Source organism: Labeo rohita, chromosome 8 (genome assembly GCF_022985175.1).
Source record: "Labeo rohita strain BAU-BD-2019 chromosome 8, IGBB_LRoh.1.0, whole genome shotgun sequence".
NCBI classification, from domain to species: domain Eukaryota; kingdom Metazoa; phylum Chordata; class Actinopteri; order Cypriniformes; family Cyprinidae; genus Labeo; species Labeo rohita.
In genome coordinates this window covers 23,665,516-23,798,350 of record NC_066876.1, presented here as the reverse complement: position 1 = coordinate 23,798,350, position 132,835 = coordinate 23,665,516, and the positions used below count along the sequence as shown (strand labels likewise).

The 132,835-nt window shown below is 36.7% G+C and overlaps 7 protein-coding genes across 9 annotated transcripts; 4 read left to right on the top strand and 3 right to left on the bottom strand.

Annotated features, from left to right (window-relative positions):
* The first annotated feature begins 13,146 nt into the window (after positions 1-13,146).
* Positions 13,147-16,289, top strand: LOC127170317 (macrophage-expressed gene 1 protein). Its single transcript, XM_051118197.1, has 2 exons — positions 13,147-13,587; positions 14,162-16,289. Exons 1-2 carry the CDS (start codon positions 13,147-13,149, stop codon positions 15,863-15,865), a joined length of 2,145 nt encoding a protein of 714 aa, XP_050974154.1. The 3' UTR covers positions 15,866-16,289.
* Positions 16,290-18,121: 1,832 nt separating this feature from the next.
* colgalt2b (collagen beta(1-O)galactosyltransferase 2b) lies at positions 18,122-42,506 on the bottom strand. The gene is made up of 13 exons (XM_051118146.1): positions 42,233-42,506; positions 40,426-40,713; positions 27,953-28,063; positions 27,628-27,745; positions 27,339-27,473; positions 25,594-25,798; positions 24,470-24,589; positions 22,848-22,921; positions 22,585-22,691; positions 22,351-22,483; positions 21,957-22,084; positions 21,644-21,850; positions 18,122-19,746 (listed from the first exon to the last, which is right to left on the bottom strand). Exons 1-13 carry the CDS (start codon positions 42,292-42,294, stop codon positions 19,473-19,475), a joined length of 1,962 nt encoding a protein of 653 aa, XP_050974103.1. The 5' UTR covers positions 42,295-42,506; the 3' UTR covers positions 18,122-19,472.
* A 3,035-nt stretch (positions 42,507-45,541) lies between these two features.
* Positions 45,542-86,332, bottom strand: zgc:92140 (uncharacterized protein LOC447854 homolog). The gene is made up of 6 exons (XM_051117712.1): positions 86,166-86,332; positions 69,178-69,302; positions 55,437-55,522; positions 53,243-53,313; positions 50,092-50,152; positions 45,542-47,040 (listed from the first exon to the last, which is right to left on the bottom strand). Exons 2-6 carry the CDS (start codon positions 69,266-69,268, stop codon positions 46,999-47,001), a joined length of 351 nt encoding a protein of 116 aa, XP_050973669.1. The 5' UTR covers positions 69,269-69,302; positions 86,166-86,332; the 3' UTR covers positions 45,542-46,998.
* A 1,257-nt stretch (positions 86,333-87,589) lies between these two features.
* Positions 87,590-101,287, bottom strand: edem3 (ER degradation enhancer, mannosidase alpha-like 3). Of its 2 annotated transcripts, XM_051117593.1 has the most exons (21): positions 100,069-101,287; positions 99,918-99,963; positions 98,812-98,912; positions 98,666-98,705; positions 98,452-98,564; positions 98,186-98,336; positions 96,175-96,309; positions 94,657-94,762; positions 94,428-94,525; positions 92,775-92,900; positions 92,610-92,693; positions 92,424-92,507; positions 92,166-92,290; positions 91,834-92,008; positions 91,600-91,745; positions 91,163-91,307; positions 90,801-90,992; positions 90,497-90,662; positions 89,140-89,325; positions 88,944-88,991; positions 87,590-88,761 (listed from the first exon to the last, which is right to left on the bottom strand). In XM_051117593.1, the coding sequence occupies exons 1-21, from the start codon at positions 100,179-100,181 to the stop codon at positions 88,463-88,465; spliced, it is 2,679 nt and encodes an 892-aa protein (XP_050973550.1). In that variant the 5' UTR covers positions 100,182-101,287; the 3' UTR covers positions 87,590-88,462. The 2 variants fall into 2 exon arrangements, with proteins under 2 accessions (XP_050973550.1, XP_050973551.1); XM_051117594.1 differs by lacking the exon at positions 88,944-88,991 and having other exon boundaries at positions 100,069-101,286.
* A 2,250-nt stretch (positions 101,288-103,537) lies between these two features.
* Positions 103,538-109,480, top strand: npl (N-acetylneuraminate pyruvate lyase (dihydrodipicolinate synthase)). The gene is made up of 12 exons (XM_051117969.1): positions 103,538-103,640; positions 103,812-103,881; positions 103,981-104,054; positions 104,155-104,242; positions 105,700-105,757; positions 105,982-106,057; positions 106,157-106,249; positions 106,398-106,546; positions 106,646-106,692; positions 107,698-107,782; positions 107,915-107,954; positions 108,436-109,480. Exons 2-12 carry the CDS (start codon positions 103,814-103,816, stop codon positions 108,579-108,581), a joined length of 924 nt encoding a protein of 307 aa, XP_050973926.1. The 5' UTR covers positions 103,538-103,640; positions 103,812-103,813; the 3' UTR covers positions 108,582-109,480.
* A 3,169-nt stretch (positions 109,481-112,649) lies between these two features.
* Positions 112,650-118,511, top strand: sec22bb (SEC22 homolog B, vesicle trafficking protein b). The gene is made up of 5 exons (XM_051118050.1): positions 112,650-112,851; positions 115,437-115,546; positions 116,096-116,256; positions 116,347-116,493; positions 116,575-118,511. The coding sequence occupies exons 1-5, from the start codon at positions 112,777-112,779 to the stop codon at positions 116,727-116,729; spliced, it is 648 nt and encodes a 215-aa protein (XP_050974007.1). The 5' UTR covers positions 112,650-112,776; the 3' UTR covers positions 116,730-118,511.
* Positions 118,512-120,119: 1,608 nt separating this feature from the next.
* si:ch73-281k2.5 (neurogenic locus notch homolog protein 1) lies at positions 120,120-127,833 on the top strand. Of its 2 annotated transcripts, XM_051117226.1 has the most exons (9): positions 120,127-120,428; positions 122,606-122,839; positions 123,055-123,210; positions 123,316-123,387; positions 124,095-124,217; positions 124,715-124,948; positions 125,165-125,317; positions 125,495-125,651; positions 126,376-127,833. In XM_051117226.1, the coding sequence occupies exons 1-8, from the start codon at positions 120,239-120,241 to the stop codon at positions 125,572-125,574; spliced, it is 1,242 nt and encodes a 413-aa protein (XP_050973183.1). In that variant the 5' UTR covers positions 120,127-120,238; the 3' UTR covers positions 125,575-125,651; positions 126,376-127,833. The 2 variants fall into 2 exon arrangements, with proteins under 2 accessions (XP_050973184.1, XP_050973183.1); XM_051117227.1 differs by lacking the exon at positions 124,095-124,217 and having other exon boundaries at positions 120,120-120,428.
* The last annotated feature ends 5,002 nt before the right edge of the window (positions 127,834-132,835 follow it).

The window sequence follows — 132,835 nt, the reverse complement described above, 5'->3', positions numbered from 1 at the left end:
ATCTTCAACAAACATAAAAAAAGGCTGCCATATGTTATAAAATTTTCTAGTAGACCCCCTGACTGTGTATCTGATCTTCTCCAACTTGATATAATACATGATTTCCCTAACCCAGTGACTATATGTTGGAAGTACTGGGTCTTTCCATTTCAATAATATCAGTCTCCTAGCTAGGAGAGAGCAGAAAGCCACCATTATTCTTTCCCACATCTCCAGATGGGAGTCTATCTGAGTTACGCCAAAAAGTGCAATGAATGGACACGGTGCAAGCCTTTTTGCAAAGATCTTAGAAAAAGTCTCAAAGATGGACTGCCAAAAAACGCAAAGCTTTGGACATGTCCAGAACATGTGTAGGAGAGTGGCTGGATCTTGCCCGCATCTATCACAAGTGGGGTCTATATCAGCATTGATCTTAGAAAGTTTAACTTTAGACCAATGCAGACGATGTACAATTTTAAACTGAATGACAGCATGCCTAAGACAGATGGAAGATGAAAAAATTCCCTGTATTATTTTGTGCCAAGTGTCGTCTGTGATTTGCTCATTTAAATCCGTCTCCCATTTATTTTTGAGAAGGTTCAAAGGCATCAAGTTATGAGAATATAGTATTTAGTATATTGTGCTAATAGTTCGCTTTCTGACTAGTTTACAGTCAAAAATCGAATCCAACAGGCCAGTTGGAGGACGTAAGGGAGAACATATAAAGTTTGAGAATACAAAATTCCGAAGTTGCAAGTATCGATAAAAATGTGATTTGGGAATGTGATATTTTTGTACCAACTGCTCAAAGGAGACAATGCTGCCGTCGATATATAAATCAGACAGCGATACCATACCACTTCTGGACCACATATCGAAGACCCCATCTATTAATGATGGGACAAACATATGATTCAGTGCAATTGGGGCAGCCTGAGAAAGATCTGTAAGTGCAAAGGATATTCTGAATTGGTTCCAGATCTTGATTGAGTGCAAAACCACAGGGTTAGAGGTTAGTTAGAAATGGGCCGAGTAAATGGCAACTTAGAACACAGTAAGGCTTTTAAGGAAGTGGAATTTACAGATGCCCCCTCCAGATTTAGCCATTCAGTGTCAGTGTTATCATTATTGTTATCCATCCAGTATAACAGTACTCGAATGTTAACCGCCCAATAGTAATACAAGAAATTAGGGAGTGCCATTCCTCCCATTGAGCGGGGTCTCTGAAGTACACTTCTTTTTATCCGGGGCGGTTTTCTGTTCCAAATGAAACTTGATATCTGATTATTTAATTTCGTAAAAAAAGACTTAGTTAAAAAGATGGGAAGGCATTGAAATATATATAAAAACTTGGCCAATATATTCATTTTTACTGTATTAATTCTTCCACCCAGAGAGAGAGGTAAGGGATCCCATCGATCGATATCCTGATTTAAATTTGATAACGGGCTGATAGTTAGCAGCATAAAGATCTTTATGCTTATCTGTAACCCATATGCCGAGGTATTTGAATTTTTTGGGGCTAATTTTAAAGGGGAGTGAATTTAAGGAAGTCTTATCATTACTAGTGCCAACAGGCATCAGCTCACATTGACCTTGTAGCCGGATAGTTTGCCAAATTCTTTTAGTAGGACCATTAGTTTAGGAAGACTCAAAAGGGGTTGTGATATATATATTAGCATGTCGTCCGCATAGAGCGAGACTTTGTGCTCCTTCCCTGCTCGGTGAATTCCTCTGATATCATTATTTTGCCTCAGAGTTAAAGCTAGTGGTTCCATTGCAACCGCAAAAAGAAGCAGTGACATGGGGCATCCCTGTCTTGTACCACGTTTAAGCTCGAAGAAAGGGGACAAATTATTATTAGTACGAACAGCAGCTATTGGAGAAGTATATAAAAGTCTGATCCATGATATGAATTTATTACCAAATCCAACCCTCTCCAGCGTGCTGAAGAGATAGCCCCACTCCACCCGGTCGAAAGCCTTTTCAGCGTCAAGTGAGAGGACGACCTCCGGTACGCCAGGTGGAGAGGGGCTATAAAGGATATTAAAAAGGCGTCTGACATTGAAAAAAGAGTAATGATTCTTAATAAAGCCTGTTTGGTCTGGTGATATAATGGAAGGAAGAACACCTTCTAGTCAGCGTGCCAGAACCTTGGCAAGGAGAGAAATTGGGCAAAATGAATTGCACTCCAGAGGGCTTTTTCCCTTTTTGAGAATTACAGAGATTACTGCTTGGCGCATGGTCAGAGGTAAGGTCTTAAGTGAAAGTGATTCTTCAAAAACTGACATTAGTAAAGGGGCAAGTTGGTCTGAGAATTTTTTGAAGAATTCTGTCGGATATCCGTCTGGCCCTGGGGACTTGCCGCTTTGCATAGATCCAATTGCGGATATTATTTCCAGGGCCGAGAAGTCTTTCTCCAATGAATCAGCTATATTTGGGTCTACGGATGGAACATGTAGGGATCTTAAAAAATTCTCCAACACAGAGGGTGTAGTTGGACGTTCTGATGTGTATAACACTTGATAGAAATTTTGAAAACAGGAGTTAATTTTGAGGCTATCCATACATTTTGAACCTTGTTCATCATTGATTGCAGGTATAGTCTGATTGGCAGTTCTTTGTCGTAGCTGATGTGCGAGAATGCGTCCAATTTTTTCCCCATGTTCATAGCATCCATGTCTAGATTTGGAGAGGAGATATTCCGCCTGTTGCGTTGTTAGGATATCAAATTCGGTCTGCAAAAACAGACTTTTTTCATTATGTCAGGAGATGGTTGATGGCTATATAACATATCTAGTTTCAGTATTTGATCTGTTAGTTCTTTAAGACGCACTGTATTTATTTTTTTCCTATTTGCACAATAAGAAATGATTTGGCCTCGTAGATAAGCTTTTAAAGATTCCCATATAATTGAATAAGACATTCCTGGAGTTTGATTAGTGTCAAGGAAAAATTGTATTTCAGATGAAATGAAGTTGGTAAAAGACTCTTCTGATAAGAGAAGAGGATTAAGCCTCCAAGGGCGGTAACTATTTTGTGTATTAGGAATACTGATTTTCATGGTTAGCGGACCATGATCTGAAATGACTATGGCATCATAATCACACTTAGTTACAGAAGATAAAAGTCTTTTATCCAGGAAAAAGGTATCTATACGAGAACAGCTCTTATGCACTGGGGAAAAAAAGGAGTATGCTCTAGCAGTGGGATTACGAAACCGCCATACGTCCACTACACCATATGTTTTAAGAAAAAGCTGGATTGTGTGTGCCAATTTAGACAAAGGCGTCTTTTTGGAGGAACTGCGATCTAAGGTAGGGGAAAGTACACAATTTATATCGCCACCAAGTATAAGATGGTGTGATGCCATGTTTGGTAGACAAGAAAAAAAATTTGAAAAGAATTCTGGATTGTCCCAGTTTGGTGCATAGATATTGGCCAGAATGACCGGAAATGAAAAAAGTTGCCCTGTCACAATAATATATTGCCCTGCAGAATCACAATCAACATTAGTCATTGTAAATGGAATATTTTTATCAATGAGGATGGCTGCCCCCCTAGTCTTTGTGTGGAAATGAGAATGATAAACTTGTCCTGACCATCCTCTTTTTATTCGGAACAGGTCCGTTGTGCGCAAATGTGTCTCCTGAAGAAACGCAATATCGGTCTTAAGTTGTTTTAAGTGTGTAAATACCTTTTTTCTCTTAATTGGATGGTTAAGTGACTTCACGTTCCAGCTCATAAAGTTCACTGATGAGAATCCATCCGGCGTTCTAGTAGAATTAGGATCAGTCATATCTTACTGAGTAAGAGGTTTAGCACACTTGGAATCTACATCTGGCTGAGCAAATAGAAAGGAAAAAAGATATACATAAAATAAATCCAAGAGATAAACAAGTCTGGTATAATCCCACCCTCCCCCACCCCACCTAGTGCCTAGAGAAACGAGGCAAACATGGTACCCCTCAAGAACAAATCCACACATATGTGTTTGTGTTGGAGAACTCTATATAGAGCCACCTGTTCAGGCTCCCGTCGAACGATTCACGAAAACTAAGCGCATTGTCATTGTAGTATTACAACATCTGCTATGTATTCAAGTAAGAGGAAAAAAAAAAAAAAAAAAAAAAAAAAAAACGGACATTTTGGCGACTTTTATGGAGCAGCTTAAACCTGACCTCGGTGACAGCGAAACGGCTCTGGCTTTGGCGACTCTTGTAGTATAATCCGGGAAGATAGCAATTGACTCTCCATTGTGACACGAAGAGTGGAGCACGGGTGCGCGCTCGGTTCAGTACCTCAACACAGTCTTGGTAGTAGTGAAGTTTGGCTACTATCAGCTTCTTGGTTTGGCCCGCCGGGTTTCCGGGTTTGGAGCCAGACTTCTGTGTGAGCGATCAATGAGCACGTCCTTGTCCAGCTGCAGCGCCTCTCGCAGCAGCTTTGAGACCGATGTCGTTGAGTTTGATCCAGGCGTCTCAGGCACCCCCAGTATTCTGATGTTACACCGCCGCGCTCTTCCCTCCATGTCCTCGCATTTGTCTCGGAGCTCCGCCACCTCCGTCTTCAGGGAGTTTACCGTGTTCCGCAAAGTCACCCCCTCGTCTGACCATGCTGACAATCCAGTCTCCATGTCTCGGACTGTGGTTTTTACTTGGTCGATCTCAGAATGTTATTTTTAACTTCTGCTTTTAATGCCTGTAACTCATTCTTAAGTAGGGCTGGGCGATATGGCTGAAAAACTGTATCACGATATCAGCGTTTCATATCGGTCGATATCGATAATTATTGATATTTTTTATTACCCATTTAAAATAAGGAACAGGAGAAAAATATATTACATTTCAACATTTTTATTTTAAACTTAACTTTCCTCTGATCATAATCCCCTCAGTTATTAAGACAGAAATATCAACAACCATGGAAAACTCAAATAATTAAAATGTAAACATAATTCTAAAGTCACAATGAACACTTAACAATTATCGCTTAACATTTAAGGTGCAAAATGAAAGAAAATGTAAGAAATGCTTAATAAAGTGTAATAAAATAGTGCAAAGTGTTAAATATAAACAGAGAAATATGCCACTGCCTCCGTTATATTCTTTGTCATAAGGCACTGATGCAGAGTACCTCTCCATGGTGGTCTGCTGCTTGTGTCAGGGATCGAAATTAACTTTTTTACTTGGTAGCACTGGTGTTCCCAACTTCAAACAGTTAGGAGCACCATTAAATACAACTACACAACCTATAGCCTAGATATGTTATGTAGTCTAATTTGCGCACATTGGGGAGTCGCTCTCTAAACGTGGGGTATTAAAATTGCTTTTGAATGCGCGCGCGCGTTTTACTTTCGGTTTCGTTTTGACGATGGCGCGAAACTCTCGGCGGTGCTGAGCGTGCATTCTACAATACAAGACATTAATTTAACAAACCAATCTGAAAGTGGGGGACTTTTGAAAAGTGTGTCCCCAGTGGAAATTACGCCCCTGCGTAAGTGAAACTCTGAAGCCGAGCTATCATTTGATGTGAATGTATGCCGCGTTGTACAGTATATTGAGACGGAGGCGCCAGAATTGCGTCTGACAGAATGTGTGCTGTAGCACGAAATATAGTATATTTCTTCAAAAGCAAATTGTGGAGACATTTTAATTTCCACAATCAAAAATCGTCATATCACACACCGCTAATTGCAATGCAGTTTGTACAAATCAGAAACAGAGTTTAGTTGAGAGAGAGAAAAAAAAAAGTCCGGTTCCGAGTTTCAGCGGAGCGCAGTGACAGGGAGTGATTGACGGCTAATATCTGAAATCTGCATTAAAGTTAAGAATGTACAGATCGAGTTAAATTAGTTGTGTAATGTGGGAGAAAACGGCGAAACTGTCACTGTATCAGCTCACAGCAGTCTGGGCAGTAGTTCAGCTAGCGAAAGTTTTGTAAAGAAATTAAAACATGTCGCACCACAACAATTTTTGGCACTCGCACAAATGCTTCCAAATATATTTTGAGGTCGCGCAGAATAAATTTTGGGAGCATATGCGACCAAAACGGTCGCAATTTCGAGCCCTGCGGCTGTGCTCCAAAGGGTGAGCGCGGCTAAGGTGGTACATCAAGTTCGTGGTATTACCAGTCTTGGCGGGGACGACGGTCTTGCATAATTTGCAGACGACATTGGTCTGACTACGGTCAGACTTGTAATATTCAAAAAACTGCCATACTGGCGAGCTGACTTTTCCTCTTTTATTTACAATTTCCTCGCTCGCTGCGGCACTCATTTTCTGCTTATGAAGAGGAATCCAGCAGACCAATACGAGACAACGATATGGCGCAACCAAACTTGATACTGTTACAAACTTGATACTGGCTGTTAGCTTGTCATTCCCTACGTTGATAGGTTACTATAGAGCGCGTGCCTTTGTTAATGCAACCAAACTTGTTTCGCAACCTCTGTTTTCTTCCGACGAAGAATAAAAAATATCGAACGTTTTATCGAACACGTGTCTATCGCGATACATATCGTTATCGTTTTATCGTCCAGCCCTATTCTTAAGGAAGTCAAAGTCGTCGGCAAGTGCGTTTTTCATTTCTGATTTTATCCAAGCCGAAATTTCAGTTTTCAGCGAGAGAAGAATCTCCGACTTCAGGGACTTGGCGTCCATCTCTGGTTTAGCGTTAGCTGACCGCAGCTGTGGTGGAGATGCTCTTGCCGCGGTGTTAGTAGCAGTGTGGCTCCCGGCGGTGTTAGGCCTCGTATTTGCTGCTCCAGTATATTGAAATTTATGCAGATTCATCGCCATTCACTCAAATGTAGACTTTCTCTCAGCTTCGGAGATGTTTTCAGAGCAGATTAGTCAATGTTTTAATGCACTGTGCGCTTATTAATTTAAAATAAAAAAGAAGTTCAACGGGAGCTCAAACAAACACTTCTCACTCCATCGCCAGCTCACAGCGCCCCCCACAATAATCTAACCTTGAGGTCATAAACGCATGAACTTACATTTTAGCATTTGACATTGAGAGCATAGGTCGTAATTTAGATATATTTTTGAGATGGAAAAAAGCAGTTTTGCAAATGCTAGAGATGTGGTTTCCGAAGGAAAGATTGCTATCAATAGCACACCTAGGTTCCTAACTGATGACAAAGAATTGACAGAACAGCCTTCAAGTATTAGACAGTGTTTTAGGCTATTACACACAGAGGTTTTAGGTCCAATAATTAACACCTCTGTTTTTTTCAGAATTTAGCAGTAAGAAATTACTTGTCATCCAGTTTTTTATCTCAACTACACAATCCGTGAGTTTTTCAAATTGGTATGTTTCGCCAGGCCACGAAGAAATATGATCAGATGACAAGAGCAGATCACTTGTAACTCTAATAAGAGCAGTCTCAGTACTGTGATACGGTCTAAAACCTGACTGGAAATCCTCGCAGATATCATTTTTCTGTAGGAAGAGGATAATTGTGAGGTTACTACCTTTTCTAATATCTTTAACAGAAAAGGGAGATTCAAGATTGGTCTGTAATTAATTAATTAGTTGGGGTCAAGTTGAGGTTTTTTAATGAGAGGCTTAATAGCAGCTAGTTTGAAGCTTTTGGGGACATATCCTAATGACAGTGAAGAATTAATAATATTCAGAAGAGGACCTGGAAGCAAGTCTTTTAGTAGCCTAGATGGAATAGGGTCTACCATACAAGTTGCTGATTTAGATGATTAGATGATTAGATGATTAACAAGTTTATACAATTCTTCCTCTCCTATAGTAGAGAATGAGTGGAATTGTTCCCCAGGAGATCTATAGCGCACTATCTGATGCGATACTGTAATTGACGGCTGCATGGTAACAATTTCGTCTCTAATAGTATCGATCTTTGAAGTAAAGCAGTTCACAAAGTCATTGCTGCTATGCTGAGGGGCACAGTCAACGCCTGTTGGTTCTTTATTTTTTGTTAACTTAGCCACTGTATTGAAAAAATACCTAGGGTTATGTTTGTTTTCTTCTAAAAGTCGAAAAGTAATCAGATCTTGCAGTTTTTAACGCAATTCTATAGGATAAGGTACATTCACACCAGGCAGTACGAAAAACCTCTAGTTTGGTTTTCCTCCAGCTGCGCTCCATTTTCCGGGCTGCTCTCTTTAGGGTGCGAGTGTCCTCATTATACCACGGGGTCGGACTGTTTTCCTTAATCTTTCTTAGGCGCAAAGGAGCACCTAGAGTCAACAGTTTCTGTTACATCATCAAGTTTTTCTGAGCTTTTGGACATGCTGAGGAATTCAGATAAGTCAGGAAGATTACTCAGAAAGCAGTCTTTTGTAGTAGAAGTGATGGTTCTACCATACTTGTAATAAGGAGTTGAATTGACAGTTTTCGTTATTTGGAGTATACAAGAGACTAGATAATGATCTGAGATATCATCACTTTGCTGCAGAATTTCAATGATATTAACATCAATTCCATGTGACAGTATTAAGTCTAGAGTATGATTTCGAGTGGGTCCTGACACGTGTTGTCTAACTCCAATAGAGTTTAGAATGTCTATAAATGCTGCTCCCAGTGCATCATTTTCATTATCAACACGGATGTTAAAGTCACCCACTATTAAGACCTTATCTGTAGCCAACACTAGTTCAGATAGAAAATCAGCGAATTCTATAATAAAGTCTGTATGGTGCCCTGGTGGCCTGTATACAGTAGCAAGTACAAACGTCATGGGGATTTATCATTAACACTTGTTTTTTTTGGATAATGTTATAAGAAGCACCATTACTTCAAACGAGTTATACTTGAAGCCCGCTCTCTGAGAAACACTGAAAATATTGCTATAAATTGTAGAAACACCTCTCCCTTACCTTTTAGACGTGGCTCATGTTTATAACAGTAATCACGAGGGGTAGACTCGTTTAAGGTAATGTAATCATCTGGTTTAAGCCAGGTTTCTGTCAAACAGAGCACATCAAGGTTATGATCAATGATCATATCATTTACAAAAAGCGCTTTTGTAGAAAGGGACCATTAAAACCATTACGCATATGCAATATATCCATAAAACATGGAAACCCAACAAGACATAAAATGTGAAATAATATGACTTCTGTTTGTCACTATTATTTGTCTCTAGCAAAAATAAATGACATGATCACAAAAAAGATCGGTCAGTGTTCAGACTCCTGCTGTCATCTACTACCACCTAGTGTACATTAGAGGAATTGCATAGTTTACAAAAATTAATGTGCCAGATGCCAAAACAAGCAGTTATTTGTGTATAGAAACGAATAAAGTATGTTCTACATGATTTTCATCAGCGTTTTCACAATATCCCATCTTCTTTGCTCTGAGAGTGCATCTATCAGATGGTTGCCATGTGATCAGCCGAATAGCTTGCTACTACTCAAATACTGTTGGCTTAATAAACAATTAGATTCATGAAATTAAACAATCATTCATGGATGACCGTGAAAAGCACATTTCTGCATAAAAAAGGTTTTTCTGTCATCCACTAGGTGTAAGTAGTATTTATAAAGTATAACTTGTTGCATGTTCAAAATGTGCAATCATGGAGTTATAACAAAATATCAAACCAAGTTGCATTTATAATTTATTGTGTTATTATTTCAAAAGATGTTACCTAAACAATTGTTCTTCTTCAAAGACTTTGTTATGATCCTCATGAACTTTTGTAAATCTAGTTTTTCCTCTTGAGCACAGATAAATCTGGTGAACTGATAACCTGTGCACTCTGACAATAGAAGAAAATACATAGCAGCCTCTCAGTGATTGAATTCTTGCACGCACATTTTCAGTTATCTTTACAAATAAAATAAAATTGGGGCAATAAAAAAAAAAAAAAAAAGATAGAGGATTATGAAGAATCCCATAAAAGTTTTGATAATTTCTCTTCAGTTTCCTGTTGTCTGTGAGGCTCTTTGTGTGCTTGTGTCACACAGGGCCGTCCTTAGAGCAGTGAAACTGGTACAGCCACACCTGTCCCGTGCTTGAAGGTGTGTTACTGTAAACTAAGAGAGGTTTGCTCCCAGCAGGAATCTCTCAGCTTGTTTCTGTACCTTTTAATGAGAGTTTGGACAGTGGTTCATACGTGAAGACCATTAATGAAGCACAGAACAGATGTATGGCACTAAATGCTACACTATAATAAAAACTTCATATGATAAAATCTCTCTCTCTCTCTCTCTTTCAAACTTCCTTATAATTTACAGCTGACAACACAAGACAATTAAAAAAAAAAAAAAATCTGATCTTTGATATTTGCACAATGTGCAGGACTTTGGAGAGTCCCAACTAAATGACACTACAAATTTCACTCTATACTCTGCACTGCCTACATTCAGTAGTGAAAAATGGGTTTAAAGTTTCTGAAATACTTGTGTTGGAATACTTTTTGGGTTTAGCTATTTGAGTTACTCAGTGAAAATGAATTTCATGGTTTCTAGATAGTTAGGTATTTGTTTTCCACAAAGGATGAATGTAAGTTACAATAGGTTGTTTGCACATGACGTCATTGCTGTGGCGCGAAATGCAGCTGGAGGGCAGGAAGTGATATTTCTCCATAGGAATCACTAGCAGAAACTCAAAAATGCCTATGTTTTGTGTTGTTTATGGATGCTCAAATCGGTCAGACCGAGAAACCACAAAATATCTTTTATCATGTATGAAAATCTGCTGTTCATAAGGGCGGAAAGGCAAGAAATTGACTGATAAGCGCAGGAAAAGTGGCTTGTAAACCTCCGTCTGTGGTCAGGAGGAGAGTCGGATAATGCTTGTGTGTGCAAATGGTTAAGAAAAGATATAATAATACGTTAAGATATTAATAAAGAAATATATAAATATATACAGGGTGAGACAGTGAGAATTCACCTAATGCTAAACACCACACCTAGACACAATGTAAGATATTATATTTGGAATTCCGAGAGTGTCATTGATTATAACGGAACATTGTGAGATTGAAATAAATTGAAGTGAGTGACAGCTTTTTTAAAAGTTTCGCTTTACGTGCTGCTAACAGGACCAATAGCCACAAAACCCTGCACATTCAGCGAACTTTCAGGAGTGACTGAAAAAGCAGAACGGATGAGATGGAGGAATGTCTGTTGTTATGAGAACGATCGTTTCTTTTTGATATTTTCCTGCATTGCACTGTGTTGCTTCTGTTCTCTCTTTTTTTCTCATAGGTTGAATGACGCTGGGATGCTGGCGTGTTGTTGGTCGCTCGATTAAGGCAGGGTCTTTTTTAAGGAATCTGGTTGCAAGCAGCCGGCGAGCTCATTGTTGGTGCGAACGTGTTCGAGTTCGGAGCTCCTGGATTCATAGCTTTTATTCCTTGCTAAAGTTATAGCACCCCTCGTGAAACAGAGCAAAGGGGTGTCCTGCCTTTTTCTTTTGTGCAAATCTGTTGGGCTTTGTTTTTGGTTAGGCAGTTAGGTAAACTGGCTGTATTTTATTTTTTTCCAATGTAATTAGGTTACTTAGTTTCTCTTTTTTCCTTTCTAGGTTCCTTTTGTTTGTTATGTTGGCCTGTGGCCACCCCGAAGAGATGCTCTCTATGTTTCACGTCTAATCTCTAATAAACATCACAATTTTGTATTTAACTGGTGTGCTTGTTTGGTCCCTGACCGGAGTGATTTGGGAATCCAGCACCACAACCGTTCTCTTTATTCCTTTAACGTACCCTAGACGCAGGGTACTATGTTGATACTGTATGACAGTCACCTTGAACTTTACTAAGGCCTATATATGTCAAAAAATGTTTTGAATCTTCTTCAAAGACTTTGTTATGATCCTTGTTATGATGTCATGAACTTTTGTAAATCAAAGTAGTTTTTCCTCTTGAGCACAGATAAATCTGGTGAACTGATAACCTGTGCACTCTGACAATAGAAAAAAATACATAGCAGCCTCTCAGTGATTGAATTCTTGCACGCACATTTTCAGTTATCTTTACAAATAAAAAATAAAATTGGGGCAGTAAAAAAAAAAAAAAAAGATAGAGGATTATGAAGAATCCCATAAAAGTTTTGATAATTTCTCTTCAGTTTCCTGTTGTCTGTGAGGCTCTTTGTGTGCTTGTGTCACACAGGGCCGTCCTTAGAGCGCTGAAACTGGTACAGCCACACCTGTCCCGTGCTTGAAGGTGTGCTACTGTAAACTAAGAGAGGTTTGATCCCAGCAGGAATCTCTCAGCTTGTTTCTGTACCTTTTAATGAGAGTTTGGACAGTGGTTCATACATGAAGACCATTAATGAAGCACAGAACAGATGTATGGCACTAAATGCTACACTATAATAAAAACTTCATATGATAAAATCTCTCTCTCTCTCTCTCTCTCTCTCTCTCAAACTTCCTTATAAGCTGACAACACAAGATAATTAAAAAAAAAATCCTTGATATTTGTGCAATGTGCAGGACTTTGGAGAGTCCCAACTAAATGAAACTACAAAGTTCACTCTATACTATGCACTGCCTACATTCAATAGTGAAAAATGGGTTTAAAGTTTCTGAAATACTTGTGTTGGAATACTTTTTGGGTTTAGCTATTTGAGTTGCTCAGTGAAAATAAATTTCATGGTTTCTAGATAGTTAGGTATTTGTTTTCCACAAAGGATGAATGTAAGTTGTTACAATTATTTTGGAACAAAATACATTTTAACAGATGTGGACAGACCTTTTTTTTTTTTTTTTTTTGTGAAGGCTTATTGTAATAGAATATAAAAACTAATGTTTCTAGTTTAAGTTTTTGTTACTTCTAATTTTAGGTTAAAAGTAATTAAACATAATTTGTGTTTAAACTACTTAATCAGTGTTATTACATAAACCCACATGTAAATAGTTAAAAAGGAAATAAGCTATGATCTGGACTGCAGAAAAAAGGTGCAAATCCCCTCTAAAACTGGGACAGCATCTAAGACCAGCAAACCAACCATTGTTGGTTTAAGATGTTGTCTTTTTTTGCAGTTAGTGAAATGATCAGATCTGTGTTGTCTATATATAAAAATAATATTCTTAAAATTGCCAAACATGTGCAATGTTTTTTATGTGGGAAATTTCTAAGCCTGTAGCTTGAACATGAAAAGAAAATTTTCCAAGGCCACACCCCCCTGTCAGTAAGATATAAAGCAAAACTTCATGAGGGGAGAAGCAATTTAGATCATGGAGTCATTATACACTGTCCTGGTGCTCTTCTTCGTTGTCTGTAAGTCTAACGCGCTCATCCGACCCAGTAATGGCCTTCGTGAATGTCGCATAAACTCAAGTTTAACAGCACTAGAGGTGCTCCCAGGTGGAGGCTGGGACAACCTGCGCAATATAGACGTGGGACGGGTGATGAACCTGAGCTATTCCCAATGTCAGACCACAGAGGATGGCATTTATCTCATCCCAGATGAAGTTTTTGTCATTCCACGGAAAACAAGCGGAGTGGAAACTCACTCTGAGACCATCATGTCATGGCTGGAACAGAAAAGCTGCACATCAGGATCAATCAATGCAGATATTTCCTATCCTTCTGTGCTAAATGGAAAATTCTCTGAAGAAAATACGCGCATGAAAACACACCAAGTGAGAACGAATTCCGTAACAACACGAGTTCAGGTAAGTCAGAAAAGTGTCAAAGTAAAAGTAAAAAAAAAAAACATTTACATTTCTATACTTAAATTGTTCGCTTTTAATGTTTTAATATGTAGCGATTATTAACTTCTTAAGGGTATATAAGATATATAAAAAATATAAAAAAGGTTTGTTACCAATTTGTCAAACAGAGCGCAGTCACAGAGAGTATGCAATATGCGCACACAAGCAACGTTTATCCACTAGCTCCACGCTCACTTTCAGCGTTTTAAATCTGGTTATTTTTATGTTTGCTTCATCCCCTTTGAATGTGTCTGTTCAAATATTTGTTCTGAATCCACTACTGTTAAGTGGAACACATACACTACCAGTCAAAAGTTTTTTGTGTTTTTTTAAAGAAGTCTTTTCTGCTCACCAAGCCTGCATTTATTTGATCCAAAATAAACAGTAAACAGTAAATTAAAAAGAAATACTGTTTAAAAACTGTTGACCTTTAGTGTAAGATATGAAATAAAAAGCAGATATCTAAATTACCAGGAAATTATTTAAATTTCTATTTAGTTGTAATTATTTTGTCTTCTCTTCTATATATTCTCAGGTGCGTAACCATCTGTACACAGTGAATGCATATCCTGACTTTACTCTGGACTCCCGCTTTGCTCAGCAGATTGTGGAAATCGCAGATGCTGTTGAGAACAACCAAACACGCCTAGCAACTTATCTGTCGGAGAAACTCATACTTGATTATGGCACCCACGTCATCACAAGCATCGATGCCGGTGCCATTCTGGTGCAAGAGGACTATATAAAAAGATCTTATGTCTCTAACAGTGAATCAGACAAGTCTTCAGTTTCTGCATCAGCAGGCAATAACTTTTTTAACAAAGTTAACTTTAACTTTGGTAGCAAGGAGTCCCAGGAAACCTCAGATACCATCACGTACCAACAAAACATTACGCATTCTTTAGTTCAGAGCCACGGTGGGGCTTTATTCTATCAAGGAATCACTCTGCAGAAGTGGCAAGAGAGCACACAAAATAATCTAGTGGCTATTGATCGTTCTGGAGTGCCAATTCACTATTTCCTCAATCCATCTATATTTCCAGATCTTCCAGTTCCAACTTTACATAAACTTGCCTTTTCAGTCCAACAGGCTGCAGCGCGTTACTACAACATAAACACAATTCCAGGATGTGTAGATCCAAAGTCCCCAAATTTTAACTTTCAGGCTAATGTTAATGACTCATCCTGCAAGGGTCCAGTGACCAATTTGACCTTTAGTGGCATTTATCAAAAATGTACTCCAGTGTTTGGAGACGGAAATGTCATCTGTGATGAGCTTGCGCAAAAAAATCTGGATACTGGTGACTATACGTGCCGTCAACCGTACACGGCTTCTTTATTACACTCTGAGACAGTAGAGCAGGGTTACAATCAATATGAGTGCCATAAGGAATGTCATTCATGCTGGTTAATTTTTGATTGTTGTGACAATGTATGTGGAAATGCCTACTACGTCCGTCGTGCTAAAATTGACACTTACTGGTGTTCCACAAATCAGACAGTCCCTGAGTACTCTGGATATCTTTTTGGAGGTCTATTCGGCCCATCTTTGCAGAACCCACAGACCAAATCTTATGACTGTCCTCCAAATTACTTTGCACAAACATTTTTGACTAACGGTATGAGGATTTGTCTGAGCAATGACTATGAGGCAGGAACAGTGTCTTCTGTGCCATTTGGGGGTTTCTTTAGCTGCCAATCTGGCAACCATCTTGCAAGGGACCAATATCGCTGTCCGCCTCAGTACAGCCAACACCTTGCTGCCATTAGCGATGGCTGTCAGATATTGTACTGTGTCCAATCAGGTGAGTTTACTGGTGGCCAGTTAAAACCTATTCACCTCCCACCATTCACAAGACCACCACTGTTCAACATGATGGTGACAAACACTGTAGCCGTGATGACAGAAGGTGATCGGGCCTGGCTGAGGGTTGGAGAAACAAAAAAATGGAGACTAGCAAAGCCTGGTGAATTTAATCAAATAGTCGGAACGTTTCAGGCATCTTCTATTCCTCCAATGTCAGGAGGTGAAAAGGCTGGTGTGGCCTGTGGTGTAATGACTTTTATCGCAGTTGTGGTGGCAGGAATTGTCATCTTAGTGAAACGGAGAAGGAAATTTTCTCACTTTAGGTCAAGAAGGGGGTATGAAGAGATTCACTCTGATGGCCAAAGTGGTGTAGAAAGTCAGAGAGAGCAACAGAGTGCAAATGAAAACCCCACTCAACCTCTGTTGCCTTAGTTATGTCAGATAGTTACTGTAAGTTTTCTTAAAGTTAAATCTTGATAAGCTTTGTAATTACATTTTTAGCATTAGGTGATAGGGAATATATTTATCTGGTGTTGGGTATAAGGGCTGCTATTTACAACTGCTTCACAGCTTGTGCGAAAGATGAACAGTGTTTTGTATTTTTATGTATACATTATTCCAACAGCATTAGGCTACTGATCCTGTGTTTTAATGAGAATATAGGTCTTTCTGTAATTATATATGTACTATATGTGTGTTCAGCGTTCTGTACATTCTGTACATTTTTAAAACTGGTTTTGAGAGTGGCCTTTCATGACTTAACAAGTCATGTGAGTCAAGTCTAGTTACATTGTTTTTGTATTTACCATTTTTTATTGTCATTTTTTTATTTTCAATAAAAATCCATATTACTTTTCATGGGTATGGTGGTGTTTTCAATTGTGAATTACCAAAAAAAAAAAGTATATAGTATTACAATTAGAAGACAAACTGGTGAAAAAACTACCTGTATTTAGGCCTAGTGTCTCAAGTCTCTTCTAAATCATGTGGTCTTGATGGCACATAGTGATAACAAATGCACATACACACAAAAATAAAGTATTTCCTTCATTCCTTTCATAGTATAAACGTGTCTCAGAGACTTGAGCCACTGGGTGTATAATGTAAAATAATGTTTGTGAATGTGTGCTGGGTACTGAATGTGTGTTACGTTGGAAACACAACCTAAAATATAAAACCTAAATAAACAGCTTTTCAGGACATTACTTACACATAAACAGCTATTTTCATCAAGTTAGATTAGAACAAGAAAGAGAGACACAAAAAAGAGACACAAAAAGTTTTCACAATGCATCAGTCAGCCATATTGGCCACTGAACTGAATGGAACTCACAATTTTGCTGATTATTGTTGCAGAAAATGGTAAATTATTGTCATGTTTTGGGCTGTACTAATCGGTTGTACTGGGAAAAAAACATTTGGAGTACTATAGACTGCTAAAAGTTAGAACAAATCAAGGAGAAGAGTGCAAAAGACAACATTAGTGTTTGTTCTTATTTCCGGTCAGACAGGTGAAATATTAGGCTTATATCTTAATTACTGCTCGTACGTATCTTTACCACATATTAACTTTGGTTGGTCAAAATATCGCACTTTTCCCTGCTTGCTAAGTCCTTCTCTATATGATTTAGCAGCTTCCACACGTTTTTTCTGTGGTTTAGGCAGCATAAATTAGCAGAAAAACATATTCAGTAGTACATTAACCATGCAATCCAGGCTGTTGTTTACATCCGAGTATCCGGGTAACTGACCAAATTTTAAGTACCAATGTAAACCATCAGAAAAAATTTAAATGGTTTCCACTACAAATACCATTACAAACATTTCAAACCATCAACTTTTAACCATTAAAACCATTTGGTTTCCTGTAGAGTGTTTTGGGACATATTCCTTTAGGATTTAGTGGTTTTAACAAGCAACAAATAGAAGACAACAAATTATCAGTAGAGAACAGGGACATTTAGTTTCCATTAAAACCGATAAAATTTCTATTATAACCAGTAAAACCATTACAGCTTCTGTGACGGTTTCGAGTTTGTTTGTTTTTTTTTTCAGCAGGGGTATACAAGAGCATAAACCAGCATGTTTGGTTTGCGTATGTGTAAGTTAAAATATGCGTTGTAATCCCACCTGAATGCTGATTTAAATGTCTCAGATGCCAGAAAACATTCCACATTCCAGTAAGGCCGGAGATAGGAGTAATGTTTTGGGTCTTCGTTACCCATCATAACTTTGAACTTCACCTCACAGACGAACTGCAACACCACCACTCTCCAGCAGATGACAGTGTCTCCTAATATTACAGCACTGAGGAACAACTACTGCATTTTTACCTTAGGAAACAGATTGCGTTGAACATTCACATTTGAATATACACCATGTGCGCCACCGAAATAATATGCTAATACATCTACTGTATAGTTGTGTCATGCTATGACTGAATGTATCTCACATTTTACTTATTTCTCAGTAGTAAAATTAATAAAACTATGTACCAAGACGTTTAAGAGAAACTATCACTGATGATATGCTGCTCTTTTTGTTCTGCCTCAACAATGTCACTAAATTTCTCAGTAAATTAAACTAATGGTTTAATCTACCAACACTGACATAGCACAGACTTAAGACATTTAGCACAGGCCGCTTTGTGTAAACATCATTTATTTACTAATTGATCATAAACATGACATTGGCAGCACATTTTGAAACAGCAAGCTTATTTATGGTCAGTGTTTTTAAATTGTTTGGTGTGCCATGTTTTTGGTTGCCAAATGCAGTAGCTGACCAATTTAGCCATAACACATACACATCTCTTTTGCACTGAATGGAGTTTTAAAACACATCTAGTGACAGTTTAGCACAGAAACAGCAATAGGCTGTTTAACCATCCAAGCACACAAAGGTCGCTGATAAACCAAAATGAATCTGAAGCTATTTTGTTAGCTTATACAGACATTAGACACAAATATTATTGATCAGTCAGTTTTATTGAATCAGCCCACCACCAGCACCATGCCATCTTTAGACATCAAAGAAGGTAATGAAATCAACAGTCAAAGAACAGGAGCCAGCCTGCCGAGTGGAAAAATACAAGGGTGTTTGGAAAAATGAGGGTGTTTGCATCCAGCCATTTCAAATTATGACAGCTAACATAATGCCCAGTAGAATCATGAACTTTTTTTTTAAGATACATGAGCCTCATGGAATATTCTGGAAGGAATTAGTGACAATATGATGGTCACAATAACACAAAAACACCTTTGGTCTCACAAACACTTTGAACTGAGTACAGCTGCTCTTATTCATTCAAAAATCACATACTTAATGACCAGTGAATGATGTGTCAAAAGTCACGTTTTAAGACAATTTAACTGTTTCAGATAGAGTTTTAAATCCAATACAACTGAATTATGTAAAAACGGGGCAGATCTGAACAACCTCCCCACCAAAGTATGTAACTAATGATCTTAACTGATGGCTCATTAATTGATGGATACGTATTAGATATTTAAAAGTGATTTTGTGATGCTATTAAAACAATAATATAATTTCCTTCCTGATAATATACAGTAGAAATGTGGACAGGCTGTAGGATTCTATGTATTCAGTACTCTGCGCATAAACTGTATCTGTTTTTATATTACAGTATAAAAGAAACTTTAAAATAAAGATTTGTCTGTCATCTGTTCATTCACTAGCAAACCCAAATCTAACTCCCATATGTCTATGTTCCTCCGTCTAGTCCTTCCACAGTGTCTTCATCCTTCAAACACTTTGAAGTGTCCACAGGGGACAGCTTGGTCCCTCAATGTCTCTGGAAGCCATGATGAAATAAATAAAGTGGAAATAAAAAGAGCTTGTGTGTCTTTGTGCAAAATCAACCAGCCAGCCAATGGTGTTTAAGCATCCCAGCCAGCTGTCATGCTATTGGCCGAAGTGTCGCCAAGGAGGAGGAGACTGCTGGACATTGAGGAGTGAGCTGTCTATGAGTCAGTGTGTTTTGTCATTCAGTTGTGTAGTTAGAGAGCACGCCGAGTACTCAGAATTCGTCTCGCGAGGCTCGGGATGCAGGCGGCGGTGTGTCCCCGGTGACGCTGTTTTGAGCGACAGAGTGAATTTGTCCCTGCTGGGCAGTTTTTTTAGCATACTGTCTGTCCCAGTCTGTGCTGATGGCCTCGTCATCCCAAATAGTGGAGGTCTCTGTGTCACTGAAGTAACCCGGCTCGCCCGTATAGTGTGTTGGGTACAAGAGCAGCGGTTCAACAGAGAAAGCACGCAGATCTCTAGGATCAAAGTGAGACATGTATGCCGCACTGGGAGAGAGACAGACAAAGAGCAAAACTGAGAGGCAATGCTAATTTTCAACAGCCATTACTTCAACACATCCTTGCTGAAAAAAAAGTATATATATAAAATGTTTAGTATATTTAGTATGATTTAATTATCCTATAATTGATTTAGCGAGGTAATCAACATGAAAACATTGCATTATTTGCTACACCTTACCCTAATACAACAGTAAATTCACACACTTGAGATATACAATGACTCTTTCTTTTTCTCTCTCACACACACACCACAAACACACAGAAAGTGAAGTATATTTGTACAGTAATCCATCTGTCTTATACCAATAGCCCTTCCCCCAAAACCCATCAATGGGAATTTTGTCCCTTGAATGTTGAGAACAGGAAGAACTGGCCCTTCCCAAAATTCCTCAAAGTAGGGAGAGGGACCTAGAGAATGCAAGACAACAGAGGAGAAGGACCACAGGGTACTGAGGGTGTTGGGCGAGAGAGAGAGGGGCCAGTAAAGGCGACACATGCTGGGGGTACAGCTAGTGCCGAGCAGGCCTCCCACTAGAGGGAACTGGGTAGAAAGGCAGTCATTGTGTGACCCAGCAGGGACACCATACTTTTTTTTTCCACTCTTGAACAATATAGCACTGTGTCTGTCCTACTCAGCAGTACAGCACTAATGTGTACCTCTGTGTAAAAGCTTCTGAAAAATATCTAGCCATACATCCATCTATATCAATTGATTGATCCATCTATCCATCCATTCTTCCATCTATTTATCCAACAATCTATCCATACATCCATCCATTTTTCTATATATCCATTGACCTACCCAACATCTATCTAATCCATCTATCCATCTTTCGATCAATCCATCATCCATCGATTGACCTACCTATCCATCCATTGATCTGTGCATCCATCCATTGATATATCAATGAATCCATCCATCCATTGATCTACCTATCCATCAATCAATCCATCCATCCATGAATGCATCAATCCATCTGTATATTCTTCCAATGATCTATCAATCCATCCATCCATCCATCCAACGATCTATCCATGAATCCATCCATTCACTGATCTACCTATCCATCAATCAATCAATCCATCCATCCTTGGATGCATCAATCCATCTGTATATTCTTCCAATGATCTATCAATCCATCCATCCATCCATCCATCCAACGATCTATCCATGAATCCATCCATTCGCTGATCTACCTATCCATCAATCAATCCATCCATTCATGGATGCATCAATCCATCTGTATATTCTTCCAATGGTCTATCAATCCATTCACCCATCCATCCATCCATCCAACGATCTATCCATGAATCCATCCATTCGCTGATCTACCTATCCATCAATCAATCCATCCATTCATGGATGCATCAATCCATCTGTATATTCTTCCAATGATCTAGTAGTCCATCCATTTATCCATCCATCCATCCACCTATTCAACAATCTATACATGAATCCATCCATCCATCTATCCATCCAATCTATCTATCTATCTATCTATCTATCTATCTATCTATCTATCTATCTATCTGTCGATGCATCCATCCATCTATCTATCTATCTATCGATGCATTGTTTTATCTATCCATCCATCCATCCATCCATCTCTCTGTGCATTCACCCATCAATCTATCCATCTATCGATTGATCTATTCATCCATCAATATATGCATCCATTGATCCATCCATCAATCTATCTATTCATGCATCCATCCATGTATCTTTCTGTCTGTCTACCTATCTATTATTCATCGATGCGATGATCTATCTATCCATCATTTTATCCATGCATTCATCCATACATTCATCCATCAATCTATCCATGCATCCATCCATTGATATATCTGTCCATCAATCTGTCCATCCATGCATCACGCTTACTTTGGGTGTTTGTTGAACATGACTGGCAGGAACTCATCCACGGGGAGCATCTTGCTGAAAGGCTGAGCTGCAAGGAGTTTCTTGGCGCCCTGCTGTGAAAGGGCATAACCTAGAGTCCAATATGAGTAATCAGCCTCCACCAGATTATTCACACCCTCTACAGACACCTCCGGCTGAGCTACTTGCATCCGCTTACGGCCCACATATCTATGGAGAGAGAAGAAGAAAGACAGAGATGTAGAAAGAGAAATATCAATTATGGGTTAGAAACCCATCTTATCATGTGCATGTTATTAGCTGGTGTTGTTCTTACATGAGGTCCCAGCTCAGCTGAGCTTTTTCAACATCTTCCATGATGGTCTGTAACCTCCTTTTAAATCGAGGCTCAAACCTTACATCATCCTCCAACACCAGCACATGCTGCAGACCCCTCTCCACTACCTATCACAGACACACATACAATGTACACAGAAAATGATTTGTCTGTTGAAAAATTGTTGCTCGTCTAGCTGAGATTAACTGGACAGTTATATTACACTATACTGTACGTTTGGCTTATAGAAACAGTGAAAAGACTAACAGAGGCCAAAAATAAAGACACAGGGTGCTCAGTGTGTCCCCCTTTTCTGTGTACATACTGTATATACAGAACTTACTACCAATACTGTCCACTTACTTCGTTTTAAAGTATGTGAGTGTATCTGTACCTGTTTCCAGATGAAGTGGTGGCTGAGGAAACAGCCGATCTCTCCACGCGTCAACACCCTACCAGAGTATGGATCTTTATATTCCGGCATCATTTCTATACCTAGAGCTTGAAGCTGAGATGTATTCAGAGCCCTGACAGGGAATATAAAAGGTCAGATCAACAGTTCGAATTACTTTCACTTAATTTGTTCTACCACATTTCAAAATACCCAAACATTAACATGATGACCTACTTCCCATCTACAGCATCCACTAGTGTGGCCTCAAGTCCCAGCACCGCCATTGTGTTCAACATTCGTTCCCTCCGGTCCACTCTCCGCTTCAGATTAATCAGAAAGATCTGAGTGGAAAAGAGAGGAGAGAGTCTGAGGAATGAAGCAGGGCAAAATAAGAAAATGTCACTTCAGAGAAGCTTAAATCAGCTGAAGTTTCGCTGGAGAATAACTATCGTGAGTGTCCAGTCAAGCAAGACATTCCAGAGATTCTGCTCTCTCACCTCGTCAAAACCCATCTTGTCCTGGGGTTTGGGTGGAGTAAAGAGAAACTCAGAGGGTTTTATGTTATGATCAACTGTAAAAAAAGACATTTTAGTCACATTAAACTGACATCTGACAATTATACAATGGAACATAACAAACTGTAAATAAAACGTGCAATTAATGAAGGCTGAAAATATAAAGTGTAAAAGAGTTAAAGTGCTGGAAAAAGGGTGGTTTATTAGGGGGAGTGGCCATGGGTGTGCTACTTATGGGCATGTGTGTTTGCCTATATTGTAGGGACTAGGCAACAGTCCCCAAGAAGAAAATGGGTTGATAAACATACTCTGTTGTTCCAAAGTTTAGGGTCAGTAAGATTTTTTTAAAGGGAACCACAGGCATTTAGACATGTATGGCTTAATATAACATAAATGATATCTCTTACTATTACAGAAGGTTTAAATGCTCACTGATACATCAAAAGGAAACAATGCATTAAGAGCCGGGGGGTGAAAACTTTTGTAATTTAAAGATCAAGGAAAATGTAACTTATTTTGTCTTCTGGGAAACATGTAAGTATCTTCTGTAGCTTCTGAAGGGCAACACTAAATTAAAAAAATATGATATTGATATTTAGGCAAAATAAGAAAAATGCATGCATCTTCATTCTGTTCAAAAGTTTACACCCCGGCTCTTAATGCATTGTTTTTCCTTCTGGAGCATCAGTGAGTGTTTGAACCTTCTGTAAAAGTTACATATGAGTCCCTCAGTTGTTGAAGATGAATCTCAAAATCATAAAGTCATTGTTAGAAACGGTTCAAATACACAAAAATGCTGAAAAACCAAATAATTTGTGGGACCTGAAGGATTTTTCTGAAGAGCAGCGGGCAGTTTAGTTGTTCAGGACAAACAAGGGACTCATGAACATCTATCACTAAACAAAAAAATACAGCTGTGAATCATTCAGGTAACAACACAGTATTAAGAATCAAGCGTATGTAAACTTTTGAACAGGTAATTTTTTATAAATTATTAAAACTATTATTTTCTCTTGTAGACTATATGTAAACGTCTTTTATGTGAAATATCTTATTCAGGACAGTACTAAATAAAAAAAAACATGCATTTTATTTTGGGAAAACAATTAACATTTTGCAGATTCTGCAAAGTGTATGTAAACTTTTGACCTCAATTGTCTACAACGTTACAAAAGATTTCCATTTCAAATAAACGCAGTTCTTTTGAATTTTCTATTTAAAGAATCCTGAAAAAGAATCATGGTTTCCACATGTTACACAGCACAACTGTTTTCAACACTGTTAATAAAAAAACTGTTTTTGAGCACTGTATCAATCAATATTAGAAGGATCATGTGACACTGACTAGAGTAATGCCTTCTAAAATTCAGCTTTGCCATCACAGGAATAAACTACATTTTAAAATGCATAAAAATAGAAAAGTTCTTTTAAACTGTAATTTTCTGATCAAATAAATGCAGCTTTGCAAAACATTAAAGTCTTCTTTAAAATGCATTTAAAAATCAAAATATCTTTTAAACTGTTGTGAATGAATGTTTATAATGTGTATATAATATATCCATGTTTAATGTGTATATAACGTGTGTGTGAATGATAATACTCACTCATGGCCTCAGTGACGGTGTGTGTGAAACTTTCCTCCTCATCTTCCACACTCTGCTGGGCCTTCAGAGGTACAGGCAGAAAACCGTAATGTTCTCTGTTACACACGTACATCTGTACGCCTATACAGAAACAAACAACAGCATAAAACAGACACTTCATAAAATGCATCTGCACGCAAACAATGTATCTCTCACATAATTCTATGTACCCTATGTATTCAGCCCACCCATTACAACGAGAAACATAAGTGTTACATCATCAGTGTGTTTGTGTGGTTTAGTGCTGTCATGGTTTGTATTCATGGGTGTGTTAGGAGTCATGGTTTGTCGGCTTTGTGTTAGCTGTGTGTGCGTATGTGATTTACTGTAAATCTGCATGCTCTCTCTCATAAACATTATTTCTTTAATGGAACATTCACAAACACCCAAAAAGGCCATAAAAATGCCCAGCTGGAGCTGGTTACATTCGCCACAAGATAATCAAACATTAAAGCTGTTAACTAACACAAACCCTGCTCAGCAGCATATACTGAGCTGGACAGTTGGAGGTGCAGTGATTTATGTGTTAGTTTCTGATCCGTGTCTGTTCTGGGTCTCAAAAACTGAAGAAGGCTACTCTTAACTGTTTTCATCTGTTTGCTCTGAAAACATTCTGTGCTTAAAAGCACACATTTCCAAAACAACTCAAACAGTTAAATAATAAAATAGCAACACTTGCAGTGTAGAACACATTTTAAATATTAATTTACACAACAACAACCAAAAAAGTCACTTCACATAAACGTGTGCATTTAGCAGAATAATACATAAATAGAATAAATTATACTTTAAAAGTGTCTGCTAAATGAATAAATGCAATGTAAAATATACTACTGTTTGTTCATAATGCATTCATATTATCATTTTTGATATTTAAATTAAAATTATATCATTTAACCTAGTTCAATAAATGCCAGTTGTTCATTGTACCTAATCCATTAACAACCTTGAATTATAGTGAATTACACCTTACTTTAAGCTGTTATTTATAAAATATTATATAATCCATATAACCATATAAATCAGAAGAATACACATCATTTTTAATAGACTGTTGTTAGAGCAATCCAATGGAGATCTCTCACCAGCTTGTCGTGCAGAGAAAGCAAAGACCATGATATCATCAAACGCCCAGCTGTAGTCAGGATGAGGTGGGTGGAAAGCCATGTCAAGTGTGGCGCTACGCCTCAGATCCAACAGGAAGGTGGAGTGCACCATTGGAACCGAGAAACAGCCCAAACGCTTCCACTCACGGATAGGCTGGTAGTCTGGGGTGCGCTTGTAATATCCCTGAGAAAATGACAGAGACATTAGGCTATTGAAGCGTTGCTGCATTGGTCATAATTACAATTTAATTCTAAATGTTGAACGTACAAATTAGTTTGGATGCATTTTAAAGAACAGCAATGAATCTTGCCTTAAAGGGATAGTGCAATTATCATTTACTCGCCCTCATTTTATTCCAAACCTTTATGACTTATCTTCTATTGCAAAGTCACAAAAGAGGATATTTTGAACAATGTCAGTAACCAAAAAAGTTTTGGTGACCACTGAGTTCCACTGTATAGAGAGTTTGCACTTACGTTACGGTTTGGTCAGTTACTCAGATGCGCGGCCATATTGGCGATACTCAGATGTAAACAACAGCATGGATTGCACGGTTAATGTACTACTGAATACGTTCAGTGCCGCTCATATGGCCAATTGATGACGCATCGTGAAAACACTCTATAGAAAAAAAATCTCAAAATGTTCCACAGGTGAAAGAAAGTCATACAAGATTGGTAGTATGCAATAGTGTTCTAAAATGAGGAAGCAAAAGTGTTTGTTTTTTTTGTTTTAATCAAATGTAAATTCATGTCCCAGTGACATTTTCTTGGTTAAATAAACATTACTTACACTATCAGAAAAAAAAAACATCTATTCTATATTTTTACATCAACAGTGTCATCAATATTCTATTTATTAAAGCCAACATTTATTCTAAAATAATACCTGAAGGTAGTAACAATTTTAAAAAATATATTTATTTGTGAACTTATGTTCATCTATTTTTTTAATAATTAACTTTTAACTATTTTTGAATTTTTCGGATCATCAGTCATCAAAGCTTGATAAATATTGGTCACAGACACAGAGATTTACGTTAAATTTCACCAAGCTGATTACTCACTAAAACTCCTACAGATCATGTTTTCAGATCATTTTAAGTCTTATTTTGACGTAACAAAATGCTTATATCTAAGAGTGTGAGCTGTTTTCTTACTTTTTAAATTAGCCTTCCCATTAACACTATTACATTGTTAATTCAGACTGATTTGCGAACAAACTCAAAAGGCAGAATTTATAGTGTAAACCAATCACAGCCAATCATAACCAGTCATATTCAATCATATCTCAATGGAGGCATTGCCTCCTGTTTTGTGACTTTTCCCCATTAATTTTCAATTACCCCCACCGAACTCACCGCATGCTTTAGGGGGTCTGTTAAAACTCAGTGGGGTCAGGGGAGGCGATAGAGACCCGGAGTCCCGCTGTTACTTTACCTGCTGGTGTCGCTGTTGGACAATGTTTCTTTAGAAAAAGTCATTTATACACTTTTTAATGTTATATTTTGTAACATTGGTGTTGTTTTATTTTTGTACTAGGAATTTTTTTCTCATCCAATATTTTGAGGAGGCACTGCCTCCCTTGCCTCCTCGGAGGAAAAGCTTCCTGAGGATTGAAAAACTAGAGGGTGAGTAAATGATGACAGAATTTGTATTTGTGGGTGAACTATCCCTTTAATATATTGCTCTTTGAGCCTGTTTCTGAGGTAAATACAGTTTACCTGAGGTGTGATGCCACACCAGAAGTTTGAGTAAAGGGATCGGGAATCCAACATGGGTGCTACCAGTGTGAAATTCTCTGCCATCATGAGATCCAGCACCCGTGGGTTGGTCAGGAGGTTATCACTGTCGACAAACTGAGAGAAAAAGAGAAAAATATAGTTGTAGTTACGCATCAAGTATCACATGATGAATACAGTTGGAGTAACAGTACTTGCGTTTTCTTTTTTTAACATGGTGTAACAAATGCAACACAAGTCAATTATGACAAGAAAAGCAGCATGACCTCACCAGTATATAATCAGCCCAGCGCTCTCGTGCAGCCTTCAGTGCCGCCTGCCTGAGCTTCATTACATGATTGAAACGAGAAGGAGCCCAGTGTTTCGGCCCCCACTCATCCGTGTATGATCTTATACATGAAAAAAAAAGATGCGTAATTTTGGAACAGGATGACAAAATAATTAGAGAATTCACATAATTTTTTAATCCCTGTTCTGGAAATCATTAGATTTGGATAGGAAAGACATTAGTAGACTGTTTCAAATTCCTGACTTAAACAGCCATTAGATCTAATCGACTCTGAAACCTCTTCTGAAACAAGATGTTTTCAACCAACCGTGGCTCCTCCATGGGCCTCCACTCAACATAATGGTATCTGCTCTGCCTGTTCTTCAGCCATTCCCTTAGCATGGCTGTGGTGTTGTCCACATTATGGTCCGTTGCAGCCCTTGAAGAAACGACAGGAGAATTTACTTCGTTTTAACATAAACCCGACTATCTCCAAAAACAGCTGCTCATCAGAAGCAGTGAAAGAGCGATGCGTCCCTCAGGCAAGGGTGGAAAAGTGAACAATGTGTTTCGAGTCAGTGTTTCCTTCTTCTAGAACTGTGGCAGAGCTCGATAAAACTATTAAAATTCACATGAAGATGTCAAAAGTGCTATCTGACAGTGTTAGCAAGCAACTAGTGCTGGATTCCCAAGGCTGATAAATTCCTCGGGCACGGTTATGGGCTTGCAAGGAAGTGAGGAACTTAACAACAGCTTGCCAACAGCAGCTTGTGAGAGGTAAAAGACTTATTGTCTAAGTTTAATGTTAGCATTTCAAGAGCCTAGCATATGTTAATAGCAACTCAAAGGTAAAGCGCAGATTCATAAACATAATACTATACTATGCCTTACAAAAACATTATGCAAAGCAACACAACAAATTAATGTTTGGACTAAATTAAAACCAAAATCGAGTAGATTATATACCAATTCAATGCAAAGACGCGATATCCCGTGTTCTACGCAAGTTGAAAACTGTAAACGTCTACTTTGACACCTCAGCGATTAATCTAGAGCGATGACGCGATGAGAATATTCGCTTCGCGTTTGGTGTGCACACAGCAACGGTGTGACAACAGTAAATTTTCCCAGCACTACTACTCTGTGGCTTGTGGAGATTGCATGTAAACACTGACACAAGGACACAAACACACACAGTGTCCTCAGTTAAATCAGGGCCGTTTGGCTTTGCCAGTGGAAACCTCCACTGCACAGTGACTCTGCAGTGAAACCATGAGGGAAAGAACCAACAAATATTGACATCACCTCAGTCGTCACATTCACATTTCCTCACCCCACCTTTACCAGAAATAAAATTCAACTGGTGCATATATTCATATTTATAGAGCATTGCAGGATGTTTTGCAGCAGCAGGATGACACTTAAGGCAATGGGAAAAAATAATTCGGACTTCATTTAACCTAATGTGCAGACAAGAGCAAAAACAGTTAAATGAGTCATAATGATAATAAAAAAATACAAAAAGCCTGTTCATAACCAGCCTTTTTTTCTTGTTTTCAAATACTAATTATACATCCCTTAAGCAGTACAGGCCCAAATTTAGTTAAGAAGCTAAGTACTTAATAAACTTTACTAAATCTACTGAGCTTTATGCTTTTAAACAAGAAAAACATCTGTTTACAAAATATTCTCTTTAGGAAAAGTCTATTGACATCCTTTAAGAACCAAAAAACAAGGCAAAACATGAATATATTCTCTGAGGAAAAGTCTATTTTGTGTTATGTTTTTTTAAAGAATATTTAGATACTTTTAACAAGACAAATATTAATTTAAAAATGTTTGTTTGTTTATTTTTAGGGATTTTCTTTTCCTTTTTGACTTCAAAATCTACGCCCATGTCTGCCTTGAACATCTGCAGTGAATAATACTATAAACACAAAAATACACATATAACTCCCACAAACAAACATTGTCAGACAACAGATAACAGTGTATGCCGTGTGTGCGTCTAAGTAAACTCATATTATTATGCGCTCTTCGTCTTTAAAAAACAAATGATAAACCAGCTATTCGCCATCACAACTGCTATTTTGTCACTCACACAAACACAGACTATTACTTAAGCAAGACAGTCTCGCTCTTAACATATGCCGACAAAGAGCCCTGAAACTACAGGCTAAGGTGATGTGTGTTCCATTTCCGGTCTCTGGTGTTTCTAGCCAAATTAACATATTTTCCAGGCCGATAATATAATGTTAAACCTGCGCACATTTTATATTTAGTTATATTGAAAAAGTAATTTTTTTACCCCGTTTTAACATGGATTTCTATGGAAACCGGAACACGAAAGGACCCAAACAGAAGTTAGAATGCTTCATGGCGTCGCTCATCGGTTACTCAGGAAATAACAGCAAAGAGAACAGACAATGTCAAGCTTGATAAGCAGTCTGGTTCTTTATCACTGGTTTGAAACACCTGACACACAGGTAATGACAGTGTCAAAAAGATCACTGGTTTCAGGCACACACCACTTTTCTGATGACTTCAGCCAATGTAAGTGTGCCACAGTTGTTTTAAAGGAAAACAGGCCTTCGAGCTGCAATAATTTTTCCAAAACAGCTGTGAAACATCCTTTAAATCAGACTGAACAATGAAGCAGAAAACCAAAAGAGCGCATGCATGTGCATTTTATTATATGAGGATAAATACACGTGTATTCGGTTTTCTTTGCATGCAAATCTTATACTTGTGCTCAATTCTCTGTTTATTCTAAGTCTGTATTTATATGAATAAATAAATATGTTGTGGTTTCGTCACACTGCTGCAACCGATATAAACATCTGGAATACACGGACACGCTGCATCTCTTCAAATGACTCTCTAATGATTGCGCGTGTTCTTTCTCCAGCCCTCCTGGGGAGAGACCCACCGTGACAAAGAAACTGCACATATACACATAGTGAAGTATGCAAGTGTCCCTGGTGAGAATGATGATTTATTATTTATGCATGACTTCATGCTACATTACTATATGTTTGCATTATGTCTGACTGTAAATGGGGAACGAGTAACAGTGTCTGGGTCATATTTCTCCCAAAATCAACACAAAAAGACTACATTTTGCAAGGAGAAGAAAAATGTTATGTTAGAAATATAAAATATATTTTAGTATATAACATATTATATTTGACAACTCTGCTCAGAATTATTCTTAACTGTGATTCTCATTGCTCTTTGTTAATAATAAATAATATAAATTATTTGTATTCAATTTATTAAAAGTGCAAAACAACAAATACTATAATGATTCACAAATTCATTATAAAAAAACTGCATTACAGATATGGGAATTGGGGAATACAAATGTGCTAATAATCAAATCTCATAAAACTAATGTCAATAATAATAACTTTAAAAAAATAGTTCTCCAAAAGACATCAGTTTTCTTTATACATTTTTTTCCTTACATAATTATAATAATAAAAAATATGCAGACATGCTTTTTGATTCACCCAAATGTAAGCAAATTTGTGCTGATGTGAGTGTATTTCTGCCTGTTTAAAGTCTTTGAGGCTGTGTCTTAGCTGTGGCCGCAGGGGGCAACACTCATATTCATGACCAGACAAGTAAACAGCCTGAGGAATTCGAACCTGCCAGCATATGAATGACTCAAACTTCTGGTTTTTAAAGGTTCAGTCAGTCATATATCCAGACAGACACATTCTCATCACCTTTCACTCTCACCTCTCGATCCCTAACAAATTTCCACACCCAGGGGCAAAAACAGACTGCTCACACTAACCACGTTACATACACTTTCTAAATAGGCTCTGTATTCTTCAATATTCTTTAGGTGCTTTTCCCAATCTGTATATTAATATATATTCATTTCTAATGTTTGGGAAACAAATCCTCAAATCCTCAGTCCAAGCTGCAATTAATCTGATATTTTACTGTTAAAGGAAACCTATTATGACCCTTCTTATAATATGTAATATAAGTCTCAGAATGTGTCAGTGAAGTTTCAGCTCAAAATACCCCAAAGATAATTTATTATATAATTATATTATATAATGCATGTCTCTTTAAATGCAGATGAGCTGCTGCTCCCCGCCCCCTTTTCCAGAGCAGGGCTGTGTCTTTACAGCTAGTACCTCAGATACTCTGCTAAAAAAATCTGTTTGGTTTTGATTTTCTTGTCTATCACGCTGAAATCATGTGTTTTAAACTATATTAGTTTAAACTTCTGATAAAGGGTTTTCAGAACGCACACATCCGAAGCACGCTCACAGACAGCAGTTCTCACATGACATGTGAGTACTAAACTAAGTTCTCTTTCATGTTTCACTGCACTTAAACTGTCAAATACACACAGGTTTATGTTAAAAACACAAATGAGATACAAAAACTGTCAGTTTTGTCTGTAAAGGTACACAGCTAGGAAAGAAATCACGTTTATATTAGATCTGTGTGGCAGCAGCATAATATACAGTAAATAAATCAATAAATCCACTGCTTTCTTGTCTCCTCTGAGGCTGGAACTCCAAATAGCGTTCTTTCCTCATCTGTGCAGCCAACGACAGAACAGTTAGCATGCTTTGCTTAAACTTCTGCCATGGCGTTAGAACTGGTACACAGCTGTTGCTTGGGAAAACTAAATGGCAGCGCTGTGGGTGAAAACGTAGATTAAGGGGCGGTAATATTATATTAAGAGCCCCTATCTACATCACAGTGGAAGCGAAACCTGAGTGGCTCATTTTTTCACATGCTTGCTGAAAGTTACTGGGTTTTCCTTTTCACGTTTTCTGAGCAGGACCTGATTACTGTACTTAAACATGGAAAAGGTCAGATTTTCATGATATGTATCACTTGCAGTAATCTGTAAGTGGACCTCATGTTAAAGGTGATTAAAAGTGTTAGGGATGTGTATGTGTGTGTTCGTGGCAGTATATTTAGCTCTAGGTTTTGTATGTGTGCGCTCCTGCTGAGCTTGGAGGAAGCAGGACTTTGCTTATAAAAACCTGATTTTCTCTTACCGCCCTTTTGAAGTTTATTGTAAGTCTCGAGCTCATTATCTGACTGCCTGAGGCTCACTCTCTCTTTTTGTCTCTCTGTTTCTCCTCCATATGTCCTTACTGGCAGCATCTGGATACCACATGCTACTCACCGCTAAACACGCACATCTTATACTTCCTCCACCTGCATAGTACAGCCATCAGAGATAAAAAGGACTATCCCCAAATAAAAGAAGCAATTTAGATTTTAGAAACACAGATGACAAAATTTTTTTAGTGTTTAAAGCTGCTCTGACAACACTGAAATAAACTTCCTTCTAGGCTGATTACCCATTCCAACTGTAACAATGGCTCTGTCGTATTAAGATGAGCATGTGAGTTTATAATGAGAGAGAACGGTCTTGTAATAACTAAGAACTGTGTCCTCATAACATAAATTTGAAAAGGCATCTTGATCCTCTATTCTGGCCTTTCATCCACACTGAAGCTGTGCTTTTGTCCAGCGAAAACTGAGCTTTTTAAAAATGTGAAAAAATATTGAATGGAATTGAAACAAAAGTTGCCAACTCTCAATGAAATTGTCCATTAGTTTAAACATAACCAGGGTACATACACGTGTATGTGTGTGTTTGCTTTGCAGTGGCTCTGCCCCCATTCATGGCTGACGTGGCTGCTTGGCTCTGTAGACTGAGGAGGGGGCAAAGGGGCTCGTGAAACCTCTGCTGTGCTCAAATTCCTCCAGCAACCCTCTGTCAACACAGCTCCGCCATGTCACACACACACAAACACAACTAGAGTGTGATGCCAATTCATCCCCCCTCATGACATTCAAAACATCTTTTTTACAAGTACATAATCACATTGACATTAAAGGTACCAATGCATTTCATTTGATACAGCTGCACGCTAGATCCATCCAGAACATTTTAGCTTAATCTGCTTTTAAATGACTCAGTGTTCTCCTAAACATGTTTTGGAGTTACAAATCCGATAAAAGCAACAAAAGCAGTCAAATTAGTTGTATATACACATCTGTAAAGACAGAAATGCTTTTCTCAGAGTGCATACAGGATAACCCACGATTCCCATGGTCTCACCTGATACACTGACAAAGTTCATTAAACATTCACATGACACTCACTTCATCTTCCTCAGAATATAAACACATCTGTAAAACACTGTGACATGTATGTGACGTGTGTTTATTCACAGAACAAGAGCAAGATGAATAGACAGTGGAAAAAAAAATGAGAAAGGGGTGTGAGAGAAAAAGATTGAAACAGTGAGAGGTAGACAGATAGATTGATTGCTTGCAGTGCAGTGCAGACAATGTAAGTCATCCCAGTGGTTTACCAGAAGGATGAAACCAGCAGAGAGCAATAAAACTGCATTTCCCTTCCAACAACATAAACCTCTGTCACCTTGAAATACCTCAATATATGTCCCTGCGGATTTGCTTGCTTCATGGTTCATCTTTTGTCAATTGTGCCATTTGGGACAACCTAAAACAACTGTGTCGGTCTGCAACGGTGCGTCTGTGACGGTGACAAAAATCCCAAAAAGTTCTATATAACAGCTGGATAAAATTATGCAATAGCATTGCAAATATGTCATTAGCAGCTGCGTTGGAAGCAGAACATTTTGAGCCAACGACGCAATGAAAACGCTGCAATGTTTTTGTTTAATGCTGTTTATGTATGAATGTATGCGTGTATGTGTGTATACATTATAGATTATTTATGTATTGATTTATTTTGCAAAATAATGCTAAAAATCTGGTGTCAGTGTTTTTTTTTTATAGAAAGTAACTGAATTAGCATATTAAAATGATTTCTGAAGGATCATGTAACACTAAAGACTAAGGTAAACGCAGCGGAAAATTTCGTCACAGGAATAAATTACATTTTAAAATATATTAAAACATACAACAGTTGTTATAAATTGTACATATAGCTGTAAGCAGCAATTATTGGGGTTCAGGCACTTTAAGGCATTTACGCACATATGAAAAAAGACATTATTTTGCAAGCCTGTAACCACCTAAATCAATTATTTAAAAAAAAAAACACATTTGGCAAATCCAGGTAATTTACCATAGAAATATTATGTTTTTAACGTCTATGACTGTTATAGCGCCAGATGTGGTCCGATCCCCTTAAAACGTTGTATGCTTTATAGGATTTTGGGTAAATTTGAACAGGCCCCTTTTCTAAACAACCCTGTTATAGCTTTCCAAAGGGTAAATTTCAACATTTTGTTTTTATAATTATTGGCCTAGAGAGTCCAGAGAGTTGTTTTTTTCCAGATTGAGCAAAAAATAAATAAATTTTGCTGTAGTGTGTCAGTAAAAAAATATCGGTTTACATTTCCAAACATTCTGTTTGCCATTAATTGTAATAATCTAGTGAGATTTTTGTTTGCACAAGGAGTCTGACAACAGCCAGTGCTCCACACAGACATCTGATCTCACCATCATCCAGTCTGTCTCTGGAATGACATGAAGAAACAGAAAAACTGAGACAGACTAAATCCAGAAGAACTGTTTCAACATCTCCAAGATGTTTCAAGTAACCTACCTGCAAAGCGACCTGAAAAACTCTGCACAAGTGCACCTAGGGCAAAAGCTACTTTAAACGCAAAGGATGGTCACATCAAATGCTTATTTATTTTAGTTAATAGAAGTTCATTGATAAAGAAAATCTATTTATGACATTGTTTTTGACAGCATCCTCATTTTATGTGCCTAACTGCCTAAACATTTGAACAGTACTGTAGCTTTGTAGGTGTAGGTCTCTTAAAGCATCTCGGAGATGTTGCCACAGTTCTTCTGGATTTAGTCTGTCTCCGTTTTTTCTGTTTCTTAAGACAGACTGGATTGAATGATGGAGAGATCAGATCTCTGTTTGCACAAAGAGTCTGACAACAGCCTGTGCTCCATACAAAAATCTCACTGGATTATTATAATTAATGGCAAAATGAATGTTTAGAAATGTAAACTGATATTTCCTACTGACACACTACAGCAACAGACTGACTTTAACTGACTTTAAACCATTTTTTAGCTGATGAAAATACTAGTGGCCTAGTTTTTTTAACATCTTCTCAATCATTTAACAAACAATTTGATTGACAGCAGTGGTTCTAGAAGCAAAGTCATCTGGAATGAGTTCTATCTGTTAAACTGTTGCAATCGATATCGCCCCACAGTAGCCGATTTCTTTCAAATTTCTTTCAGACTTTTGGGGCCGTGAGTCGAAAAGGCCGAACAGGACAAATGGTTGTGCAGTTATAGCCATTTATATGTTTTTTTCCAACTTATAGCGCCAATCTTTCTGCTCCGATTTGGTTTCCAAAGACGTAAGACACTTTTAGGAGTCATTAGCGATGTTGTACTTTTGATCACTGTAGCGCCCCCGTCAGCACAATTGGGGTAAGCCTTTGTCACGTTGTAGGTGGTGCGAGTACTACCATCCCTCCAAGTTTCAAGTCTCTACAAACTACAGTTTGGTCTGCATGATCAGTTTTACGCGGAAATTGCTGATCAGGGACCATTCTAATGATTACAAGAGGAATATAATAATATTTCACAACATCACAGTTTTTACTATTTTTGATCAAATGAATGGAGTCTTGGTAAACATAACAAAGATCTTTTCTCATATCATCAAAGATGCTTTTTAGGCCTAGATTGTGTAGTTATGCGTAGTTACGGCCTTTACTAGCAGGTTCTAATAGGGTTGTGCTAACAAGCGAATCTTGACACCTTAGTCTGACCTACTAAGTTTAAATAAGAGTTTGAACCTTGACACAGTCTCTTATGTTGTTACAAGGTTTTTTAACCATGCCATTTTTACATAACAGCATTGTACAGATTATTTGGTCACCTGCCCTGACCCAAAACACTGCACACCAATAAACTACTATTCCAGCTCGAATCTAGACACCCATGACTAAAGTCAGCAATCGTCCTGCCGTCTGGACTTTTGCGCACTATTGTTCCTCTACACTTGGGTTTTGGGTGAATGGGATGGACAATTGAGGTAACCGTTGTTGGAAAGAGCAGAAACTTGTTCTGGACATATTAAAAAGAACAAGAGTAAAGGAGAACTGCAAAAATCTCCAAGTTAGGCTATAAACCCCACCGAACACTGAGCCAGGGTTTTAGTTACAGCAAAGCTCATGCAAGCCTATAAACACAAACACACTCACAGCTGTAATGGCATACATATAATTATTTACAGATCTGACCTTCAGATCAATACCCAACATATTTCTATTCTTTTATCAGGTCCTTTATTATAGCTATTCACCATGCTATGTTTAACTCGCCAAAATGCCCAGCATTCCTCAACAACACCATCATAACTGCTGGAACGAACACCTGAGTCTGAAGGAAAACTGCTTGCATCGGTTGTCAGAAAAATCACATCATACCAATAAGGTAGTAAACCAATAAAGTTAGTAATTCTGACTGGAAGTTGAACAGTCATGCCTAACATGACTTAGGCACCATTAGCTTGAACACCGTTTTGCTAATTACAGGACTGTGCCTTCAGGGAACAAGACGCTGGATTCACACTTTTCAGTTTTTATTACTTAAGACTGCCTGAGACATTAATCAAGATGCTGTCAGAGGAGATGTTAACTCTGTCTCTCGTTATAGCAGTAACAATTCTCTTCAGCAGTACAGTAGCTTAACTCATGCCAAAAAGCCAAACAATCACAGAAACTCTAACTGAAACCAAAGTCCTTTTAAACAGTGATAAAATGGAAGCAGAGACAGATCTTTTCTTCCTCATTGTACATTCAAGTGAAACAGCTTATCAAAAAAGACTTGGTTCTATCCATCAGTCGACCATCTATCTTTGTAAGTAGTTACGAGGCATACAAGTACAGCTATTATTTACTTGAATAAAAAAAAAAAAAAATCTCCAAAACGGTTTGGATTACAGCAACAAATGTATAAATGTCGCTTATTCTGTTCAAATGATGCTATTTAACAGTATTTTTCAGGCTACTCACGTTATTGCACATGCAAATTCTAGTGTAAATACATTTCATCCACTTCATAGTGATCCAATCTGACATTCTTCCAAAACAAAGTGGGGCAGAGAGATGTCATTGTGGGTGACCTGTGCGCGTGGTCAATAGGGATGGAATGTGGTTTGTTAGGCCACTCGTGGTGCCCCTGTGTAATTTTCAATAGTTCCCCTCCCCTGCCCTTTCCTCTCACTCCATCCTTTCTTCCCCCTAATTCCCCACATTCTTTCGCAAAGCAGTGAGACTTTCAGCCTGGCATCTGACTGCTCCGTTTGTTCAGTAAACTCCTAAAGGTCTCCATAATAGTACACATACACACACATACAAAAGTCCAGCTAAAGTTGCAATAAAATAAAAATTCACCCTATCTTTTTTTTCTAAATTACAGTTATTTTATTGTGAACAAGTAATCCATGCGTGTTTAATTTTTTTGTTGTTGCTGACTTGCAACGTTTAATCAAAATGTCACAACCAGACCTTCTGGTGAAAATGACACACTTCTCTCTGCTGACATATGCAAGTCTTCTGCTCCTGCAGGTTTGCATTCACCTGCATCCACTTTTGATTCCAACGCCTACATCTCAAAATCCAGTCAACAAACGATGGGCAAAACACCCGGATGTATATCACAATGGACCCTGACTGTGATGACGCGTTTCAACGGTCATCGGCATTGTAAATCTCAGTTTAAGCAAATGTTTAGTAATTAGTTAACGCTAATGCAAGGGGGGTTCTAATATAGTGTCTATCCACCTTTTCCTTCAACTCGGAAGTAAGTCTCTGGGTGAGACTTCCGGTTTGTTAGCCATTATAGTGAAATAACGAGAAGAATAACAATGTGCAGTGAACGGTAAAACTCCACTACAAACCAGTGTGTTCATAATTAAGATAATGCATTAAAACAACATAGTAAGACACACCAATTTGCAATATCAAGCAGCAAACCAAGCTGTTTTGTCAAGCTAAACATAGCTGGACGCAGATGAGACCGGAAACCAGACCTATAAAATTTAAAAATGGCCATGCGTGCTCTTACGGGATAGGTAATGATGGTAAATTTGACATTGTACTCGCTTCTGACTGCCGTTATGCCATTTTTCCTTTTTTTGAAAGTCGTGAAAATACTATTATGGAGTTTTTCTTTGGCTATTTGAGCAAATGGGAATGCAAAAACTAAATTTGTGGAAGCCTCCCATTCAATACTATAGAAGTTTACCCAACTAGGATGACTTCTGCTGCTGAGAAACCTGGAAATGTGAAAAACGTCTGCAATGAAATTGCAAAAAAAAAAACTCTGCTACTACTTCCATGCAACTTTAAATTCAATACTAAGTAGTAAAGACTGCCTATATGAAAACAGTTGGTTAGTCTGTGTTAGTAGAACTTAGCCTGTATTATGTCACAAATGATATGCAAAAGGATTCAAAATGTATTTCACTTCATAATGTGTGCCTCTCCAGTTAAAACCTGCCAGAAGAAACATGTAAAAAATGGTAAAACATAAGGCATAACATAAGTAGAGTGTACAGTCAGCCTAAAAACGTGGAACTGAATGTTTTCCAATCAAAGCAGTTCTGCTCAGATGGCGGAGTGGCATTAGAGACAAGAGGAAGCTGAAATTAAAGTCGTGTTTGTGTGCTTCCAACCTAATGATTTGGAAAGAAATGTAAATCATCTGTTTACCCTAGGAAAAGCTGAAGGGAAGTGAGGACAGCTCAAGATGATGCTCATCATCTGTGGTATATGAAACTGAACAAGAAAGTGATAAAGACAAATACAAGAGGGGGACGGGGTATCTGAATCATTTGTGACCCTGGACCACAAAAGCAGAAGTAGCATGGTATATTTTGTAGCAATAGCCAACAATACAAGTATGGGATAAAATGATCAATTTGTCTTTAATGCCACAAATTATTACTATATTAAGTAAAGATCATGTTCCATGAAGATATTTTGTACATTTCCTACTTTAAAAATATAAAAAACTTCATTTACGTAACTACGAATACGTTGGTAGTATGTATACTCACATACAAGTATGTTTTCCACCAGCGTTTTCAAGTAATATTTCAGAAGCAACAAAAGTTTACAAGTTTAGAGCAAATAAACACAGGCATATGCCGTCAACCCTGGTGAAAAAACCAGCATATGCTGGTAGGTATGTTTTGATGCTGGAATGCTGGTTAGGTTTTGATGCTGGTTTAAGCTGGTCCTTGACCAGCAACATGACCAACAAAAACCAGCAAAGGACCAGCTTAAACCAGCATCAAAACGTCGCTTTTAATGTATTCATTATCACACACTGACATTAATAGTATGTCACAAAACATTTAAGACTGGTGGTAGAGGCAGTTGCGCGAAACGAACGTAAACTTGCCACTCGAAAAATACGCTGACAGAAATTCTCCTAAAACTCTAATTATGAAGAAAACCGACAGGACATGCTGCTTAGCCAGCAAATGCCTTTCATCTTCATTTAACATGTAATTAAATCCGTGCACACACGCGTGGACAGAGTGCAGTAAAACCGCTTTAACAGGTCTGCTTCACGCAGACAGCGGCGTCTCTGTTCCTCTATCTGCCAGAAGGTTTTCATTAACCAAACCTTACCTGCGCGCACTCCACAATAACTCCACTATGTAGCAGACCTTCTCAGTTTTCAACCACCACACTTGCTGCAAAGCAAACCATCTCATCACACACACATGATGCGTTCTTTACATCGGCACAGTTTGGAGATTCTCACCATATCGCAATCCGGTCCTTCGGGTAGTCCAGGCGGTCGATGCAGCCCAGGTAGTACGGCAGGCTGTGCGCCGAGTTCCGAGCTAGAATCGCGATCATGACTTTGGGCTTGAGCAAGGAGGACTCGGGCACGGGATTCAGGTCCTGCACATGAGCCATAAGCTCCCCACGGCAGTTTTGCGCCATCAGCGCGCAAATCACAGCCACCATCGCGAATCCCTCAGCCGGCATCTCTGCCTGATGGACAACGCTGTCGCAACCTGAGCGGGGTGTGTGAGTGAATGGGAGGCTGAAACACAGAGAGGGTGTGTAAGGAGGGGTAGAGAGAGGTGGAGAGGTTACCTCTTGACGAAAGCGGGTTGCCTCCTCCAGATTTTCACAACCTTCATCATGACGGATTATTGAGGCACTAAATAAGGTCTCAATTGCGTTAAACTGCTTAGTGATATAAATCAGAACATGAACGCTTTTTATTAGAATATATTTCATATGAAAGTAAACAAAGTGTCGTGTGGGCCATACAGAAATAAACGGCTGTCCCACAACCAAAAACACATTTAATTTTTTTTTTTTTTTTTTTTTTGTTAAAAAGTGTTTTTTTAATTCTTTTAAAAAGTTCTAATAATAATAATAATAATAATAATAATTAAACTTATTTCATATTTTCTTTGTAAATTATGGAACTTCATCTTAAAAAAAAAAAAAACATTTTCATGTTCATTGGCTGAGACTGATTTTAACTACACCCCTACATTCATGATCAGGAAACATTTGTATGTCACTCTATAATAGCTACATGGTGAGTAGACCCCATCATTTTGAGGTAAATGTGTTCAAAAGTCTGAAAACAAGCACATTTTTTTGGAAGTTAACAGTGTGCTAGGTAACCATGTGCTGATTAGCATCTTTGAGCTAGGTTCAAAAGTATCTAAAATTGTCACAACTGAAACATTTGGTGGAGTTTTGGTAGTGGACATCTTTGGGTTTTTTTGGGTGTTATCCCATAAATTTGTCACTTCTGAAACAGTCACAACCAAAACATGTCCTCAATGTTTCGGTAATGACAAAGGGGAAAACATAATCTTCATATTTGGGGGAAGATAAACAAAATTTTAGTACAGTCATGCAATTTTTTGGTAATATGTTTTGGTAGTGTTTTAGTATGCAAGTACATTTCTGTAATGTGATGTGGTCACTACCAAAACATTACTGTCACTACAGAAAATGTAGATACACACAAATTAATGTATATATTTAAGAAAAATATGTTACGTACAAAATATTTTTATTTAAATATAATATAAATACATGAATGTGCTTGTATTTATATATACATAATAATCACACAGTACACATATATTTAAACAAACTTTTTTTGTATGCGATTAATCGCGATTAATTGTTGGCTGTTATGTGCAGACTAATGAATGAGTAAGTTTGAAATCAGTATAATCAACTTTTTTACAAAGAAAAATTGGATTCAATATACAAAAATCTCATAAATTACACTTGAAATACTGAAGATGTAAGATGTAAACAAAATTTTGACAGGTCAGTATAAATATTACCGTTCTTGTAGTGACAAATTTGGGGAGAGTATATTCCAAAACTTTCTGAAAATACAATATGAGAATTAACTGCACAATTACTAGAAATGGCTACATTGGATATTGTACAATCTGTGTAATATGTTTTGAAGAAGACATTGGCAATATTTGCAATGTACAAAAATAAAAACTTCTGTGCAAAACATTTTTTAAATACACATTTAATAACGAAATTATATATAATTGTTTTTTTTCTCTTACTTTTGAAACACTGTTGTCCAGAGCACTTTATTCCCTTTCGTTTCGCCCCATTCTTTCCACATTGCTCACTTAATTTATCCATCAGGTGCTTGATCTCATTCCATTCGCGTCACTTGTATCCCAGCACTTCTGAGAGCTCAGTCATGACATCATCCAGTTCACTACAGCTGACACCTGCTGCTTTTTCACACAGCTTTTATTTAATATTTCAACTTGAATATCAAGCAGTAAGCTGTATTGTATACGATAAGGCAGTTGATTAAGGTTTTGACAGAAACCCCGAAAAGACAGATTTCTCCAGGGACGTTTGACTATAACGCGAATGCGTTATAAACATTTGATCTAATGGCGACCCCTAGTGTTTAAAATTGGAAACGAGGAATAGAGTATAAACGTAATGGTCTTGTAAATTAACTGTTAAAGACTTTTTTTGGTCTTTTAATCTCATTTAGCATGTTAATTATTCTGTTCGGTTAGCCTGCTGGAGTTTGTTTACCTTGCTAACGACTTTGGAAAGATGTTAGCATGTACCAGTTGGACATACTAGTTAGCTGTTAGCATTAATACATTGTGCATTTTGAAGCGAAAAAAGGTTCACATATGGTCAAATTATATATTAGACACAGAACACACCTTTAAAACGGCCAGTGCTCTGTCAAATCCATATTTGACATTACAGGGAGATATAAATGTATGTTTTTATCATTCGGCTGACTCTGAAGTCAGCCAAAGCAGAAGTTTGGCTCTCTCTCTGGCTGGTGCAAACCTGGTTTCCGTCTGCTATGTCTGGTACAAATTCTCACATCAAATGAGTTATTCTGACAGTTTCTACTATATTTTACTTTACTTCACCAAAACACGTGAGAAGTTTGGATCAGGTCGCTGGTGTCAAGTCCCAGAAGAAATGCATACTTTAGAGTAGCCTTCAGAATGCAAGGAAGGTATTTTCTTATCTGTGGGGAAAGCTTTTAGTAAATCGTATGAAAGCATAAAAGTCTAGTCAAAGTTCTGGTGGGACTGTTTTTAAAAAGACGAGTGAACAGTAATCCATTCCATTTATAAAGGTCTTCTACAGTTAAAAGCAGTGTCAGGTATGTAGGAAGTGTAAAATGGTGGAGAACAGAGGGACGGGATGAGAAAAGGGAGAGATAAACATGCAGAATGAGTAGAGTGAAGAGAAAAAATGGACGAGGGCAAGAGAGGCCTGCTGGATTGAGTTAGATGTAATTGCTGTGAGCTCATGTTGGCAATGTAGAGTGACAACCAAGCCAGGGCTCTCACAGGGCTGAACTCAACTCTCTCGCTCTCATACCAGATCTTTCTTCCACTTCTCCTACACACACCAGATGGAGCTCACTCACACGCATTAATCCTACTAAAATGATCCCATTTACATCATTCTGATCCACTTCAAGCACACCAACCGCTCTGCTAGCGCCGTTTCCCCCACTGCTGTCCTCTAGAGAGCATAACAGCCACTAGTACTAGCTTAGCCTGCATGGTAAAACTCACCAGAACACCATGTGACAGAAAAGAACACGGCCAAACCTCCAGAACATTATGTTCTCTAATGAGGCAGCATTCACGCAAGCAGGGATTTATTGGGTTTTACCTCACAGTGGAAAGAACACTGTCTTTGCCCATATTCTTGCCCGTACTGTTCTCCACTTTGCAGAGCTGTATGAAAAAAAACAAAGTCTTCACCCTATTCACAGGTTATGTGTAGTATGTAATAAAAATGAACAGTGAGACTTTTAATGTTTTGTAAAGAAGTCTCTTCTACCCACCAAGCCTGCGTTTATTTGATCCAAAATACAGCAAAAGCAGAAATATTGTGAAATATTTTTAGTATTTAAAATAACTGTTCTATTTGAATATACTTTAAAATGTAATTTATTCCTGTGATCAAAGCTAATTTTTAATCATTACTCCAGTCCTCAGTGTCACATGATCCTTCAGAAATCATTTTAATATGCTGACTTGCTGTTCAAGAAAAATAATTATATTTAAAATTTTCAGTATTTTTTGATAAATAGATAGATGCAAAGATCAGCATTTTTTTTAACATTATACCTTTCAAAAGTCAGTCAGTATAATTCATGTTTTTTTTTGTTTTTTTTTTTTAAAGAAATTATAGACATGAATACTTTTATTTAGCCAGGATGCTTTGAATTGATCAAAAGTGATGATAAAGACACTTATAATATTACACATGGTTTCTATTTTATATAAATGCTTCTGAACCTTCTATTAATCCAAAAAGCAGCAAATCAGTTCAATATTATAATGATTTCTGAAGGATCATGTGACTAGAGTAATGATGCTAAAAATTCAGCTTTGAAATCACAGGAATAAATTACATTTAAAAATACATTCAAACAGAAAACAGTTGTTTTAAATAGTAAAAATATTTCAGAATTTGACTGTTTTTGCTGTATTTCAAAAACATTAAGAATTTCATATCAACCCCAGACTGTTTAATGATAGTAACATTGTATTATTTAAATATATCATAAATATATAACACACAAAAATTATTACAAATACATAAATATGTACACTTTTTAACCTCAATCACTTTTTAACCTCAATCTCTTTGGGAATCTTAAAAAAATAGTTTTAGAGTTATAGATCTTTACTATTATTTAACCTCCTAACTATAAATAAAGCATTGTTTGTGGCACTTTTGCATGTTCATTTTTTAGCATTATTGTTTTAGCATTAATAAACACAGACTCTCTATAAGTATAATTTAAGCTGTAGCTGATTGAAAAGCTTAAAGATTACACAGTCCATCTAAAACATACAGGTTCATTATATACGAATATATATTTGAATCTAATATTCCGCTGTTAAAAACATCCCAACATACAGTATTATACATTTCTAGTGTAGTTCCACTTGTCATCCTGCAGGTGGAGACAAACCACAACAATTGAGTGAAAGTAAACTGCACATATGCTTCGCATTGATTTATCAATAGCTCCTAACGTCTCGTCTCTTCTGTGTGGATTCTCCGAAAAGACGTGATGTTGGATAGCTATTTTAACAATATAGTTAAACATTTGTACGGTTTAATATTTTAACCCATGGTGGAAATGTAATCTGCACATTTCTGCATTAGAAATTCGACCCCAGAAACCATTAAGTATTTTTAACATTATGAGTCAGACCACCAACAGGAAACATGACGCTGTAATGGATTAATGATGTCAGCAAAGCAGTTCGTACCTACACACACACACACACACACACACACACACTCCAACCAATTAATCGGTGAAACGGCACACAAACAGAAACCACAGCTCCTGTGTCTTATATTTTAATAGAAAAAGAAAACATTGAAAATAAAAATTAAAAAGGAATCAATCCAGTAATCATAATGACAGATGTTCGGCCAGCGCTGTGTCCCCCAAAGTGACCCCACCCCACCTCATACAGTTTAATGGTCTCAGGCTGACAACCAAATTCATTTTAGCCAACATGACTGAACGCAACCGAGTGAGAAACTGAGGTAAACACTAGCTAAACACACACACACAGGCCTAAGACAAACACCTCAACTCTTTGACAACGATTAACACAGTCAGACCTGGCTCTGACACAGATTAACACAAACACAGCCCTCCAAACACAAAAAACATCACAGACAACCCCAGTTCTCTGCTGTAGTTTCATCACAGTCCATTACCTGTATTAAAGGGCAGCATAAACAGTCAATACAGATCTTTAAGTCAAACGCTGCCAGTTTGCGGGTGGCTGTAAGGGATAAATTTGGACGTGTGTGTGGGTAACTAGTCTGGACTGTATTTCCGTCCATTTTCTGAGAACTTTACAAATAATAGCAGGATATACAAAAAGAAAGTGTGAACCTGTGTGGGGAAAGAGGGTGTGGTGATTATTTTAGCTTTAGGTCTTTCCCTGTGTGAGCGAGCTTGTAATGGGGTCACCGTACAGCCCTGACCTTTACAGCACAAGCTTGAAGAGGTCTGATCTATGCAATAAGCAAAAAAGAAACCAAAAACACATTTATGGAACAAACAAATCAATCTTGACAAATTAAAAAAAGGTCCTTCAAAAGGCAGGAGTCCAGACTTGAATGTTCAAAAACTTGCCACGACGCTCTTATCAAAATAATCAGCCATATAGTTGCTCTTAATAAAATATCTCTCTTGTTCGATCATTTCTCCCCCCCAAAAACCCACAACACTCCATCTTTACATTCACTCCGCATTATCATCTCCAGAGGATGTTCGTAAGCTCTCTTCTGGTTCCTCCATATGTCAGTTTTTTCTCTGGCCTGCGACTTAAAACAAGGACTGGGAGGGGCATCTTGTCTTTTTTTCTCTCCATATCCTTTCATCTTGCTTTCCTCGACATAATCTCTCTCTCTCAGCCAGGATGGAGGAAGGGGGCTGTTTCGATGCTGGCCGTAGGAGGACAGGAGCGGAGGGGGACGGGGGTCCTCGTTTCTCATCAGAGTGAGTCTGTGTTGATAATACATCAATCAAGCTGTTCTTTCTTCACCCCAAACCATCTAGATCTCCAAGCAAGGCAACCCCAAGAGAGGAGAAGGGGTCAAGGGTGCAACAGCCTATGAGGAAAAGTCCTGCATTCTCTCGCTCTCACAAGCACACGCTCTCACGCACTCGCACGCACACTCGCTCTCAGACCGACAGAGTGTTACAGACATAGGAAACACTGATTTTTGAGTTCACACTCTCTCTCTATTTCCATCTCTGGCAAGATCTGGCGCCTCGCTGCTATGTCACATCATCCTCCTCTTCTGAGCAGTAGTCCCGCCCCTAGAGAATATGGAGAGAGAGAAAGGTTAATAAGTGAATATGAGTTTCTGTCCTAACTAGCAGCGAGAACGATTAGCAGCGCTACATTTTGGCCGTTGCCGGGTATCTCCAAACACAAATAAGACTCCTTGGACCAAAAATCTGTTTCTCATAAATATTCAACATCATCTATGGATGAGAACAGAGGAAAGCCAGTTTCCGCCACTGAATAAACAAAATAAATGTAACTGAACTTTTTTTCAGTTTTGACATTTTTTTCTCAGAATTCTCAAGTTCACACCTCGGAATTGTTTTTGGTTCCACCACAGATTAAAAAAAAAAAAAAAAAAAAAAAGGTAATTGGGACTCACAGTTCGGACCTTCTCAAAATTCATACTTTTTTGCATTTAAGAGTTTATATATATAATTCGGACTTCTCAAAATTATCGCAATTGTGAAACATTAACATCTCGCAATTATGTTTTTTGGTTCCACCACAGATTAAAAAAAAAAAAAAAAGGTAATTGCGACTTTTTCTCAAAATTCAGACTTTTTTTTTGCAATTGAGAGTTTATATATCATAATTCTGACGTTTATTCTCAGAATTATTGCAATTGCGAAAATTTAACATCTCGCAATTGTGATTTTTGGTTCCACCATAGATGAAAAAAAGGTAACTGCAACTTTTCCTCACAATTTGGACTTTATTGCAAATAGAAGTTTATATATCATAATTTTGACTTCTCAGAATTATCGCAATTGCAAAAATTTCACATCTCGCAATTGTGTTGTTTGGCTCCACCACAGATTAAAAAAGATAATTGCGACTTTTTCCTCACAATTCTGACTTTTTTGCAATTAAGAGTTTATATGTCATATATCTGACTTTGCTTCTCAGAACTACTCCAATTCCGAAAAGTTAACATCTCGCAATTATGTTTTTTGGTTCTACCACAGATTAAAAAAGGTAGTTGCAAATCTGACTTTTTTGCAATTAAGCGTCTGATTGTTCTCTCAGAATTATCACAATTGCGAAAAGTTAACATCTCGCAACTGTGTTGTTATGGTTCCCCTACAGATTAAAAAAGGTAATTGAGACTTTTCCCCTCACAATTTAGACTTTTTTGCAATTAAGAGTTTATATTTCATAATTTTGGTTTTACTTCTCAGAATTATCGCAATTGTGAAAAGTTAACAACTCGCAATTATGTTTTTTGGTTCCACCACAGAGTAAAAAAAAAGGTAATTGCGACTTTCTCACAATTCAGATTTTTTTGCAATTAAGAGTTTATATATCATAATTCTGGTTTTTCTATTCATAATTATCAAAATTGTGAAAAGTTGACATCTTGCAATTATGTTTTTTGGTTCCACCACAGATTAAAAAAAAATGTAATTGAGACTTTCTAGGGAACATTAAATATTATTAAATATTAAGCTATGGGTTTAATTAAGTGTAGTGCATTGAATGAGTTCTGTTCACACACTGTTGTGATTGGGATGTTGCATGCAGAATTTTCAGTGCCACTGTGGAAATAATTGCTTATCGTTATATTAGGGGTGTGACGAGACACTTATCCCATGAGACGAGACGAGACACGAGACTGGGTTCACGAGAACGAGATGAGACGAGATTTTTAAACTTTTCTTAAGAAATCCTCAATGATGAAATACATAGGGAAAACAGTCTTTTATTCAGCTGAAAAAAAAGACAAAATGCAAAAAAATGTAGGTGCATTTTGAACTTTATGAAATTAAACTTCCATTTGAATGAATTATTTGCAGTAATAACATTTAAACAAGAGCGTCACGATTCTGGATAAATTAAGAATCCCAGCTGTTTTAATAAATTGGAGAACATGATTCTCTCACGATTCTGGAGAAAAAAAGATTAGAAAACTAAAATTAATTTACTAGTGGTTCTGACAAAATGTTAATTGCTAAAGTCTTTTAAAAACATATATTCATTTAAACAAAAAAACAAAACAAAACAAAAAAACATTCAATGAAGGAGTCAATGTCTTACTTCATTAAGACTTGTTTGACTATTAAAATCTCCTGAATGAATGATTTAATTATATACTTTTTTAAACCAGCAGTTGTTGCCACCTCCTGACGGAAGAGGATAAGCGTTACAAGACATGCAAGTGTTAATATACTTTCGTTTTGATTGCTACTGTAGACAATACGTGATTATACCCAAACTATAAACTTCCCAGTACTTCTATTATTTAAATGTCTGTAACACAGAAATAATGATTACAATGTGGTTGAAAAGACTGTTTGTGTTTGCTCTTTCTGCTTTCAGATTTACCCCGACCCTCTGGTTCATTAACATGGGCAGCGACGATGTAAAACAGTCCTAATTCACATGGCTAAGTCATTGTCATTCAGGAATAAGATTGCGTGGGTGTTTCAATTGAAATCTCGATATTTTAAGGATTAATCATGCATCTCTAATGTTTTAGAAATGCAAAATGTTTTGCAAATGATATCATCACGAGATCTCGCAAGACACATGGCATCGTGCCACGAGATCTTGTCACATCCCTACGTTATATGTATATTTTTGTCATATTTAAAATCAATTTAGTTCTCTTAAAATAAAAAAAAGAATAAACAACGCACGTGGTGCGACATGCTCGGTTTTTCCAGGCGTGTCCACGATTCAAATGAGTCACGCTGTTTTCCAGGAACTCTTTATTATTTTATTTTATTTTTTGTGTCCGTTATCAAATTAACGATTCAAAAAAGTTTAGATTTAATCAATTTTATACCAACTGATCTCAGACCTCAAGCGAGACACAGGCAGATATGAGAGGGAGAGATAAAGGAGGAAGTACCAGGAAAAAAAGCACAGCCATAAATGTATCATTTTATCTCCAGAGGTCTACAGGAAGTACCCGGCAGGCGATGCACATGACGGAAGGACAAGACAATCTTTTAAATGTCACAATCTAGATAAACGAACAGTCCTTGGAAGGGTGGTTTCATGTACACTGGCCCTTTAAAATCTCTAACCCATCTGCTGCCTGCTGTACTTCTGTGCCTTGTTTTTTTTCCCTCCCTCACCTTCTCAATCTTCTCATCCAGCATTCTGAAGAACTCCTGCTGACTCTCTGACGTATGTATGCTGGGAGAAAGAGAGAGATGGAGAGAGAGAAAGAGAGGAAGTTAGTGGGGGTAGGAGAAGGGAAGCAACAAATACACTAGAATTTTCCATTACAACAAGCATAAAGAACACACACACACACACACACACACACACAAAGCTACCAGCTCCTGTAGGATCCAGAGTGGCTGGGCAGGAATCATTTTTATAGACACATTACTGCAGGGACCATAAACCCCTGCCTCCACACACACATACAGCACATTAACTGAGCATTACTCCATCGACACACACACAATAATGAACTGTTCATTCTTAATGAACATACCCGCAAACACATTTTCTCTACATCCAGACGTTTTGAACACCATATATATTAGCTTTCTGTTTAATGTGTTCGTAACGTTCAAAGTCTAGTGAAAATAAAGTCCATTAAGTCGTAAAGAAATAAAATATTAATGGTTAACAGATCATAAATTAATTTACACTCAAGTAGTTATAGATGTTTTAAAACTTACTTTCATGTACTGCCCAGTTAAACGCTAATGGTTTAATAAATAACTAAAAGTATTACCCAAAAATTAATTACTTAATTTACCTTAAAGGGGACATTGGATGCAAAATTTGCTTTTACATGGTGTTTGCATATAACTGTGTCTATGAGTGTGTGGACACAACCACTCTAGAATGTTAAAAAAAAAAAAAAAAAAAAAAAAACATCCATTCACTCCTTTTTTATCCTTAAAATCTCAATTAATCAAGCCATTTTTATTTTCTGAGCAGTATGATGTCATACTGTTCAAGCCCCGCCTACAACTGCTGACTGTCTCTCCCGTATGGGCATATTTTCACCCTAAGCTAGTTGTATGTTGTCTGCCATTTTCTCCCGCTGTAGGCAGTGCAGGTGTTTTGTAGTTAGATGTAAAGGTGAACATAAGAGTCTTTATTTTCTCCCAACATCAGAGCCACTGAGGACACAGTGGATTCGTTTTTTTTAATGGTAACGTGCCACAGAATACAGAAAAAACAGAAGGGGTGGAGTGAGCAGGAGCTCATTATCATTTAAAGAGACATGCACCAAAACGGGTCACTGTGAACAGAGCTCTTGTTTTACACGATCACTAAGGAATTTTAACCAAAGTATTTTGCAGCCATTTCATGAAGACCTCAAAAAACCATATTAACTTGAAAATGTCCGTCCGATGTAGCCTTTAATTTGTTTTTAAGACATGTATTATTTTCTGTTTTCCATTGAACAATGTACTCACCTCTTTGTCATCCAAAATTCTTGTCTTTCTTTCTTCAGTTGTAAAAAAATGTTTTTTTGAGGAAAACATTTCAGGAATTCTCTCCATATAGTGGACTTCAATGGTGCCCCAAAGTTTGAACCAAAATGCTGTTTAAATGCAGCTTTAAATGGCTCTAAATGATCACAGCCGAGGAAGAAGTGGTCTTATCAAGCGAATCGGCCACTTTCGAAACAAATTGACAGTTTATATACTTTTTAACCTCAAATGCTTGTCTTGCCTCGTCTCTGCGATGTGCATTTAAACTCATATTTTGGAAGTTTAAACTTAGGGGCACCACTAAAGTCCACTATATGGAGATTATTCCTTAAATATTTTCCACAAGAAACAATTTCTTATCGACTGAAGAAATTTATTTTGTTGCACTATCATAGAAATAAAGAAAATATGGGTTTGAAATAGGGCTGTCATGACTTTCACTACACAATTATAGTGGCCAAATGAATTCAGAATAATGACACTGTCACAGTTTATCATCAATACAGGTACATTGTTTGTTTGCTGTAGTTTAGAAAATGATAATAAAATATGACAAGAACTCAGAGTTAAACTGTGTCAGAAATTCATCTTGATAATGTCAGATAGCTTTGATAGAAAGGTATATAGTGGATTACAATCAACCAAAAAATTCGGAAAACTGATAGTATGACAATATTTATGACCCTGGACCACAAAACCAGCCTTAAGTAGCACGGGTATCAATAACGGGTCGCAATAGCTAATAATACATTGTATGGGTCAAAAATACAGATTCTTCTTTTATGCCAAAAATCATTAGGATATTATGTAAAGATCATGTTCCATAAAGATAATTTGTAAATTTCCTACCGTAAATATATTAAAGCTTATTTTTTAATTAGCAATATGCATTCTTAAAAACTTCATTTGGACAACTTTAAAGGCGATTTTTCGCACCCTCAGATTCCAGATTTTTAAATAGTTGTATCGTCTGAACAAAAAATACAAATCAATAGAAAGCTTATTTATTCAGCTTTCAGATGATGTATAAATCTATTTTTTTTTTTTTTTTTAATTGACCCTTAAGACTGGTTTTGTGGTCCAGGGTCACATTTACACAACTTTCAATACTTCATTGACCAATTTACCAAGCAATGGTTAATTGTGTTCAGTCTGTGGTTTTAAAAGTTTGCATTAGCAATTCAAGAAAAAACACTTAAGCAAAACATGGTCAGGTCAAAGTGTCTGAATAATTTACTGGTAGTCCACTGTATGAAGAATTTGTGGGTATAATGTGTCACAGTTTACTTTATTTTGCTATCCTCACTTACCTAAATTAACTATAGTGTCCTGCACCCACTAGTAAAAAAAAATATCAAAAATTATATCTGGTGTCTGAATAATTTTTGGTTTGACTGTATATTGCAGGACCCATGGATTTGAAACTACAGGAGGTGAAATAAAATGACATTTACGTGACTTTTAACAAAGAAAATCATTATAATATATTTGCGATTGCGTTATTGATGCTTTAGAAATGCAATTTGACTAGAAATAATTACACCAATAAAACACTTTGAAATTGACAATTGTATCCGAAGGCAATAAACACCATGTTTACATACAATAACTTGTGAAACATATGGCACATTACGCTCAAACAGAACATGCAAATGAGATCCACAGAGGATAAGACAGGCCACAAAGCAAAACAAACCACACACAATTTAAAGACTTCTGGCACATTTTCAACAGAGCAAGAACTCTAATGCCCTCACCCACACACAAAACAAACAGAAACACACGCACACCGTAAACAGAAAGACACATGTATAAACCCACTCACTTTGTCTTGTTGGCACTGGGCCCAGGCACCTCTTTGTGCTGTTTGGTCCTGTTCTGCGTCGAGCTCTTCTCCTGCGAACACACCCGGAATGAACACGTTTTCACTTACTACTGTTCAAAACAAAGCCAAATTCAGCCTCCGCCGAGAGTCCCTGGTGGCCCTCCGGTGCAGAGGCCCTGCCGACTTCTGGACGTGGGCCAGAACCAGCTTCTCTGCCTGGAACACAGTGTGATACAGAGGCCCTGGGAGTGACCTTCCTCTGGCCACTGCTAATGAGAAAGCTGCCCTGCTGAGAGACAGCGAGAGAGAGGGCTGCCCTCGCTTTCACTGCGTCTCCATTCTCCTCTAACCCCCCTTATCGGAACATGGGCATCCGAGCACCTGCTCCGCCTGTACAACTTCATTAAGCTTGGCATATCACGGAAAAAGGACTTTACTTGCTCTATTTGAAATGGTCTACGTAGACATACTTATTCACAATGCAACCAGACAATGTGTGACCCTGGACCACAAAACCAGTCATTAGGGTCGATTTTTTGAAATTGAGATTTATACTGCATCTGAAGGCTGAATAAATAAGCTTTCCAATAATGTATGGTTTGTCAGGACAATATTTGGACAAGATAAAACTATTTGAAAATCTGGAATCTGAGGGTGCAAAAAAAAAAAAAAAAAAAAACAAAATATTGAGTAAATCACCTTTAAAGTTGTCCAAATTAAGTTCTTAGCAATGCATATTACTAATCAAAAATTAAAGTAGTAAATGTACAAAATATCTTTATGGAACAGGATCTTTACGTGAAATCCTAATGATTTTTGGTATAAAAGAAAAATCTATCATTTTGACCCATACAATGTATTTCTTGCTACTTAAGACTGGTTTTGTGGTCCAGGGTTGCATTTGTGGAAACTAAGATGCAAAAATGTAATTCTTAACACATTGTCGAAATCACAAGCATTAAGAAACAGGACAAACAAATAAATACAGATAGGATAATCAAGGTCGTCTGTATAAGAAATACATTGGGAATCTGACATTGTGGATTTTCAAATTTGAAATATATGTTAAGGACTGTATTTTGGATAACATATAACATAATGATGCATTTTGCACCCCTGCTGAGCACATTAACATATAACATGAACATATGGTGACCCATATTTGCATATCAATGCCAGTATTTAACAACTTGGCAGTGACGTTATTACTGCTTTAACAGGTAAAAAGGTTAGCCAATCATAACAGGGTAATTTACATAGTCTTAAAAGTAAAGTAGTTAAACAGCCAGTTTAATTCTTAAGGTCATTATCTAAGAAACCTTAACGAAAAGGGATAGTTCGCCCAAAAATGAAAACACAGAAGAGAACAAATTGTTGAATAAAGTCATTATTTTTATTTTCTTTGCACACAAAAGTATTATTGTAGCTTTATAACATTATGGTTGAACTACTTAAGTCACATGGACTATTTTAACAATGTCCTTACTACTTTTCTAGGCCTTGACCTGTTGCCGTCTAAGCAGGGTCAGAAAGCTTTCGGATTTCATCAAAAATCTTAATTTGTGTTCCGAAGCTGAACGAAGGTCTTACGGGTTTGGAAAGACATGAGGGTGAGTAAATAATGACAGAATTTTTATTTTTGGGTGAACTATCCCTTTAACCTTATTAGTTAAGTAGTAAAAACCAACATGCATGTGTAAGAAATAAAATAAATAAAATAAAAGTAAACAAATACCAATTATTATTTTAATTAGTATTATTACAACAATAAGAAAAAGAAGTATAATTATTATTACTTTATTATTACAAATGATAAAGCTTCCTCATTAGACAGAAAAAATCAGTCTAGACAAGTCCAGACGTCTGAGAATTTAATGAGTGCGTGTATAAAAGATGCATGTATATTAGATTTTGTCTGGTAATGTGAGTGTCTAAGCATGAGAGTGAGAGGCTGTGACAAAAGGGAAAAAATGTGTCAGAATTTCCCTCTCCCACATTCCAAACATGTCAGCACATGCGTGCACTGCATACGCTTAGTTTTACTTCTCAATGTATAAGCCAACAACAGGCATATGAGCCTCAAGCGCTGTGCGTATGTGAATACAAAGCAAAATATGATAGACAGCACCGCACTGGAAGAATTTCCCAGGTGTGCATGTGTGTGCGCAATGTGGATGCATGTTTTGCATCTCACCAGGTTCTCCTGGTTGCGTGCGTTTACTCGGTCTTCTTCTCCACGCATGTACTTCACCTCCTCCACTCCCTTCATCTTATATTCATCTACAATGACAGAAAGAAAAAACACAAATTAGAGTTTCATTCTAGTACTGTCTGAAATGATTCACAGAGAAATGAAACTTCTATCATTTACTCAACCTCACGTCATTCCAAACCCGTAAGACCTTCGTTCATCTTCAGATTAAGATATTTTTGATGAAATCCGAGAGCTTTCTGACCCTGCATAGACAGCAACACAACTGACACGTTCAAGGCCAAGAAAGGTAGTAAGGACACTGTTAAAATAGTCCAAGTGACAGTGGTTCAACCATAATTTTATGAAGCTATGAGAATACTTTAATCAACAACTTCAGATCAGATTTCATCAAAAATATCTTAATTTGTGTTCTGAAGATGAGCAAAGGTCTTGCGGGTTTGGAACAACGTGTGAATAATTAATGACAGAATTTTCAGTTTTGGGTGGACTATCCCTTTAAATTGTAAGTTATTCTTTTCTATTGTATGGCTGTATAAGATATAGCGCATGAGTCATATAGACCATTCACATGACACATTTATGGTGCTTTTTATAATTTTAGTGCTTCACAGCCTTATTTCTCATTCGCTTCCATTATACTGATAAGTGGTCATATTCTTCAAGACCTTTCTTTGTTTTGCAGAAAAAAGAACAACATGCACGTTTGGAACAACGTGAGGGAAAGAACTCACATTTGAAACAACTTCAACCCAGACCGTTTTGGATTTTGCCCTTTCCCAGCCATCGGTAATTACCGGCGGCCATGTGCATGTTTGCATGTCCATGCATTCACTTCCTCATAACACATACACACACCCACACATCTACATAAATCCGTCTTTTACTCTGTCTACAAATCAGCGTGAGGCAATCACAGCCCACTCAATCTCTGTTTATCTTCGCCTCTATCCGTCTTTCTCTCCTTTTCTTGCTGTGAACTCCCTGTCAGTTACCATCATGACAGCTGGAGTGGGCAGCCTGTGAATGTGACTCAGTGCAGCCCATCAGCACAAGCACAAAAAGCGAGAAAAAGGAAAAAAAAAAGAGAGGAATATAAAAGGAGAGAGAAAAAAAAAAAAAAGAGAGCGAGCAACACCGCCAGTCTTTCACAGCTTGAGGAATGTAAACATGTCTCTGCACAAAAGACCACGCTTCAACATGCTGACAAACACACACACAGCCAAACCAAAGAGAAACGTCACGCACAAATTAAAATCAAACTTTAACTGATTTGGCTGTGATGTGTTACACAAAACAGGCCTCTTGGTTCCCAAAGAGCCAGATACATAAACGCATATACATGCATACGTACAACTACATTTCTCTTCTCCCACACACACACACTCTCGTGTGTACACAAGTAGCGTGATAGCATGACTAAAAAAGGAGATCTGAGAGACATATCATTCCTAATCCATCTTTTCAGGACGAGAATCATCCGAGAAGCGCACATCTCAGAGAAACGGAGGACATTCGAGCAGCTCACCGTGAGGGAGAGTGACATTTTGTCAGTTTAGTATGTTCCAGACGGGCTATTTTTGGCAATAAGATGAGAGGTTCTCTTATGTAGGGATATTTCGATTGGCTAATTAGTGATAACAGCATGATGCCGACCTTTAGGGCCTGATGGAGAGAAGGATGCTTGCTTTCTCAATAGACAGAAAGGCAATAAGGTTGGCCTCTGTGGGACTTTTATTATTTTATGCTATTATACTGGAGTATAATATTATAGTAGAGCAAGGACAGAAATGAGAAATGTTGCAAGCTGGATTCATAAGCACCATGGGATGTGTTAAAAAATGACTGGGTGAAATATTTTAGTTATGAAATTAAAACTCTGAATATTGAGTTGATTTTTATGTGCCTTTTATTAGGCCATTCCATTTCCTAAAGGCTGTGATTGTAGGCAGTTTTGTGCCTGCTTCTTGTGTCATGACTCATGAGTATGACAGTACCAAGGCAAGATATTTTTACAGCATCTCGGATTTTTCCATTTCAGTGTTTAACTCCTGAAGACAGAGTTGGGCAGTTCAATTACTGCCAAATTCAGAGAAACTAAACAAAAACAAATTCATCCATTTATTTATGGCATCACTAAAATTGTTCAATTAGATCCCAGTATGTCATTTTGCATTCTAAATGAATTAACTCATTTCTATTTTTTCATATTTTACTAAATCAACACAATGAAGATTCATTATGCCTACACATGATCAGCAAGTTTATTGTAGGGTTCAGCTCAGTTTTTAGCCACCCCATCTTTCAGTGAGTTACATATACATATACACATGTATATATGTATATACGTATAAGTGTGTGTGAGACATATATGTATACATGTATATGTGTGTTAGAGAGAGAGAGAGAGAGAGAGAGAGAGAGAGAGAGAGAGAGAGAGAGAGAGAGAGAGAGAGAGAGAGAGAGAGAGAGAGAGAGAGAGAGAGAGAGAGAGAGAGAGAGAGAGAGAGAGAGAGATATCACACACACACACACATATATATACATATATATACACACACACATGCTGAAAGTCAGAAGTATGGAAGCCTATTTCTGCCACAGATTAAAAAATAAAAAGGTACCTGCTACACTATCTGACAATCCAGACTTTTTTCTCAGAATTGAGAGATTTAAACTTAAATTCTGAGGAGAAAAGTCATAATTGCAATATAAACATGCAATTGAGATTTTTTCCTCAGAATTTTGACTCATTTCTTAGAATTGTGAGATTTAAACAAATTTAGAAGAAAAAAGTTAGAATTGCGATCACAGTTCAAACTTTTTTCCTCAAAATTGATAGTTTATATTTCGCAACTGTGACTTTTTTTCCTCAGAATTATGAGACTTAAATTCTGAGGAAAAAAATGAGAATTGTGAGTTTATATTTTGCAATGGTGACTTTTTTTCTCAGAATTGTGAGATTTAAACTCAAATTCAGAAAAAAAAAAAAAAAAAAAAAAAAGAGTCAGAATTACGATATAAACTCACAATTTAGACTTTTTTCCTCAGAATTGTGAGTTTATATCTTGCAATAGTGACTTTTTCTAAGAATTGTGAGATTTAAACTCGAAATTCTGGGGAAAAAAGTTAGAATTGCGAGCTTATATCACAACTATGACTTTTTTCTCAGAATTGAGATTTAAACTCAAATCCTGAAAGAAAAAAGTCAAAATTAAGATATAAACTCACAATTTAGACTTTTTTCCCCTTCAGAATTGTGAGTTTATATTTTATAATAGTGACTTTTTCTAAGAACTGTGAGATTTAAACTCAAATTCTGAGGAAAAGAGTCAGAATTGCAATATAAACTCAACTTAACTTGCAATTTTTTGCATGCTTTTTTGCCGACTTTAAAACATATATCAGTCTTTTTTTCTCTTAGATTGGACTTCATAACTCACAACTTGCAAGAAAAGCCAGAATTGTGAGATACAAACGCAAACCCTTTTTTATTTTTATTTTTTTCAGTGGCAGAAATGGGCTTCCATACTGATGTGATCAAGTGTGTTGTTAAAAATAAACTTCAATCACTCTCTCTTAATGTTAGCAACCTTCTGATGGATATGCAGAGCAACAGGTGCTTCACACAGCCAAACACAGCTCAAGTTTTGGCACATTTTTATGCATTTTATGCTTATATTGTTAGTCCTTTGATGAATAAATGAATAGTAATTTCAAAGAACTCAATAATAGAAAATTTGATTCCTCATTAAACATTTTAAATCTACTTTGTGAAATATGGTCAAAATGATGTTAGTGATTTTAGAGAGAACACAGACAGTCCACTTAGTCTGCTTTACATAAAAAACCCAAATCATTTTATTACCTACAATATAAATTCTGACACTGAAGACTGGAATAATGGCTGCTGAAAATACAGCTCTGCCACTACAGATATAAATAACATAAAACATATTCCAATAGAAAAGTTATTTAATATTAAATTATAATATTTCACAATATCGCAGTACTGTATTTTTGAGCATACAAATGCAGCCTGGGTGAGCATAAAACTTCTTTCAATAACATTAAAAACTCTTATCGACCCAACCTTTTAAACAGTAGTGTATATAGAAACACGCACACCCTGCTCTTTTGAATAAAGCAGAAGAAAAAATAAATAAATAATAATAATTTAGCATTTCAGACCAACATCGCACCACATACGCTAATCACTAGGCCTCCAATGTTTATTTGTATCCTTTTCTGTGTTCGTGACAAGATGCCTTCTGACGACCAGGTAATTTAGCTGTCTGGCTGCTCGTTCGGCTAAATCGAAGCAAATCGGACGACAAGACAGCTACACAACCCTGTCTTCCTCTCACTTCTACCTTCTGGCCTAATTTCAGATGTGTTCAGCGCTGTGAGTGGCGTGTCTGAGGAACATGAGTGGGCTGCTTTACTTTTAGAATCAGTGTGGAGAAGCTTTGCCCTGAAGCTATTCTGTAAGTGGGTGTCTGTTAACACAGCGAGTCCACCACAAAGGAGGAGAGTTTGTCAATCTCGCACTCTCTTTGATAGTAGGTGGAAGATCACTCGCTAACGTTACGGCGGAGTTACGAAATTCAAGTAGCAAGAGACACGTTTTGCGCTACCTTTAGACACATGACCGATACCACGCCTCTGGTTAAAGATCAGTCGTTAAACATCTCTAGTCATGTGTCTAAGACAAAGTGTCACCAAGATGATCTGTTGCGCTACTGTACCCCGTTGCTGTTAAAAACATTAGCTAAACAGTTGCTTTGCGAACACAGTCACTTGGTGACTTTGAAAAATGGCTGCATGAAATTTATTAACTACAGCCTGACAGTAAGCCACGTGTACACACACACACCCTTTGTTCAAACATATAATGGTTTTATCGCTAAAGGTCGATGAGTAGCTGTTTATTGGGCCATATAGGGCGTTCCTACTGCTGGGTGGCCTGTTATTGTTAACTTGAACAACCAGCAATAATCTGATTACAATTAAGTGCCAATAAATCAGTTTTCCTGTCTCTTTGACATAAGCTTTTCTACTGTAGTGACATTTCTGATTATGCATCATATTTATGCATGAACCAGTGCTGGCAAGTTTTCTGACAGCTTTCCATGCATCATTTTTTTTAAATTGCTGCACGTGGGCAGAAACAAATCACTGTCCAAACTTCTTAAAGCTAAGCTGGTAATACAAGGCACTAGCAGTACCAAAGTCATGGGTTTGATTTCTAGAAAAACAAACATATTAATGTAAACCTTGAACGCACTGTAAGTTGCATTAGATAAAAGCATTCACCAAATGCATATGTAATGACCGGGAGACATGAAAACATACAGATTAAATCACATAAACCACAGTAAATGTTAAAATGGATGCTGTGTCTATTCCTAAAATCCCAAGATCGATATTTTATTCTACTCGAGTTGTGAATATGAGTTTGCAGAATGTATTGATTATGCAATAAAAAGACTGTAATATGAAGCAATGGCAAGAAAAACTCACAAAAACAGACATACAGTGTGCAAGAGTACGGTTATCATTAACTAAAACTATTAAAAATCATTTATTAACTGAACTATAAACATTAGATGAAAAATGTATTTTAAAGTTAAAGAACTAAGAGTACTAAAAGTACTAAAACAAATAAAAATAAAATTTAGAAATAAAATTTAGAAATAAATAGAAATAATAAAAACAAGTAATAAAAACTACAAAAGCACAAAATTACTAAAATGTTAATAAAAAAATATTTAAAATAAATACTGATACATACAGTAAATTACATTAAAATGGCATACAACAGTGTAGTGTGAATCATTAAAAATGAGCTTTTTAATAAATCAAAGATGCAAAATTTACAGTGTAGCCAGGTTCAAGAAACAAATGACTCTTACAAGTTGCTTCTTTTAATGAACGGCTCAAAAAGACAAGTTACAGGATTAAATACGCCTGAAACGCTACCCTTTATAATTTACAGCATCATCTGAAGGTAATTTCAACAGATAATAATTAACAATAAATAAATAGATCATTAAAAATAAATAATAAATAAGATAATAATTAAAAAATAATTTTACAATGATTTCATTATTTATTATTTATTCATGTTTGTTTATTCAAAATTACCCTCTGACACTATCATTCTCTATTTTTTTTCTATTCTTTCTACTCGTTGTCTTTATATTTATTTTTAAAAATTACCCTCAAACACTAGCGTTCTCTCTTCTTTTTTTATTCTATCTACTTGTTTTCTTTTTATTTATAAATATGCTATGTTATTTATATATATGCTATGTTACTACGTTAGACTAACCAAGATTTGTCAGCACTTACATATCATTGCTCTTTTGTTGGTTTTGATTGCTTCTATTGTTCTCATTTGTAAGTCGCTTTGGATAAAAGTGTCTGTTAAATTACTACATGTAAATGCATAAGAAAGTAAAATGGAAATTATATACAGTACTAAGTAACAAGTTGAATCAACACCCATTTCTAATAGTAAAACTTCTCTCATGCCTATATTCCACTGCGAATGATCGCTGTCGGTCGTGCTGGATAAGGCTGGCTCTTGTTGAAAATCAACAACTTTGTCGGTGCAAATCGGCGTCACTGTGAACGCCTGTTGCAGACTGGCAGCAAACACACTCACAAACCAATCTCAACAGCTCAGTGCAGACTGCATGTAACCAGACAGCATATTCTTCGCCTGTGTTTGTATTAGGGCAGTTCGGCCTTTCCGGTCATTGTGCGCGCCGGAGATCTCGTGTGTTGTTCGCGATCGACTAAGCGCTGAATCACAGACGAGGACACACGCACACTCTCACTGCCTGAACACTGACACAGTTTGACTAGTAAACAGTCTGTTGGCACTAATCAAGTCAGGGCGAGAGCTGAGAGTTGAGAGAGAGAGAGAGGGGCGAAAGCTGTCTCCCTCTGTTCTATTGATAGAGCTGTTTGACTGACAGCCGGGAAGGGCAGTGGAAAGAAGGACATCGGGCTGGCAGCAGAAAGAGAGAAAAAGAGCGAGTGAGAGACAGATAGACATATACAGCGAGAAGATGGGGGAGTTAGCAATAATCCACAGCAACCAGGTCACTGCTCTGTTCGCACTGGTGAATATAATACTCATCAATCTGTTGTTGTGCCTTACAGTTCACTCAGATTATCAGAACGCCACATGAGCCCACAGAACACACACACAGAACACTCACATCCTCAAAAGTATAACAAGAGGAAGTGCAGAACTGAGAGAAGCAGCCCCCACATGTGAATATGACTACCGTTACTTCCTTATGATATGGTAGATAAAAATATTGTCAAATGATTAGCTGAATGACGAAGCCATCCCATGAGGCCACAGGACAGGAGTAGGGGTTTACCGATATGTGTTTTTCAGGGCAGATGCCAACATCGATTACAGATCAAGTAGACCGATAATCAATATTTTGAACCAATACATATGTCTGATGTAAAAATTAAAATAAATGTCAAAATTAAGAATGACGAGGGCTTTGAAAAAAACTCTTTAAATTTTATTGACAAATCCGTTTTGAGAATGACTTGAATGAAAATGCTTCATATCGGCACCGATAATTGGCCATGCTAATCAAAATATTGTCAAATGATTAGCTGAATGATCACACTGTCTTATGAGGGCACGGGACAGGAGTAGGGGTTGACCAATGTGTTTTTCAGGGCTGATGGTGATACCGATTATTACTGATCATGTATACCGATAACCGATATTTTGAACCAATATATATGACTGGTGTAAAAATGAATATTAAATGTTAAAATTAAGAATAACAAGGGCTCCAACAAAACTTTGAAATTCAATTATCAGCCAACTGATTTTGAAAGTGATTGATAACCATAATATTGTCACAGATAATTAGCCAGGCTGATCAAAATATTGTCAAATGATTAGCTGAATGACAACACTATCCCATGAGGCCACAGGATAGGAGTTGTGTGTGGGGGGGGTCGACCGACATGTGTTTTTCAGGGCAGATACGATTATTACAGATCAAGTAGAACGATAACCGATAATTTATACCGATATACATGTCTGGTGTAAAAATGAAAATGGCAAAATTGAGAACAACAAGACCTCTGACAAAAACTTTTTAAATGCGTTTAAATTATTTTATCAAATCGGTTTTGAAAATGATTGATTCCAGTCATTTTTTAATATCTGCACTGATAATTAGCCATGCTGATCAAAATATTGTTAAATGATAAGCTGAATGATGACACTAGCCCATGAAGCCACAGGACAGGAGTAGGGGTCAACCAATATGTGTTTTTCAGGGCCGATGCCGATACCGATTATTACAGATCAAGTAAACCGATAAACAATATTTTGAACAACTATGTGTGTGTAGTGTAAAAATGAAAATTAATGTCAAAATTAAGAATAACATGGGCTCGGACAAAAACTCTTTAAATATTTTTATTTTAACTGGCAAATTAGTTTTGAAAATGACCGATATGATAACCGTAAAACTGTTTAAAATCGGCACAGATAAATGGCCGGGCTAATCAAATTACTATCAAGCTGAATGATGACATTATCACATGCGGCCACAGGACAGCAGTAGGGGTTGACCGATAAATGTTTTTCAGGGCCAATACGATTATTACAGATCAAGCAGATGAATTTGCAAGCAATGAATTTCAAAATTAAGAATAAAAAAGGCTCTGACAAAATTTTTTTAGATAGCTTTTAAATTATTGTAACCAGCAAATTGGTTTTGAAAAATGATCAATACCGATAACCATAAAAATGCTTAATATTGCCGCCGATCAGAATACTGTCAAATGATTAGCTCAATGATGACACGATCCCATGAGGCCACAGAACAGGAGTAGGGGTCAACCAATATGTGTTTTTCAGGGCCGATGCTAATACCGATTATTACAGATCAAGTAGACCGATAACTGATATTTTGAACCAATATACATGTCTGGTGTAATAAAGAAAATTAATGCCAAAATTAAGAATAACAAAGGCTCTGACAAAAACACTTTAAATGCTTTTAAATTATTTTAATTTGCAAATCCGTTTTGAAAATATGAAACCGATATGATAACCATAAAAATGCTTAATATCAGCGCCAATAATCGGTCAACCCCTATTATTAATTATGCTTATTAAAACGAAGAATAACAGGATGGTTACTATGCAAATAAATAAATAAAAGGTGAAAAACCTCAGAAATGTTGCTTTAAATGTTCACTAAAGCTATATTTATTTGGTCAGAAATACAGAAAAAAAAATTAATACTAAGAAATATTACTATTTAAAAATACTGTTTTGTAATTTAATATATTTTAAAATGTTGAACCTGAATTTTCCACAGCCACACAATTCTTCAGAAATAGTTAGTAATATGCCGATTTGGTAATCAAGAAATATCTCTTATAATCAATATTGAAAAAGTTGTTCTGATATTGAATATTGATATTTTATTATTAGAAACCATGATACACGTTTTTCAGGATTCTTTGATAAACCTAAAATTCATAAGAACAGATAATTTTAAAATACATTATAAATGTCTTTTCTGTATTCATCCTTGCTGAACAGAATTATAATTTTCCAAAAAAAAAAACAACTCTCCAAATACTCTAAACTTTTAAACGGTAGTGTATATTACTATATATACACACAACAGGAAGTACTCTCTCGAACACTGCTAAAGAGAACATCGTTTAAGAAAGACAAAGGGATACCAAGGGAGAAAAAAAAAGAGAGAATGAAGTAAAATAGCTTAGGTAATGGGAAGGCGGGCGGAAAAGTAGGCAGAATAATGACAAGGAGACAGCCTATTGCAAAGAAAAGAAGGAAACAAGGAAAGTGTGGCCTTGAGAAGAATGACAGATATGCAAAGGGAGGGATAAATGTCAGGGGAGGAAAAATGGGAGTTTATGATCCCACGTCACTCAGTCTCTCCCTCGTTCTCAGACCGTTCCCCACCATCTCACACACTCTGAATCCTTAGAGACAGAAAAAAAGAACATGGCAGGAAGAGGGAGAGAGAGGGAGAGCGGGTAGGCGGCAGCCTCCTGTGGCTGGTCAGAGTGTTTCCTGTGCAGATTTTCTGCTGTTTTACCCCTAATTCTTAATCTCCTATAATCTCTGTCACTCTCTCACAGGTCGCACACTAAGCGCCGCTGTTATCCAAACCCTTTAAAACATATTTACACCTTCTCACACATACAAAACTCAGCGAACACACTCACAGGCATGAGTCACTCACTCCAGCTGATAACGTTATCCTTAAACACATGCCTGCTGGCACAGATGTGGCTGACAAACACATCAGTATGACTGCCCAGAAGGACGCATCCAAGAATTCCCAGAATGTAATCAACTTCCCAAAACATCGTAAAACATTATTCACAGCTTAGACATAAATTACTTAACTGGTTGTTCGTTCTGCTTAACATTTAATCTCGAATGAGTCTTGAAAGACTGGTAAAACAGCCAGTGTCGATGCCACTGACATTCAAAGATGTCTTCCTGTCCAATACGTTTGAATTACTTCCCAAATCATGTCTGCTTGAATTAACATGGATGGAGCCATCACTGCTGGAGCCTGTTCCAACTGACTATTCAAAGAATTACATTTAAGCTTTTAGCTTCAAGCATAGGGTTGGCCAGCAATAAAATAACTAATGCCAAATGACTCTTAGGAGTTTTTTTTACTGAATCAAAAACATACAGTCTGAGTAGTGTAGTCCAATTCACAAGCAATTGATTCTCGTGGATTGAGCTGGTTCATTTAATAAACCATTCAAAAAGACTAATCTACTCACAGGTTACCAGTTTAAATCAGTTTGACAAATTCTTTACTGACTCTTTCAGATTAGTAAATGAATCAACACCTCACTTCTTGAACCATCCCAAAATCCATCTAAAATTAAAGCAATAGTTCACCCAAAAATAAAAAATTCTGTCTTTAATTACTCGCCCTCATGTCGTTCCAAACCCATAAGACCTTTTGTTCATCTTCAGAACACAAATTAAGATATTTTTGATGAAATCCAAGAGCTTTCTGACCCTGCATAGACAGCAACGCAACTGACAAGTTCAAGGCCAAGAAAAGTACTCTCATGACCTTTCATGACCAGTGTGTTGAAGATTGAAGAAATTATTGAATAAAGCTATTATTTTTGTTTGTTCGTTTGCTGCACAAAAAGTTATCTTAGTTTCATAACATTACGGCTGAACCACTGATGTCACATGGACTATTTTATCAACGTCCTTACTACCTGAAGCTGGTTGGCTGGTCTTAGCTGGCTTAAGCTGGAAGCAGCTGGTTTCAGCTGGTCTCCCAGCCTAACCAGCTAAAACCAGCCTACTCACCAGCTATGACTAGCTAAAACCAGGCTGGGTGACCAGCTAAAACCAGCCAACCAGCTTAGGCTGGTTTTAGCTGTTTTTTTCAGCAGGGAGCCTTTAATGTGTCAGTTGTGTTGCTGTCTATGCAGGGTCAGAAAGCTCTCAGATTTCATGAAAATATCTGAATTTGTGTTCTGATGAACAAAGGTCTTGCAGGTTTGGAACAACATGAGGGTGAGTAATTAATGACAGAATTTTCATTTTGGGGTAAATTATCCCTTTAAGCATATTTAACATTTACATGTGCTACAAACTAACATTTGAATTGTGACAAAACAAAAAGCCATTAGAACAGTAGAGAAGAAACAATCAAATCCTATTTTGACTATTTCCATCCCCATACCACATCCAAAATCAAAGTACATTAACCCAAGCCAACAATCCCCAGTTTTGTGCACATTTGTGACCCTGGACCACAAAACCAGTCTTAAGTCGCTGGGGTATATTTGTAGCAATAGCCAAAAATACATTGTATGGGTCAAAATGACAGATTTTTCTTTTATGCCAAAAATCATTAGGAAATGAAGTAAAGATCATGTTCCATGAAGATATTTTGTAAATTTCCTACTGTGGATATATCAAAACTTAATTTTTGATTAGTAATATGCATTGCAAAGAACTTAATTTGGAAAACTTTAAAGGCGATTTTCTCAATATTCTGAATTTTTTGCACCCTCAGATTCCATATACTGAAATAGTTGTATCTCAGCCAAATATTGTTCTATCCTAACAAACCATACATCGATGGAAAGCTTATTTATTCAGCTTTCAGATGATGTATAAAGCTCAATTTTGAAAAATTGACACTTATGACTGGTTTTGTGGTCCAGGGTCACATTTGAGCTATTAATTCCCAAAATCTCCCTATGAAAGGGAAAAGTCATGTCTGAACCTGAAAGTAGTTTTAAGATAACGAATATAGCTAATGCTTGCACGCAAACAGTACACGTCAGCGGTCAGTCTGTGGTAATCAAGTCCATACATTGAAGTCATACTGATACATTTTATGATATGGTGTGTCCTAATACTATTCCAAAGTGTGGACTTGATTACCACAGACCAACCTCTGTAGTGTACTGCTTGCGTGTAAGAGTCGGCTCAATATACCTAAGTGTAGACTTACCCCTTATTAGCAATGTACAGAAATGTAAAACTATATTAACTTTACATATAAACTAAATTTAAAGTATATTAACTGGGGGGAAAAAAAAACAGACCAAAAGCAGGCACTTATCCATCAACAGAAGTCCAGTGGTGAAATTACATTCTCAAAATGTGACAGCCTCCCAGAAATCAATCACATCTCTAGTTATTTAAGAAAAAAAAAAAACTTTTGATTTGGACGCCTACTCTATAATAGCATGTATGATATGAAAATTACCAATTAATCACTGAGTGAGCAGACTCTCTTATCTTATCCAAAGCGACAGTATTTTAACATACAATTTCTTACATGGACACTTACAGATTTTTTTGATTTTCAGTGTATTTTGCTTATTTGAACCCTTTTCAACAATAACTATATGATTTTGAGATCCATCTTTTCACACAACTGAGGGACTCATATGCAACTATTACAGAAGGTTTAAATGCTCACTGATGCTCCAGAAGGGAAAACGATGCATTAAGAGCCAGGGGTGAAAACTTTTGAATGGAATGAGGATGTGTTTCTTATTTTGTCTAAATATCATATTTTTTTCATTTAGTACTGTCCTTCAAAGCGTTTAAACCTTCTGTAATAGTTGCATCTGAGTCCCTCAGTGTAAAAAGATGGATCACAAAATCATACAGTCATTGTTGGAAAGGGCTCAAATACACAAAAAAAGCTGAAAAACAAAAGAATTTGTGGTACCTGAACTCATAAACAATCACTAAACAAAAAACAAAAAAAAACCCACAGTTGTGGATTATTCAGGTAACAACAGTATTAAAAATCAAGTGTATGTAAACTTTTAAACAGTGTCATTTTTATGAATTCAACTATTATTTTCTCTTGTGGACTATATGTAAATGTCTTTTATGTGAAATATCTTAATCAAGTCAGAACTAAATAAAAAATAACATGCATTTTGTATTATCCCTCTTATTTTGGTCAAATAATTAACATTTTGCAGATTCTGCAAAGCGTATGTTCAAACCTAAACATAGCAATTATCATTATTTGTAGCCCTACTAGTGAGTCATCTGGGTTTGTCAATTCTGACCAGTTGTTAAATGCTGCTGCTGGTGCAAAAATGGTTATTTGTTCCATATAAATTTGTACTTTAAACAAAGTTGTGTGTGTTTGAAACTGACCAGTGAAGAGGTCTCCGTTGCTGTAGGCTTTGCCCCGGCCCTCTTCGTCGTTGGGCACAGCCGACACCTGCTTAGCCGAGGTGCAGCCCATGGCCTCACTCCCTCCCCCCCTCTCACCATCTCACCTGAAAGAGACAGAAAACACATTCAACAATGGGGCTGACAGCACACGTTTAAAGTCAGAACGGACACATGATTAGCTCCATTAGCGCCTCTGCTGCGTTACGTACTACCGATCATCAGGCAAAGAAAACACATCTGAGTTGAGCCTGAACAGATCCAGACATGCTTTCTATCACAGCCCAAAGCCAGAGATACAGATTCATCTTTTTTTTTTTTTACCCCTCCGTTACTTACGAACATGTGTATCTTCAAACTGAACCCAGACCAAGACCAACACAAGACATACATAGCAATGCCAAAAACTATTTGGATACACTTAAAGTATGAATGTCACTGCATTATAAAACAAAATATCAACCCAATGGCATTTACACAGAAAGAAATATAGCCTAAATGCACTTTTCAAGCAGGGAAGCCTTAGACTTTTAAGGATAAAACAACAGATACTTTGTTCAAAAGTATTTTGACTGTTTGTGGCTGTCAAACGTCAATCGAAAATGTTCATTAGGGCATCAATTCAAAACTTTTTTTTAATTGTTTTTAAAAAACAAAAACAAAAAAAAAAAAGATTTATATGCAATCTGTGCAATGTAAAGTATGTACCGTATGTGGTGTGACTTACGTTCCCAAATAGAGTGCTGCAGGGATGACGCATTTTTGTAGACCAAAACCCGGAAACCAGTTCGCATTTTAGCACTTCCGGTTACATCGTCCTGCAGCCAAAAGGTTTTGTAAATGTGTAATTGGTTAAATGCCTGAAATAAACTCTGTGGTTAACTCGAGCTCAGGATATTTTCATGTTTTTTAAGCTTTCGCTGACAAAGGCGGTTGCTAGCAAGTGGCTAAACAGGACTACAGAGGTTGTCAGGGACATTAAACATACATCATGCCGAACAAGTAAACGGATCTCCTCACAGCGCAATATAAATATATGTTTTAGCCTATTATGTCTGACAAACAAATGTCAAAATATAATATAGCAGCTGCCTTTTTAAAATCTATTGCTATAAAGTGATTTTATGTCTCTTTTTAATGAATCGGTTGAGTCAATGATTAAAAGAATTGACTCAAAGACACTTGTTTGTCATCACCCACCAGCAAAATCATATGAAGTACTGTATGAAGACACAGAATGAACCAGTAAACAAATCTAAACCATCCATCTACTAGCTGAGAGGATTTAAAGAGGACATCAGATGCCCATTTTCCACAAGTTGGTATGATTCTCAAGGGTCTTCATTAAATGTCCATAAAATACTTTGGTTAAAAATCCTCAGTGGTCATGTAAAAAACCATTTTTACCCTATCAGAAACAGCTGTTCACAGCAACCCGTTTTGGTGCATGTCTCTTTAAATGATAATGAGCTACTGCTCAACCCGGCCCCTCTTCCATTTTTGGTGTATTCGGTGGCGGATTACCATCAAAAACCAAATGAATCCACTGCATCCTCAGTGGCTCTGATATCGGGGGAAATTAAGACTCTTAAGTTTGCTTTTACATCCAAATATAAAACACCTGCATTGCTTACAAGACGTTGTCGCTACAGCTTCTCGAGCGTGGAGAAAATGGCGGACCGCGTACAACTGGCTGAGGGTGAAAATATGTTAATACAGAACAGTCCGTCAGCGGTCGTGGGTGGGGCTTGAGCAGTATGACCTCATACAACTCAGAAAAGCAAAACCGTTTAGGATTTTTGGGGAGTAAAAAAAAAAAAAAAAAAAAAAAAAAAAAAAAAAAAAAAGTTGAATGGATTTTTCTAAGCTTTTATCACCAAACAGGTAAATTCCTCTAGTCTAATTTACTCTTGTAATCATGGTGATATTCGGGTTGGCCTACAAAACCACGTAAATCACTGCAGCGGTCTATGTTTGAATTAGCGTAAAGATAGTAAAGATATGAGAACATCTCGTCCAGCAGGGACCTCTGAGCCTCACGCAGGAACGGACTCGGAAAAGAGGGGGACAAATTGAGAGAGGACAAAACAGAGGAGAGAAAGATCAAAAGAGCCGGCTACTCCTCCTCCCCTCTCTCTCCTCGTTTGAAGTTGTCAGGAGGGGCAGTGTTTAGCTCTGCCTTTAGCAGCACGGGGCGCAGGACAAAGCACCAGGTGTACAGGCGAGAGAAAAGTGTGCGAGTGTATGTGCGCACAGAGGGGCCCGATTGCTCTCTGCAGCGAGTCTCGAGTAAACAAGATCTGGCTCTCAAGGCTGCGGAGGTTTGGTGCGCCATCCCATAAAAGCCTGTGAAAGTATAATCACCCACAGTGGGGGTTTTCAATGAGGAAGTGTTTAGATTTACACCATCTCAAGACTGAAAAGAGTGTTATCCATTCAAGTTGCTCAGAATTGGAATGGCCTTCAATTGTGAAGTTGTACACATGCTCTGCCACTTACATAATTGCTGATGAAATATACAGTTAAAGTCAAGGTTAAAGGTTTACATACACCTTGGAGGATCTACAAAATGTTATTTTACCAAAATAAGAAGAATCTTACAAAATGCATGTTATTTTTTTATTTAGTACTGACCTGAATAAGATATTTCACATAAAAGATGTTTACATATAGTCCACAGAGAAAATAGTAGTTGAATTTATAAAAACGACCCCATTCAAAAGTTTACATCTGAACCCTTTTCAACAGTTACTATATGATTTTGAGATGCATCTATTCACACTTAAAACAACTAAGGGACTATGCAACTTTTCACAGAAAGTTCAAATGCTCACTGATGCTTCAGAAGAAAAAACGATGCATTAAGAGCTGGAGGGTGAAAACTTTTTGCATTTGAAGATCAGGGTAAATGTAACTTATTTTGTCTTCTGGGAACATGTAAGTATATTCTGTAGCTTCCGAAGCGTAGTACTAAATGAAAAAAAAAAAAGATATTTAAGCGAAATAAGAAAACTGTACACATCTTCATTCCGCTCAAAAGTTTTCACCCCCGGCTCTTAATCCATCAAGTTTCCTTCTGAAGCATCAGTGAGCGTTTGAACTTTCTGTAAAAGTTGCATAGTCCCTTAGTAGTTCTAAGTGTGAAAAGATGCATCTCAAAATCATATAGTAATTGTTGGAAAGGGTTCAAATACACAAATGCTAAAAAAACAAAAACAAAGAATTTGTGGGACCTGAAGGATTTTTCTGAAGAACAGAAAGGCAGTTTAACAGTTTTTTTTTCCTGTAATAGTTGCATATGAATCCCTCAGTTGTCCTCAGTGTGAAAAACAGATCTCAAAATCACACAGTCTTTGGTTTTTCAGCATTTTTGTGTATTTTAACCCTTTCCAACAAAGAATCTGTGGGACCTGAAGGACTTTTCTGAAGAACAGCGGCCACTTTAATTGTTCAGGACAAACAAGGGACTCATGAACAACCATTCAGATAAAAACAGTATTAAAAATCAAGTGTATTTAAAACTTTTGAACAGGGTCATTTTTATAAATTCAACTATTATTTTCTCTTGTGGATTATATGTAAACGTCTTTCATGTGAAATATCTTATTCAGGTCAGTACTAAATAAAAAAAAATAACATGCATTTTGTGTGATCCCTCTTATTTTGGTAGATTCTGCAAGGTGTATTTAAACTTTTGACTTCAACTGTACTTGGCTACTTTGACAAATGCTTTCAGTTACCAGTAACTGAAACTAAACACTTTCTCTCTTCAAAAAAAGCTACATTTGTTACACAAAAATGACTGAATCGGAAAAGTATAATAGCATCCCATTCCAATTTTTTTTTTTTAAACCAATTTTCGCAGTTACTTTTGGTGATGTTAGTGGCATAGAATTTTTTGTATTTTTAAATACAGTGGTGAAAATGTGCAAAAATAAAAATCTTTTAGTCATCGTTGTGTTACCAAACAGAGGTTGAGAAAGTCTATTCACACTTCTTGCGACTGAGATATAAACAAGAAGCCATCTGGGCACTTGTGTCAGGTTCACTTTCTCTTACGCAGACAGAACATTGACGTCTGTGTTCTGTAAAAGCTGTGCATATACATGTACCAAGATCCTGGCTGTGTGTTTCTATACAGGTCATATGCATAGTCCGTAGGCCTAAACTTGCCTAATGCCTAATGCCTGATCAGTTTAAAATTTATGCTTGCTACTATGGGAGACCAATGCTTAATCAAAAAAAAAAAAAAACTGAGTCAGAATAAATTTACCCATATAAAACTGAGGTTGCTACAATTTTTACAGATGTTACTGATTGATAATGAACAAAAATTTACCAAACTTGTTTCTTGATTTGAAACAATATAACTCATCAGAACATGCAGAAATTAATTGTTCTATTTAGATATTTATTTTGTTAAGGAAAATTAATGGTCTGGTTTCTACAACTTTCATTTTGGAGCAAAAATCTGACTTTAAACTTAAAAGAAATAAAGATTTGACATTTATCGTGATAATTATCGACATCGACTGATATCGTGCCATCGTGATAATTTTTTTGCCCATATCGCCCAGTCCTAGAGTGATTCTAAAAGGATAGTTCACTCAAAAAAAAAATTCTGTCATTAATTACTCTCATGTTGTTCCAAACCTGCAAGACCTTCATTCATCTTTGGAACACAAATTAAGATATATTTGATGAAATCCAAAAGCTTTCTGACCCTGCATAGACAGCAACGCAACTGACACTTTCAAGCCCCAGAAAGGTAGTAAGGACATTGTTAAAATAGTCCATGTAACAGTGGTTCAACCTTCATTTTATGAAGTTATGAGAATACTTAATGTGCACAAAGAAAAAAAAAAAACTTTTTCAATAATTTCTTCTCTTTTCTGTGTGTGGCTTTGCTAACGTAGAACCCAGATGCACCAAGCCTTGTTTGCAAGTTGAGGAACGCAAACAGATGCATTGTGTTACTCTTGTGAACTCGGTCAGAGACTGACAAGGAAGAGAAGAAATTGTTGAATAAAATCATTATTTTTGTTTTCTTTGCACACAAGAAGTATCCTCATATCTTCATATTAAGGTTGAACCACTGATGTCACATGGACTATTTTAACAATGTCCTTACTACCTTTCCGGGCCTTGAAACGTGGTAGTTGTGTTACTGTCTATACAGGGTCAAAACGCTCTCAGATTTCATCAAAAATACCTTTTTGATGAACGAAGGTCTTACGGGATTGGAACGACACAAGGGTGAGTAATTAATGACAGAATTTTCATTTTGGGGTGAACTATCCCTTTAATTAATATTATTTTTTTTAAAATGACGAATCTATTTGCATCTTGCACAAAATCTTCACATGACAATGTGGATGGAATGGTTACACACGAACTGTCAATGTGCACAACACCTACTCAATCAACAAGCATACCCATCAATTCTTATCATATCTCAAGGCAAACACGCAATAAGCTCTGACAATAAAAATAATTGACTAATGCGTGAGTACAAATGAATAACCTACTTTCTAAGAGCCTTGAAGATGAAGTCAAGCAAAATAGCATCACACTCCCTACTAAAACACACAAAACACACACACACACACACACACACACACACACACACAGAGCAAGTACACACCCTCAAACAGGCCGCAGGGCTGAGAGCTGTCTGAGCCACCGCTCACCCTGAAAAACAGGCTGATCAGGAGAGAGCAAGAATCATGGGATGACGAGCGCAAGTCTTTTGATTCTCAGCTGAGACGGAACAACACAAACACCAAACCCCTGCTCTGAAGAACCAGAGGAGCCCTATTCATTCATCTCTGCCGTGACCGAGCGAGCAGGACAGCAGACCCCCACCATAATATTTACTCACCCACAACGGCTGTAGCATCAACTCCCCGTCCCAGTTTAAACAGATCACTAAGCCTGCTGAGACACACAGTGGAATCGTCTCGGTGCTGTTATGATTATCTTAAAACTAAAGCCTCTTTCCCTTTCGTTCCTTCTTTGTGTCTTAAGCAGCGTGAGAGGTGGCTTGGGGGTGGAGAGATGTTAAAATAATAGCGCTAGTGTTTAAGAAGGGAACTCTCTAACCACGAGAAGAGAGGGGCAATAACAGGACTGTGGGAGAAACAGAGTTCAAGTCAGAGGAAGCAATGAGACTGAGAAAAGGACGGGAAGATAAAGACGTCAAAGATGGTCAAGGTGACAGTTTGTTCCGTTTAAGTCCAGAACTTCAGCTAAAAGCAATGGTTTGCAAGCCTTTCACCCAGCAGACCACTTAAACAGTAAAACAACAATTGACTGTTCACAAACAGCTTGATTGATAGGCGATCTGACCAGTCATAAAGCCGAATCCGCCATTCTGTCCGACAAACAAATCAGACAGGAGAGTAGATTAACTTCAGTGGAATTAAACCTGAAACGTGTGTATTGACGTCTTTCCAGGGTTGAAATAAAATACGTTCTGATGTTCATTAATGGTTTTATTTATGCTTTAAGTGAAGAAAAGACAATTGGTTCACGTGTCATTGATCTAATAAGGCAATACAGTGATCTGTCACAACACATTAAGGAGCCACAAAATGGTATTTGTTTAAATTTCTTAAAAAAAAAAAAAGACTTTTCTACTAAAAGTAAAATCTGCTCTGTCTTGGCTGTCGGTGTGTTGTCAGTTTCCACTTTGCTCCGCTATGTATTTTTTACTGTGTGAGATCATGATGTGTAGTGTGAGAGCGGCATTGTTTGTCAGACATAGCAACAGTAACTCAGAAATGTTGTGATTTAAAAATGCATTTCTATTTTCCATTTTAACATTTTAATATAATGCATTGCTCTGTTGTTAAAGCTGAATTTTCTGCATCATTACTCCAGTCTTCAGTGTCACATGATCCTTCAGAAATCATTCTAATATGCTGATTTGGTTATCAAGAAACATCTATTTTTATCATTTTAAAAATTGTTAGGCTTTTTAAACATCCTTACTGTGAAAATATCAAACATTTTGACTTCAAACAAGTCAAAATATTCTGAATAAGATTTTTATTTTATATTTTATAACATTAGTGTAACTTTTAAATATTTGTTATGTTCCTTCATCAGTTTTATGCTTTTGTTCTTAAAGTCCACTTCCAGATCAAAAATTTACAGATGATGTACTCACCCCCTTGTCAAAAAAGATGTTCATGTCTTTCTTTCTTCAGTCGTGAAGAAATTATGTTTTTTTGTGGAAAACATTTCAGGATTTTTCTCCATATAATGGACTCAAGACAGTTAGGGTATTGAAAAACACCAATCGTATTTTCTCCCTCAACTTCAAAAATCATTTAAATATCATCCTACATCGCTGCAGAAGTACCGACCCAGTATTTGCAAAGTGAACATGCAAAAAAGATCAAACGCCCTTAACAAAAAATGTAAAACAGCGATACAGGGCGATTTTGAAGTTGAGGGAGAACATGAGATGGGATTTTTTTTGACATACCCTAACTGTCATGAACTGGAATAAAGTTCAGGCAGAGCAAGACAAGACGAGCATTTGACATTAAAAAGTATATAAATTGTATTATTTTTATGAAAATGACCTTGTTTTGCTAGATACAACCGCATTTGGGATCGTTTGAAACCACATTTATTGTTACTGTATTTTGGAAGTTCAAACTTGGGGCACCATATCAGTCCATTATGTGGAAAAAAAATGCTAAAATATTTTCCTCAAAATTATTTTTTTTGTGACTGAAGAAAGAAAGACATGAACATCTTGGATGAAAAGGGGGCGAGTACATTATCTGTAAATCTTTGTTCTGGAAGTGGACTTCTCCTTTAATTCAGACTATTTCATACATTGATAAAATAGTCCATGACATCAGTGCTTCAACCTTAATTTTATTAAGCTACGAGAAGCATCGTTGTACTCTTGTGAATGTCTATTGACTGACACGAAAGAAAGGAAATTGTTTATTTCATTATTTTTGTTTTCTTTGCACACAAAAAAGTATTCTCATAGCTTCATAAAATCACGGTTTGACCACCGATGTCACACACACTATTTTAACGATGATCTTACTACCTTTCAGTTGCGCTGCTGTCTATCCAGGGTCAGAAAGCTCTCGGATTTCATCAGAAATTTCTTAATTTGTGTTCCGAAGATGAACAAAGGTCTTATGCGTTTGGAACGACATGAGGGTGAGTAATTAATGACAGAATTTTCATTTTTGGGTGAACCATTCCTTTAACAATCAGCACTTACAAATTTTTCCATATAGGTTTTCCAAACACTCCTCTCAACTTCCAATGGAAATCAGCTTAGGAATGATTTGTGTCTGGATTTTAAGCTATAATGAGAAGAGGCTAAAATATAAACTCATTCGCCAATCCATTCTTACATAAAACGTCCCATTGAGTTAAAATGACACAATTTACTCAAGAATGGCGCCACATACTATTCACACAGACACTCATTCTACTCCCATTTCATGAATAAGAGCCAGTGTTCACAGCCAAGACGGTGTGGAAATCTTACTTGCAAAAGTCTGAATCGATCCCTCCATCCAGTCACAATGTACCACTCAGGGCTGTCCCAACACTGCCTGCATCTGACTCTCTGACTTCACCCCTCAACAACTGATTTGTGCCTGTCACCTCTATACTGCGCGTGGGTCTGTCTCTGCTACTACTGTCAGAAAAGAACCAGATGACTCATAAACAACACACACTTCTCATATGACTAGTCAAACGAAACCTCGAGTACCTCGTTTGTTTTCTTACAGATCAGCATCTTCCAAACAACACACCTTTGTATCTTTCCTATCTGCGATTACTAATAAGCACCATCTCTCGTCTAGCGAACGCACACAGACCGCAGCTTCGTGGAAATTTACTCCCGGGTCAGGTCTGTAATTTTTCCGTATCCATCTCTATAAAGCTGACAAGCGCCTCCTAATTCTGCCTATAAATATTCATTTGAAATTAGAAAACCATCTATTATATACCAATTCTGTTGCCTGCTGCTGCATAATTGGTCTGCCCGTTTCCTGTAAGTATACACACAGCTCTGTAATGAGCTCTTGAAAGTCTCCAAATGAAAATCCCTCCCACTGCGTGAAACTCATTTACATCTCTTTACAAAATGTTTACTAATTCAGCAAAATTTGAATGAGGTTTAAAAATGTCATGCTTCCATCTAAATGGCACCGGTAGTAGACGACGCTGTTATTTGAACATTCAAATGAGCGTGTTCATCTGTCTCAGCACGTACGCGTGGGACAGCGCGCCTTGATGCAGGGACGGAGAGGACGTTCATGTTTGACAGTAGCAGAGGAGGATGTTTGATCCGTCGTTTCAGAACAGTGAGCGGCAGTTAGTCACACGCAGTCTTCAGCCTGACCTCTGAAGTGTGGAACAAAAGCGTGACACAAAGATCAACCTCAAAAGCCACCTCTGAACCATGCAGGCCTCTCTATGGATGATTGGATTTGTAATTGACCCCGTCAATGCTTTCTAAGGCAGGAAGGATTGAGGACAGTTGGTGTACTATGCTAGAGTGTCGCCACAACTCACTACATAAATGACATATGAGGCTTAGCCCTAAAATGCCACAGTGCAAAGCTATCTATATTTTTCTTTCATTTTTTTAAAAAGTGCAATTAATGCTGAATTTAATTATGAGGGCATGTGAATTTGAAAACACTGCAATATTTCATTTTTAAAAAACTTTAAAAAGGATGCAGTGATAAATATTCAACAGAATGGTATACTTAAAGGGATAGTCCACCCAAGAATGAGGGTTGTTCCAAACCCGTAAGACCTTTATTCATATTTAAAACACAAATTAAGATATTTTTAATGAAATCTGAGAACTTTCTGACCCTGCATAGACAGCAACGTGACTACCACGTTCAAGGCACAGAAAGGCAGTAAGGCAATCGAACGCTCACTGATGCTTCAGAAGGATAAATCAGGGTAAATTTAACATATTTTGTCTTCTGGGAAACATAAAAAGTATCGTCTGTAGCTTCTAAAGGACAGTACTAAACGAAAAAAAATGATATTTAGGTAAAATAAGAAAAATGGACACATTTTCATTCTGTTCAAAAGTTTTCACCCCCAACTCTTAAAGGATTAGTTCACTTCCAAAACAAAAATTTACAGATAATTTACTCACCCCTTTGTCATCCAAGATGTTCATGCCTTTTTTTCTTCAATTGTAAGAAAATTATGTTTTTTGGGGAAAACATTTCAGAAATTATCGCCATATAGTGGACTTCAATGGTGCCCCCAAGTTTGAACTTCCAAAATGCAGTTTAAATGCAGCTTCAAATGGCTCTAAACAATCCCAGCTGAGGAAGAAGTTTCAAATCATTTGAACTTTGTGTGGGCACATCATAAATAGAATGCGGTAGCAGTTTACTGTCGGGGATTTGTTGTGTCGCGCCGTGCCGCATCCAGTGTAGACAGCATCAAATATTATAATGGGTTCTACTGTACGTCCGGTGCAGATACGGTGTTAGGGTATGTCAAAAAGCTCCCACCTCGTTTTCTTCTTCAACTTCAAAATCGTCCTACATCGCTGTTTTACCTTTTTTTGTAAAGGGCGTTTGATCTTTTTTGGATGTTCACTTGTAAATAATGGGTCGGTACTTCTGCAGCGATGATTTTGAAGTTGGGGAAGAAAACAAGATGGGAGTTTTTCCACACACTCTAACTGTCAAACTGGAAAAACAGTTCACGCAGACCCAGACAAGACAAGAGTCTAAGGTTAAAAAAGTATGTAAATTGCCAGTTTGTTTAGAAAATGACACGCAAAAATCATTTTGCTAGATAAGACCCCTCTTCCTTGGCTGGAATCGTTTAAAGCCATTTGATGGTGCATTCTGGAAGTTCAAACTTGGAGGCACCATTGAAGTCCACTATATGGAGAGAATTCCTGAAATGTTTTCCTCGAGAAATATAATTTCTTTACGACTGAAGAATGAAAGACATGAATGTCTTGGATGACAAAGGGGTGAGTAAATTATCTGTACTCAAAAAAAAAAAAAAAATAACATGCATTTTGTATTTTGCTGATTCTGCAAGGTGTATGTAAACTTTTGACCTCAACTGTATATAATTTTGATATGTATTATTCATATAATACATCATTATATTATTATTATTAGACAATTACATCTAAAGACACGTAATACAAGATACAAGAATAAACCCCCCCTGAAGAACAATGACACACAGATCACATGTTCAAAACTACATCCTTTGTTTACCAGTCAGTCATAAGACACATGGTTTACCTTTTTGTATTGCTTTTCTAGTAAATGCAAACGTAAAAGATTCTTGAGAGCTGTGGAAGAGGGGAACTTTAAATCAATTTGAATTAATTTTGAACAAAACTGTAGCTTTAAAAACATGGAACATGCAGGATGAGTCATATGAACTATTTATATAATTTCACTTTCATTATGAAGCAACGAAACATTATGCTAAATAACTCCATTTGTGTTTCACAGAAGAAAGTCAATAACACAGGTTTGGAAAGACCTGAGAGTGAGTAAATGATGATAATTTTCCTTAAACCACTAGACCGAAATACCCCACCCTGCACAAGAGTCACTCAGATAAGGTTGTCCTGTCAGCATACTAAAACCAAAAGTTGTAATTCACAAAACACACACACACACACACACAACCTCCTCGGTCATTAGAACCACACCACACACAGAACTCTAACACCGCCTCGGGAACCTCCAACATTGACCTCCGGTAACTATGGTAACCTCCTCTGCGTGATGTCACCCTGACATTGCATCATAACCCCGTGAGCTAATTGGGTCGCTTTTCTCAGGTCCCGTGAAGCACGCGGGAGAAACTGAATAAAACAGGCAGAGCGGGAGATGGGAGCTGTGATGGTGGAGAAGATTAAAATTGACTGACCGAGAGGAGGACCCACAGACGCTATTAATAGCCATTCAGCCTCCTCAGTCACCAGAACAAAAGCCATATGTGCGCAAAGCAACACACACACTGCTTATGGATGAGAGAGAGACAGATGGAGGCGTCAGACTGATGAGAGATTCAGAGAGAGGGAAATGTACAGAGCCGACCGTGTCTCCCCAGAGCAAATTCCAACTCCTTTCTTTAAAGTTGTTCTTTCAAATGTTTGGTTCAGAAAAAAATAAATGACTGAGCAGTTCTTTTACATCATTACGTGGTTTCTGACATTCCAGTGTCATAGTAAATGCTCCACAACACTCCTATAAAGTCAGATGAAGCATATTTTGCTTGTTAATTACTTTTTCAATAAAGTTATATTAAGGCAGTTTATTCTAATTTTATGTCAATTTGTTGCAACCATGAATCAGCTCATAAAAACAGCCATTTAGAGCCTAAATCTAATTTGCAAGTACATTAAACAAAAACTAAAATTCATTTCTTGGTTAAAAGGCCATTTAACATGCTATTAAGACCAACACTACACTACCAGTCAGAAGTCTTTGAACAGTACGATTTTTAAAGTTTTTTTTTTTTTTTTAAATAAGTCTCTTCTGCTCACCAAGTCTGGATTTATTTGATCCAACGAACCGCAAAATATTTTTACTATTTAAAATAACGGTTTTCTATTTTAATATATTTTAAAATGCAATTTATTCCTGTGAATTCAAACTTAAATTTCTAGCATCATTAATCCAGTCACATGATCCTTCAGAAATCAGTTTAATATTCTGATTTGCTGTTTTTATTATTAATGTTTTTTTTAATATTTTTACTATTATTATTATTTTTTAATATTTTTATTATTATTATTATTATTATTATTATTATTACTACTACTACTATTACTATGTTGAAAACAGCGGACTAGAATTTATTTTAGGTTTCTTTGATAAATAGAAAGTTCAGAAGAACAGAAATAGAAATAGAAATAGAAATAGAAACAGAAACAGAAACAGAAATAGAAATCTTTGTAACATTATAAATGTCTTCATCATCACTTTTGATCCATTTAAAGCATCCTTGCTAAATAAAAGTATTAATTTCTATCATTTCCTTCCCACCAAAAAAGATTTTGAATAGTATGGTGTATAATGTTACAAAAGCTTTTTATTTCAGATAAATGTTGATCTTTGGATTTTTCTATTAATCAAAGAATCCTGAAAAAGTACTCAACTGTTTTAAATATTGATAATAATAATAATAATAATAATAATAATAAATATATGTTTCTTGACCAGCAAATCAGCATATTAGAATGCTTTCTGAAGGATCATGTGACACTGAAGACTGAAGTAATGATGCTGAAAATTTTGCTTTGATCACAGGAATAAATAACATTTTAAAATATATTCAAATAGAAAACAGTTATTTTAACTAGCAAAAATATTTCATAAATTACATGAATGCAGGCACAGTGAGCAGAAGATTAAAAATCTTGCAGTTCAAAAACTTTTGACTGGTAGTGTACTTTGTATATGCATTAATAAAACCGTCTTATAATCAGGTTGTTATACATTTCGAGTATATTTTATTACATTTCTGCTATTCGTCAACTTACTTATGCCCAGTCAGTCCCACACCCGGTTCACTCCAAATGTTCTTATAATCAACAGACATCAGTACTTGGTTCATTATGAATCATATGTGCGCAAAAAAGGCGATGTTATGCTAGGTACTTTCCCCCTGTATGACCTTAAGAAGTGACTTATAACTCACAACAGGTCTGCTTTTAAAGGTTTAAATGTTAAATCATTTTTTGTTAAACCAAATTACTTATGGAGAAAATAAATGGGATCTTTACTTGTGGAACCTGAGTGTTGCACAAGTTCTTTCAGTCAACAGAATCGCTCTGGAGTCCAATAGGATACTGCTAGGGGTTACAACACAACAATGGTTTGACAGAGTCAGTGAGCTGTCAAACTAGATCATTCAGAGTTGGACAAATCTGAAAGACTCAGTTGTCTGTAATGAGTACAGGAACTCTAAAACTGAATGAATCACTTGCAAGTCAGACAAGCCTGACAAAGATAGTTCAAGGTTCAATGATTTAGAGAGTTGTTAAGACAAATCACTGCAGGTCAAATCTGACTCTGCAGTAAGTTTAATGAGTCAGTGAGTTGATTCAGGAACTACTCGGGACAATTCACTCAGATTCGTTAATGAATTGTTCATGTGATTCATTGAAAATATCCAACTCAAAGGAATGATTCTTTTATGAATCACACATCATTAAATCCTGTATCAGACATTGCTAAATCACTGGCTCTGTTTGAAAAAGCTCTGAGTAGGGACTTCTTTTGAATAAAACATTATTTTGTGACCATTAAAGAGATAGTTACCCCAAAATGAAAATTCGGTCATTAATTAGGTCTACTTACTCTCATGTCGTTCCGAACCTGTAGTAGCTTTGTTCATCGTCAAAACACAAATTTAGATATTTTATGCTCTAAAGATGAATGAAGGTCTTACGGGTTTGGATCGACATGAGGGCGAGTATTTACTGACAGAATTGTCATTTTTGGGTGAAATATCCCTTTAAAATAGCATGTTCTACATAGTAAGAATGTGGCTATTTCGTCATTATCATGTGACCTACCAGCATCAGTTGAGTCACTTTACTGTCATCAACAAATCCTCTCAAATGGCCCTGTGGGATAGTAAAGCATCCATGACCCTTCAGACTCTTACCAGAAGTTTTATGAACACTGAGAATTCAGACATTCTACACTTTTCACATACTGTTTTTCACAAGTACAATTTCGCTATTCTCAGTTCACCAAGCACGCTGCCAGAATTTTTTCTCTACCGGGGCTAAGGAGGGACTAGACCAATATGTGGGGAAGCTAAGAAAATAATCGATATTCATGACGTCAAAGTTACTTCTTTAAGAAATTGTCCTTTTTTTAATAAAAGCAGCTATGGTACACACCACATTTAACAGAAGCACAGTTTTAAATGATATTTGGCAAAATAACAGGCATATTCATCAAAATAGACACAAGCTTAATATAACTGACCAGAGCATTTCAGCCCGACGGGCAGCAGCGAGCGAAAGTGCCTTAAGCAGCAAAGCACCAGCAAAAGTAATTACCATGAATGTGTAGAGATGAAATATGGAGATATTTGAATTATTAATAAACTAGTGCTGTCTGAGTCAGTGTCGCAAAAGATAAATTTAACGATCTTGACACGTCATTTCCTCATCGATCTTTACGGATTACATAATGAAAGAAATAGTGTTTTCGATTGTAATTATCTCTTTTTAAGTAATTCAAAGTATTCTATAGATATATTTATTTTGTCTGTAAAGCAAGTAGGCTATTCGCCGAGTTTCGGTTCATTATTGTGAAGCTCCTGCTCCTGACTGAGACGGTAGAAAGCGCATCCAATTGTTTTCTTTATTTTATAAAAGCACAACATTGGAGGAAAGCGCACTCCACTTCCCTCTCCGCACAAACGATTGGATATGCGTCCAACAGCGCACATTTATTTAGGTTAAACGTTTAAACTAACTTTGTGACATGCTTGAACTTTTTAATATCTATAGAACTTATTTCAGGCAAGTCGTGATGATTTGAGATTGATCAAGCTCACCGTCTGCTTGGTTGTTACTTTAAAAATCAAAAACTTAAAAAATGCTCCAAACATTTTTCTAAACCGAAACGAAATATAATCACTTTGCCATTACAAAACTGAACTACTTTAATAGCCGAAACAGTAGTAAGTTGTTTTGGGAGAATGGGGAAAAAGAGGGGCCCGTCCGAGTCTGGACGGACAAGAGAACAACAACAACAAAAAAAACTTTTACATGCAAAGGTGAAACACTTAAAAACTGGACAGCACCATGCGCTCAGCATTAACATCACAATTCATATGTATGCATAATCAGAAATGGCATACTTTACACTTAAATATTAAACAAACACCACATCACAATCTTAGTATGTAAATGTAGCCTTTACATGACGCAGAGGTTACTGTTTGACAGATATGTGCAAACAGCACAGGACAGCACTCTTCTATCTCAACTGCTTGGGGGTGCTAAACCGGGGCTATTCAAATTTCTGACGGGGCTGTAGCCATCCCTAGCCCCGGTGTAGCGCCGTCACTGCAGTTCACTGAGTCAGTAGTGACTTGATTCGAAAAACCGCTCGGACCGATTCGAAGGAATCGATCGGTGCGGTTCTGTGATCCAGTTCAACCGATTAACTGAAAAGATCCGATTCAGATGAACGACTCATTTACGAATCAGACATCGCTAAATCACGCACAGCTACCGCTAGACGTAAACATGTCTGCCATTCAAACACACCGCCATGCATTGAATGCGGGTTGGTGAAAATTTGCTGCATATGAAAGCACAGTGACAGAAGGACACACACAGCTGCGCCATGGCAGAGACAGAGGGCGCATTGTCTGCCCGCAGGACAGTGGACACACACACACACACACACACACACACGTGTACGTGTGCATGCATGCCAACCCAGGTGTCTTTTGTTTTCATTACTTCCAGTTCGGTAGTACCACGTAAAAAAATAGAGGTATTCAATCAATAAATGTCCTTGCAATGCGACAGAAACCAGCTATTGATCTCACATATTCCTGTCTACCATGTCTGTTTCTTAAAACCTAGTAAACTGCCTACCTAGACAGCATTTTGGGCATCATAGGCGTCCAAAATGTTGCATTCGTTTTGGACGCTTAAGATGCCCAGAAATGCTGTGTGGACTGGCAGAACACTAGGTTTTGAGACACAGCCCATAGCAGCATGCAGCCCAGAATCACTGTTCACAGATCAGATCAAACTGATCATGCAAAAAAAAAAAAAAAAGAAGAACCAGTCAGGAGCCAAAACAGGAATCGACTCACCAACAACAACAAAGAAAAAAAGCAATCGGTTTGCGTCTAACATTTAACACAAGCACTCCTTGAATCAGCGCAGAAATGCATAAATATGACAGGGAAACACTCACTTGTCAGAAGTGACCCGCTCGGTCCACTGGCGGCGGCGGCTCACACACACACGCAGACGGACGGACGGACAGCAATAAGCGCTGCTGTAGTGATGTGGACCGCTGGCTTACAGCCCGCACTCCTGATTTGCTCGAAGAACTGCAGCCATCTTGCTGAAACCCGTGTGGCAAACCAACCACATGCCTAGACGTAGGAGGGGAGGAACTAGTCAAATTATCCTAAACATTTTCCACTTATCAACCCCAGTTGCATGTCTTGAAAAAGAGCCACCCAATACTGTCAATACTTAAGCCAAGAAAGCATATTAATTTTTAGACTAACAATATTTTATGCAACTCCTTATGCATGTTTCTTAACTTTTGTAATATATAAATATGATATATTTATGATATTATATATTTGCTCTATATTAAAGTAAAAACAATTTATAAACTATTCTTACACAACCTTTTAAAAAGGTTGGGCTCGATAACATTTAAAGCATTTATCTGATCAAAAATACAGTAAATACAGTAATACTGCAATTAGTGCTGTCAAATCGATTAATCACGATTAATCGCATCCAAAATAAAAGTCTGTGTGTAATCTTTATATTTATATACATATACAGAAAAACATGTATATATTTAAGAAATATATGTAACATATATATAATCATATATGAATTTGCATATATATATATATATATATATATACACGTGTGTGTGTAAATATTTCTTACATATATATATATATATATATATATATATATATATATACACACACATTATGTAAACACAAACTTTTATTTTGGGTGCGATTAATTGTGATTAATCAATTTGACAGCACTAATTGCAATTTTTTATTTTAGTATATTTTTAAAATTTCATTTATATTGTGATGCATATATATATCATATATGAATATGAATTTACACACGCACATATATATATGTGTGTGTGTGTGTGTGTGTGCGTATGAATATTTCTTAAATATATATATTATATATATATATATCCGTGCATATATGTGTATATATACACACACACAAATATTATGTAAACAAACTTTTATTTTGGATGCGATTAATCGATTTGATTGTACTAACTGCATTGTATTTAAATGTTTTTCAAAATCTTACTGTCCTCAAACATTCAAACAGTAATATACATTAAATTAAAATCATATAAAAGATTGTTTTTCTGCGTATATATTGCTCTGTGGTGAAGTCTGCAACAAAATGTGTTTTCAGTTGGAATACAGGGCATAATATATTTAGTTTGCGTGTTTTTACTGTAGATGCAACAGCCTAACTGCTGCTTTACAAGTGGGAACGAATTTATTTCATACACAAGTTCATAAAGCTAAAATGTAATCAAGTTCCCCCTTCCCCCATGAATATTACATGTGATAGAAAGCCTATCCAATAAAAAGGAGGCATATATTAAAATTTTCAATCAATTTTATTGAGCTTATCACATTTCATGCCCCCTGGCATGGTCGCCCAGTCAATTAATTAGCTATTGGGCGCAATAGAGCAATGGCGCCCTCTGGCGGATCCTTCAGGATGCTTTGCATGTCTCCTTCATCCTTGGAAAAACAGTCCGTCACTGACATGCAAAGTTGTCATCCATGGTCCTTTAATGCTTTTCTTTGAAAACAATGACCTCATCATAAAGTCATCATTCGCTGGACTGAACGTGTAAGACCATTAAATACTTAATGCAGAAGGCTGGAAAGAGCGTTTTTGAACTGCAGGAGGTTTGTCTGGCTCCCAGGCTGATTCTCTTATTAATCAAAAACGATAAACATACATACAAACACTCAACATACACATATATCATTCCATAAAGTTGTTTGTGTTTTCTTTTTTCAGACCCTGCAGTCTGAGACAAGAACAGAGTATGAATCCTACTGCAAAAAAGCAATCACAGTTAAACCTGCCATTAAATTAATCAGTCCTTCAGGTGATTAATCAGCACTGATGATTTAAGCCTGCACTTCAATAATCACAGGATCCATCTGTTAGAAGGAAGACAAAAACAGGAGTGACTGTGTACCCTAGGCATGTAGAGAAAGAGACGAGTGGTAATGTGTGGGCGAGATTTGGAATAACAGTTTTTCAGCATTCAGTTCAAGAAAACAAAAAGATGTGAACCGGAAAGAAGCCCCTGAGAACTGGCCGTAGAAAATGAGCTCTTCGAATAAGAGTTCTTAATCACGCCTGTCTGATATTTTGTCCCTGTTTGACAGAACTGAGTTCTCAGTCTGTGCTATGGCTGGGACAATCTAGCCGAGTCCGAGATGGAGGGAAATGTCAAAGCTCGTCCTTCTCCATCTGCTTAAACGCTTCCAAGTCCTCCTGCCAATCAGCCATCAGCGAGTCCACCGATTGGCTGTTGGAGTCTCCATCCACCGCAGGCTCCTCCCCTGCGTCCACAGGGACGTAACTGCCAAGTCCCTCCTCTGACTGTACCTGTTCTTGTCCCACGACTGAGTCGTCTGTTGTCTGTTCCTGAGTAGTGACTTGTGATTGGTCGACAGGTTCCGAAGAGGTGGGAGAAGTGTGGCCTTTCTCCTCTGTGGAGCAATCCTCTTCTTCTGCTCCATCCGTACCTTGAAAAACAGGTCAGTTGAATAAACCACAAGGAATCTACTTAATATCAATCATACATCACCCAAGCAGAAACCCAGGAGACCACAATAGGTGTGCATCTTTGCAACATGACTTGTACACATCATTTAAAACAAGTGGGTTCAAGTGCATGAAGGGAAACCCATTGAGGAGGGGTACTTACTGCCATCCAACAGGGCGCCCGGGAGGGCTTTCCCCTTAAATATGGATTCTGTTCATCCAAGTAAGAAAGAAGGGAAAAGGTAGTGGAAAGGGAAAACAGTTACAAACAGAGGGAAAGAGTAATAAAGGGAGAATAATTAGAAAGGAATGAAAGTAGATGATGCAATGTCTGTGCTCTGTCTCAGAAAGTGTCTCACCTCTGTCTCTAGCTTTATCGCTGAGAAGCACCTCCGCCTCCCTGTACTCCTTTAGAGCCTCTAACAGGATGTTGCCCTCTTTGTGGAACAGGAAGAGGAGTGGTAAAGTGACATCATCAGTGTTCCGTCCATCTCCCGCCATCTGGAACAATGGGGCCGTATCACTGCTGCTGCCCTCATTGTCATCTAAACAGAAGCGACAAAAAAAAGACTGATTTATTCTGTACAAAACTGTTGATATTGTTAACTATTAAAAACGAGTAAAAATTATATAAATATATAATACACAATAAAATATTATATATATATATATATATATATAAATCATTTTTAAATATATAAAAAAATTAACATTTAAAAAAATTAATTTAGTAATTAAAAAAAGTTTAAATCAATTTAAAAGGGAATTTTAGATGAGAAACTTAAACTTAAGAAAATCTAAGAAAATTAGAAATGTTGTTTTGGCAATTAACACACTGTTGAAGTACTACAATCACTATCCTTAATTAAAAATATATTAACGCTAAACTGAAATAATAATAATAATAATAATAAACCAAAAACTAATAAAAATCAAATTACTAAAACTACAATGGAAACTGGAAATACAAAAATAGCTAATTTAAAAGAATAAATACTTTAATCTAATATAAAATAACACTGGTACAAAGGCAATGAAAATATTATAATAAATTATTTTAAATAGCCAAATTCAAATATATGCTATTAACGAGATCAGGAGTTTTTAAACAGGGTCCAAGGGACCCCAGGGGCCCGCAAGAGGGTTTTAGGCAGGGCAGTGAATAATGTGAGTGAAAAAAAAAACAAAAAAACGAAAGGACTGTTTTTGACGTAACGTAACTTCAAAACTGCTTTAGAATAATATTTAGCATGAAAAGTGCTATACAAAGTAATCTGAATTTAACTGTTTCAAATGTAACATTAATGGGAGAAAAATACACTGGCAACTTATTTAAAACGAAACATTTTCCAAGTAATATTTTAATAACTTGCTTGGCACATTAGTAATAATTTGCTAGGCTTCAGTATATTAACAATATAAGATATACACTACCAGTCAAAAGATTTTTAATGTTTTTTTTTTCCCCAGAAGTCTCTTAGTAAAAATATTGAAAAACTTTACTGTTTTTGCTGTACTTTGGATCAAATAAATACAGGCTTGGTGAGCAGAAGAGACTTCTTTAAAAGCCTTAAAACTCTTACTGTTCAGAAACTTTTGACTGGTAGTGTAATTGTAAGCAAATCACTACATTTAGGGGACACTGGCATCAAAAAATACTGAACACTCCTGAAATAGATGACTTTTACTTTGCTGACTCCCTGAAACATATCTCACCTATGACGATGCCTCCGATGGCCCCAGCTTTCTGAATGTGCCTGGCCTTTTCTGCAAACATGCACTGGCCTCTCTGCAGCAGAGCAATGCGTCCTGCCACAATCTCACCGTTACTCAACTCAGAGCAGCCGTTATAGGGCTCCGCTACAGTTACGTACCCACGCACCTGAGGGAGAGGAATACACAGTGTAGCATTACTAAAAAAAAATGTATACCCTGTAGCAAGAACAAACCAAGAACAACACAGAAATAGCCAAACAAGTGAGAAAGTTCATGGTTAAAAGTCACAGTTAATCATACTCACTCCAGAGCTGCTTTTGGAAAGATCCATTCCAAACTGCGCAGGGCCTGCAGTCAGAACCACTCTACCAAAAAAAGGGTGCGAAACTATCTGAACCGCTCGTGGAGGAAGCTGCTCTTTCTGTTGCTGGCTGGACAGCTCCATCATTTCCTGCATGAAACGCATACCGTCTTCTGCGGCGACTGCGCTCACCGCCTATAGTGAGAAAGAAAGGGAAATTTTACATTATATAGTATATTACATTATATAGTATAACTAGTTTTGGGGTCCAGGGTCACATATAATATAATATAAAATAAAATATAATCTAAAATACAGATTACAAGATGTAACCCAGCAGGTTTAGAGTGTTAAAATGATGGTACCTGTGTGGCATGTTGAACGAGTTGTACTCTGCCATCTTTCAAATGGATGAGACTCACACCCATCCGCCTCAGCAGCTCCAGATGTTCGGGGTTATTAGCCATGAAGTCTTGAGCCCTAAGAGGAGGACGTCCCATACCAGGTTCTCTGCAGAAGACAGATGGGGGAAAAAAATAAATAATAATAATAAAAAAAAAGATTAAATGTCTTCTTGAAAACCTCTTTTAATTTAAAGATTTTTTTATAAAAAAATAACTAAATATTTTTAAACGTTTTTAAAAAATGAAAAAAGTGGCCGAATAAATAAATCAATTATATATACACATATATATATATAATCTATACACACACATATACACACACACACATATATAAATTATGATATAATGACATAAAATGCTATTTAAACATAGACCAGCTGGTTATATCACTTTCTCACCGATGAGTGGTCGGGCGCAGACAACTCTTATCCACTGCGCTCCTGATTGGTTCCCGGAGATTGCGTGGGAAGGCGGGATCAGGAAAGAGTAGGCGGGTGTTAGGGCAAGTCCACTCAAAATTTGAGTCATCAAGCTCATCTCCAGCCTGAGGTGTCAGAAAGATAGTATATCAACATTTGATCCATTTAAAGTACACAAACAGTAAAAACTGCTTTAGCACTGAAGTGCAGTACCACATTGTTGACCACAGGGGGCGCCTGTGAGTTTGAAGCAGTGGAGAGGGAAAGCGGCAGCAGATGAGCTTCTGTGGTAAAGACGTAGTCCTCCACATTAAAAGGCAAATCCTCCTCCTCAGCAAACAGCAGGAACAGGTACTTAAACATCTCCGCCAGGAAAAACGAGTCCATGCTGAAACAAGTGGGCGGTGATGAACAGAAATAAAAACGCCATGAGACAGCTCATCGCCCACTCTTTACTCATAAACGCTCACTTTGCAAAATTCGCTCAAATTATTTGTACGAAAACATTTCATTTAAACCAACATCCTTTTTACTCATGCTCTCACCGGTCCTCATGACTCCCTGTCCTCACGTCCTTCATAGCAGCGAAGCCACAGGGAACACGAGCGAACCGGTTCAGGTTCTCCAGTATGGTGCGACCCACCTCCAGGTAATATGGATCTCTGGTTGCCTTCGGAGGAAATTAATAATTTGTATTGTCTCAACGGTTCACTTCATTAAAGTGCACGGTCGAATGCACTACCGCAGGAGCAATGCAGCGAGAGTACTAAGATTTAGCTGAGAACTCAGTGACACCTCTGTACCTTATAGAGGAAGTAGGTGCTTTCTGCAAACTCTGGCCGGAGGGGGTGCTGAGCCCAGTGAACCCTGAAATCAGTGGTGAAGGCCTGGCGAGACAGTACGTGAGGGGTGGGCCCAAGTCAACAAGAGTTTGTAAACCACAGACAGTGATGAAATTGAAAAGACAGACAGCAGAAAAGAGGATCTACCTCAGGGAGGAAGTTGTGCTTCTTGGTAACCTGATAAAGCATTTCATGCGTCTCTATAGCTGGGCGGATATCCCCCTTTAACACCTGCAATGAGCAGACAAGTGTAGAGCTCCTACATCTGGATTTTCATGACTGAATGAAACCAAGACAACACTGATTACTCACCTGCAATCCAGGAAAAAAGGCAAGCAAGGAGTCCATCCAGGTGCGGGCTGGCAGTAGGGGTTTGTGGATGTGGACGTCTAGTAGCAGAGGAGGTTGGCTGATGTACTTCATAATGGATGCATAGTGCTGAAATACATGCCAGACAATTACAGTTTATTAAAGGACACTCCACTTTTTTCGAAATAGGCTCACTTTCCAACTCCCCTAGAGTTAAACAGTTGAGTTTTAACGTTTTCGAATCCATTCAGCCAATCTCCGGGTCTGGCGGTAGCACTTTTAGCATAGCTTAGCATAGATCATTGAATCTGATTAGACCGGTAGCATCTCGCTCAAAAATGACCATATATAATGACGATATTTTTCCTATTTAAAACTTGACTCTTCTGTAGTTACATTGTGTACTAAGACTGACGGAAAATGAAAAGTTGCGATTTTCTAGGCTGATATGGCTAGGAACTATACTCTCATTCTGGCATAATAATCAAGGAACTTTGCTGCTGTACTATGGGTGCAGCAGGTGCAATGATATTATGCAGCGCTTTAAAATGACCGGCACTAAGTTTGTGTAGATGCAGAGTTGCAGCCGGCAGAGTGACAGCTGTGTAATAACATTGCGCCTGCTGCACCCATGGTAAGGCAGCAAAGTTCCTTGATTATTACGCCAAAATGAGAGTATAGTTCCTAGCCATATCGACTTAGAAAACACAACAAACACAACACAACTTTTCATTTTTCGGCCGTCTTTGTACACGATGTAACTACAGAAGAGTCAAGTTTTAAATGGGAAAAATATTGAAACTCTTTGGTCATTTTTGAGCAAGATGCTAACGGTCTAAATGGATTCAACGATCTATGCTAAGCTATGCTAAAAGTGCCAACGCCAGACCCGTAGATCGGCTGAATGGATTCGAAAACGGTTATTGGAATTGGAATTGGAAAATTTATTTTCAAACAAAGGGGAGTGTTCCTTTAAGATATTTTGGATGAAATCTGAGAGCTTTCTGACCCTGCACAGACAATAATGCACCTAACACGTTAAAGGCCCAGAAAGGTAGTATGCAGCGCTGGTCGATATGACATAAAAATTAAAATCTCAATTTTTTCCAGAAGGTTTGACCGGTTCACAATATTTTACAATTTTTAACTAGGCAACTTAAAAAATTTAACTGCAACATGATTCAAGTAATTTTTTGTTTTTTATTAACCCTCTAGTTAGAGAAAATTCTATTCCAAGTGCACCACACATGAAGTTGTCAACATGATGTAAATGTTAAACAAATCACTTGTTAAATATCTTTGCAGAAAAGCTGTATAAACTACAACTACATCTTGTACAAACTTGTCTTATACATATTATATGTTAAGAAATAATACAAGGAAGATTGAACTGATCGTAACATTACGATTGAACTGATGTCACATGAACTATTTTAACAATGTCCTTACTACCTTTCTGGGCCTTGAACGTAGTAGTTATGTTTCTGTCAGAAAGCTCTCAGATTTAATCAAAAATATCTTAATTTGTGTTCTGAAGATGAACAAAGGTCTTGCGGGTTTGGAATGACTTAAGTGTGAGTAATTAATGACAGAACTTTTGTTTTTGAGTGAACTATACCTTTAATAATAAAGAATTATAAGCAAACAGATACTCACAGTGTTAAAGCGCTGCAGAAATTGATCATCTCCAAGTAATATATAAGCCTTCATTAGGTATTCATAATAGGAATCTATGCCTGCCCCAACTCCGCTGTCTGTTAAAGGAAAAATGACAAAATGACAAAAACAATATCATAATTCAGACTTGACTTTCCACTGATCTGTCTGCATATAACCACATTTGTTTCATGTTTCGGGTGGGTAGGTGTGTATGATTCAGCCTCACCCCTGCGGACCCACTCTCCTGAGTGGATATTGATGGTTGTTCCCACTAGATTACTGTTCCTCTGTCTCTTTTCCCAAAGGAAGTCAAGAGCTCTTCTTGCATGAGCCTGTAAACAAAACCACAGAACACCAACACCTAAATGCTGGCCTACTTCAACAGACTTAGTCATCGTAAGTCTCTTTCACCACACACAATGAGAACATTCCTGACCTCGTAATACTTTTTATATTGCACAACAAGTCACGTTAATGTTGTCTTTGCCTTACAGACAGCACAGTTATGTCATATCAGATCTGTGCTATAATACTGTAGACAGAATGTGTACAAACACTCAAAGAATGCTGAACACTTCAGGCTGAAATGACATCAGTGCTTCATTGTTAGTTTGTTACAAAACTATCACAACAGTTTTTTTTTACTAGCTTGGTGACCTTAAGTACTCAAGATTAATTATACAAAAAGCAAGGTTGTCAAACATTTCTCTGGAGGCTACAGTTGCAATCAAAATTACTCAACCTTGACCTGCAAGATATTTTGCTGCAGAGGACAAAATTTTGTGAAAACAATCTAACAAGGCATCAGTACACTATTAAAGACAGTTTATTAATACACGTTTATACACATTTTTAAGTAATTCTGAGAATCTACGTTGATGAATAATGAAAAAAAACTGAATTGTCTCTAAACATTCATGGTCAAAATAATTTAACCCCTCCGAATCAAATTTGGTGTTGAATCTTTTATTCTTTAAAACCACCTATAAACGCTGCTTGGAAGATCTACCGCAATCGTGGCCCATTTCTCGCCTGAAAAAGCTTTCAGATTACTGATAATTTTGGTTTTCACTTTGTTACTGCTTTTTTTCAAAGTCAACGAAGTATTTTCAATGAGAATTAAATCTGGAGACTGAGCAGACCCCTCAAGAACATTCTATGACTGAACCCTGAACCAAGCATAAGTAGATTTGGATGTATACTTTGGGATGGCTGTCTTGCAGGAAAGGTCACTGATCATTAGCTTCAGTCTTTGCACCAAAGGCATCACAATTCTTGCCTGATATTTCAAAGAATCCATGATGTCCTTCATACAGTCATGATTTCCACTTCCTGCAATAGTTTTGTGTGTAACAGCTCAAGTTAACTCTGTTTTCTAATAGAGTTTCTAAAGGTTTTATTGTGTTTTAAGACAAATAAGTGACTAAAAAACAGCAATGTTGAATAGCAATTGAATAATTATGACAGCTGTGTTATTAAAAAAATCCTAGAACTTAACAATATTACATTGTATATTAACATTATCACTTTTAATATGCAAGTAATATGTTATAGATGCAATTTTTTATAAAGTCCTGGATCTTCAGAAAAGCTTGTATTTGTCAAGTACTGCAGTCTCTGGGGGGTTGAATAAATTCGATTGCAACTGAAAATAAGTACCCTAAAAATAAATATTTATCTGGTGATTATATAAAGACATTTCATACATAAATTTGTTCACATTTCCAACATTAAGCCATTTTACCTCAAATGTGGGGTCCCCAGTAAAGCGGCTCAAAGCTGCAAATTCTAAAATGATTGTACCGGCACAGGCAGTGCAGGTGTCCGTTTCGGTGCCAGTACGGGTCTCGGGTCCACGGACTCCATAACGCAAGTTCACCTGTAAATGCAGGATCAAAAACTCTTTGTAGCAAACATACAGTGTAAAATAATTTTAAAATTACTTTTTACTTTTTTTATTTTTACGTTTTCATGTAATTTATTACTGTGATGGCCATTACTTCAGTCTTCATTGTCACATGATCATTCAGATAACATTGTAGTATGATGATTTGGTGCTCAAGTAATATTTTTTATGTTGAAAACGTTAAGATGTCTGTTTTAATGAAAACTTCGAAACTATTTTTTCAAGACTTTTTAATAAATATAAAATTCAAAAAGCATTTGTTTAAAAAAATAAATCTTTTATAAGATTATAATTTTATATAACAGTATAAATGCCTTTATTGGCACTTTCGACCATTTTTATGTGTCCTTGCTAAATAAAAATATTAATTTCTTTCAGGTAAATACATCAGAGTGGACATTATAATTAACATTATTTAGTGCTTTCAAATTAGTGCGTTAACGCAGGTAATTAATTTTCCCAGATTAATGGCGTTGAAAATATTTAACCCAGTTAACGGTGTGGCGGGGCTAGGGTGGGCTAGGGTGGGCTAGGGTTGGCTAGGGTTGGCACTTCAACTTCACTTCAGCGTCTGGTGGTAGTCCAACAAGCATGGGAAAGGAACAGGTGACGAGGGAGCTTTCATAGAACAACAGTGAACTCCTGTATCATTTCATATTAAAGGGGAACTTCACTTCCAGAACAACAATTTACAGAACAAAATAATGTACTCACCCCCTTGTCATCCAAGATGTTCATGTCTTTCTTTCTTCAGTCTTAAAGAAATTATGTTTTTTGAGGAAAAAATTTCAGGATTTTTCTTCATATAATGGACAGATATGGTGCCCCGAGTTAGAACTTCCAAAATGCAGTTTAAATGCGGCTTCAAACGATCCCAGATGCGGTTGTAAACGATCCCAGCCGAGGAAGAAGGGTCTTATCTAGCGAAACTATCGGTTATTTTCATAAAAATAATACAATTTATATACTATTTTAATGTGTAACGCTCATCTTGTCTTACTCTCCCTGAACTCTGTGTATTCTAGCTCATGACAGTTAGGGTATGTCGAAAAACTCTGTATTTTTCCCTCAACTTCAAAATCGTTCTATATCGCTGTTTTACCTTTTTTGTTGAGGGTGTCTGATCTTCTTTGCATGTTCACTTTGCAAAGACTGGGTCGGTACTTCTGCAGCAATGTAGGATGACTTTGAAATTATTTTTGAAGTTGAGGGAGAAAATACGGTCTGAACTGTTTTGAGCTTTTTTTTCAGCTGTTTTTTGAGAATACACAGAGTTCAGGGAGAGCAAGACAAGACAAGCATTTGAGATTAAAAAGTATTTAAACTGGTTATTTTCATTTAAAAAAATACAATCGTTTCACTAGATAAGACCCTTCTTCCTCGGCCGGGATTGTTTACAACCGCATTTGGGATCGTTTGAAGCCGCATTTAAACTACATTTAACAAACTCGGGGCACCATAGAAGTCCACTATATGAAGAAAAATCCTGAAATGTTTTCCTCACAAAACACAATTTCTTTACGACTGAAGAAAGAAAGACATGAACATCTTGGATGACAAGGGGGTACATTATCTGTAAACTGTTGTTCTGGAAGTGGACTCCTTCTTTAAAGCGCGAATGAAACTATGTGGATACATGTCAGATCCCTGTCATGTTCCGCAGTGGCAGCTCTTAAAGTAATAGCAGCCAAATAATCTAATAAAAATTAATGCTCTAAACAAGACTAAGTAAAGAAAGGCCAAATCATGTCCAAAAAGACTGGAATAGGCACATATTTTCGTTTCAGTGATAACATTTTGATCATTCATACTGTATATGCAATGCATGTACATGTGTGCATTCACTCACTCTAGGGTAAGGCAGGCCACTGCTGGTGTTAAATGCAGGCAGCAGTCTGAGTCCAAGATCTTTGGCCATGTGCAGTAGCTCGTCCTGGTACCATTGCATTCTGCCACTTTCTTTCAACATGACAGCCATGGAATGGCCTCCCAGCAGTCCACTATGGAGAACAGAAAAGTTTTACACCACCAAAACAACCACAATTCACTACAGGTTTGAAAATGTAGTCTTTTACTCTGTCAGCCCATTTTGAAACTCTGAAAGCAACGTCATACCCCAGCACCCGGATGTTGGTTTCAAATACGGACACCACGATGTCATTATCCAACCGTACATCCGTCACCACTCTCCTCACCGCCTCTTCAAACTCCACCGTCTTATTTAACAGCTGTGAGATGTCAAAACAAGTCATGAGCAAACAATCCTGGGTTTAACTGTACATATGAGTGTTTGTATTAGGATTCAAGTTCTATTTGAGATACTACTCACCGCAAGAGTGTCAAGAGTGTCGACAAGGGTGAGGGAGAACCTGAAGGAACAGGACAACACGTTTTCATCTCTGTCGTTTCGTTACAAGGAAATCAATGAAAAGAAATTTCACGTCGCCATCTTTATTTTCTCTCCAACAGACTTACTTCCCCAGGGCATCATCTATATCCCCACGACTGGGCTCTAGTCCACGTACTCTCCCACGGCAAGTCAAAGGCATCAGCTCGTCTGCGGGGTAGGCATGGTCCTGTCAAAAAGAGAAAAACAGAGATGAATTGTGATTATATCAAGCAGAATTTCATTATAATGCTGTTGTCACAAACATTTATCTGCTTCCCCTATCTTCGTCACCCTCCTGTGCACTTTTTTTTTTTTTTTGAAACGGCAGGTTATTGCATTTCAGTTTCACACATCTTATGTTTCCAACCTGCTTGGAGACACTTCTGGGCATAACAGAGGCTTTCCAAGAAGTTAAGAACATTTATTGGCAAACTAGTATTTGAATATTTCAAACTGTTTTTGTTCATACACTGAAAGTCAGTGGGGTTCAAAACAACACTTGACTGACTTTTATTTTATGGACCAAAAAAAAACAAACATATTTTTTGTGTTTCATAGAAGAAAGAATGGCAGTAACACCTATTTTAATGTGCTGTAGTTACATTTGTCACATGTATTTATAGAAATAACATTACTATATACATACTAATAACAATTAAATTATGCATAAGTATATGCAACTAAAAATAAACCAATCGCTAAACCTATGGTACATAATTGTTGTAAGATTTTTGAAAGATACTAATACTTTTATTCAGCAAGAATGCATTAAATTTTTTAAAAGTGACAGTAAAAACATTCATAATGTTCCAAAAGATTTCCATTTCAAATAAATCTGTTCTATTCATCAATAATAATAATAATAATAATAATAAAACATGTCTTTTTCTACAAAAATATTAACAGTGATAACAGACTAAATGTTTCTTAAGCACCAAAATAAGCATGTTTGAATTATTTGTAATGCTAAAGACTGGAGTAAAGATGCTGAAAATCCAGCTTTTCCATCATTGGAATAAATTACATTTAAAAAATATTAAATTAGAAACCATTTATTTTAAATGTTAAAAAGATTTTACTGTGTTTTTGCTGAAATGAATGCTTGGTAAGCATAAGAGACTGGAACAGCAGCATTAAAACTTCCTTATACCCAACTGTTATCAAGGAAAGTTATTAATGACTGTGTACATACCATGTAGTTTTGATAAGCGTGGTCAAACATTTCAAGCACTTGGTTCCTGAGAAGCAAAGGCATTTTTTCAATAAAAAAAAAAAATGTTTTGAATCAATTCATATGTTATGAAGCAATTCATAAGTTTACGTGTCCTCACATAGACCCATACCTTAGTTTGTTCTTCTCATCTCTACTCATGGCCTCCGACAACCTGATGGAGGTTCCCATAAAAAACAGCAGCAAAAAAGCAGGCAACATTGTTGCGAAATGAAGCATCCACATGGATCAAATCGACTGGTTTCACAATGAATTTCAAGTAGATAAAGACACCACAGGCAGGCGTCCGAGTCAACTTTTCCTCTCTTAGATGTGTTTATTTAGCACCAAGTTAGAGTTCACCCACCTCAGGTCCATCATCTTCAAATTTAACGTCACAAAATGTAATGCAGGGCAGATTTAGTAACACCCACAGCATTTGAATACATTCACTGTTCCAGCTCAATAACTTACAGTTCCTGTTCTTATCTAAACGTCTCACTTGGATGAATGCAGCTCTGGTGCATGTCTGAGATGCTTCTATTACAGTGCCTATTACAAACTGACTAAGGAAGAAAGAACGATCAAGTTCACTTTTCCTCAAACGAACGGACACGTCCTATCGTTAGTGTTACTCCGCCAGATTCTGTTGTCTCACCTGCCTGTCACCTTGATAACACGTTGGCACCCATGTGACACGTCTTCATCAGCTATAAAAACAACAACAAAACTACATCACTGTAGATCCCCAGCAGAGACAGGCTCAAGAGGAGCTCCAGATGGGGCCATGGAAAAAGATGCTTCGTCTCTAATAGCAACCATCACCATGGGTGACACGATCAGCAGTTTACACTCACAGAAAGAAGGAGAGAAGACATCGTATTGATCTTACTAGAACTGACAGGAATTAGTTATAACTTATATAGTATGCGACCCGCATCCCATCTTCGTTTGAAGTTCAAATCTTGTAGAAAATACTGCCGCGTTACTCCAAAAATAAAACATACAGCGAAATCTTATTGTCAAGAAGATGATATGATGAAAAAAGACTTCTTAACTCTAACGCTTTGTTGTTTAGCTCGCCGGCTAACCCGTCGATGACAGTTCGGTACTACTAGACATTTGTTATTGAGACAGAAACGGTACTGTAACTAGCGGAAAGACCATCTTAAATCTGTTCTTCGATCATCCGTGAGTGATTAGAAGGTCCATGCAGCTCTCCGATTCCGACAAATAAAATATATTCCGTTTAACAGTGATTTTATGGCAGGTGTAATACAATGGGCCAGAGGTCTCTCTCTTACAATCGCCGAGTGAATGATGATCACCAGTCTTACGCCAGATCATAGGAGGACGTCAACATCCGCATCCGGGTAGCCCCGAGCACACGCCCCGTACACGGAGTAGCGTAAAACTACAGTTCCCAGCCTGCCTTTCAAGCAAGGTTTTTACTTTTACATTATAAATAAACGTTAAATATAAAACAAACATATATATATATATAAATATATCAGAATAAAAAGTAATAAAAATAATCAATTATTACTATTTAATTATTATTTAAATATTCGGCGTTATGAATTAATGTTTTTAATTTAATTTCAAATTATATATATAAAAAAAAACTGTAAAAAAATAAAATAAAATTAGTTTATACGTTCAGTTCTATCCATGAAATTTGCCTCACCAAAACAAAGGAAACAGTAAAACAATTTACAATTTACAAGAAACTATTTATTTTAAAACAAAGGCAAAACAAACAAACCAAACAAATACAATATAAAAAATATATAAATATATAATTCAAAACATGAATAATAAAAATCTTAAAAGATTCCAGAAATTAGTGAAGGATCCTTAGATCCTTCCATGCAAATTATTGTGTTGTGTTTAAATTTTGTTTGTTTTTAATTTCTTTTATAATCATTTATTTACATAATTATTCATAATCATTTTACAATCATTAGTTATTCACATAATTCATATTTAATTATTTATTTGATTATTGAAGTATTTATCATTTATTCATATATATTATTCATTTATATGTTTTTATATTTTATATTTCTTATTATTTTCCTTGCTTATGCATTTTCATTATTGTTCAGTTCCATGATTGTGGGGTTTCATGAATTGTTTGGTCTAAGAAATAGATAATAGATATCATTGTTCTTTGAGCTGTACTCCCCAGACGAAGTCTGAACATTGAGACATACGCAACTAAAACTGTTCAATAAATTCTGTTATACCTTTTTTTACCATCATCACTTCGTCTCCTGCTTCTGCTCTTTTCTGGCTTTCATCGGTCAACTTCATAACTGACAGAAACCTGCTTGTTAGCGGGGTTGGGGTAACTACAGCTTGCTGACTAGTTGTCCTGTTACCGAAAGACTGATATTTTCTGACGGGATCTGGTGTCCGGGGCTGGATCCTAATTGTCTGGCGTGGGGACCTGATCTAACATTAGAATATTAATAAGACACTACTATTCTTTTTTATGCATCTTACTAAACATACACTTCGTATGTCTGCATTAAATTAATTTCGGAATGAATGAATGAATAAGTAAATAAATAAATACTGTAGGCTATAATTATGTATTATATTTCTTCTTCACTGTGATGAATTAATGTCTTTAATTTAATGTCAAAATATATTACAAATAATAAAAAAAGATTTAGTTGTGTGTTTATGTGTACAATTTTATTGATGAATATCGATTAATCAAGACAAAGAAAACTGGTTTTATTCCAAAAGCAAATAATTAATTTTAAAACAATGGCAAAAAAATACAAAATGATAAATAAATAGATAGATAAATAAAAAATAAACAAAAAACAAAAATATGATATAAAGAAACAAATATAATTAAAAACATGAATAATAAAAATATTTTAAAAATCTGGAAAATAAATTCTAAAGATAATATTCTCTGTTATGCATCTTACTAAAAGTACACTTTGTATGTGTGCCTTAAATTCCTTGTGGAATGAATGAATAAATTAATAAACACTATATATGTATATGTTATATATTGTTATATTGTTATAATGTCTTTAATTCAATGTTAAATTATGTTAAAAAAAGATTTAGTTTTGTGTTTATACGTCCAATTCTGTCCATGAAAATCGTCTAAATATTATAATAATAGATAGATAATAATATTCTTTGTTATGCATCTTACAAAGATCACACTTTGTATAAATGTCTGCTTTGAATTTTATTCAGAAATTATTATGTGAATTATATTTTGGACTTTGTCCAGTTAACAATTTATTACTCCAGTAAGCAGCCACAACGTCTCTCACATGACACGAATGATTTTTTAACTAGGATCCAAATTTTGTTTTATTACCACAGAGCTAAATCACTTGAAGTGAAATTCCATAACCAACCGGGCAGAAAAGTTTTATTCGATTAATTGAATACAATTTAAAGAATTCAAACCCACCTCCAATATGTATGCATTACAACATATTTCTTAATATAATGCATACGGGTCCTCCAAATAAAGTAAATGCCTGATTTATCACATATTTTACTTTTCAAGATGTAGCAACAAGTCTACGTACGCTTCCTCTTAGCTTGGGTCACATGATTGCCTCGCGCAATGACGTCACTTACAAACAAGCGCAGTGAAGGACAGTACAACGGGTGAATATACTGTCCCGGGTCATTAAACGCTTTTAGCGAACGAGAGAGAAGGTAAGCGACTGTCTTTTATACATGGAATGAGTTCAAATGCAACTGGTCGGGCCAGTTTAACGATTATGCGGGCCGATAGCGAAAGAAAATAGACTGTGAGACTTTTCTGGCTTATTTAAAACCTGATTACATGACGTGGGATTGCTTTCAGTAATGTTGTTATGTATGCAGAGATGTCTATAAGCGTAAAAAAGATCACTGGGCTGGTGGCAGCTACATTCACACCACTCACTGCTGAAGGGTGAAGTATTTAATCTTTTAATAAAAGTTTTACAAAAATCACATGCCTGATGTGCATTCATCTGGTCACTGATCTGTTCTTCATCTTTGCTGTTTTTAGGGAGATTAACCTCTCTGTCATTGGACCATACATTGAATACCTAGTAGAGAAACAGGATGTCAAGAGTGTGTTTAGTAAGTCAAACCTATTCATTTAATCAAAGGTTTTGGGGAATAAGGCAGCCTGTTTTTCTGATTAAATTATTTGTAAGCTAAACCATCTTGGTTTTGGTAGTTAACGGCACAACAGGTGAGGGATGTTCTCTAACTGTGGACGAAAGGAAGCAGCTTGCTGCAGCTTGGTGCCAACATGGAAAGGGCAAGTGAGTTGCGGGATGTTCATAGTGTTTATTCAGCTGTTGACAATGATTATGTCTAAGGGGACAGGGTTGTAAATCTACATGATGTTAAAAGAAAAATAGTTTTTTCCCCTTTATTATGTGCCCCATTTTGTTCAATATGCTGTGAGTTACACTGTTTAAAGTAGTCTCTTATGCTTATGAAAGTTCCATTTATTTAATCAAAAATACAGAAACAAGTATAAGGATAAAACATTATTGCAATTCAAAATAACAGTCTTCTATTTTAATATACTTTAAAATATGATTTATTTCTGTGATGCAAAGCTGAATTTTCATCAGCTATTATTCTAGTCTTACATGAGCTACTCACATGATCCTTTAGAAATCATTCTAATATGCTGATTTATTATCAATGTTGGAAACTGTTGTGCTGCTTAATAATTTTTTTGGAAACTATGATACATTTTTCAGTATAGTAACATTCAAAATAGATTTTTTTAAGACCGTAAGTCTTTACTATCACTTTTTATCAATCTAACACATCCTTGTTGAGTAAAAGTATTAATTTCTTTGAAACAAAGAAAGGAAGAAAAAAATTACGGACCCCAAACTTTGTAAGGTAGTGTATATTGTTACAAAAGATTTCTATTTTGAACATTTTAACATTTTATTTATCAAAGAATTCCTAAAAAATGCATCACAGCTTAAAACAGAAAATAATAATAATAATAATAATAATAATAATAATAATAAAATAACCAGCACAACTGTTTCCAACATTGATTATAAATCAGCATATTAGAATGATTTTTGAAGGATCATGTGACACCGAAGACTGGAGTGATGATGCTGAAAATAGGAAATAATTTTTTTTTAAGTATATTAAAATAGAAAACCACTATGTTAAATTGCAATAATATTTCACAATATTACTGTTTTTTCTGTATGTTTAATAAAATAAATGCAGCCTTGATGAACAGAAAAAACGTCTTTAAAAAACTTAAAAAATCTTACTAATCCCAAACTTTTGAACAGCAGTATACATATTTATTTATTTTAAAATGTATTTTTATTTGTAATTATAAAATATACATTTAATTTCAAAACATGTATATACATATTTACATTTGTGACTTTTTTTTCCACCACAAAAAGCAGTTTTACTCCTAATAAGTAATAATGTCAAATTATATAAAATGGTGCCCATGATATTTAATTGTGTGTGTTTAGGATAGATACAAATCTAGCTAAATTTTAATTGTCAAAAGAGTTCATTTATTGTCTAAAATGCCTAGAGATTTGCTATTTGTCCCACTGTCCTTTTTCCACCAAAATGGCAAAAAGTTAATTTTCCACTAGTCCACAAGTTCCAAAGTGTCCAAAGTTGAAGAAACCACCTTAAATCATATCTGTATTACTTTTTTTCTCATAAAAGCTTTCATTGCTAGAGGTTTAATCTCTTTAATGTGTGTGTTCAGGCTTGAGCAAGTGATTGTTCATGTTGGCTGCTTGAGTATAAAAGACTCTCAAGAACTGGTGAGCACACTTCTTCACATATTCACACGGATCAACTGCATTTTTCATGCATTTACCACTTTTCTTAATGCACATCTCCATTTTCATAACAGCAGCCCCCCACACACTTTTAATCTTATTTACTGCTTATCCATTAATGTTTCAGCATTTGCAGATAAACAACCGTTGCCTCCTCGTGACTGTTTAAAAATGCTGAGTGGATGTTTTTTTTTACTTTGCTTCAGGCTCGGCATGCCGCCAGTATAGGGGCCGATGGCATAGCAGTAGTCTCTCCTTCCTATTTCATACCCATTAATGCAGGTTTCAAACCTCGTGTTTCTAAACACTGCATATTTAATTTGTTTTTGTTGTTAAAAATATTTCCAACCATGCTTTTAATTGCTCTTCCTCTTTTCACAGATGCATTGAAATCATTTATAAAGGAAGTGAGTGCCTTTGCACCAGAACTTCCGATGTATTATTATCATATTCCGAGCATGACTGGTGTTGCATGTAAGTACAGCTCTCACACATCATCATTACTGACAGTCAGAGTACTAATGACTTTGTATGTTTTTTAGAATTGCACAGTACAAGATGAGTCATATACACATGTGAGTTCTTATATAGTTCCGTCTCTGTTCTTCCTTTATTTTTGCAGTCGATGCGGCTGATGTGCTAAATGGGATAGAGCAGGTGATCCCCTCATTTCAGGGAGTGAAATACACTGGGACTGACCTGAGGGATCTCGGACAGTGCGTCCACTACTGCCAGGCCCGTGGCTGGTCTGTCCTGTTTGGAGTAGATGAGGTATGAAACCCCCCTACTGGTTTTTTCTTCTGTCAGTCTAAAGCTGAAATCATTTGTGGGTTTGATTTTATAGATTTTGCTTGACACTTTGTTTCACAGCAACTCTTGGGAGCTTTCGTACTAGGTGCTGATGGAGCAGTGGGGAGGTGAGTGCCAACATCACGCCATCGTATACCTTTTTTTTTGGCTTTAGTTGCCATGAAATCATAAAATTTCACTTTTTTTCCTGCCATGGTGTCGATCTGGTTTTTGCATTCTATCATTCAGTGTCTCCTGATTTGCTTGTTGGCAGTAATGTGGCCTCAGTTTTGTATTACATTATTATTTTAAAGGAATAGTTCATGCAAAAATACTTTTGCAATCTACATCTTGATTTGAGTGATTCCATTAACATTTCAAAAACAACTGTATGTGTATCAGTTCAAAAACAACTGATATACACTATCAGTCGAAAGTTTTTGAACAGTAAGATTAATGTTTTTCTCTTCTGCTCACCAAACCTGCATTTCTTTGATTCAAAGTACAGCAAAAACAGTACAATTCTGAAATATTTTTACTATTTAAAATAACTGTTTTTGATTTGAATATATTTTAAAATATAATTCATTCCTGTGTTTTTAAAACGGAATTTTTAGCGTCATTACTCCAGTCACATGATCCTTCAGAAATCATTATAATATTCTGATTTGCTGCTTAAAAACATTTTATTATTATTATTATGTTGAAAACAGCTGAGTAGATTTTTTTGAGGTTTCTTTAATAAATATGAAGTTCAGAAGAACAGCATTTATCTGATATAGAAATCTTTTATAACATTATAAATGTCTTTATCATTATTTTTGATAAATTTAAAGCATCCTTGCTAAATAAAAGTATTAATTTCTATAGATTCTATTATTATATTTCATAATATTACTGCTTTTGCTGTACTTTAAAACAAATAAATGCAGGCTCGGTGAGCAGAAGAGAATTCTTTAAAAAACATTAAAAATCTTACTGTTCAAAAACTTTTGACTGGTAGTTTACATAAAGGTTATGGCTTGACAATAGATTACAGCAAAAACAGTATCTGCTCGACATATTTGTAGCTTAAAAACTATACCCATAATGCTTTGCTGAAGACCATGCAATACTCTTTCTGTCCTCTCCAGCACATATAACTACTTCGGACGTGTAGTTAACCAGCTGCTTGCTGCTTTTGATAATGGCAACCACATGCAAGCCAGAGCACTGCAGGTACATCTCATGTTGCATGTGTAATTGTCATTTACTGGTGCTTTTTTGACTTTATTTTATCAGCATGTTTTCAAGTTTTATGATTTAATAGCATTTTGACTACACAAATTAATATTTGTTTTCTGTTTACAGTTCAAATCTATGGAGATGATCACATTTGCTAAGAACCTTGGTGAGTTGATTGTTTTCCACATACGTTGGCTTTTAGATGTTTTGATATCTTTAATATTTTTAATATCAAGTCTCTTTTGCTTACCAAGAAAGACTACATTTATTTGATTGTAATACAAAAAAACAGTAATACTGTGAAATATTATTACAATTTAAAATAACTGTTTTCTATTTTAATATATTTTAAAATGTTGTTAATTCCTGTGATGGTAAAGCTAGTTTTTCAGCAGCCGTTACTCCAGTCCTCAGCGTCACATGATCCTTCAGAAATCATTCTAATATGCTGATTTGATGCTAAAGAACAATTTCTATTTATTGTCAGTAAAAATGTTGAAGTGTTGAACATCGTTCTTTTGAAAAGGGAATATTTTGTAACATAATATACGTCTTTACTGTCAGTAAGACTTGTTTTTGATGTTGTTGTGCATATTATTGCAAAGAAATGTACATTATTTTTTAATATTATTATTTATGTTTTGCAGGTTTTGACGTGGCCGTGAATAAGCAGGTGATGAGTGAAGTGTCAGGGTTAGCGATGGGTCCCCCTCGACTCCCGCTGCTGCCATGTCCTCTCTCAAAGGCCCAGGCTATAGCACAGAAAATCAAGGACTTCTCTCAGGGACATTAAAATGAAAGGAATTTCACTGAACCTACCTGACACTCCAAACAAACAATTTGTCTTGATAGCGAGCAGTAAGCTGTACCACATTTATGTACACTACAGTATACTGATGTACTGTATCCTTTATATTTGCATGTTTTTTTACATTTCATACTTTATACTAACTTTGCCTTATTAATGTTTAGTTTCTTTATTGTTAACACAAGTCTTTAGGATTTCGTTTTCTCTAATTAATAACATTAAAATGAAACTAGGAATTTCAGTGAACCTACCTGAGTTACCCGAAGGAGTTACAAGTAATCCTCAGTGTTACTGATTAATTTACACCATGATGTACAGGATTTTGTATACCTAAATGCTTTATGAGTTTTGCATGTTTTGTTTGTTCTTGTCATATGCTTACATGTGTAAAAAAAGCATACACATATAAAGTAATTTTTGTTCTGTTTTTGTTCTTTAATACTGTATTATTACCCTCTTTTAGCTGACGTTCATGTAATTGTTAACTAACTGGGCTGCTGAGGCAGTGGTTGCAGGACCAGCCATGTCACCATTGTGCCCTTGTGCAAGACTCTTATGAAAGTAATTCTGTATAACAAATGGCATTACTCACAGCAAGTGCAATATATGTAATTTTGGATGAAAATCATCTTCTCTATGACATGTACAACAAAATATATTTCTCTGGTTGTGATATTTTAGATATACTTTCAAACAGAAGTAGTTCTTTTCAGATCCTGTTTGGATGTGAGCGACGTTGTCCACGGACACTAAAAGTTTGGTAGAAAATCACAAAAACTGCATTGTATTCATCTCTGAATTTATTATGTTTTCAGAATACTGTTAAAAGGGACCCGTTTTGTATGTTGAAATTGAATTAATAAAAATGATTATTCATTAATAAATGGAAGATACTGCTTTGAAGTTCTTATTTAACCTCATAATATCCTGGGATCTGTCCAGTTTAATTTGAAATTTCTATTTAAATGTCTATTTAATAGACTGCACAATCATCACCTAATCTGTGTTTTTACTGCTGACTCCACAAGTCTGACAAAAACAAGCAGAGTATTTCACAGTATATGACCATTTATCTGCAGCAACAGCAGGAACAGCATTAGCAATTTCCTTTTAGTGAGAATACAAGTAAAGGGAACTAAACTGTGTCTTAAACTGACACTTCAGCTCTTTAAAATTCAGGTCATGACCATGTTTCCTGTAGAAAAGCCTGGCTGACTACAAATTAGAGAGTGTTTTACTTTAACTGGACACATATTAGTGTGGATACCGTTTAAATTACTTTTGTAACATCATATGTTGTTATCAATAAAGTGTTTTTCTTTTTGATCCTTCGAGATTGTCTGGTAAAGAAATGTCGGTAGTTCTTTAATCCGGGGTCTCTCTCCAAAAGACTAGTCATTTCATATAAGAAATGCTGCCATCTAGTGTCTCCTGAGTGCACCTATCCATATTCAACAACTGTCAACTGTCTTGTACTCTTAAAGAGATGAAAATTTTGTCATTTACCTTCCTTCATCTTCGGAACACAAATTAAGATATTTTTGATGAAATCCAAGAGCTTTCTGACCCTGAACGTTTAAGGTCCAGAATGGTATTAGGGACATCGATAAAATAGTCCATGTGATATCAGTGGTTCAGCCGTAATGTTATAAAGCTACGAGAATACTACTGTGCAAATAAAAGAAAAATTCTTCTCTACCGTGTTAAACTTCGACATCCGTTCACAAGATTACCATGACGCATATGGTGCTGATGACGCAGGAGCTGTGAACAGGTGTCAAAGACTGACACAGAAGAGAAGAAATTGTTGAATAAATCATTATTTTTGTTTTCTTTGTGCACAAAAAGTATTCTCATAGCTTCATAACATTACAGTTGAACCACTGATGTCACATGGACTATTTTATCGATGTCCTTACTGCCTTTCTGGGCCTTGAACATGTCAGCTGCATTGCTGTCTATGCAGGGTCAGAAAACTCTCGGATTTCATTAAAATATCTTAATTTGGTTTTACGTGTTTGGAACGACATGAGGGCGAGTAATGACAGAATTTTAGTTTTTATCCCTTTAATAAACATACCAAACATAATATTAATGGGCAACTGATTTGTTCTTCAACAGCAATCAGAAATCATATGGACCATTGTTTTTACACTGACCAAAATTATAAATGCAACACTTTTTGTTTTTGCCCCCATTATTCATGAGCTGAACTCAAAGATCTAAGACTTTTTCTATGTACAGGCCTGTTTCTCTCGAATATTGTTCACAAATCTGTCTAAATCTGTGTTAGTGAGCACTTCTCCTTTGCCGAGATAATCCATCCACCTGACAGGTGTGGCATATCAAGATGCTAATTAGACAGCATGATTATTGCACAGGTGTGCCTTAGGCTGGCCACAATAAAAGGCCACTCTAAAATGTGCATTTTTTCACACAGCACGATGCCACAGATGTCGCAAGCTTTGAGCGTGCAATTGGCATGCTGACTGCAGGAATGTCCACCAGAGCTGTAGCCTGTGAATTGAATGTTCATTTCTCTACCATAAGCCATCTCCAAAGGCGTTTCAGAAAATTTGGCGGTACATCCAAATGGCCTCACAACCGCAGACCACGTGTAACCACACCAGCCCAGGACCTCCACATCCAGCATCTTCACCTCCAAGATCATCTGAGACAGCTGCTGCAACAATCGGTTTGCATAACCAAAGAACTTCTGCACATACTGTCAGAAACCGTCTCAGGGAAGCTCATCTGCGTGCTTGTCGTCCTCATCGGGGTCTCGACCTGAATGCAGTCCATCATCGTAACCGACTTAAGTGCGCAAATGCTCACATTCGAAGGCATCTGGCACTTTGGAGAGGTGTTCTCTTCATGGATGAATCCTGGGTTTCACTGTACAGGGCAGATGGCAGACAGCGTGTATGGCGTCGTGTGGGTAAGCGGTTTGCTGATGTCAGCATTGTGGATCGAGTGGCCCATGGTGGCGGTGGCATTTTATTGATGGTATTTTGAATGCACAGAGATACCGTGACAAGATCCTGAGGCTCATTGTTGTGCCATTCATCCACGACCATCACCTCATGATGCAGCATGATAATGCACGGCCCCACGTTGCAAGGACCTGTACACAATTCCTGGAAGCTGAAAACATCCCAGCTCTTGCATGGCCAGCATACTCACCGGACATATCACCTATTGAGCAGGTTTGGGATGCTCTGAATCGGCGTATACGCAAGCGTGTTCCAGTTCCTGCCAATATCTAGCAACTTCACACACCCATTGAAGAGGAGTGGACCAACATTCCACAGGCCACAATCAACAACCTGATCAACTCTATGCGAAGGAGATGTGTTGCACTGCGTGAGGCAAATGGTGGTCACACCAGATACTGACTGGTTTTCGGACCCCCCCCTAACCCCCCCTAATACAGTAAAACTGCACATTTTAGAGTGCCCTTTTATTGTTATATTCTTGATACGCCACACCTGTGAGGTGGATGGATTATCTCAGCAAAGGAGAAGTGCTCACTAACACAGATTTAGACAGATTAGTGAACAATATTTGAGAGAAATAGGCATTTTGTATACATAGAAAAAGTCTTAGATCTTTGGTCAGTGTAAATGGTGCTGAATGAATAAAAAAAAATGTAAGCTTCGGCTCTTTTGTGATTTTGTGTGGCTGACACAAAATAAGCACACAAACATCACTTGTTATTACTTTTATTGGCGTTTTTTTATGTCCAGAAATGCATTTAAATATATTTATGTAACTTTTATAAATACATATTCCATTGTGGACATATAATGGGTTAACTGACAGCAAGCCAAGAGTCTACTCTTGTTAGATAGTACGTTATACATTGTAGACTGGTGAAAACGACTGTCTCTGGTAAAATATCAAATTAATTGCTCAAAACTAAATAATTATCATTCATTTCTGTCGTTGAAAGTTAGTATATAACAACGTCTAACCCCCAATCACATGCGGAACCAATGATAGTGGTTTAAAGACGTAAAACCCCGCGGGACAATAATACAGCGACGCCACATTTTCACGTATTTCCGGCCAGCTCAGCGTACGGAGGAGTGTTGTGAAGCTGTAATCCCGATACAGGCATTTTACAGCTGTTAACCGCTTCACATACACCTGCTGTGGGTAAATCTGACTTTACAGCAAAATGGTGCTCCTGACAATGATCGCACGGCTGGCGGACGGATTGCCGCTGGCGGCTTCAATGCAGGAGGACGAGCAGGTATGAGCTCAGTGATCTGTCTTTTTTCATTTACTTTAGGCCTATGTGTGCTGTAAATGTAACAAATCAAAGAGCAATGTCCTGAAAACATGACGTTTACTTCTAGAAGTGTCTAGTTATCGGGATTTGTAATCCAAAAACAGTAGAGAACTGTCATTTCTGTCATTTATTAGCTCAGATTGCATTAATTAGACATATGTTGGAGTGTTTACATTAATTTCAAATACATTACTTGGAATCTAACGGCGTAGTAAACCTGTAGCTATTATATTTGTCTCCATCTCGTTTATTCTCGGTTTGAAAGATGTAATTGGTCACACAGAGAGAGGCTTCATTAGATGGAGCCGCATAATTTTGATCAGTCACAGCGCCCTCGTCTGTCATAATTTGAACACACAGTATTTGTCATCCCTCTATATTTTTTATGTACTTTCCAGGTATATTCTAACTTAATTTTAATACCCTAAAATATGGTATCATATGGCGAGTATATTCAATAACCTGATAAATATAAAATTAAGAATACAGGTAGTTTCATTTTTAAACATCATATTTAAAATTTTATTTTAAAGTTATTTAAAAAAACATTCTCATCAAATATTCCCCTTCATGTTATATGACTCCTCTTCTGTGTAGCACGAAAGGAAGTATAACTGTATTATAACTGTAACTTAACATGATGTATTCCTCTTCAGCAAAGAGCGTATGTGACTCGGTTGTCGATTTTCCCTCAGTATTGTTTTTGATTGGTTTGACTGACCTGTAACTCCTCATGTGCAGCTGAACTGCAATAACTGTGGTTAAACTGATGCAAAACATGTTTCTCATTTTTTTATGCTAAAATTTTGTTGTTAAAGGGAACCCCGGGTATTAAGACTTGAATGGCTTAATATAACATAACTATGTCTCTTGCTGAAATATGTTGTAGAAAACCCATGAAAGATTTACATTATTTTTTTTTAAAATCCACATTGTTTAACATAATACATATTTTAGACTATGGGGGGCATAATTATTTTGGTTTTGTAAAATGGTTGCACTCCGTGAGCTACTGGCTATCTGTTGATATTTTTTACCGCAAAATAACTTGAAATACACAATGTGGAAAATAAAAACAGCTACGATGGTCACAGCTACTGAAAAGGCTTATAAGATGCGATGAATATACACTTTCTTCCAATATTTGGAAACACCAATGGCTAAGTGTGGTTTTGGAAGATATCAGCATAAATCCTTATCATTTTTTGTGCAAATACTTTAAAGTAACTTGACATTATCATTGAAGACCAGCAATAATTTTCATTTTGATTACATAATAATGGCAATATATACATGTCAAAATCAGACATGCCCCTTTGCCAGCTGTGATGCCTGGTTACTGGTTTAAACTTGGCCCAGGTTTTTAAAAGATTTTTGGGTCAGCACACCTTAATAGCTTCGACAATTGATCGCCAATTAAGTTTAGAATGCAATGAATTTAGGCCCAGATTATGCAGAGCTGTAATAGCTGCTAATGCTGGATATTTTGATGAATCGAACATTTAAGGTTTTTGTCCCTTATCAGTGCAAAATTATCACAAATTAAAAAGAGTTCATGCCAATATTGTCCAAAACCCCACTTTACTAGGGCGTCTCCAAACTTTTGGAGGGCAGTGTAAGCGTAGGCTTAAACCAAATGCCGCAACATCGATTTTTCTCCGCAAGGAGTCTAAACGACGCGGATAAGTGTAATCTGCACTGAGAAACTCCTTCAGTGGTTGCGGCGTCATGACAAACGTCAACACGATTACATCTAGTGTTTCTTGTCTCTGCCGTTTGTAAGCTTATTCAGGAGCTGTGGTCTACTGAAAGCCTGAAAGGCATTAGGGCTAAGGTGGAAAGAACAAAGACGTGAGACTTTAGGAAGTTTAATTTGTCCACCGGCATCTTCCCATTCTTTTCTCCCCTTCTTATTGCTAGGAAAGCAGTGAGGACTTACACTGCTTCTCTTGCTGCCTTCCGACTAAAAATTACAACCAAAATTGTATCAGTATTTTATTTTCAGAGTTGTGTTGTGGTAAAAAAAATAGCAACAAGTAGCGCCAGTAGCTCACTGAGTGCAACCATTTTACATCATTGAAATAATGGCGCCCCCCCAATACTCTGAACTATGTATAAAACGATACAGATTTTTAAAATAACCTAAATCTTTCATGGGTTTTCTCCTACAGATTTCTTTAAGAAATATCATTTATGTTATATTAAACCATACAAGTCTTAATACCCAGAGTTCCTTTTAATGTTAAGAGGATCAAGACAAAGTTTCAGGCTTTGGTAGATTTAGAAGAACTAAAGGAAACAGCTTTCCTAGAGTTTCACCAAATAGTGTTAATGCCACTAGTAGGTGCCCAGGAGTTTTATTACATGTACAACAGTCATTTGATTTAGGTCTAACATGTTTACGTTTCCTCCTTTCATGCTGCCATGAAGGGAAGTGAAAAGGTTTGTTCATGTTTAGCTTTGTAAAATCCCTCTGAGGAATGAGTCAAATGTATCAGTCTAAGAGTAAATGTTTTAATATCTAATAAATTTGCTTTTGTTCTCAGATGGGTCGAGATCTCCAGCAATATCAGAGCCAAGCCAAACAGCTCTTCCGCAAATTAAACGAACAGAGTCCAAACCGATGCACCTTAGAGGCTGGATCGATGGCCTTTCAGTAAGTGTACAGTGCACTACAGCTAGTAAAATAATTGATCATTTAGAAGATGAGTTTATGGATTTCAAGTTCACAATACTAGTTTTAAACACAAAAATGTGAGCCTGGACCACAAAACCAGACATAAGTAGGTATAGTAGGTGTGGGTCAAAATGATTGATTTTTCTTTTATGCCAAAAAACATTAGGTTATTAAGTAAAGATCATGTTCCATTAAGATATTTTGTAAATTTCCTACCGTAAATATATTAAAACTTACTTTTTGATTAGTTATATATATTGCTAAGAACTTTATTTGGACAAATTTAAAGCCCATTTTCTCAGTATTTAGATTTTTTTTGCACCCTCAGATTCCAGATTTTCAAATAGTAGTGTCTCGGACAAATATTGTCCTATCCTAACAAACCATACATCATTTATTCAACTTTGACATGTATAAATCTCAATTTCAAAAAATGACAGTTATGACTGGTTTTGTGGTCCAGGCCACAAATATGTGATAGATAAAACACATGGCTCATAAAAATGTTTTCTCACCTCTTTTTTAAAGCTACGTCATAGAGAAAGGCGTTTGCTATCTGGTCCTCTGTGAGGCCGGGTTTCCTAAAAAGCTAGCCTTTGCTTATCTGGAAGATCTGCAAGCAGAGTTTCACGAACAACATGGCAAGAAGGTGCCCACGGTCTCCAGGCCCTACTCCTTCATAGAGTTTGGTAAGAGCCCTCACTCTCTCAATACTCAGAGTTTCATCTGCTTCCCATCAAGAGACAAGCTTTTAATTCTGTTTTTATATCTTTTCAAAGATACTTATATTCAGAAGACCAAAAAGTCATACATCGACAGCAGAGCGCGCAGGAACCTGAGCAACATCAACACAGAGCTTCAGGACGTACAGAGAATCATGGTGGCCAACATAGAAGAAGTTCTGCAAAGGGGAGAGGCCTTATCTGGTAAATATTGATCTACTAAGATCCCTGAGCTAAACCTGCAAATGTCTGAGCTATATCTGAGGCTATATGTTTTTTCCTCAGCGTTGGACTCGAAGGCAAGCAACTTGTCTAGCCTGTCCAAGAAGTACAGAAGCGACGCTAAGTACCTGAACACTCGGTCCACGTATGCTAAGCTAGCGGCTGGTGGCGTCTTCTTCATCATGCTGATCGTGTACATACGCTTCTGGTGGCTGTGAGGTGTGGGATGCACGGAGGGAAGAGGGGCTCTTGAGAAAGTTACAGGTGAAAAGCGGACGGACTCTCACATGATGACAAGTTCACGTTGTGTTTTAAAGCTACAGCTTGTGCTTAAAGACTGTTGGATCCGGCAATTTCCCTCCTAACAGGCTGTCGAGTCCCTAACCTGATCCTCACCGGTATCTGTTTTATGAACTACACAGAAGTTTGTCTGCACTTGTTTGGAGTGTGAATGAAAGAGAGAATGAAAGTGTGTTTCCTGTATACTATATGTCTTTGTGAAATCCCTCCGTTTATGGAAATTAATCTTATATACTGTATAACAGTATTCATTAGAGCAGCAGTGCATCCCAAAAAAGGTGAATTGATAATTCATTAACAGAAGTATGTTAATTCAGATTTGTAGTTTTAGCACATTGTGGGTTGGATCAGGTACGGAGGTATGGTTTCCTTCCAACCAGGGGAGTAAATGTAATATGAGCTTATGGGGCGGCTGCATTAGTAAAGCTTTGGTCCCTCCAATTATCTGCACAAAATGAATAATTGTACTGACCGCTCAGTTAGGCTCTTATCTATAAACCAGATATTCAAGAATTCAACTTATGTCTCTAAAGCCTTATGAAATGGAGTGGGTTATTAAGTCTTAGTCGCATTTAGACCCAACAGATATTTTGGATCTTTCAGTTATTTTATTGGTGCAAAAGTTGCACAATAAACAGCACTTGCACTGCAGAGAGGAGATTTGCAGTCATGTCCAGTTACTCAATACAGACCAGATTATTGAAACCAGTGTCAGAGGAGAATGGTGGCCTGCCACTATTTTCGTGAAGCACAGATTTGGGTCAAATGCAATCTGATGGGGTTAGTCTGTATCTGAGGTCCTGCCTGTTGCATGGTTGCATACATGATGATCTGAACTGGGTTCCCATAGCTTTTTCTTTCAGTGTTTACATTAATCTGTATTTTACATGCATTGAGTTAAACCCACAGTAACCAGATGCCCATGTACCAACTGGATGAGGCTAAAATGCTCATCAGAAGTGAGTTTGTTCATCTCACCAAACCTACAGTATAAATAAAATCACTCAAACTCAATTTTTATTTGTTTTTTTTGTTTTTACTGTTCACACTGACTTTTTTTTAATATTTGGGCCGGTAGATGTAAGATCACTGTCAGTCGTACCCAAAGAAGTACCACTGGCCTGTGACTTTTTGGGTTTTTGTTGCCAAAGCAGGCTGTTATTTTTATGTAATGTGAAGAAAAATTATTTAATTAATTATAACTAACATTCCTTTTCCTTGCAGGCTTAATGTTTGTATTTTCCTTGCAGGCCTAACATTTTATGCTTTTGAGAACAAAAAGTTGCAGCACTTTAGTTTGTTTGTTGCAATAATGGATGTGTATGTACATGGCTGGACTTGTCTGAATGTATAAATATCCATAACAACCCATGACTGAGCAACAAGCTGAAGTAATCAAAAGCAAATTTGTTTTGCCAGTAACAGATGGGAGGTTTGCTGAATTGCACATAAGAAGAACCAATTATGTTAGAGCAGGGGTCTCTGACCTTATTTAATCCGAGAGCTACTTTTTAAAAATGAAAGTGGCTGAGAGCTACTCGTGTTGTACAATACTTAAATCTCTTAAATAATGTATAATATCTCTCAACAACCCAAACTGATATACACCTGAAAGAGTTTTTGTATACAGAACACCTTTAGGGTTTTACTCATCCCGATGCAAACAGTTTTTGAGCTGATACTGTTTTGTAGTCTTATAAGTGTGTTTGATTTATTGTTCTGTTATATTGTGATTACATCTGCATCTTCATAAATGAATAACGGCCGTTAAGTCAAATTCAGTGCTTTGCTTTGGAGGGGGTGGGACACCTGTCTATATTAGCTCACTCTGACTGGATGAAAAGTACATCTTGGTGAGCTACCTCCAAACAGGACGACATATTGGAGACCCTTGTGTTAGAGAAATTATGGAATGAATCATGTAATCTTCGCCATGTATACACCTTTTTCTTCAACACATAAGTAAGCGTATAACAGTATAACAGAGCAGCAGTGCATCCCAAAAAAGGTGAATTGATAATTCATTAATAGAAGTATGGTAATTCAGATTTGTGGTTTTAGCACATTGTGGGTTGGATCAGGTAAGGTTTCCTTCCAACCAGGGGAGTAACATGGGGCGGCTGCATTAGTAAAGCTTTGGTCCCCCTAATTATCTGCACAAAATGAATAATTGTACTGATTGCTCAGTTAGGCTCTTATCAATAAACCAGATATTCAAGAATTCAACTCATGTCTCTAAAGCCTTATGAAATGGAGTGGGTTAGTCTGTATTTGAGGTCCTGCCTTTTGCATGGTTGCAGACATGATATCTGAACTGGGTTCCCATAGCTTTTTCTTTCAGTGTTTACATTAATCTGTATTTTACATGCATTGAGTTAAACCCACAGTAACCAAATGCCCATGTACCAGCTGGATGAGGCTAAGATGGTAGATGTAAGATCACTGTCAGCTGTACCCAAAGAAGTACCACTGGCCTGTGACTTTTGGGGTTTTTTGTTGCCAAAGCAGGCCGTTATTTTTATGTAATTTGAAGAAAAATTATTAAATTAATTATAACTAACATTCCTTTTCCTTGCAGGCCTAACATTTGATTTTTCTTGCAGGCCTAACATTTTTATGCTTAGAGAACAAAACGTAGCAGCACTTTAGTTTGTGTGTTGCAATGACGGATGCGTATGTGCATGGCTGGACTTGTCTGAATATATAAATAACCATAACAACCCATGACAACCCATGAGAAACAAGCTGAAGTAATCAAAAAACAAATTTGTTTTGCCAGTAACAATGAGAGGTTTGCTGAATTGCACATAAGAAGAGCCAATTATATTAGAGCAGGGGTCTCTGACCTTATTTCATCTGAGAGCTACTTTTTAAAAATGAAAGTGGCTGAGAGCTACTCGTGTTGTACAATACTTAAATTTCTTAAATAATGTAATCTTTGCCATGTATCCACCTTTTTCTTCAACACAGAAGTAAGCCTATGGGTGAGACTTCTGGTTCATTATCCTCTACAGGGAAATAATGAGAAGAATAACATGCGGTAAAAAGTAAAACAGTTTGCACTACAAACCAGTGTGTTCATAATTAAAGTAATACATTAAAATAATATGGTAAGTCACAACAATTTGCAATATCAAGCAGCAAAACAAGCTAAAAATAGCTGGACTTGGATGAGACGGAAGCGTGGCTTATGCATGAAGAGTGATATCATAAAATCCAACTCTGCAGAAGAGACCAGAATTTATTTTTTGTGGTAGACATTTGATAAAAAGAATAAATTAGTTAATCGTCAAAAGCTGCTGTGTTAAGTTGTATATAAAGTTTTTCTCTAATGTAAAGATGAGCTCTAGTATGTTGCAGCAGGTGTAAAATAAATTTTGACATCACTGCTGATGGGAGTGGCCCCATCTCGTTCTTTGCATTACAGATGTGCTGTAAGTTCCCCCTCTGGTATAAGACGTTTTTCGACTTTGAAGATCATTTTAGTATTTTTAACCTGACGGAACACAGCCTCTTGCTGGTGACTTTGGATTTTAGTCAAAATATGGGCCAATTACCCGGTGTCTCTTCGGGCAAAGTGATCATTCTCGTTATTTGCTTCGTTAAAATATCATATGGTAAGTACTTTATATTTGAGGACAGAGTTATTTGCCGTCAGTACGCATCTGCACGGCGGTGTGAAGTATCAGCGCTCACATTTTAGTTCTCCGCTGCCTTGAACGGCGTGTGACAGCTTCATGTTATTAAAACGGACGAATAGATAAGTAGCCTACACGTATAACATGTTATGTAATTTCATAAACATTTAAAAAGCTCTCAGTTTTTCTGATTGTTCATTAAATATGGAGTTTTGATCTTATAATACCAAAATACAGCAAAATAAACAATACAGTTTACTGTGTAAATTTAATGTCCAACAAATATTTGATTAAAATGCATAATTTAGTCTAGCTAATTGCGCTCCGCTCTCTATGATGCGTCCAAGAGCGTCGTTCAAGTTGAAGAATGACTGCTGTGACCCTGGACCACAAAACCAGTCATAAGGGTCACTTTTTCTTAAATTAAGATTTATGAATAAATTATATATCTATACTGGATATATAAGCCTCCTTCCATTGATGTATGGTTTGTTAGGATAGGACAATATTTGGCAGAGATACAACTATTTGAATATCTGGATTATAAGGGTGCAAAAAAAGTTGTTCCAATCAAATTCTTAGCAATGCACATTACAAATCAAAAGGTTAAGTTTTGATATATTTAAGGTAGGAAATTTACAAAATATCTTCATGAAACATGACCTTTACTTAAATATCCTAATGATTTTTGGCATAAAAGAAAAATGTATAATGTGTTTGACCCATACAATGTATTTTTGACTATTGCTATAAATATACACTACCGTTCAAAAGTTTGGGGTCAGTACATTTTTATTGTTTCTTTTTCTTTCTTTCTTTTTTTTTTTTTTTTTTTTAAGAAATTAATACTTTTATTCACCAAGGATGTATTAAGTTAATAATTAAAAGTTTATTAAAAGTTCATAATAAATAATTTACATTGTTATAAAATATTTATATTTTGAATAAACACTGTACTTTTTAAACTTGTTATTCATGAAAGAATCCTGAAAAAAAAAAATCACAGGTTCCAAAAAATATTTGGCAGCACAACTGTTGATATTATCCAACATTGATCATTCTAATAATAAATCCGCATATTAGAATGATTTCTGAAGGATCATGTGACACTTAAGACTGGAGTAACAGCTGATAAAAATTCAGCTTTTCATTACAGGAATAAATTCTATTTTAAAGTATGTTAAAATAAAAAACATTATTTTATATTGTAAAAACATTTTGCAATATTACTGTTTTTTTTTTTTTTCTATATTTTTAATCAAATAAATGCAGCCTTGATGAGCATAAGAGACTTCTTTAAAGACTATTACAAGTCTTACTGACCCCAAACTTTTGAACGGTAGTGTACATGTGCTACTTAAGACTGGTTTTGTGGTTTGTTCCAGGGTCACATGACCTTAGATATGTATGGACAGTCATCAATACATTTTTTGCTGTCATTATGCAAAATATTTGATTTACCTATCAGAATCAAGTGTTCTAGGTCATATCAAATATATGCATATCTATGGCACATCCGAATTTGTTTTTCAAAAATCCAAAAGTGTTGTCCGGTCTTTTGTAGAATTTACATCTCTTGCTTACCTCTGCCACAAGTTCACCACAAATACAGAGTTCTGACATGAAACTCTAGATGGCACAATCCTGATCTAACTCATCTCTGATCTAACTGGTCTAACTCAATCTGACCTAATGACATCATTATCACATGGCACAGCTGATTGGTTCTCTCCTGTATCAGTAGCCAATGAACTGAGTGGAAATAACCAAAAATTGGAACCAGTAGTCATAATGGATAGATAGATGTTTTTTTTAACAAATTAAAATGTGTATTTTAAATTACCATTAAAATATTACAGTGCATAAAACAAGATATGATCATTTGTTTTTATTATAAATAATTGTATTACTTTTATTATTTTTGATTTTGGGGTTAAATCATTCAGTCATGCAGGTTCATTAACAAATATTTTGGAACCAGTTTTTTAATGATTTAGCCAGATTTAGTTAAAGCTAAATTCGACACAGGCTGAAATTGGTGAATTGTTTTTTAAATCGGATGAAACAAATGAATCTGAACAATTCCCTCAAATGATTCAGGCTTCTCCAACCGCCTTTAAAATATCCTATTTAAGTCGTGAACCTTTCATTTCCAGGTAATTTTTGCACCGATGATGTGGATGAATGCAGACTGCAGCCCAACGCATGTCAGAACGGAGGCACGTGCCTTAACACATGCAACGGCTACAAATGCATATGTGTGAACGGCTGGAGCGGCCCTGACTGCTCCGAAAACATTGATGACTGTGCAGCTGAGCCCTGCACTGCCGGCTCCACTTGCATTGACCGTGTGGCTTCCTTCGTTTGCAGCTGCCCTCCTGGCAAGACTGGTCAGTAAAAACCTTAAAATGATCACTGCAGTCATGAGCAGAAATGACTTTTAAACCAAATCTCAACAACATCAACAAGATTTTAGAGTGAAATAATGCATCTCCAAAATAATGTTTTTTTTTTCCCATTATAATTTGATTGTTCTCTTCAGCAGTGCACTATAAAACCATCTCAGATCAGTTGTAGTGACCATAGTGATGTTTTTGTGTTTAAGGTTTGCTGTGTCACGTTGATGATGCCTGCATCAGTAACCCTTGCAAGATGGGAGCTCAATGTGAAACGAACCCCATCGATGGCAAGTTCATCTGTACCTGCCCCTCAGGGTACAAGGGCAGGACGTGTGTGGAGGATATCGACGAGTGTGTCATCGGTGAGACGGTTTTCAGGATGTTCATTCAACTCTCCTTTTCTCTGTCTGTCTGTGTTTGTATGTCTCTGTATTTCTCATTATCTCATTTTTTTTCCGGCACATCAGGGACAAACCCATGTGAAAACGGTGGCTTGTGTATCAACACAGAAGGCTCGTTCACCTGCACTTGTGCTCTGGGTACTGATTTAATTGATTTATTCAATTATTTATTATTATTTTTATTGTTTAGTCTTAAAACGTGTGGCTTCAAGGGATGTTTGTCTTCAGGAATAAGAGATAAGAGGGTATTTTTATAGATATTCAACATTTATGTTAAGTCTCTTATGTTGAAACTCCTGCTTCTGCTCTTCAGTGGGTTTACTCAGTCAACTTCTTGGCTGATAGAAGACTGTTTTTGGGTACCAGACTTCTGTTAACAGGTTTTGGGTATTAGACAGTTTTGCTGAGTACTTGTTCTAATACCTGTAAAAACTGATATTTTCTGACAGAATCTGGTGTCCGGGGCTGGATCTGATATTTCAGGCATGGAGACATGATCTAATATACTGAAATGGACTGAACAGTGGAGTGCAGTAAAGTGTACTAAGAAAATAAAAATGTGTATTCAAAAGATCTATGATTCATTTAGTAACTATTTTATCCACCTTTTTCTTCCCGTAAGAACAGGAAATTTTATGGGTCAGGCTTCCGGTCTCATCCGTTATAAGGTCTAGAATATGGTCAGAATAAGGCATTAATATGTGCTTCATAAGCACTAATAAACAGCCAATATTCAACTAGTTAATGTTGAATGGTGTTACTGTTCTCTAATCCAAAGTGTTAATATGTTTTCTCCTATAACTCAAACCAATTATAAGAGCAAGTTAAATTTTTCCTGTAATCAGGTTTTGGAGGAACAAACTGTGAGGGGAACATTGGTGATTGTCTCAATCACCGTTGTCAGAATGGAGCCACATGCATTGATGGAGTGAACACTTACATCTGCCAGTGCCCAGCTGAATGGACTGGTATGAAAATGGCATTATATACTGCGTGTTTGTGTGTTTTTATGTGTGTTTGTTCCCTCTTCTTTTCCTTTCCAACAGTGGAAATAACCAAAAAATTGCAACCAATAATTTTAAATGGATAGATAGATAGATAGTTTTTTAACAAATTAAAATTTGTATTTTGAATTACCCTCAAAATATTACATTACATACAGTAATATATGATCATTTATTTTTATCATAAATAATTTTATTATTTTTATTATATTTGATTTTTGGGTTAAATTATTCAGTCATGCAGGTTCTTGAACAAATATTTTGGAACCATTTTTTTTTATGATTTAGCCAAACAATTATTCACTGATTCAAAGCTAAATTTGACCCAAGCTGAAATTGGTGAATTGTTTTTTAAATCAGGCCAGTGAAACAAATTAATCTGAGCAATTCCCCAAAATGATTCAGGCTTCTACAACTTTCTTTATAATGTTCTACTTAAGTCCTGAAACTTTCATTTCCAGGTCCGTTTTGCACCGATGATGTGGATGAATGCAGACTGCAGCCAAACGCATGTCAGAACGGAGGCACGTGCCATAACGTACACAACGGCTACAATTGCGTATGTGTGAATGGCTGGAGCGGCCCTGACTGCTCCGAAAACATTGATGACTGTGCAGCTGAGCCCTGCACTGCCGGCTCCACTTGCATTGACCGTGTGGCTTCCTTCGTTTGCAGCTGCCCTCCTGGCAAGACTGGTCAGTAAAAACCTTAAAATGATCACTGCAGTCATGAGCAGAAATGACTTTTAAACCAAATCTCAACAACATCAACAACAAGGTTTTAGAGTGAAATAATGCATCTCCAAAATAATGTTTTTTTTCCCATTATAATTTGATTGTTCTCTTCAGCAGTGCACTATAAAACCATCTCAGATCAGTTGTAGTGACCATAGTGATGTTTTTGTGTTTAAGGTTTGCTGTGTCACGTTGATGATGCCTGCATCAGTAACCCTTGCAAGATGGGAGCTCAATGTGAAACGAACCCCATCAATGGCAAGTTCATCTGTACCTGCCCCTCAGGGTACAAGGGCAAAACGTGTGCAGAGATCGACAAGTGTGTCATCGGTGAGACAGTTTGCAGGATGTTCATTCAACTCTCCTTTTCTCTGTCTGGCTATGTTTGTATGTCTCTGTAGTTCTTAACATCTCATCATCTTACAGATGAATTCAGTTCATTAAATAACAGTTACATGTGGCTACATTCACATTGTCTTGCCTGAAACTTTCTAACTCTCTTTTTAGGGCCCAACCCATGTGAGAATGGTGGCTCACCTGTATCTGCGCTCCAGGTTACACCGGTCCACACTGTGAGACATCAATAAATGTGGCTTCGACCCGGCCCGAATTACATCAACTTGCTTGGAACAGATAGGAAATTACACCTGCTCCTGTATGCCAGGTACTTTCACACACACTCACACACACTGTAATCAGGTGCAAGATATGGAAGCAAATTGGTCTCAAGCAGAATTCATGCAAAAGATATTAAATCTAATTAGCATGCACAAAACTTTCAGATTCAATAATAAACTCATATATGTGACCCTGGATCACAAAACCAGTCATAAGGGTCATTTTTTTGGTCCAACAATATTTGGCCGAGATACAACTATTTAAAAATCAGGAATCTGAGGGTTCAAAAAAAATCAAAATATTGAGAAAATTGCCTTTAAAGTTCTTCAAATAATGTTCTTAACAATGTATATGACTAATCAAAAATTGAGTTTTCATACATTTACAGTAGGAATTTTACAAAATATCTTCATGGAACATGATCTTTACTTAATTTCCTAATGATTTTTGCCATAAAAGAAAAATCAATAATTTTGACCCATACAATGTATTTTTGGCTATTGCTACAAATAAATCCCAGCAATTTAAGACTGGTTTTGTGGTCCAGGGTCACATATGATCTATAGTCCCTATAATCTACTTTTAAATTATTTGTGTACTAAAAGTGTGTAAGCACCTCCCCCCATACACACATATACAAACATTAAATTTGTGATAAATTCACAATAATTCATCTTTAAATTAAAGTAGTAATATGTGCTGAGTACCAGGAGTTCTCACAATTTATATGCATTAGCATGTGTTTCTAACTTTCAAGCTTATATTCACAGTTTTCCAGTCTTGGTGTAAAGATGCTGCTGCCACTCCGCCACTTCATTGACATTTACCGAGAGATATTTGAAGGATCTAAGGATCCTCAAATGCAAACTGTGTGTTTTGCTTCAAGAGAACAACAATACATTTGTTGTTTCACTTTCTTTCTGTTGTATTCACTCATTCATTTATAATAATTGTATTATTCTGTTTAATCATATAATAATTTATAATAATCATTATAGCAATTTATATACTAATTTAATTGATTTATTAATTGATTAGTCTTTTATATTATTATGTTTTATATTATTTTTCCATTAGTCTTAAGATGTGTGGCTTCCTCGTGGCTAATTTTCTATTACTATTACTATTAATTGTGGTATAATAACATTGGTTGGATTTGTGCTGGTCAAAAAAAGTCTCAGCACTGAAAAATACTCGACAAGATTATTTAAAGGGGTCATCGGATGCTAAGTTCACTTTTACATGCTGTTTGAACATTAATGTGTGTTGGCAGTGTATGTACAAATCTCCCCTATAATGATAAAAATCCATGTAGTGGTTTTTAATTAATCTGTAAAAAATAATATCCCCCTTTTCAAATCGAGCCATTCTCATTGATCTACATATATCCGTCTATGTTCATGTGAATCATTCATGATCCAGCTTCACTTACAGCAGAAGTGAGTATAAGGTTTTTTTTTTATAAATCTTTGCAATCGCCTTTCCTAATAAAGTGCTAGTTAGCAAGTTTAGCGGCTAAATGCGGCTAAAGTAAAAAGGCTCGTCACTCCACAGAAAGAAGAGAGGGGCGGGGCAAGCAGAGCTCATTAACATTTAAAGCAGCCTCCACCAGAATTAAATGATTTTTGCAGAGCTCATTTTGACAAGGTAAAAAGGGTGTTGTTTTACACTACCATTGAAAACTTTTAACCAAAGTATATTATAGACTTTTCATTAAGACCCTAAAAAATCATATCAACTTGTGGAAAATGGGCATCCGATGACCCCTTTAATAAACTCTGCTCTTTTTTTTAAATCATCATACTGTACCTATAAGGGGATAAAAATGTTTGTTAAATGCCTGTTTTAGCACCGTTTTAAACTTGGGTTAAATTCAGTATTTGCTTGCATTCATACTATGTACTGATACGAGTATCATTTAATAAAGGATGTAAGTTAATATCTTTTTAAATTTCACATTTAAAAACCTGGTGTTTAATCATGTCGAAATATTCAAATGAAAGCCTTACAAATAAGTAAGCAGGTATGACCTGCAAATATTCTAGATACATATGTAGATACAGGTACCTAGTGGGTAAACCATGGCATTGCAGATGAAAATGATGTTGCCTTTCTCATCACTCTTTGAAATAAAATGATACTGTAAATGTCATCCACGTAATAATCAATGCATAATATGCTGTAATGTTTTTATAATACAACAGTAATAATAATTTACTTGCAATTTGCTTGCCCAACCCTGATTAAATATAGGACTTTAAAACCATCTAGTGGTTATACTATGGTATTACATTTTATTTCAACCAGATATCACTAATTTGCCTATATTTGACTTGCACATACTGTATTAATTAAAAATAGATTTATAAAAAAAACATTTTGTAGAGGAATAAATGTTGTGAAATTTAGAACTGAATACTGAGTGCCATGAATTCTCCTCAAAACACAGAAGAAATACTGAACTAAAGAATGCTACACTCTAAAAAGTGCTGGGTTATCTCTGTGAACACACAGTTGGGTTGATCATGCTGGGTCAAATGGACTCTAGGGGTTCTTTCACCACTGAACATTGTTTATTTTTCCACTACCTCGAACATTCTGGATTCTTCACTCGTCTCCTCGTCAGGCGGTCACGCGATGCAAAGCTTCGAAAAGACTCGTTTCTCCCAAGGGGTACAACTCCGACCGGAAACTAACAATGAAATTAATTGTTCTAGCTATTAGACTGTGTTTTATAAGGTCTGCACCTACCCCAACCATAAACGTAGCCCTTACTATGATTTAAAAAAAGTATTATTGTTGTACAGTGTGACAAAAATAAAGTTAGATTTATGTGCGCATGCCCAGTAGCAAGAGCCGTATTCTTTCTAGCCAACACGTAGCTACGTGGTCACGCGGTGACGTATCGATCTGCTATTGGTCACACGGTTTCACGTGATACGAATTGGCCGCTCAGAGTTCACGAAGCTTTAACTGAGCAATGCAGCGAAAGGCCAAACTTTTGCACGTGTTTGCGTTTCTGAATGGAAGTCAATGGGACGAAAAGTGGTATCGACTGGGAGAATCTCCTCTCCACCGCACGATGCACGATGATTATAGAGAAGAGAAGAAATACGCCCGAATCAACGCTGCAAACCAGCGATTAAGCGATGAGTGTCTACTAGAGGCAGCAACTCACGGATTCGCGGATTTGATGGAAGAAGAAGAGTCCGCCGCTCCTATCTTGTGGTGAGTGAGAAAATGTAACGTTAAACAACAACCGCAACAAAAGTAGTAACGTTAGTTGTGGTAACATCAATTAAACTGCTGCATGACCAAATACCGACGTGACCTGAAGGCCTAAATTAGGTTTAAAACACTGTAAATAACGCTGTTTGACAATTTTCAAATAAAAAAAAAACTAGTATGATGAAAAAAAAAAAAAAAAAAAAAAAAAAAATTGAATAACACCGTTTATGGGATAATGAGCGCCGCTACTGGCGGCACTTTCTATCGATTAAAATGCCGTAAGTAACGCAGTTTGACAATTTTCAAATAAAAAAAACTAGTATGATGCAAAATAAAAAAAATAATTTTGAATAACACCGTTTGGGATAATGAGCGCCGCTACTGGCGGCACTTTCTATCATTTAAAATGCTGTAAATAACACCGTTTGACAATTTTTTTAAAATAAGGAATCTAGTAAAATGCAAAATAAAAAAATAAATGTAAGTTACGCCATTTAGGGGATAGTGAGAACTCACCAGTTTGTAGCTTTCTAGTAAACCTGAAGACACTGATTAGCTTGTTCAGGTGAGTTTTATCAGGGTTGGAGCTAAACTCTACAGAGACACCGGTCCTCCAGGATAGAGCTTGTTCAGTTCTGCCCTAAACGGTGTTGTACGACAGAGAGCGACGTCAGTTGCGGCACTCATTATCCCCTAAACGGCGTAACTTAAATGAATTTTTGATAATGAGTGCCGCAACTGACGTTGCTTTCTGTCATTTAAAATGCTGCAAATAACGCCGTTTGACAATTTTCAAATAAGGAATCTAGTAAAATGCAAAATAAAAAAATAAATGTAAGTAATTATTTTCTTTAGCAAGGATGCTTTCAATTAATCAAAAGTGATGATAAAGACATTTGTAATGTTACAAAAGATTTCTATTTCAGATAATTCTGATCTTCTGAACTTTCTATTCAAGCAACCTGAAAAAAATTATACTCAGCTGTTTTTAACATAATAATAATAATGATAATATTGTTTTTTGAGCAGCAAATCAGAATATTACAATGCTTTCTGAAGGATCATATGACTGGAGTAATGATGCTAAAAATGTAGCTTTGAAATCACAGGAATGAATTACATTTTAAAATATATTCAAATAGAAAACAGTTATTTTAAATAGTTTTTTTTATAATTTTATTTTATTAGGATTCTGCTTGTTTTTTCTCCTAATAATCTTTTTTTATATTGATATCTAATGGCTAAATGCTGCTTTAACATGTTTTGTAGAGTGTGGAAGAAAATGGCCTGATATGACATTTTTTTTTTTTTGTTTTTTTTTCTCTTTCCCCTCAGGTAGCTGCATTAGCTACGCTATGCACCTTACTTTAACTCTCGTGGTGTATAAGCAGTGGTGTAGTGCAGGGTAGCGCACGTGAGTAAATGCAAATATTCCCTAAAAACACCCGGTAACGACAGTGATGCGGTCAGAACAGTGGCGCGGGCTTCCTTTTAAATATATTTGATGATTGCGCCTAAATGCGCCCGCGCCCACTTTATCCACCCAGATGCTGCCTGTTTACACGCGAGGGCATGTCAGAGAAAATCCGACCGATTTAATCAGAAACTGCGGAGAATCACGTTCAGACATCTGTAAGTTATTCTTTTCAGCGTGTATTTGCATTTGGTTTCATTTCTTATTGCATAATTATATAATTTATTTATTTATTTATTTTTTTAAATATTAAACGCACGCTGCATGCATGTAGGTGGCAGTATAACTAAGTGCATTATTGCCACTGACATTTATGACATTTGCCAATGGATTTTGTCAGTGAAAACTGTCCATTCTGGGAAACACACGGAATTAATCTATAATGGGTCACTATGAAAACCGCATTTGCAGTCGCATTTGTTACTGTAAACTTTGATTTTGGTACCGACATCTATTAATATAGTTTGTGAGCGCAATCTATCTAATCTATGGCTTTAATATTTAAAAAAAAAAAAAATTATAGAATTATGCAATAAGAAATGAAACCATTTTATGACAATGTGATGTTTTATTAACGTATTTGACAAAACATTCAAGCAAACAAATAAGGGACACAAGACAAATATTAAACACATGAAGAAGCCTGCGTTGTAATACAAATGAACTCCGCCATGTAATTAATATGCTGGACAGAAACCTAAACTGTCATCAATTAAATATCTTAAGTGCGTGTGTTTCAGTCCACGTTTTACTCCGGCTGTCAGCGGCAGTGTCACTGGAGGAGCCGCAACACAGAGTGACATTCTGCGACCAATGTCAGTGACACTGACACAATCAGTCAACACTGAAAACCGTAAGTGTCACTCGATGTGTCACTGAGCAGTGGCATGTGCCAGTGGCTTCCGTGCGTCAAATGTCATGTCACTTAATGTTAATACTGCTACTGGGAAATAACCAAGAAGCGTCGGATGGCCTGCATAGCAGCGTTGATACGCAAAATCATCATATTTGCCCATGACATTTTCATAAAGGTAAGTAAGCGATTATTTTTTTTATTTTATTTATTTATTTATTTTTTAAGTATGTGCTTATTTTCTATTTTCTTTAGTACCTAACGTTATATCCACATGTTGTTTTGGGATATCAATGCTATTCAGTGGTATAGTGCAGGTATACGGCGTAATGACAAGTGTGGATAAATGCAAATATTCCCTAAAAGCACCCAGTAAAGACAGTGATGAGGTCAGGAACGTGGTGCTGGATTCCTTTTAAATATGTTGGATGGTTGCGCCGGCGCCGTCCCCCCACCACAGATGCTGCCGGTTTATACGCGAGAGCATGTCAGCTTAGTGGTAAAATAATTATTATTGATAACTAATTTGAATCAGTACATTATAACGAAAACAACACCTTAAGATGAAAAGCAGGTTTCTAAGGGTTGCCAGGGCACCACAGACAGCCAGGGAGCAGATCAGGGAGCGTCATGTGCCATGCAATGTCACGCAGTCGTTTTATGCATGGGTGTAGAGATTTATTTTATTTCACTACTGAAATTCTTAACTAAATACTTAACTGAATACCAAACTAAAATATACTTTTCATATATTTATTTTTTGTATGTATTTCTGTATTTCATATAGGTTGGTGTGACTAAACTGTAAGAAAAAAAAAAAAAACACATGGCAGCCAGCTGAGATGATGACCCACCAGGCTGGAGGAGATGGTTGACTTCACAAGACACCACTCGATGGCACAAACTGAATGTAACTTGTGTGTACACAGAAGAAAACTGACTGCTTTTCATGTCAGACATAAGGGAAATTCTCACTTCATTTTAAATACTTCTGTTAACTTCATGCACCTCAGATTGAATCTGCCTGCACAAACACTGTTTTATACAACTGTTACAGGCACAAATTTATCCCTCATTAGTTTGTGGTGTCCTTTGGACACAGTATAGCAATGATAGACTGCTTTGAGATTTTCACAGAGAAACCATTCAGTGTAAAAGTGTGTGCCAGAACGTGTTCTACCTACAAACTATGAACTATTTGACAGATCATCTAGCACTTATAAGAATCCATGTAGAAAGGGTCATCAGAAATGTTTGGCAGAAGCATTAAATCATCACATTATTATTATTAATTTTATTATTTATTTTCATTTTATTATTATTCAACTTTCTTTGTAGTACTTGCACTGTGTCCACTTAGCAGTATGTTGATGTTCATCATGCTTGTCACATCTTCTGTTATGCATTTTTAAGCTGATTTTTAACACAGTGTTGCATTTATAATAAAGTATGTATAATGACATTTTCATAAATGTGTTTTTGATTGACTCCTTATCTCAGTTCTTGTTATCAGCCAAATGAAGTACGGAAAATGTTGAACAAACAGGGTAAAGTTTAATGGTATAAGGGAATGTGCATAAGTTACGGTTCCTAAAACTTCTGCTGAGATTATCTCGGTCTCATATCTACTTGGTTTGCTTCTGTTTCTCCACTATGATGATTTAAACGGTCTTTA

Bases quoted from the DNA above. Each gene is read 5' to 3' on its own strand.
- LOC127170317 (XM_051118197.1), top strand. From the start codon at position 13,147: ATGGAGTCATTATACACTGTCCTGGTGCTCTTCTTCGTTGTCTGTAAG. The intron at 13,588-14,161 runs GTAAGTCAGAAA...ATATATTCTCAG, and splicing joins CCGTAACAACACGAGTTCAG to GTGCGTAACCATCTGTACAC.
- colgalt2b (XM_051118146.1), bottom strand. From the start codon at position 42,294: ATGTGGAAAGAATGGGGCGAAACGAAAGGGAATAAAGTGCTCTGGACA. The intron at 40,714-42,232 runs GTAAGAGAAAAA...TCTGTGTTTCAG, and splicing joins TGGACAACAGTGTTTCAAAA to CCTCCCATTCACTCACACAC. The intron at 22,922-24,469 runs GTGAGTATTATC...CTTTTTTTACAG, and splicing joins CACCGTCACTGAGGCCATGA to TTGATCATAACATAAAACCC.
- zgc:92140 (XM_051117712.1), bottom strand. From the start codon at position 69,268: ATGGGCTGCACCTCGGCTAAGCAGGTGTCGGCTGTGCCCAACGACGAA. The intron at 50,153-53,242 runs GTGAGTGGGTTT...TCTTTCTCCCAG, and splicing joins CCCAGTGCCAACAAGACAAA to CATACATACGTCAGAGAGTC. The intron at 47,041-50,091 runs GTGAGGGAGGGA...CATATTCTCTAG, and splicing joins TGGATGAGAAGATTGAGAAG to GGGCGGGACTACTGCTCAGA.
- edem3 (XM_051117593.1), bottom strand. From the start codon at position 100,181: ATGTGGATGCTTCATTTCGCAACAATGTTGCCTGCTTTTTTGCTGCTG. The intron at 96,310-98,185 runs GTGAGTGAATGC...CTGCATTTACAG, and splicing joins GTGGCCTGCCTTACCCTAGA to GTGAACTTGCGTTATGGAGT. The intron at 89,326-90,496 runs GTGAGATATGTT...GCTTCTGTTTAG, and splicing joins CATCGGAGGCATCGTCATAG to ATGACAATGAGGGCAGCAGC.
- npl (XM_051117969.1), top strand. From the start codon at position 103,814: ATGTCTATAAGCGTAAAAAAGATCACTGGGCTGGTGGCAGCTACATTC. The intron at 103,882-103,980 runs GTGAAGTATTTA...TGCTGTTTTTAG, and splicing joins ACACCACTCACTGCTGAAGG to GGAGATTAACCTCTCTGTCA. The intron at 105,758-105,981 runs GTGAGCACACTT...ACTTTGCTTCAG, and splicing joins TAAAAGACTCTCAAGAACTG to GCTCGGCATGCCGCCAGTAT.
- sec22bb (XM_051118050.1), top strand. From the start codon at position 112,777: ATGGTGCTCCTGACAATGATCGCACGGCTGGCGGACGGATTGCCGCTG. The intron at 112,852-115,436 runs GTATGAGCTCAG...TTTTGTTCTCAG, and splicing joins CAATGCAGGAGGACGAGCAG to ATGGGTCGAGATCTCCAGCA. The intron at 116,494-116,574 runs GTAAATATTGAT...TTTTTTCCTCAG, and splicing joins AAGGGGAGAGGCCTTATCTG to CGTTGGACTCGAAGGCAAGC.
- si:ch73-281k2.5 (XM_051117226.1), top strand. From the start codon at position 120,239: ATGTGCTGTAAGTTCCCCCTCTGGTATAAGACGTTTTTCGACTTTGAA. The intron at 120,429-122,605 runs GTAAGTACTTTA...TTTCATTTCCAG, and splicing joins CTTCGTTAAAATATCATATG to GTAATTTTTGCACCGATGAT. The intron at 125,318-125,494 runs GTGAGACAGTTT...CTCTCTTTTTAG, and splicing joins GATCGACAAGTGTGTCATCG to GGCCCAACCCATGTGAGAAT.